The sequence below is a fragment of the Mus caroli genome, unplaced genomic scaffold, assembly GCF_978045245.1.
Source record: "Mus caroli unplaced genomic scaffold, Mus_caroli_1 scaffold_4, whole genome shotgun sequence".
NCBI lineage: Eukaryota > Metazoa > Chordata > Mammalia > Rodentia > Muridae > Mus > Mus caroli.
Window position 1 is genome coordinate 119034167 of NW_028227259.1, and position 126565 is coordinate 119160731.

The 126565-nt window shown below is 48.1% G+C and overlaps 4 protein-coding genes and 2 long non-coding RNA genes across 9 annotated transcripts; 5 read left to right on the top strand and 1 right to left on the bottom strand.

Moving 5' to 3' along the window:
- Positions 1 to 8105: 8105 nt before the first annotated feature.
- Positions 8106 to 23342, top strand: LOC110294508 (2'-5'-oligoadenylate synthase-like protein 2). The gene is made up of 6 exons (XM_021162793.2): positions 8106 to 8452; positions 10162 to 10450; positions 11622 to 11797; positions 15564 to 15808; positions 17606 to 17747; positions 22006 to 23342. The coding sequence occupies exons 1-6, from the start codon at positions 8255 to 8257 to the stop codon at positions 22480 to 22482; spliced, it is 1527 nt and encodes a 508-aa protein (XP_021018452.2). The 5' UTR covers positions 8106 to 8254; the 3' UTR covers positions 22483 to 23342.
- Positions 23343 to 35487: 12145 nt separating this feature from the next.
- On the top strand, positions 35488 to 49938 carry LOC110294578 (2'-5'-oligoadenylate synthase-like protein 1). 2 transcript variants are annotated; one of them, XM_021162908.2, is made up of 6 exons: positions 35490 to 35954; positions 40372 to 40654; positions 42238 to 42401; positions 44836 to 45077; positions 47947 to 48094; positions 48941 to 49938. In XM_021162908.2, exons 1-6 carry the CDS (start codon positions 35757 to 35759, stop codon positions 49439 to 49441), a joined length of 1536 nt encoding a protein of 511 aa, XP_021018567.1. In that variant the 5' UTR covers positions 35490 to 35756; the 3' UTR covers positions 49442 to 49938. The 2 variants fall into 2 exon arrangements, with proteins under 2 accessions (XP_029332834.1, XP_021018567.1); XM_029476974.2 differs by lacking the exons at positions 44836 to 45077; positions 48941 to 49938 and having other exon boundaries at positions 35488 to 35954; positions 47947 to 48088.
- Positions 49939 to 53814: 3876 nt separating this feature from the next.
- On the top strand, positions 53815 to 60057 carry CUNH12orf43 (chromosome unknown C12orf43 homolog). The gene is made up of 6 exons (XM_021161674.2): positions 53815 to 53980; positions 57362 to 57404; positions 57590 to 57688; positions 57863 to 57954; positions 58671 to 58761; positions 59181 to 60057. Exons 1-6 carry the CDS (start codon positions 53833 to 53835, stop codon positions 59494 to 59496), a joined length of 789 nt encoding a protein of 262 aa, XP_021017333.1. The 5' UTR covers positions 53815 to 53832; the 3' UTR covers positions 59497 to 60057.
- A 454-nt stretch (positions 60058 to 60511) lies between these two features.
- On the bottom strand, positions 60512 to 84241 carry Hnf1a (HNF1 homeobox A). 3 transcript variants are annotated; one of them, XM_029477422.2, is made up of 10 exons: positions 83673 to 84241; positions 73355 to 73554; positions 69346 to 69532; positions 68780 to 69021; positions 66866 to 66906; positions 66551 to 66752; positions 65618 to 65809; positions 63900 to 64018; positions 63668 to 63812; positions 60512 to 61712 (listed from the first exon to the last, which is right to left on the bottom strand). In XM_029477422.2, the coding sequence occupies exons 1-10, from the start codon at positions 83996 to 83998 to the stop codon at positions 61588 to 61590; spliced, it is 1779 nt and encodes a 592-aa protein (XP_029333282.1). In that variant the 5' UTR covers positions 83999 to 84241; the 3' UTR covers positions 60512 to 61587. The 3 variants fall into 3 exon arrangements, with proteins under 3 accessions (XP_029333282.1, XP_021017330.1, XP_021017332.1); XM_021161671.3 differs by having other exon boundaries at positions 66866 to 67014; positions 83673 to 84240; XM_021161673.3 differs by lacking the exon at positions 83673 to 84241 and adding an exon at positions 77832 to 77900 and having other exon boundaries at positions 66866 to 67014.
- LOC115031110 (uncharacterized) lies at positions 81904 to 86152 on the top strand. The gene is made up of 2 exons (XR_003836706.2): positions 81904 to 81996; positions 82097 to 86152. It is a non-coding gene; the product is annotated as an uncharacterized LOC115031110 (long non-coding RNA).
- Positions 86153 to 87383: 1231 nt separating this feature from the next.
- On the top strand, positions 87384 to 90014 carry LOC147005340 (uncharacterized). Its single transcript, XR_015046987.1, has 2 exons — positions 87384 to 88126; positions 89802 to 90014. It is a non-coding gene; the product is annotated as an uncharacterized LOC147005340 (long non-coding RNA).
- The last annotated feature ends 36551 nt before the right edge of the window (positions 90015 to 126565 follow it).

Consider the following 126565-nt stretch of genomic DNA (forward strand, 5'->3'; position numbering starts at 1 on the left):
ATTACTCCTGTCTTTGTAAGGGCAAATGCCTGCCGGCGAGGAGGAGACACTGGCTGAGGAAGGGAAGTACCTTGCTTGCTGACACTTGGTTAGTCTATAACAAGTTGCTTAGTTACGAATGTATGAATGAACGTGGGTTCTTAGAAATAATTTGTTTTCTTTACCTCTGCTACATAATGTTATTCCTTATAAAGGTGTTAGGGAACACACCCCTCCCATTCTGAGGTTCTCAGATCCCCAATTTACTTCCCAAATAAAAGTTTGAAACTAAGTGTGTTCGGAGGGAGAACATGTGTGTAGCATGTGCTGTCTCTGGGTGCATTAAACAAATACCTTTAAACTGTATTTGAGAGTATAAGCCAGAGTTACTGTCAATGCATCAATGCATAGGATTTTATTTTTATCTTACAACCTCTAACCCCAGAGCATCTTTAGGACTGCGGCATGGGGGTTTCCATTTAAACAGTTACGCAGTCCTGACCTAGGCACGTCCAGACCATCGACCGACCAACCCATACCAACCCATCATTGTCCTGGCTGCAGCCTGTCCTGCCAGAAAAGTCCCAGTACTCAGACAGCCAGGAGCTGGCTTCTCGGGAGCGAGGGAAGTTCCTACCCTGGGTCCCGTCAGGCCTTTCCACTCCCTAGTGTTAGATTTCTGGAGAAATTATGACTCTTTGGCATTTATTGTTTCATAAATGTCTCTCTTCAGAATAGCTCAGCAGTTCAGGGTGCTAACTGCTCTTACAGGGGATGTGGATTCCATCCCCAGCATGCACACCAGGAGGCTTCACACTTGCCTTAACACCTGAATGGGACACAAAGCCCCCTTCAGACTTCTGCAGGCAAAATATCAGTGTGTACAAATTCACACACACACACACACACACACACACACACACACACACATCATTTTTTTGTTTGTTTTTGTTTTTTTGAGACAGGGTTTCTCCATGTAGCCCTGGCTGTCCTGGAACTCACTCTGTAGACCAGGCTGGTCTCGAACTCAGAAATACCCCTGCCTCTGCCTCCCAAGTGCTGGGATCACAGGTGTGTGCCACCACACCTGGCTACATATATAATTTTAATGTAATATATATACATATATAATTTTTTAAACAAGTTCTCTCCTGCCAAGGCTCTCCCACTATCCCAGAATACTGACTGCTTCACACTGTCCTAAAGCAATATGGAAGACAAAGAAAATTAAAGAACCACGGAAGGGAAAGGAAGCCCCGCCCACTGGGGGGTCTAGGTTGCCTTGGCTGCTGTTGACAGTAAACTGCTGTACAACTCAGAAAATGAAAGCAATTATATGTGCTTTGTATAAAAATAATTTCTAGCCAGGCAGCGGTGGCGTACACCTGTGATCCCAGCACTTGGGAGGCAAAGGCAGGGGGATTTCTGAGTTCAATGCCAGCCTGGTCTATAGAGTGAGTTCCAGGACAGCCAGGGCTACACAGAGAAACCTTGTCTCAAAAAAACAAAAACAAAAACAAAAAACAAAAAACAAAAAACAAAACAAAACAAACAAACAATATATATATATACATAAACACACACACACATATTTTTTTCTTCTAGTCTCTTAGTTCCCATCAATAACGACTCTAATAAAGACTAATAACTAATAAAGACTAATTAGTTATTAAATACCTAGGCATTGGCTCATCCCCAGACTTACTCGTCCATGTCCACCATGTGGTTACTTACCTTACTTTCAGTCCCTGGCCTTCTGCTTCCTGAGACTTCCTCAGCTTCTCTGCTGGTTTAAGTCAGTCTTTGCCTATCTCCTGCCTTGCCTCCCACTTTTATCTCTATTTTCCAGAATCCTCTCTTCCCGCCAGGATCCCACCTCCTACTTCCTGCTTCAGCTCATTGGTCATCAGCTTTTTTATTGACAGGTGTCAAATGAATACTTACTAGGGACCAATGTGCTTGCACTATTAAATTTAACCATACCAGTGCCCAGCTCTCTCCTTAAATCTAAACATTGCATGTCATAGAGCTATTAGGGGCCAGGAGGGAAGGAGAGAGGTGTTTTTAAGTTGCACATTATAAAAGCACAGTAGTCCATTTTGTAGAAAGGATTTGTGTGGCTATTAAGTTACACACTGATCACACTGTTTGTTGGGAGGTAGCCTCACCTTTGGCTCAGATGCAGCCAGAGAGAACAAGGTTGAAGCCCGCAGATTCTATTTACACCACCACTCAGCAGTTCAGGAAGGGCAGGAGCCCAGCTGTCCAGAGCATGAGGGAAGAGTGCATGGGAAGAAAGGTATGATCTGAGGTAGGTTTTCTATTGCTATGATAAAACACCATAACCAGAAGAAACCCAGGGAGGAAAGGGTTAATTTCAGATTACACCACTCTGTCACACTCCACCACTGAGGGAAGTCATGGCAGGAATTCCAGGCAGGAACCTGGAGGCAAGAACAGAAGCAGAGGCCATGGAGGGGTGCTGCTTATTGGCTTGCTTTTGTGGCTTGCTCAAACTCCTTTCTTTTTTTCTTTCTTTTTTTTGTTTGTTTTTGTTTGTTTGTTTGTTTGTTTGTTTTGAGACAGGGTTTCTCTGTATAGCCCTGGCTGTCCTGGAACTCACTTTGTAGATCAGGCTGGCCTCAAACTCAGAAATCTGCCTGCCTCTGCCTCCCAAGTGCTGGGATTAAAGGCGTGTGCCACCACCACGAAATTCAAACTCATTTTTTATAGCCCCCAGGCCCACTTGCCCAGGGGTCACAGGGTCCACAGTGAGCTGGGCCCTTCCACATGAAGTCACTAACTGAGACAGCACAGTATCTCTACAGACTTGCCTACAGGCCACTCCTAGGAGGCTTTTTTTTTTTTTTTTTAATTAAGAATCCCTCTTCCCAGAAATGTCTAGGTTTGAGAAGTTGACAAAAGTCAACCAGTCACAATATCTTCCCTCAGAGAGATTTGTGCATCCATGGCTCTGACTGCTCTGTTCACAACAGGACAGAAATGGAAGCAGCCCAGATGTCCACCAACAGATGAATGGATAGCAAAATACCCAGTACATGTGCACACTAGAATTTTATTCAGTGGTTAGAAAGAAAGAAAGAAAGAGCCGGGTATGGTGGTGCACACCTTTAATCCCAGCACTTGGGAGGCAGAGGCAGGCAGATTTCTGAGTTCAAGGCCAGCCTGGTCTACAAAGTGAGTTCCAGGACAGCCAGGGCTACACAGAGAAACCCTGTCTCAAAAAAAAAAAAAGAGAGAAAGAAAGAAAGAAAGAAAGAAAGAAAGAAAGAAAGAAAGAAAGAAAGAAAGAAAGGAAAAAAGAAACTTGCTAGTGCTACATCCACTCCAGTAGTGCCAAGCACGACAGGCCCTGAAAACCTGGGCGCTGTCCTGAGGCGAAAAGTTCACGGAAACTTAGTCTCCTGGAATCGTGGCATCCTGTATAACTAATGCTCCAATGTCCTTGCTTTAGTTGGTAAACGGATCTGTGTGCTTTCCCTTAATATTGCTTTATTACAAGTGCTCCTAAGGATTGATATTTTGACATATAGCTAAATTTGATTCTAGGCAGTCCTTGATCCAACCTTGGGCATGAATAGCTAAATCACTGTCCTACCCGGAAATTTACCATTATCTAGGAAGAAGGAAGTTTGTGACCTAAAGAGGAACCAGAGTAGATACTTAGAACTATAGATAGCTGAGTTACACCCATACACAAGTATTTACAATGGCCTAGGGGGAAGATGGACTATACAATAGACTAGAGTAGGAACTATGGCAAGGGCACGAAGCCCTTGCCCCTGGCTTCTAAGATTAAGTGAACCTTAGGTGGAGCTGTTTTTAATCCCAGTTGTTAACTTTGAGTTTTACCCCAGTTGGTTCCTGCCAGTCCTTCTGCGTTTGCATTCCTCTGTTTTGTGTAAGAATCCAGTAACCTCTTTGTACCTTTCCGGTGTGTCACCCAACTTCCCCATTTTCTTCTGTATAAAAAGTTTGATGCTCAGTTTGACAAGTTACATTTAGATCCACACTCGAGTTCTATCTGCCATTTTCCGCCGACTCCTTGCCCACCTGCACCAGAGGGTCTGTGGCATGCAAGGAACTGGATAGAACTGGAATTCATTTTCTTCAGCACAGTAACCAAGACTCAAGAGAGCAAGTAGGGTGTCCTCCTGCTCATGTGTGAATCCCAGCTTCTGATTATCACCTGTGTGCATGTGTACGGGAGTGAGTGTGTAGGGACTGGGAAGCAAGCCAGGTGCCTGTGGTGAGGAAAAAGATGAAAGTTGAATGGGGAACACTATGAAAGGAACAATAGTGTGGAGACTGGGGCCAGGGGGAGGAGGAAGAGAAAGGAGGGGAGGAGGGGGAAGAGGGGAGAAAGGAAGAGGAGGGGGAGGAGGATCAACTAAAACTAAGTATATACGAACAGACTATGAGGAAATACATGACTGTGTATTGATTTAAAAATTAATTAAATAAATGGGTCTAGAGAGCTAGCTTAGCAGTTGTAAGAACTAGCTGCTCTTGCAAAAGACCAGGGCTCCATTTCCAGCACCCACATGACAGCTCACAACCATGTTACTTCCAGGAGATCTAATGGCCTTTTCTGGACTCTTATCAGCACTGCACACACAATGGGGCAAGCACGTATGCACGCACGCACACACACAGATCTTTAAATAATTAAGGAAAAAGAGAACAAAGAGCCAAGTCAATCCTGGGAAGCGTTGGCTTAGTCGAGCCCCAGCTGATCCTCAGGACTCAGCCGTCAGCCATTGTGACTCTGACTCCGAGCAGACATGTCTAGCTCCTGCATCTCCTCCAGGTCTCTTGCCTGTGGCCCAGATTTTGCTACTTTGAAGGTTTTTCTTTACCCCACCCTTTATCCCCCTGGTTTCACGCCTGTCAGAAAACAAGAGAGAAAGGAGCAAGGGGAGGGAGAGACCGAGATCTCTGAGTCTAATTTCTTTCTTCTTGTTTCTTCTCTGAGCATGACCTCTGTCAAACTGTAACCAACCCCCTGGATGACCAACGACCACCCACCCTGTCTCTCCAGGCCCTAGCGTATATGTACCCTCTGAAAAATTCCCAAAATTCCAAATATCACACAATCTCAGCAACTATCTGAAGCTGGCCAAACCACGCCTTTGCTAGAGCACGATGCAAATCATAGTCAGCCGCTGTGGACAGCCTGAAGCAGCCCCGCATCCCATACCTGAGATTAAACTGGAAGTATATTCTTACAATATTTCTGTGTTTTTAAAGAAACCAAAATTCCAGAATTCTCACTATACTTGCCCATGCTACAGGAAACAGAATGGTTGAGGCAGCTTCCAGGACCACAGCCTGAGATCCTGTTGAAGTCAGGTTGTAACCATGAGGTCCAAAGCAGAGGGGCCCCCAAAATGGCAGTGCTAAATAACAATCTGGGCTCACCCTGCTCAGACGAGACGCTGACACAGAAGGATCACTGACTGGCAGATAAACAAAACTCTGCTTCCCACAGAAGCCTGCTTGTCAGGAAAAGATTTTCTTCCTTTAGCCTCTCTGCCTGGGGCAATTACCCAGTTACCTCTGGCAAGGGTATTTAGTTACCAATGAAATCAAGCAAGCCTGTAGCAAACAGATCACAGTCCACGCACACACACCAGCCTTTTTCTGGTCTCTCTGCCTCCTCTCCACCCACCCCTACCCCCCAGAGACAGCCTTAGCAGTTTGATCACCCCTCAACCTTACCCACAGAGTGGTCTAACTAGGTGGTTTGACTGCATCTCAGTGACAATAACTATTCTAAGTCACTCTGTATTGTCCCTGGGAGACTTCATTTTACCAGCGGCTTTTGATTCCCATCTTGAGCTCATAGGATGATTGCCAGCCCTAGGCAGACCCAGAGTCTGCTCCATCTGCCAGACTCCACCCATGCAGCACAGACTGACAAATGCCTAATTCCCAGGAAGCCAACCTATAAATTTATTGGGGGGGAGAATTGAGGCCCATGGGTGTGTTAAAATCACATCACGGAAATTAGGCTCGGGAAGTTATTGGACACACCGGACTGAGGAAAGCCTTCCTCACCTGCACCTAATAAAGCCCTCTCACTGAGATGGCATGGTCTCACATAACCCATTGTCAGTGACACTGGCAGACACAGCCTGTGACACAGGTCCAGCCAACCCACCCCCAAGGAGCCCATTAAAGGAGCCAATTTAATAGCAGAAGGTGCTGGCGAGATGGCTCAGTGGTTAAGAGCACTGGCTGTACTTAAAGAAGAGCCAGGTTTGAGTACCTACACCCACATAATAAACTACAACTGTCTATAATTCCAGTTCCAGGGGATTGGATACCCTCACCTGCCGTCTGGGAGCACCAGACATGCAGGCAGGCAAACCGCTCACATTTTTTAAAGAGAAATAAACCTTAAAAAAAAAATCGTAATGGAACTCAGAAAAGGGAGATGTATTCAGTGTGGCGACGTTGTTAAGGACCGAGAGATCAAGCAGACCCCCCCCCACCAAAGGCCGTCTCTGGGGTCTCTGAATAACAGACAGCATCCCGGTCAAGCTGTGGTCCCGTTCACCATCAACCCCCTCCTTGTCTGGGCTTCAGTCTTATCCTGAAGGCACTCTGACAAGATGTTAGACTTGTGTGAAATCTGTTTTTAGGAGACAAGATTTCCCTCTGGCTGGCCCCCTTTCCTCTCCCAGCATGAGATTTTTGGGGAAATTACCATTTCTTTGGGACCCATCATTTCAATTATAGTAGTCTGATGGGTTAAGAGACACAAAGTATATGTTTAGACTATCTTCGGTTTCCGACAAAGTATATGTTTAGACTATCTTCGGTTTCCGCCAGACTGCTTACAACATCATCTGACACCTGAGGCAGGCACCCAGGACCCACAAGCACAGGACTCCTTCCTCAATGTCTCTGGGGCTCTGTTTCAACTCAGTGACCCCTTTTGACATGGTCTCCTTGACCCCAGTGGCCATCCGCCTTTACACAGGTGGACTGGAGAGTTAACATGTTACTTGGTTATTTTGTAAGCAAGCTTACTAGTAAATCCTCTGTGTCAAGCAAGCACCTCAAACCTCAAGCCAAGCTTCCTTCTTCTGAGAAGAGAGAATCTCAACTGAGAAAATGCTTCCATAAAGCCGGGCGGTGGTGGCGCACGACTTTGATCCCAGCACTTGGGAGGCAGAGGAGGCAGGCGGATTTCTGAGTTCGAGGCCAGCCTGGTCTACAGAGTGAGTTCCAGGACAGCCAGGGTTACACAGAGAAACCTTGTCTCAAAAAATAAAAACAAAAACAAAACAAAACAAAACAAAAAACATTCCTCCCCAGGACATGGTATTTATAGCAGAGATAGGAATCCTAACCAGGACAGGATATATAGATGTGTTTCCTGGGTAGTGTGATATGAAAGTTACTATTTGTGGTGACTGTGGCAAAAGTTGCCTTTTAGGCATGAAAAAAAAAAAATAGCTTAGTCAGGAACCTAACCCTACACCCAAGGCTGCGCCTGATAACCAGAACACGTCACTCACTGAAGATAACTAGACAAAAAACTTCATGAGACTACCTCACGCTGTCCATTGACCAGGAGCAATCCTTTGTGCCTCACAGCTTTGGGACTGCAGTAGACATCAGAGAAATGTCACTTCGATGGGCCCTGCAGCCAGAGAGTCTGACCCTGGATATGGCCTTCAGCTAAGACACCTGCACAGATGCTGAGCAGCCTCGGGGAGACTAGCTGAGGTCGGTAGTTAGGAATGTGGAGTGTGGATGTTGTGACCCTCAGTATAAGCAGGAATAACCTAGCCTAACCCTATCGCTCAAGACGCGACTAGTAACAGAGCCACTACGCGTGATTAAGAATGAAATAAATGCATTTGCCACAGCCAGATCACCAGGCAGATGAGATTATGTGGCCAAATCGATGCCACTGAAACTGCTGAATCTTACTCTGTTGTGGTAAACAACATCCTGTGCTCACAACAGAGCCAGTGGGGAGACTGCGTCCTTAACTCCCCGTTCCCTACAGCCTTGAAGAATGAAAACTGGATCTCCCTGCAGTTTCACTTTCAATTCTTGTCAAAGCTTGGTTTCTGTTTCCAGTTTCTCCAAGGAGGGAGGGGCAGAGCGCTTTTCTCCTCTCCCGGCAACTCTCTGTCCCCCTGTCTCCTCCAGAGAACGCTTTGGGAAGCTCCTCCCATCAGACCTGAGCAGAAGCACAGAGGATTTATCTAGAGGACAGGCTGACCCAGCTGAAATGGATCCATTCCCCAACCTGTATGGGACCCCTGGGGACAGTCTAGACCACTTCCTGGAACACAGCCTTCAGCCCCAGAGGGACTGGAAAGAGGAAGGGCAGGATGCCTGGGAGAGAATCGAGAGGTTCTTTCGGGAACAGTGCTTCCGTGATGAGCTGCTCCTGGACCAAGAAGTCAGGGTGATTAAGGTGGTGAAGGTAAGCACACAGGGTTCTGGGTTCAAAGCTCACCTCTGCCCTGTGGGGCTTGTGAACTTGAGAGGTGGGTCATTTCAGCCCCTCTGAGTCTGTGTCCTCTTCTTAAGATGGGTTTAGTAGAAGCAGTAAATGGGATAAAGCATAGAAAATGTTTCTGTGCATTTAAAATTAGCCTTGCAAAGCTGAAGGACAGAGGTGGTGATAATTTGGGATTCTGGTTCCTGAATGGACCATAGTCACTGGTTTCCATAAAATGTGTGCCTTTGCTTCTTCCTGTGTAAGAAATACTATTTGGCCAGGTGTGTGTGATCCTGCATGCTTTGAATCCCATCACTCAAGAGGCAGAGGCTGGCAGATTTCTGAGTTTGAGGCCAGCCTGATATACAGAGTGAGTTCCAGGACAGCCAGGGCTGCATAGAGAAACCCTGTTTGGAGAAAGGGAAGGGAAGGGGGAAAGGAAAAGGAGAAGGAGAAGGAGAAGGAGAAGGAGAAGGAGAAGGAGAAGGAGAAAAGGAAAGGAAAGGCAAGACTACTACTTTAGTCCTGAAGTTATGAAGGAAACCTATTGTTCTCTAAGTTAGTAGTATTGGTCATGTTAGAAATTACCTAGCAAGACTACTTGGTAAACCATTGGGATTCTAAGGGCTGCCTGTGTAATTCTAAGGCTAGCTGTTTCTCCCAGAAAAACACAAACTTACGGCCCACCCCCTCCAATCAAGACCGTTTGGATCAGAGCTCTGGGTGTTGTTTATTCTGCTAAAATGAATGACAACTTAAGTTAACTTGAGTAAGTCAACTTTACCTGGGAACTCTGAGCCATGGTGGCAGAGGTTAAGACGAGAGAAAAAGAGCTTTTGATGAAGAAAAATCTCAACAAACCTTCAAAACCAGAGACCAGGGAGGGTTCTCCGCCAAAAAGCTTTCAAGACAGAAATGGAAACTCCCACAGCTGCTGCAAAACGATACAGTGTATCCCATTTGTGTTCTGGTTCCTGCAAATTTCCGCCTGACCTAGGTCAATTGCTTGTAGCAGCCTCTTGGCTTCCGGGATTTGAAAGAAACAACAAAAAAAAAGGAAGTCCAGAGCTGGGTGTGGTAGCCTTCACCTGTAACCCCAGCAGTCCGGAGGTTGAGGCAGGAGGATTACCAGTTTAAGACTGTTAAGCCTTTGCTTATAGCAAGTCCCGGCCAGCTGTGGCTGCATCAGTGAGGCACTGTCAGAGGGGTGGAGAGGAGCAGCTGAGGTTCACTCTCTCATCTTCTTTGGTTTTACTTTTTTTTTTTTAACTAGCAGACAAAGGATTTTGTTTCATTATAGCATTTTTCAAGTAGCAATTTGTTTTGGGCTAGGGATGTAGTTCTGAGGTTGGTATGTATGTTCTGTGCCTAGAATGGTGGCTACCTATAACTAACTCCAGAGGCGCTCCCTTCCGCCTCTCTTCTGGCTTCTGAGGACACCAGGCACACCTATAGTGTATGCGTACGTGCCAGCAAAGCAGCCGTACACATAAAGTGTTGCCCTTGTTGAGATTTCAGAACATTTGGGTCTCTCAGTTTTGGATCAGGGATGCTCAGCCCATAACGCCCACAGCACAGGTCTCTCTTAAAGGACTGTACAGAGAACTTACCATGAATGGGTCTGGTTTAACTCTCAACTTCAAAGCATCAAATCTCAGGAGAGGTAAATCTGCCATTGTCACCTTCCACAGGGAGGCTCCTCGGGAAAGGGGACAACGCTGAACCACAGATCTGACCAAGACATGATTCTGTTCTTAAGCTGCTTTTCCAGTTTCGAAGAGCAGGCGAGAAACCGCAAGGTTGTCATCAGCTTCATTAAGAGGAGGCTGATTCATTGTAGCAGAAGCCTGGCCTACAATATCATTGTCCTTACCCACAGAGAGGGGAAAAGGACCCCTCGCTCGCTCACCCTAAAGGTTCAGTCCCGGAAGACTGATGACATTATTTGGATGGATATCCTCCCGGCTTACGATGCTTTGGGTAAATCCAGTGGTGGTTTCAGTTTAAAGAATTCTGGGGTCTTCTTCTGGGAGAGGTTAGAGAGAATCGAAACCAGTGAAGATTGCTCTGTAGGTAGATAGGTGGGACTGGAACCATACCTGTAAAGACTTCCATAAATATCCTTGCATGGGTTCCCATGTCCCAGTGTTACATGGGGAGGAAGGATTTATCCTAAAGAATGAATTCCTACCCACCCTCTGGAAAACACCAGGTTAGGCAAACATTCCAAGGTCTTTAGGGTCTGACAGTACTGTATTAGACCCTTTAAAACAAGGCTCTCAAGCTGGGTGGTGATGGAGCAAGCCTTTATTCCCAGCACTTGGAAAGCAGAGGCAGGTGGATCTTTGTGAGTTTGAGACCAGCCTGGTCTACAGAGCAAGTTCCAGGACAGTCAGGGCTACACAGAGAAACCCTGTCTCAAAAAGTAAGTAAGTAAATGAAATAAATAAGCAAACAAATAAATAACAAGACTCTCATATTTTACAACTTGCATTCCTCTTGGGCCCACACCTTAGCATGTTCAAAATTGAACATACATGGGATAATGTTGAGTCATCAGAACTGATATTTGCTCACATTTGAGATACCCAAACGGCAATTGCCTGTGGTTGCCTTTAAGTTTACCTCCTTAATGGAGCCGATCTGAGGATTTCATGAACCTGACCATCCCGGCCTCTATTAATTTAGCTTTGAGGTGGGGGAGGGGGTGAGGTAAGGAAGGCATAGAAAATGATGACTGTGATCCCAGCTCTCAGGAAGCCGAGGCAGGCAGACCACAAGCCTAATGACAGCCCAGGATCTATCACAGAGAGACCCTGCCAACGAAGAAGAGGGGCTGGAGAGATGGCTCAGCAGTTAAGAGCACTGACTGCTCTTCCAAAGGTCCTAAGTTCAATTCCTAGCAACCACATGATGGCTCACAACCATCCGTAATGAGATCTGACGCCCTCTTCTGGTGTGTCTGAAGACAGCGACAGTGTACTTACACACATGAAAGAAAGAAAGAAAGAAAGAAAGAAAGAAAGAAAGAAAGAAAGAAAGAAAGATCTAAAGAAAAGAAAGAAGGGAGGGAGGAGTGGATGAGAGGGGATTCCCTATGTTTCCAATCTCAAAAGGTAGAGTTTCCTGACCAGATAGTTTCTCTTCCCAGGACCTTTGTCCAGAGACTCAAAACCAGCACCGGCAATCTACGAGACTCTGATAAGAAGTAAGGGCTACCCTGGTGACTTCTCACCAAGCTTCACAGAGTTACAGAGACATTTTGTGAAAACTCGCCCCGTTAAACTGAAGAACCTCCTCCGGTTGGTGAAGTTCTGGTACCTGCAGGTAAGAGCTGGGAGGAGGCGGAGCAGAGGGTACGCACACATAGCCCATGCTTCTCTTAGAAATTGGGGCTGGAGGTGTGGCTTGTTGGCAAGGTACTTGCTTGGGATGCATAAGGTCCTGGGTTCAATCCTCCGCAACAGCAAGAGAGATGGCGTGGGGATACAAGAAGTGGGTGAGAGGCAGGATAAACAGTGAGTGACCTGCAGGGCCCTGGACCATCTAAGAGCCCAGCATCCCTGTTGATGAGAGCATCTGCGTCTTGCTTAGTGACACCTGCTTGCAGTGACGCCTTCCCCAAGGGCGATTAAATGCTCACTCAGATGAGGACAGGCTGCCTTCGACAAGCCTCAGATGTGTGGCATTTTGATAACAATAATAAAGCCACCATTGTGTCAGACTAATTGGGTCCTGTGATCTAGGCTATACGTGCCAAGGGACCCCGTTTAGTCTTTCTGTCTGTTTCTTTACTTTTTTTAATTGGATATTTTATTTACATTTCAAATGTTATCCCCTTTCCCAGTTTCCCCTCTGGAAACCCCCTATTCGACCCCCTCCCTCCTTCTGGCTGTTTCTAATGGCAAGTATCCCCGCCCTCACCCTGGAGGTGAGAAAACTGAGCTGAGATTTGAACACGAGTCCCTGACTCTAGAATCTGTGCTCATAAGCAGTCCCAGGAAATGCTCTTCAGTTTAGCATTTCTTTCTGGTTATCTGACTAATTGCAAAGAACTCATTAAAAAAAAAAAAAAAGTCCAAAAATGCTTAAGGAAGGAGGAGAGAGCTGGGCATGGTGGCGCACGCCTTTAATCCCAGCACTCGGGAGGCAGAGGCAGGCAGATTTCTGAGTTCAAGGCCAGCCTGGTCTACAAAGTGAGTTCCAGGACAGCCAGGGCTATACAGAGAAACCCTGTCTTGAAAAACAAAACAAAACAAAAAAAAAAAAACAAAAAACAAAAAAAAGAAGGAGAGATTTGCACACGGTCCCCAGATAAACCTGCGACAGTACTTTGGCTTTTCTTTCATGTTTTACCGTCATCTGTATTCCTGCAGCCCATACCTGGATGTTAGGTAACTGGAGTTACCATGCCATCTCACCGAGGTTTTGGTCCACCTTTTTTTTTTTTTGGCTTTTCTTTTTTTGGTTTTTTCGAGACAGGGTTTCTCTGTGTAGCCCTGGCTATCCTGGCACTCACTTTGTAGACCAGGCTGGCCTCGAACTCAGAAATCCTCCTGCCTCTGCCTCCCGAGTGCTGGGATTAAAGGCGTGCGCCACCACGCCCGGCTTTGGTCCACCTTTAAACACACACACCGGCTGTTGTCCTTGAGTCGATTGTGAGAGCTCCGTCCATTCATGTTGTCCGCACACTTTACTTTGTCTCTTCCAGTGAACTATAAGATCTCCCAGGCTACAGGTATTTACCTCCCTTCCCTTTAGGGCTACAAACATTTTCATCCAGCCACCAGCCACCAGCCATGTACTAGCTTTAACCAGGCCATCTCTGAAAACAGTGGGCTGGAGAGAAGGCTCAGCAGTTAAGAGCACCCACCCTTGCACCAGACCCACTTTGGGCAGCTCATAGCCACTGTCACTCCAGCTCCAAGGGATCCAGCGCCCTCTTCTGGCCTCTACTTGCATTGCATGCACATAGACACAGACACATAATTTAAGAACAGTGATTTCTTTCTTTTTTCTTTTTTTCTTTTTTTTTTTTTTTTTACAAATTATGTGTATAGTGTGTATGTATATGTATGTATCTGTGTATAGGTCTCAGGATGGTTGCCTTTTCTCAATCTCCTCCATATATACTAGGACAAAGTCTTTCAGTTGACCTTAGAGCCTAGACTTGTCTGCATGGCTGTCTAACTAGCTAACTTTCTCTGGGGAGCCCCTGATTCTGCCTCCAAAGTACTGAGATTATAGGCAGGCATGATACCCACATCATTATGAGACTTCTAAGGATCTTTTTCCCACTGAGCCACCTCCCTGGCTCATATTTCTGTACATGAATATTCCTGTCATTCTCTAATAGATTTTACTTATCTGAACCCTCTCTCTCTCTCCCCCATAGAAAAATATATGTGGTTATTTAAATATTGCAATGGACCCACTATAAAAACTTCAAATAGCATAAAGATGTATAAAAATGAAGGTAAAAATTTTTGTGTGTATGCATGTGTGCATATCAGTGTGACAATAAGCTTGTATCCATACTCATAAGGGGAACTCCAATTGGACTTAGTGTGTGTGTACATGTTCACATGTGTGTGCATGTGCATGCGTTTATGCAGGCGTGTGCTTCCGTGTGTGTGTGTGTGTGTGTGTGTGCATGTGTGTGAGGGGGGAATTTGTAGCCACCTAATTTTTCTTATATGTTTAATATATACTTAATTCCATTTTTAACTTCTTGTATATGACATGACTTTGGCAACACCTTTATTTCCTTCCAAATAACTAACAAGTTGTCCATCACATCTTGAACTCTGAACTAAAACATTACGTTTGCTAAAACTATTAAAGCCACAAATCTAATGAGAACTAATTCTAAACAGTTCTACTCTGTTATACTTGACTTCCTTTGTAAGTCCTGAGGGATTGAACCCAGGACCTTATGCAAGCTCGATAAGTACCAGGCTGCTAAGCCACATCCCCAGCTCGTGACTCTTGTTTATTCTTATGCCAGAAACGGCTTCTTCCAAGTAGAAGGTGAGGATTCACTTCCAAAGTTGGCCTGTGACATCCACATGTGCACACCCTCCTCTCTCTCTCTCTCACACACACACACACATACACACACATCACTGGGAGCCATGTATGATTGACACACCTCTATTCCCAATACCTGGAGGGCTGAGGCTGAAGAACTGCAAGTTTCAGGCTAGCCTGGGCTACACAACAAGATTCCATCTAAAAAATAAAAATCACCAGGATTTTAACTAGCATCTACTACTGCTGTTTTGCCCAGTGGACACGGTGTCAAACTGTCATCTAGATTCTCACATTCAACTCACAGGTTAGTGTGTACCTCTGTTCTTGGCAGAGAAGCACTCCTTCCCCCTGCCCCCCTCCGCCTCCCCAGTGTACAGGATGTCAGAGACTGCAGAGTACTGGGTAAACATTGTGGGAAAGGAGGTAAGAGGAGCCTAAGAACCAGCGATGGGAAGGATGGCTACAAAATAGCATCTTAGGGGCATGTCGGTCTCACTGCCAGGTGCCCACAGCAGCATCAACTGGCTGCATGAGATCTGTGCAAGATTAAGCTAGTTAGTGTTCTAGCATCCATAAGGAAAGCAGAGAGCTACTGGCCATCAATGGCTGCTGGGAGAGGGATTTTCCTCAGAGATGTGGTTCCCGACCCATGCCTACTCTGGAGGATGGCCCTACACCCATGCACATGAGAGCTCCAACTGAACTCCAAGGGACATAAAGAGAAGGAAAAGAGGACTGGAGAAAGATGGGGGCATGAGGAGGAAGGGTGGAGGGACGTGGCTATGATCAAAATACACTGTATACTAGTATAGAATTTCAAATATACTGCATTGCCTCCTCTATTCTAACTGGAAACTGTGGATTGATTGATACTCGGACGGTCCGCAAGGAAACCCCCTTGCCATCAGCCCATGTAGACGTACCATGTCTTGGCTGTGTCACATAAAGTAACAAGGGAACCTGAAAATTCCTAGAGCATCAATCACATGAAATTCTCATTCACTCTCCCTCCCTCTCCCTCTTCCCCCCCCCTCTCTTCCCCCTCCCGCCCCCTGCCCAGTGCCTGAGACGTAAATATGGAAGAGGTGCAGCGTTGCCCTCAAAATATGCTCTGGAGCTGCTGACCATCTACGCCTGGGAGATGGGTACAGAGAGCAGTGATAGCTTCAATCTGGATGAAGGGTTCGTAGCCGTGATGGAGCTCCTCATAAACTACCGAGACATCTGCATCTACTGGACCAAGTACTACGATTTCCAAAACGAGGTCGTCAGGAACTTTCTGAAGAAACAGCTGAAGGGAGACCGGTGAGTCTGTCAACCACGTGACTTAATGGCTCTGAGGCTTAGAAACCCTGACCGGAGTGGCTTGGGGAAAATAAAGGGTTTCGTACTCGAAAACACTCAGCGGTGAAGAGTCACCAAGGTCTTGTAAGTCCTCAACTCAATGTGTTTCTTAGACCCCTAGAAACGAAACCCAGCTTGGAGTTCTTTGTTCTTTCGCCTTCAGCCTGAGAGAACGATGACCACTGGGTGACCCACCCAGGGGCCTGACCCATAGTGTAAGGGACCAAGAATGTTTGCCAAAGATAGCCTGTAACCTTCCCTTGAGAGATGAGCTGTAATTCACCATCTCCATTCTTACGATGTTTACTCAGCTTCCCCATTCTTTGTGGTCTTATCCTCCCCTCACTTTGTGGTTTATTCTTTAAAAACACTCAACTGTGGGGCTGGTGAGATGGCTCAGTGGGTAAGAGCATCCGACTGCTCTTCTGAGGGTCCGAAGTTCAAATCCCAGCAACCACATGGTGGCTCACAACCATCTGTAATGAGATCTGATGCCCTCTTCTGGTGCATCTGAAGACCGCTACAGTGTACTTACATATAATAAATAAATAAATCTAAAAAACAAACAAACAAAACAAAACCTCGACTGCAACTGCTGGGGGGTCGATCTTCTCAGCCCCTGTGTGGGTTACCAGCTTGGCCTCAGCATGCTGATTCCCGAATAAACCTCATGCGATATAGCATCAAGAACGGTTTCTCTCGAGTTATTGGGATGTCAGCTCATCCCGGGATTTGAGCAAGGGTCTGCTCGAAATGGGGGTCTTTCAGTCTCTGTCCATGAGTGGTTCAGCCCTTCCCTACCCAGGGTCTTCCAGTCAAGTTCCGGTTTATCGGCTTATCGCTTCAAGGTTGCAATGGTTCTGGCTTTCTCCTCTAGACACCTAGTCGCCAGTATAAGATTGCTTATGTCGAGTAAACTCTCAGAGATTCATTTTCTGGAGCTTGCTGAGGTTATATCTCCAATATCTCCTTCACCCTCTTGCTACAGCTCCACTTGCTCCGGCCCACTTGCTCCAGGGCAATCCTATTTCCAATCCTAACTGAAGGGCTTTGCTTGCAGGGGTTGCTCCTACTGGGCCATCTGAAGAATGCTCTCTGTTGGCCCCACCTTCAGTTTTAAATGAGGCGGTTAATTATGGAGTATACTGCAAGTAGAAATAAAGGAAAAGTAACACGCAGCAAGAGAGGGACTTTGCCCTTAGCAAAAAAACAAAACAAAACAAAACAAACAAAAAAAAACAGTCATCAAATCCAGCAGAGACAATTGAGTAGCCTCAGCAGGAGAGCGTCAGCTTCCACCCCACCTACTCCTGGCCCTCACAACACCCTGCAGAGGTCAACTGGGGAAGCTGAGGCAGTCTGCTGGAGTTCCCAGCTGATCTTTTTCTCCAAGGATGTAGCTCCCCCCTCCCCCCCCCCCAGTCTGTACTTCCAGCTTTCTGTCCCCACTGTAGCATGGGGTAACAAAATTGCCCCTCCCCGCTCTTTGGGGAGGGGAGAGGGGGAAATGAAAAGGATGGTAACCATGGCGACAACACTGCCAGCCGCAAGACAGCCTTGCAAGAAAAGTTTGAGATCCACGTTCGGCTCTGAAACAGTGGAGGCTGCGGAGGCCCACCTCCAGAGACAGCTTTTTAGTGATCTTAAACATCCCGTGGCAATTTGCCCTTATAATGTCTTAGTCAGGGTTCCTCAGAGACGAGGGCCCAGAGGCCAGTATCCTGACTGTAACGGAGATCTGCCATTTTCTACCCCCAGGCCCATCATCCTAGACCCAGCTGACCCCACCAACAACCTGGGAAGAAGAAATGGATGGGAACAGGTGGCTGCAGAAGCTGCTTTCTGCCTTCTGCAGGTCTGTTGCACGACTGTAGGCCCCAGCGAGCGCTGGAATGTACAGGTACTATGCATGCGATCTCCTAGTGAGAACTCACACCAACACTCATTTAGATCACGCTCTTCCCACAGCATCCCAACACGGGCTGTTAGGCCTTGATTCCTCAGGAAAGAAGAGCTCAAGAATTGCAAAGTCTGCTGCAATTTGCAAGAGAGTCCTTTTATTTCGAAAACCCCCTACAGTGTAGGTTGAGAGTGCTACCCCCCAGCTTAGCACTTATATACAGAGCCGTTAGAAAATCTTTGAATGCTTAGGGTGAAGGGGAGGTAATTCAGACATGATACCATTTGGTGGGGTGGAACTCTGAGGCTGGGAGAGGGATTAAAGATTGTCTTTTGTGGGGCTATCAGGAACTAGTTTTATGGCGGGCCATAACTGTCTATGACCTCTGATTACTTCTTTTCTATGATTTAAGCATGGGACCCTAATCTCCTTTCTTCAAGGATAGGCACCAGCTGTACCTGGTTATCTAGGAGAGTGCTAGCCTTGGCACCACTGAAGCTGAGCTTCTGAGAGGCAATGCAGAAGCAAGCCCCAGACACAAGCCTTGTAGCACTTGCTGTGGGAGAAGCCTAGGGAAAGGGGTGGGGGGACTTCTGCAGGAGAGTGCAGAAGCAAGCCACCTGTGCACCTCAGGGCCATGTATTTAGGTATCGAAGCCCAGTTTCTATCTATAACACCCAGGTCTCAGTTCATTCATCGGTAAGATGGGCAGACAATCTGCCCTGTTCTATAGTCATCTCAGAGACAGAGTCTAAGAATTTACCTCTAGCTTGGATCTAGAGTAATATTTTCTCATTTGGTGGGTCATCGTCACTGTTTTAATCAGGGTTTCTATTCCTGCACAAATATCATGACCAAGAAACAAGATGGGGAGGAAAGGGTTTATTCGGCTTACACTTCCATACTGCTGTTTATCACCAAGGAAGTCAGGACTGGAATTCAAGCAGGTCAGGAAGCAGGAGCTGATGCAGAGGCCATGGAGGGATGTTCTTTACTGGCTTGCTTCCCCTGGCTTTCTCAGCCTGCTCTCTTATAGAACCAAGACTACCTACCAGCCCAGGGATGGTCCCACCCACAAGGGGCCTTTCCCCCTTGATCACTAATTGAGAAAATGCCTTACAGTTGGATCTCATGGAGGCATTCCCTCAACTGAAGCTCCTTTCTCTGTGATAACCCCAGCTGTGTCAAGTTGACACAAAACTAGCCAGTACAATCGCTTACTATTTAAATAGTAAGTGTAATATGTTTTTTAAAAATTAAGTGAGTCTTCTACAACTCACTGCAGACAGTAAGTCCACTGCACAGCCTTGCCCCATAGGCCACCACCATCTTGGATCTGAATGCAAATCCAATGTTTGGATTCAAGGATTGGACTTAGAGGTCTCCGGAGGAAGCTGTTTCCCTAACTTGCTAAACCCACATAAATCCTGTCCCTTGACCCATTTCTTATTTTCTTCGGGAAAAGTTGGGATTTGTCCTTAAAAGTGGCCCCACAGCAAATGAAACAAGGTAGACAGATAGGGTCTGAAAGGGACCTGCCATCTGGCCATCAAGTGCCAATAGCTGAGAATGCCCCCCCCCCCAAAAAAAACCCAACAAACAAAAAACAAAGGACTCTTGGGAAGCAAGGAAAAATGAAAATTAAAAAAAAAAAAACTACCTATGTCTCTTGTCTCAGTTAGGGTTTCTACTGCTGTGAACAGACACCATGACTACAGCAGCTCTTAAGAAGGAAAACACTGGGGCTGGCTTACAGGGTCTGAGAATCATTCCATTATCGTCAGGCGGGAAGCAGGGCAGGGTGCAGGCAGACATGGTGCTGGAGAAGGGGCTGAGATTTCTTGATCAGGAGGCAGAGAATTGGCTGGAGCTTCTGAGACCTCAAAGCCCACCTCCATAACGATACACTTCTTCCAGCAAGGCCACACTCACTCCCGGAAGCCACACCCACTCTAGCAAGGCCACACCTCCTGCTAGAGCCATTCCCTACTGTGCTGGGGGTGGGGGGGGCGATTTTTATTCAAACCACCAGTCTCTCTACATCTCATACCCCAGTTTCTCAGAAATTCCGTTTTCTAGAGGCCAGCTCTCAGCCTCTTATCTCCCTCTGTGAATAGCGCCTCCGCTGAGCGCGTGTGGTCCCTCTGCATGTTCTCCCTTCGCTTAAGTTATTGTTCAGTGGGTTATTCTGTTACTAAATTATCTTAACAGACAGTTCCCTAGTCGCAAAAACAGATCCAGAAGGGACCACGGTGGAGTACAAGTCAGAGCCCTTCTGAGCATCACCTGGGGGTGAGGTTGATTATAGCAGCTCAAAGGACCAGTGCCAGGATTGTGCTCAACAAATATGAGGGGGGCTGGTGAGATGGCTCAGTGGGTAAGAGCACCCGACTGCTCTTCCGAAGGTCCAGAGTTCAAATCCCAGCAACCACATGGTGGCTAACAACCATCCGTGACGAGATCTGGCGCCCTCTTCTGGAGTGTCTGAAGACAGCTACAGTGTACTTACATATAATAAATAAATAAATCTTAAAAAAAAAAAAAAAGAAAAAAAAAACAAATATGAGGAAAAAAAAACCCATTTCTGTTACTTTTCTGTGTGGTAGAAAACTATTTAAACCCCGGGCCATAGACTATTTATGTTCCTTGTTATTCTTTATTTTATTATATTTTTTAAAAGATTTATTTAGCTGGGCGGTGGTGGCGCACGCCTTTAATCCCAGCACTCGGGAGGCAGAGGCAGGCGGATTTCTGAGTTCAAGGCCAGCCTGGTCTACAGAGTGAGTCCCAGGACAGCCAGGGCTATACAGAGAAACCCTGTCTCGAAAAACCAAAAAAAGATTTATTTATTATATGTAAGTAAACTATAGATGTCTTCAGACACACCAGAAAAACACCAGAAAAGGGCGTCAGATCTTCCTATGACTGGTTGTGAGCCACCATGTGGTTGCTGGGATTTGAACTCAGGACCTTCGGAAGAGCAGTCAGTGTTCTTAACCGCTGAGTCATCTTACCAGATCAGATATTTTCTTTATTTACATTTCAAATGTAATTAAACCTTCCCTGGTTTACCCTCTGAAAACCTGCTATCCCATCCTCCCTCTTCTGCTGCTATGAGGGTGTTCCCTTCGCCCACCCACCCACTCCTGCCTCCCAGCCCCAGCATTCCCCTATTTTTTTGGTTTTGGTTTTGGTTTATTTAATTTATTTTTTTATTTTTTTATTTTTTGTTTTTTTTTTTTTAAGACAGGGTTTCTTTGCATAGTCCTGGAACTCACTCTGTAGACCAGGCTGGCCTCAATCCCAAAACCTGTACCTGCCAGCACCCCCCTCTCCCCCCCCCCCCACACACTGATATACTAGGATCCTCCTGTAAGTGCTCGGCTGAGAGACGTCTCATTTAACCTACCAGGAGACCGTTCCAGATCCAAGCCATCTTTTCAGCAAATATGTCAGAATTCTGTGACGTGACATATTTTAATGTCTAGAACTAACCCAGAGGCAGAATTTTTAGGACACATCCAGACTTTTGGCATAACAGTGATCACCCTTGAACAACCCTCCTAAAGCCAGACACAAATATTAAATGGCATCACTGTAATCCCCAGGCTCCCATAAGGACAACGCTGTTGTGTACCCGTGATGGGTGAAGATTCTGAGTAATTCCACATGGGAAGAGTATCATTTAGAATCCACTTGTTGGGCTGGAGAGATGGCTCAGCAGTTAAGAGCACTGACTGCTCTTCCAAATGTCCCAAGTTCAATTCCCAGCAACATGATGGCTCACAACCATCTGTAATGGGGTCTGATGCCCTCTTCTGGTGCATCTGAAGACAGCTATATTATATATCTATATATTATATTATATATAATATATTAGGCAGCTATATTATATATCTGTACACAGATATAGTGTACATAGATAGAATAAATAAATCTTTAGGCTGGAGAGAGCAGAGCTGACCAGGCGAGCAACCTTCATTCTCAGCAACCACATGATGGCTCACAACCATCAGTACAGCCACAGTGTAATCATACACATAAATGAATAAAATGTTTGAGGAACATGGCGTGAGTTAGTGGTACCCTGAGCCTAGGGTAGCCAATCAGCTCACCTGTTGTCTCACGCCATTGTTCGTTATGTCTTCCAGGTTGTCTTGGTAGATGATAAACGATATCAGGAGCTAGAAGAAAGCAGCTTTGTAGACAATGGACAGTTCTTTCCATACACTTGCCCTTTCTCTCCTCTCCCTTGCAGCGAGCGAGGGATGTTCAGGTGAGAGTGAAACAAACGGGAACAGTGGATTGGACACTCTGGACAAACCCCTACAGCCCCATCAGAAAGATGAAGGCAGAGATCAGGAGGGAAAAGAACTTTGGAGGGGAACTGCGCATCTCCTTCCAGGAGCCCGGAGGGGAGAGACAGCTGCTCAGCAGCCGGAAGACCCTGGCGGATTATGGGATATTCTCTAAGGTGACCATCTGGGTGCTGGAGACCTTTCCTCCTGAGATCCTGGTCTTTGTGAAGTATCCTGGTGGCCAGAGCAAGCCTTTCGCCATCAACCCTGATGATACCATCTTAGATCTGAAAGAGAAGATAGAAGATGCTGGAGGCCCTTGGGCGGAGGATCAGGTACTACTGTTGGACGATGAGGAGTTGGAAGATGATGAGAGCCTTGAAGAGCTTGAGATTAAAGACTGTGACACCATTGAGCTCAGTAGGGTAATCTACTAGTCTGGCTGCTTGAGTCCATGCCTAGCGTATTACGCCTCCCCACCTCATCCCTAGACTCTGATGGGTTCTTTCTATAGCTTAACTATCAACATCCCCTTCTCTTGCTTAAAACCCTCTCCTGTAGCCGGGCAGTGGTGGTGCATGCCTTTATCTCAGCACTTGGAGGATTTCTGAGTTCAAGGCCAGCCTGGTCTATAGAGTGAGTTCCAGGACAGCCAGAGCTATACGGAGAAACCCTGTCTCAGATAAACAAACAAACAAACCAACCCTCTCCTGTGTTTTCCAATAATACAGAATGAAGTTCAAGTTCCTTATCCCAACAGTCAATTAAGCTGAACCCTGCTTAGTCCCCGAACCCCACTCTAAACACTCAACTCATACAGAATGCAGAGTGACACCTTGAGTCACACGGAGGGAGAGCTGAGTCACACCTGTGTCACTTTTCCTCAAACATCCTTTCCCTCAGCCTCTGTTTTCATCATTCTGTGAGTCACCGAATCTAAGAGCAGACCCCAGACTGACAGATTCCCCACCTCTCCAGAAACCTCTTAGAACGGAAAACTAACCCGAGCCAGACATTCCACTGAGACTCAGCAGTCCCGGACTTGACAAACCTTTCACGTCATTCTGCATGCTCCTGTTTGAAAACAACTACTAGCTGGCCCATGCAGCAGGCCAAATCATCTTGTGTTCCCGCCCTCTCCCTTCATCCATGTTAGACTCCCGTGGACGTAAATCTATCTCCCTCGTCTAATCAGACTCGATTGTTTTTAATGCTTTAGGCCTTGTGCTCTAGAATGGTACCAATCCAGTATCAATGTATGACAAGTGCTTGTTAAATAAAGAAGCGAACCAGAGAATGGCTTTGGATCCTCCGATATTGTCTTGATCAGGTCTGAGGCCATTTCATAGTCCACCTACTTTCAGGTGCCCCTAACCCACACATTATTCTCTGGAGATGCCCCCAAGTCAGCTCTACCAACCTCATGCTGGCGGGTAGTCATGGCCTCCTTCTGTCTAAACCTACTTGGTGAGAGGTGATAAGGATAGACCCTATCCATTGGCTACGGTTAGCCAATCACAGATTTCAATCTTGGAACGTGGGGCCCCGGTACAGTAAATTTCTGGTACAGTCAAGATTGAAAGAAGCTAAATAGCTGTATTTGTCAGGGCTCTCTACAGTTGCAGGACTTAAGGAATGTCTCTCAATATTGAGGGAATTTATTGTGATGACTTACAGTTTGTAGTCCAACTAACCCAACAACGGTCAGCTCTGAATAGGAAGGTCAAGGATCCAGTAGTTGCTCAGTCCCACGAGGCTGGGTGTTTCAGCTGGGCTTCTGTTGCAGTAGGTTCCAACAGATGTGCTGGCTAGTAAGTGCAAGCAGGTGAAGAAGACCGAATCGTCCTTTGTCCAATGTCCTTATGGGGACCTCTAGCAGAAGGTGTGGCCCAGATTAAAGGTGTGTATCACAATGCTTGGATCTGGGACCTTGCTTTGGCCCAGGCTAACCTTGAACTCAGAGATCTCCTTACCTCAGTCTCCTGGGATTAAAGGCCTTGCCTGGGCCTAAGCTTTTCATGGCCACTATACCTCGAGACCTCCATGCCAAGATCCAGGTCAGAAACTTGTGTCTTCCAGCCTCAAGACCTAGATCACAGGTGGGCCCTCCAATTCTGGATTGTAGTTCATCCCAGATATAGTCAAGTTGACACCCAGGAATAGCCATTACAACAGGCAAGAGTAGATCCACCCCAGCCCCTCATTAAATACAGAAATCAGTTTACTTATCAGCCCCTTGATACATGCAGAATCCCATGCATGCATTTGTGTGAATGATATACCAAAAAACCTCACAGACATTGCCATCTGGCTATTTTCACAGATGCCTTGGAGTTGGACAGACTTGTAGAAATAACAACCCTTCCACTTTTACAGCTAGGGAAAAAAAAAGCGGGGCTGGTGAGATGGCTCAGTGGGTAAGAGCACCCGACTGCTCTTCCAAAGGTCCAGAGTTCAAATCCCAGCAACCACATGGTGGCTCACAACCATCCACAACGAGATCTGGCGCCCTCTTCTGGAGTGTCTGAAGACAGCTACAGTGTACTTACATATAATAAATAAAATAAATCTTTAAAAAAAAAAAAAAAAAAAGCTTAGAACACATTAGCTGGGGAGGGGCGGGGGCTGGAGAGATGGCTCAGTGGTTAAGAGCACTGATTGTTCTTCCAGAGGTCCTTCGTTCAATTCCCAGCAATTACATGGTGACTCACAACCATCTGTAATGGGATCTGATGCCCTCTTCTGGTGTACCTGAAGACACCTCAACAGTGTACTCACATACATAGAATAAATAAATACATCTTTTAAAAAAAGAATATATTAGCCAGGTAGTGGTAGTGAACACCTTTAATCCCAGCACTTGGGAGGCAGAGTCAGGCAGATCTCTCTGAGGTCAGCCTGGTCTACAGAGTGAGTTCCAGGACAGCCAGAGCTACACAGAGAAACCCTGTCTTGAATATAGGAAACTATGTTCAGAGGGAGAGAAAGAAGGAAGGGCCTTGGTCAATGTCCAGGCTCTCCTGTGACTCCTGGAAGGAATCTTTTCTCTTCGTTTCTGGCCTTCCTTCCCGCAGTGGGCACGTGCCAGGAAGTCTGACCTCATCCTGATGGAAATCTTGCTGATACCAATGATCTTAGCCAATTCCCTGGGTAGATCACCTGACCCAATACCTAGGCCAAGCCAATCAAACTATGAATGCTAAGGACTGGTGACTAGGCCAAGCCAATCAAACCGTGAATGCTAAAGACTGGTGACTAGTATTTCCTGAGCCTTTTCTGTGTCCTAGGAGCAGCACAGACCACATGCCATTTCTGTGACTCCAATAACAGGCTTCGATTGGTGACTGTTGCCCTATTTGTTAGGAACCAGGCATGCTCTCTTCTCCAGCCTATCATGGATCTCTCTCTCTCTCTCTCCCCCCCCCCCATCCCTCTCTGTCTCTCTCCAACCCTCTCTGTCTTTCTTGTCCCCACTCCCAGGCGGCCTCCACATCCCATCCCCCAAATCTCTTGCATGAGATCTGCTGTGTGTGTGGTGTGATTGGCCAAGCAAAGACAAACATAAGCGCTCAGTGGTTCTGACCAAGTTCTCCTAACTGCTGATAGAGCAGACACATTGCTGTGATCATAAAAAGAGAAAGAGCTATAAGAATATGTTCTGGCAGGGTGTGGGGGAAGAGGGTGCCTCAACGGGCCCATGCTGAGGCATCCCTTCCCCCTGAGGGACCAGACACACACGGGTATAGTATAGAATAGAATTTATCTAGGGAATGGGGAGGGGAGTTAAGAGGGTAGTAGAGGCAGAGAAAGGCAGAGAGAGGGAGAGTAGATAAATGGAGGCCAGCCATGACCACATGGAGAGAGGGGGGAAGGGAATGAGAAGAGACAAGGGGGCAAGAGGCAAGTGTGTAAAGAGAGAGAGGAGGGGCCAAGCCTACCTGGCTGTTGCCAGGAACTGTGGGGGTGGAGTTTAGACAGAATACCAACACCTGTTGTACATCTGTTTAGAGATGGCAGCCATTACCGCCACCTAATGATGCTGTGTTACAGGATGTCAGCTCTCCCTTCCCAGTCCCAGTGCTGCCTGCCACAGTCACTACCATCCTGTGAACGTGAGCTCTCCTCTCAGGACGAAGGCTTGAAGGGGTGACTCAGAGACTGAGAGCCTACACTGCTCTCGCAGGGAGCCCATGTTTGAGTCCTAGCACCCACACTTGGCAGTTCCCAGCTGCCTGCGACTCCAACTCCAGGGAACCCAACAGTCACCTTTTCTAGCTTCTGAGAATGCATGCACACACACACACAGCACAAACGTACAAACACACATAAACATATACCTACATAGCACACACATATATATATACACAAACACACATAAATAGACACACACGGCATATACAAACACATAAACATACATGTACACACATACATATATAGAAACACACACGAACACATATATACACATACACGGTACACACCTACATACAAGCACAGCACATATATACCCATACATGGCACACAGAACATACACACAGGGCACACACACCTACATACAAGCACAGTACATATATACCCATACATGGCACACAGAACATACACACAGGGCACACACACCTACATACAAGCACAGTACATACATACATACACACACACACACACACAGATGTGCACACATAAAAAAACCTATATACATCACAGACAATTAAAAATAAAAATCAGGCCAGGCAATGGTGGTGCACGCCTTGAATCCCAGCACTTGGGAGGCAGAGGCAGGCAGATTTCTGAGTTCGAGGCCAGCCTGGTCTACAGAGTGAGTTCCAGGACTACCAGAGCTACACAGAGAAACCCTGTCTCAAAAACCAAAAAAGAACAAAACAAACAAACAAAAATTCAGTGACTCTAACAGCAAGCAGTTGTCACCAATTGCTTTTCTTTCTGCTCAGAGTTCCCCTTCCATGTCCTAGACCTGGCGTGGATGGAACGTTAAAGAGCTGTGTCCTTGCGGACCTGGCTGATCTCCCTACATTTACTTCTGTGCTGGAGCCAAAGGACAAAAGCAGAGAAAAGATGAGACAGCAGTTTCTGTTTCTCGCCATCGCTTTTCTACCTCTCTCTCCTTCCTTGTAACGCAACTTTAAGGTAGACACATTGTGAAAGGCTAAAAACTACACTTCCCTGTCTTCCTTGCCCTGAGTGTGACCATGTGATCAAGTTCTGGCTGTGGAGGTCATTTGCATCTTATGCATAAATTTGCATGTTTGTCTTTATATTTGTTGTGCCCATAATTCCTAGAAGAGGAATCTCTCCTGTTTTGCTTGTTGAATTTGGTTCTTTTTTTTAGCAGGGAGGGAGAGTGTGTTTTGTGTGTGTGTATGTGTGTGTGTGTGATTTGTGTTTGTGTATGGTATGTGTGTATGTATGATGGGTATGTGTATGAGGGTATGCATATGTGTGTATGTGTGAGGGTATGTATATGTGTGTGTGTGATGTGTATATGATGTACGATGTGTGTATGATGTGTGTGTATGATGTGTGTGTATGATGTGTGTGTATGATGTGTGTGTTTTTGTGTATGGTGTGTGTATATGATGTGTATGTGTGCGAGGGTATGCATATGTGTATGGTATGTGTGTGTGTGTGCATATGTGTTTGTGCACCTCTGGAACTCCATGACTTGAAGCGCCAGCCCTTACTTACCTTTCCACTTTGTTTGGGAGACAGGATTCCTCACCACCACACAGGCCAGGCTGACTGGGCTGTGGGCCTCTGGAGAGTGTCCCATCTCCACGTCCCTCTGTGGGTGTCACACTCTGGGATTACAGAGCTTGTGCTACTACACTCCTCTTGAATGTGTTCTAGGGACCTGAACTCAGGGCACCGGGCAGCACTTCCACCCACTGAACCATCCTCAGAGTCCCGCCTCCTGCTTCACCCACAAAACCTTCTGCAAACTTCTCTGGCATTAGGGTGGAAAACGGAGCTCAAATGAGCCTGGTGCCATGAAGGGAAGCCAGGGACTTTGATCTAGATTAAAGAAGGAAATGCTACAGTTTCAAGAAGGAAGCAGCTTGAACAATGAGCCCTCCATTTCCTCTGCACCCTGGTCTTACTTCCCTTTCTCCCCAGCCAGGGCCCCAGCCCTCGGGACGCCTCCAGTTTGCTGATCACCTGTGCCCTGTCCATTAGTTCCTTTAAGACTCTCTAGCAGTGAGGCTGGGGAGATGCCTCAGTGGTTAAGAGCACTGACTGCTTTTCCGAAGGTCCTGAGTTCAAATCCTAGCAACCACATGGTGGCTCACAACCATCTGTAATGGGATCTGATGCCCTCTTCTGCTGTGTCTGAAGGCAGCTACAGTGTACTCATATACATCAAATAAATAATCTTAAAAAAAAAAAAGAATTTCTATCAGCCAAAGTTCCCTAAAGGATCAGAACAACAAACAGACCACACAGATATTTAAGGAGGGTTTATTAGATTGGCTTAGGGTGTGGTCCAGGTCAGTCGTCCAGCCATGGCTGCCTCACACTGGAGAGGCCACAAATCCGAGTTTCCTCAGACTTCCACAAGTTCACCAAGTCCCGAGCATGCTCCACTTCTTCACTCTCAGGATTGCTGGAGCATCGGAGAGAAGAACCATCATTCAAGGTCCACTCCAATGCCAGCCTTGGGCCACAAGGCTGGCTCTCTCAGCTGCCTCTCTTGCTGGACTGCTGCTGGTCATCAGCCTATGCTAGAATCCCAAAGAAGTTAGCTCTAGGGCTGGAGAGATGGCTCAGCGGTTAAGAACATTGACTGCTCTTCTGAAGGTCCTGAGTTCAAATCCCAGCAACCACATGGTGGCTTACAACCATCAATACAGCTACAGTGTAATCATATACATAAAATAAATAAATAAATAAATCTTCCTTTAAAAAAAAAAGGAAGAAGAAGCAGTTGGTTCTAATATCAGTGAAAAGTGCCACACCGACAGACTTCCTAGGGCAAGGGCAAGCGGGCGGGATGCAGGTTTCTTCTCTCTGGGCTGATGCCAGAACAAGCCACTTATGTTTTGGGTGGGTCATCGTTCCTACTCAGTTGACTTGATTTTAAAGAAAGCTCTTTACAAGAATGCCCGACGGCTTGCCTTTTAGTCAACTCTAGAGCTAGCCACGTTGACAACCAAGCTTATCCATCTTAGGGTCCTTAGGGCTACAAGGGACAGAACCCTAAATGGATATAGTTTGAGCAAAACCAAGTTAAGACCAGGTGACGGCTCACATCTGCAACCCCAGAGTTCAGTAGTTTGAGGCAGGAGAATTACCGTGAGTTTCAGAATTGCCTGGGCTACATACATAGCTAGTTTGAGGCCAGCAGGCGGGAGGGGGTTATGGGGGGTGGGGTGGGGTGGTGCTGAGCCAAGGTGGCACTCATCTTTGATCCCAGCACTCTGGAGGCAGAGGCAGGCAGATCTCTGGTTTCCAGGCCAGGCTGGTCCAGGGAATGAGTTCCAGGGCAGCCAGGGCTACACAGAGAAACCCTAGCTTGAAAAAAACAAACAAAGGGCTGGAGAAATGGCTCAGAGGTTAAGAGCATTGACTGCTCTTCCAGAGGTCCTGAGTTCAATTCCCAGCAACCACATAACCATCTGTAATGGGATCCAATGCCCTCTTCTGGCATGGCTGAAGACAGTGACAGTGTACTCATATAAATAAATAATTCTTAAGAAAAAACAAACATAAAGTAATTAATCCTGGGCTGTTAGCCAGGATTCTCCAGAGAAACAGGACTAATGGAAAGGAGATGGGCAGGAAGGAGGACTGTTTTGAAAACTAGCTCGGGGATGGTGAGATGGCTCAGTGGGTAAGAGCACCCGACTGCTCTTCCGAAGGTCCAGAGTTCAAATCCCAGCAACCACATGGTGGCTCACAACCATCCGGAGTGTCTGAAGACAGCTACAGTGTACTTACATATAATAAATAAATCTTTAAAAAAAAAAAAAAAGGAAAACTAGCTCATATGATCACATGATCATAGGATTATGTAGGCTGCGCGCTAAAGACCCAGGGAAAGTAATTAGTATGATTTAGTCAAGAGAACCCGAGGTGTAAGTACTAAGAGCTAAGGACTCAAAACTGTGGGGCAGAGTGGAAAATGACTGCGTCAGCACCAAAGGAGACAACATTCACCAGTAACTCTACCCTTTTCTTCTACCTGGGCTTTTGACAAGTCAATTAATTACACTCACTGGCAAGGGACAATCTCTCTCAAAACCACCCTTTCAGACATGCGCAGAAATAACATTTAGGACTGAGGAGATAGCTCAATGGGTGAAGCACTTGCTGGGAAGGCCTGACAGCGAGAGTTTTGGTCCCCACGGTATGTGTAAAAGCTGGACACACTAGCAAGTGTCACCATCCCAGCGCTTCTGTGAGGAGGTGGCAGCTCCAAGCCAGTTAGCTCCACATACACAGAAGTGCACACAAAAGAGACACTGTCGTGGGGTTTCCACCAAAGAAGACTCCTTGGACACAGGTTTAAGCCAATAAAGTCTTTATTACTTGGCCAGAGTCCACAGTGGGTATTCAGGACCCCAGTATAGCCCAGAGGCTTTTCAGGGTGAGTTTTAAGCACAAAAACTGTATCCTGGGTTGATATACTACAATTAGCAATAACAGCTAGCCAGAAGCAGACTACGGAAGCCAGGAAGCAAGGCTTGTACTACACTCAGAGACTTTCCCAGAACTCTGGACTTGGATGGATCAGGTCTCTGTTTTCATTTTGGCAAGTGGTGCTGTCTCTGTGCTGAGTTTTACCCCTGAATGGCACTTCCATCATGGAGTCAGTTATGCTAAGGGCCTGTTCCAGAATGTTCTACCTAAAACATGGTGGAAGGTGAGGACATCTGAAGTTGTCCTCTGATTTCCACATACCCACACTCTCATACTCACAGTCACCCCCCACACACACACACTCTCATACACACTCACATATACACACACTCACACATATACACTCATACATACTCATACACTCAGATATTCATACACTCATACACACTCATACATAAACACACTCACACACATAGACACACACTCTCATACTCACACTCACACACACAAGCAGACACACACACTCACACATACTCACACACTCACACATACTTACAGACACACTCTCATACTTACACATACACTTATACATACTCATACATACATACACTTACATACACATATATACATACACACATTCATATACACATACATACACACACTTATGCACATACACACACTCATACTCACACTCTAACATATACATACTCATAGACACTCATACACACACACCTACACTCTCACACATACTCATATACTCACACATACACACACTCACATACACACATACACACTCACACGCATACACACACTCATACATACACACTCTCACACACATACATATACTTTCACACACACACACACACTCTTTCACACACATATACATACTCTTTCTCACATACACACATATACTCTCTCTCTCTCTCTCTCTCTCACACACACACACACACACACACACACACACACGTGTGAAGGAAGCTGGAGGATATGTTTGCAATCTGGGCATCCTATAGTTCAGATGAGCTGACTCCTAAAACCAACTGTCTGGATCATGGATACAGCAGTCCAAATGACATTCAAACTATCGATGCCACATGTCACCTTGAGCCACTCCTTTCTTTGTTCAGGGCTGACTTTACTGAAAGGTTCATCTGCTCTGACCTAGCTTACCAAAGCCAGAGGACCAGAACAACCAAAGTCCCGAGGCCAGCACTAATGTGGAGGCAAGGAAGGGCCACCAGGGCTGGGTTGCAATATGAGGACACAGAAACATGGCTCTTAGTGTTTCTGAGATCTGCACTCTCCACCTCCCAACCTCCCACTGCCAACTTTTGAGAGCACTCAAAAGTCCTTACCGAAGTCCTCATTTGGTGCTCTACATCACGGAGACACCAAGCCACGACAATCTTCCCATGCCTGCCTCTGGCCCCAAACCTAGTCACCCTCCTCTGATAATTGGCTCCCCCTCCTTGCCCACAGAAACTCGTTTAATTAAGCTGTGTTTTGACACTCCAGAAAGCCAACGCATTACTGACTCTGTATCCCCCTTTAAAACATTCACACGACATTCGGAGTATTAGTGGTAAAATGGTCGATGTTGCTTGGCCCTTAGGATGCTTCATGGCGGTGAACAGAAAGAATAAGTGAGGCCCGACCAGTTCTTGTGTGAATAAATCATGTCAGCATAAACATACAGTAAATGTAGAAGTCTTCGTCTGTGCTGACTTCCATTTGTGAAATTACTGCTACTCTTTAAAATGTTATAATATAGTATGGTCTGACTTAAGAACCCGGTGCTGAGGACAGATCAGACGCAGGATGCGGGAGGGGCAGCTAACACTAAGGATGTCCGAGGAAGCTCTCTAGAAGCCTGCTATTTCATAAGCTTCATAAGAGACCCAGAAAACATTTTCACCGGAGTTACCCTACAGAGGGGATAACATTCTCTCTCTCTCTCTCTCTCTCTCTCTCTCTCTTGGGGCGCTAGTGGCCATCATCTGTGTGACAAGGAAAACCACGTGTGGTCTCTCCATGAAGCTTCCCACCTCCTCATGCAAGGCGCCTCTATTTCTTCCTGCAGACTTACTCCTAGGCTTCCACCGGCTCTGCTATTCCTCCTTTCACTAATGGACGAAGCCAGAGGGGATCAGCTATCCCTGCTTCCTCCTCCTTCAGAGACTTGGGACCACCCAGACACTATTGCACAATGCCAGCAAGATTTTGCTGGAAGGACCCTGTTATAGCTGTCTCGCATGAGGCTATGCCAGTGCCTGGCAAATATAGTAGTGGACGCTCACAGTCATCTATAAGATGGAACACAGGGTCCCCAATGGAGGAGCTAGAGAAAGTACCCAAGGAACTGAAGGGGTCTGCAACCCTATAGGTGGAACAACAATACGAACTAACCAATACCCCCAGAGCTTGTGTCTCTAGCTGCATATGTAGTAGAAGATGGCCTAGTCGGCCATCACTGGGAAGAGAGGCTCCTGGTACTGCAAACTTTATTTGCCCCAGTACAGGGGAATGCCAGGGCCTAGAAGCGGGAGTGGGTGGGTAGGGGAGTGGGGTGGAGGGAGGGTATAGGGAACTTTCGGGATAGCATTTGAAATGTATATAAAGAAAATATCGAATAAAAAAAAGAATTAAAAAAAAAAAAGAAAATCAGGACCCAGCCCCTTTCCTTACCCCCTCTGCACCCATCGCCCCCCTGCCCACCTCTTCCTTCCTTTTTTCTTTTTAACTTTTAGATTTATTTATTTTTATAAGAGTTTTTTTTTCCTATCTTCAGACATACACTAGAAGACTGCATCGGATCCCATTACAGATGGTTGTGAGCCACCATGTAGCTGGGAATTGAACTCAGGACCTCCTCTGGCAGAGCAGTCAGTGCTCTTAACCGCTGAGCCATCTCTCCAGCCCCTCTTCTCTCTTTCTATAGACAGGTCTCATTACACAGCCTCAGCTGACCTGGAATTCACCGTATCAACCAGTCTGGTTTCACACTTACAGAGATCCACCTGCCTCTGCCTCCCTAGTGCTGGGATTAAAGGCCTGTGCCACCATGGCCCGCTCACTGCTGCATCCTGCATGGACTGCCACACGGTGTCACACCCATCTCCCTGCCTCTAGCATTGCTGCTGTCTATCTTTATTATAGAAGGTGGCAGAGCGATCATGCTAGGTTCTAAGTTCTCTGCATGCCACGCTTCTGATTCACTCTGGGAAGGAGGCAGAATGGGCTCACCTGACATGTGACTTAGTGAGCCACTTCCTCTTTGTCAAACAGCATTATCACTTGGCTTCCAGAACGTTCTCCTTTCCTTCACCCTCCTGCTCTTCCTCGTTCTGCTTTGCTGAACTCTTTTTTTTTTTTTTTTAAATTTATTTATTATATGTAAGTACACTGTAGCTGTCTTCAGACACTCCAGAAGAGGGCGCCAGATCTCGTTACGGATGGTTGTGAGCCACCATGTGGTTGCTGGGATTTGAACTCTGGACCTTCGGAAGAGCAGTCGGGTGCTCTTACCCACTGAGCCATCTCACCAGCTGAACTCTTGCAGCAACCCCAGCTCTGAATCTTTTAACTACTGGAGAGCCCGGCTCCACCCACTCCTCTACACAGCCGCTGCTAGGTCTCATGTCTCTAAGGATCTCTGTTAGAGACATGAACCCACCTTCATTTGGGTTGTTTTGGCTTTGAAAACGTTTTATTGAGACTGTGTGTGTGGTGTTTGTGTGCTTAAATGTAAACACATTCAAGATGTTTTGTTTCCTGTTTCCGCGAGATAAGAGTTTCTCTGTGTAGCCCTGGCTTTCCTGGAACTCACTCTGTAGACCAGGCTGGCCTCGTACTCAAAGATCCGCCTGCCTCTGCCTCCTGAGTGCTGGGACAAAAGGTGTGTGGCACCACTGCCCGTCCATGTTCAACTTATTAATTAATCAAACAAAAGGTGCCTTAAAAAAAAAAATCAGCCAGAGCTGGGTATGGAGGCACAACGCCTTTAATCCTGTCTTGAAAAAACAGAAAAAGAGAAATCTGTCAGATCACAGATATGTATGTGATCTGCTTGGAGCTCTCCGGCTGCTCCTGTTTCTTCCACGGCTGTTCCCACTTCTCGACCTCTCTGCAGGCTTCACGCCCTACTTTCTGTGATTCCTAGGTAGCCCCAGTTTGCCATTTGCTGGGACTGAGTCAAGTCAAGTGCTTTACATCCGTGGGGAACCTCAGTTCTTGCCCATCTGTCCCATAGCTAAGCCCACCTAGAGCACCAAGAATATGGAAGTCTGGGTCAATAGGCTCAGCAGCTGCTGCCACGCCTAATGACCCAAGTATGGGTCCTAGAATCCACGTGTGGTGGAAGCAGTCAACAGGCCCCTGCAGGTTTTACTCTCTGACCCCCACATTTGTGCCATGACATGCATCTCCCTCCTAAAAAAAAAAACAAAAACAAAAACAAAATACATAAATATAATTTTCTCATATAAATATATGTAAATATAAATTAAATAAAATATAAATAAAATTTAAAATCTTTTAAATGAAATATACTAAATTTTATATAAATATAATAATAATTATTTTAAATAAAATAAATAAAAAGCACCTGACAACCTCAAAGTGTCCTTCTGATTCCAGATGCCTCATTCCTTACCACAGCCATGACTAGGCTCTTTCTCTTTCCAAACCTCAGTTTCCCTGTGACGGGTCAGGGCAGTTGGCCTAAGTCATCCAGACAAGGTGTCTCCGGAAGGTCAGACTCAAGCCAATTTCAGTTTACAAACGTCACAAAAGGGAAACTACAAATGTTGAGAATCGAAACTTAACAGCACAAAAGTTGGCCCCATGCCAACCCTGTTAAGGCGGTCCAGACCGGCCAGCCCCAGCCTCTGGTCCTTGGGCACACCTACCATGACAATAAATCTCCAAGGAGGGGACCCCCCATAGAGCCTTGCTCCCAAGTTTCTCTCTTCACCCCGCTTTCCGCCATTGGGTGCCAGAGGTCAGCTGGAAAGGAGCCGCCTTAAAAAAGGAGGAGGTGAGTGCAGGCAGCTGGATGGGTGCTTGGCTATATAGCCCTGCGCCCCGCCCGAGGTAGCTGACGGTCAGCGGTCAGCGTGTAGCCATGGCAGTAGCCCAGGAGCTGTACGGCGTCCCGGCCTCCAAGCTGGACTCCTTTGTGGCTCAGTGGCTGCAGCCAACCAGAGAGTGGAAAGAAGAGGTCCTGGAGACCGTGCAGACAGTGGAACAGTTCCTGAGGCAGGAGAATTTCCGTGAAGATCGTGGCCCGGCTCGGGATGTTCGCGTGCTCAAGGTACTCAAGGTAAGACTGGACTTCACCATTCCCAGCCAGGACAGGGCAAACCCCAGTGCCAGGGGGGTCCCCTCGCCTCGTGATCCCTAGTTCACGCTTCTGACATCTCGAGACAGCCCTGCGAGCCTTGAGCAGAATGAACTACTAAAGAAGATAATAAAAGACCACCTCGGGAAAAAATGGTAGCGAAAGCCCGCATATTCTATCATTAAAACTTATACTCTGAGAGACAGATACCATTCTTGTCCCATTTTACGGATGAGCCTAACAAAGGATCCGCAATGAAGGAGCTACAGTGACCACATGCAATGCAAGGCCTCTAGTTGGATCCTGACATGTAATTTGTATATAACAATTTTGGGGAGCCTGTCTTGGGGGCCCATTCTTGCAACCCCAGCATGTGGGAGGTAGAGAAGCAAGAGGATTGTGGGTTCAAAGCCAGCCTACGTTACATATCTCAGAACAACACACATACACACACACACACACACACACACATCACAGACAGAGACACAGAGAGAGTGTGAGTTTGGGGATGAGTGGTAAATGTTTAATATGACCTGCATTTTGGTAAGAAAACTGCCATTGTCAAGTTAAATCGCACCTACTGGGATGAGGAACTCTCTTTAGGAGGACACATGCTATGCTGTATTGGGGCAAAGCTCCTTGCTATCTGCTACTCACTTTAAAGTGATTGAGATGACACAAATGCGGGCTCTGTGGATGTGGCTCAAGGCTAGAGTGAAAGCCTAGCGTGTACAAAAGAAAGACGGTCACAGATGTGGCAAGTTTAGATGTGCTGGCTGCCTGGATGGGATCTTCTTCCTAATTTTTTCCACGTTTTTATATTTTGATAACTGAAAGACTCTTAAAATGGAGGCTGAGAGTAGCCATTGGGCTTGTTCAGAGATGTAACTGCTGACGTCAGAGCTGGGATTTGAACCTGGCTACTCAAACGGTGACCCAAGTTTCTCACTAATACTTTTTTTTCCTCCTTAAGTCCTTCTTCCAACTGTCACCCCCACCCCCTAGCTGAGCTAAGGATCACAGAGTTCAACAGACCCTGGAACGGGGTGGGGCAAGGGCTGAGTGTAGCTGCTCAAACTTATTATCCCAGCCCTGCAGAGGCAGAGACAAGAGAACCACTAGGCCTACCAACCAGTCTCCTTGGCCTATCAGTCTAGCCAAATCTGCAAGCCCTAGGGCACAGTAGAATACCCTGTGTCAAAAAAACAAATGAGCAGCCTAAAGAACAATACCCAAGGTTGACTCTGATCTCCACACACAAGTGCGCACTAGTGCAGGATGCGCACATGTACACACACAACTTTGGAAAAGAACTAGCCTCAGCCAATTGTTCATTTAAATGTTAAGGAGATTGACACCTGAAGAGATCGACACATCTTAATGCCATAGCCCAAGTGATTGCAGCATCTAGACTAGAATTAGGACTGGGTTCCCAGCCTGAGATTTTAAACTTGCACTATTGGGTCGAATTTTGCAGTCTTGAGCTTCAGGTCACATGATTTAGAAGTGGCAGCCATAGTTTTGCTGCCACACAGAGAGGATTTGAGTCTGGGCTCTTCCTCTCACCAGCTGTGTGACTCTGTCTCATGTCTCAAGTCCTTGGTCTGCTCCTCTGTAACGGCAGCATCCCAAACATCATGTTCCATTTCCCAACACTGAGGCCATGCAGCCTAAAGGTTAGCTCAGGGTAAAGTCTTAGAAACAAGGGTTTTATTATGATACTTGCCTGGGGCTTTTTCCTGGCCGCTGGGAGTCTCTGGGGGCAAGGCTGTACTCTAGACCACTCCCTCCCTGACATACCTAAGAAAAAAATGGGTAGAACAAGTATCTAGATAGAAGGAAGACTCACCAAATAGATTAAGTTTTGACAGCTGCAGATGCTAACTGCTAAGCCTCATTTCTCCTCCCCTTAACCCACTAAATGATAGGCATGCCTACAAAGCAAGAACAGTAAGAGTGTATCTTGCACTGGATGTATCCTGTACTGGATGTATCCTGCAGTGGATGTATCCTACACTGGATGTGTCCTACACAGGATGTATCCTATACTGGATATATGTTACACTGGCTATACTCTCATTGAATGTATCCTATACTGGATGTATCCTACACTGGATGTATCCTACACTGGATGTATCCTACACTGGATGTATCCTACACTGGATGTATCCTACACTGGATGTATCCTCATTGGATGTATCCTACACTCTACACTATATGTATCCTATACTTTATCCCTCCACCCTTGAAGCTCCAGAGGGCTGTTATCTACATGACTGAAACCGAGATGACAACCAAAGCAAATCATGAAGTCTATCCTAAGCTGTGCTTTCTTCACTGGGGAAGGGAGAGGGCAGTGTAGACATAATCTGACCTGCAGAGGGATCGCCCTTTGCCCACATCCACAATCAATCTCCGGTCCTTTCTCTCAGGATAGGAACAACAAGTCTGAATACTAGTGGAATCAGAATTAAAATGGAGAATCAAGAAGGCAGACACCTGCTCTCTGGGAGCAGAGCATAGTGTGTGGACACCATCATAGGGTGGAGAGAAAGACCCATTGGTGGTGTCTGCTGAGCTGCCATTTAACTCCCTGGCTGGCTGCGAGACCTTGCAAGTGGACTGTGCTCCACTGCCTCTGTATCCAGTGTTGTACCTTGGGGAGCCAGGTCGCAGGACCAGTCTCCATGGCGATTAAAAAGGAGATGTGCATTAAATGGCCTTTGGTAGTGCCAGATACAGGGACTGCTCAGCCTGTGATAACAGTATTTTAGTTTCTGCAGTGACTCACTAACCAGGAAAGGTAGCCACCCAGGGACTGACCCAACCCCAGTAGTCTCATGTGGGGTAAGCCAGAGGTGAGCCAGAGAGATGTAGGGCTTTGTGTGCCAAGGAGGCAGAGCCAGGAGAGTAAGCCTAGACTCTGTCTTCAAAATCATCTGATTTGAGAGCCAGCAGGATGGCTCAGCATGGAAAGGTGCCAAGACTGACACCCTCAGTATAATCCCAGGGGCCCACATGATGAAATGAGGGAACCAACTTCTACCAGTTATCCCCTGGCCCCCACATGTGTGCCATAGGGTATGTGGGACACACACACACACACATACACACAGAGGAATAAATAAAATGGAAAAAAAAATAAACAGTCCAGTTTCTTCTCTTGCCATTAAGAGATATAGAAACTGGGGGTCTGGAGAGATGGCTCAGTGATTAAAAGTACTGACTGCTCTTCCGTGGGGCGGGGGGGGGGGGGAACTAATGTGACTAATGTGGAAGTAGCTGGGGATCAACTCGATGAGATACACACTGCTGACTGCTGACTTCTGGGACACGCCTTGCTGACTTCCAGGACACGGCCCCCACACAAGTCCTGGGCGTACAGTACTGTGTCTGATCTCCCCAATAACCCTATCACTGTTTTGGTTTCTCACTTGCTGGACTTTGGGCTCCTTAATGATCACGTAGCCGGTGAGTCAGGCCAGGGCTAGGCTTAGAGCTCTAATGCCAAAGACCTTGTCACCCATGATGGAGGCTCCCTGAGCCATCCACAATGCAATTAAACCAGGGAAGCAGAGAGAATGGGAGGGAGAAAGGAAAAATGGATAGATGGATGGATGGATGAATGGATGTATGGGACCGACTCCCTGTTTCACAGATGGTGCAGTGGGTATTTCTACAGGTCAGGAGTCCTTTACCAGATACTTAGGCCCTGAAATGTTTCAGGTTTAGAAATAGCCCCCCTCCCCAGCTCTTCGGCCTATCTACATAAACATAATGAGATCTCTTAGGGTAGGATCCAGATCTATTCTTGAAATTCATGTGTCTTCACATACCCAAAGGCAACTTTATACGCTACTTTTAGTCATATGGGGTCAGGTGTGGGATTTTCCACTTGTGGTGGCATATCAGCAGGTTTAAGAAAAGGCTCTTGGATTTTGATCATGTTGAAGTGTTTTTATTGGGGATACTCAGTCCTGATTCTCTTAGAGCAGACATTTCCCTGGGTTGGAGAAGACTGACTCTCCAAAGGTGTACAGTGTAGGGAATAAGCAAGGGCTGCTCGGTGGGCCACTCCTGGAACCCGTGCCTGGGAGGCTGAATCAGGAGGGTCATAAGTTCAAGGACAGCCTGAGCTAAACAGCAAGGTCCAGGTCAGCTGTAGGCTGTGTATTAGAACAGAGACCCTGTGTCAGGAGGCCTGGGGGCCGGAGTCCAGCTTCCAGAGATGCTGAGCACAGGATTCACCCTCCATGTGTCTGCACCCATGACATGGGAAGCAACACTTTTCAGCCTGTATGGGAGGGTCCTCGATTAAAGGGCTGTATCGTATGAAGAGCCCCAGGTTGCCGGGCCCATGGCTGAGAGCCTTGGGATGACGGGGTCTTGTCTTTCACAGGTAGGCTGCTTTGGGAATGGCACCGTGCTCAGGAGCACTACAGACGTGGAGCTGGTCGTGTTCCTGAGCTGTTTCCACAGCTTCCAGGAAGAAGCCAAGCACCATCAGGCTGTCTTGAGACTGATACAGAAAAGGATGTACTACTGCCAGGACCTGATGGACCTTGGGCTCAGTAACCTGAGTGTGACTGACAGAGTACCCAGTAGTCTCATCTTCACGATCCAGACCAGAGAGACCTGGGAGACCATCACTGTCACCGTTGTGCCAGCCTACAGAGCCCTGGGTAAGGGGAACAGAAGCACATGCCTCTCCTGGCCTCCCCTGGAGACTGTGACCTCTTTCCTCGGGTGACCACACGCTTTCCTCTTTCCTACCCGTGTCCTGGGCTGGGGTGAGCTGCCATGCAGACTTGGGGAAACAGAAACTTATCACAGAGGCCCATAAGACAAACGGTAGCCAGTGATCGGAGGAAAGAATGGAGTTCCCCCAAGAACTACCAAATAAGGTTCCGGAAAGGATTTTCTGTAGGAAGAATATTTTTGAAAGATCCACGGCCCAACCAGGGGAAGGAGTCAAATCAGAAGCAAGGTGGCATCTACTGGGTCTGGGTGACCTTTCCCAGAAGCAGAGCTCAGAGATCCAAACCATAATGATTTTTGTATGCTACCCCCCAATTGATAAGGCTATGCAGTGTTATCCCATGGTTGCTAGCAATGGTATCCAGCCTCAGGAAGAAAGTCTTTCGTGGAGTGGTGCAAACCCAGTTCTCCCCTATGAATATTGACCAATACGGTTCCATCATCCAGAAAGAGATCTATTGATAAAAGAAACACTAAGAAATGCTGGGAAATATTGGGGACATCAGGGAGGACCCGAGACATGGAAAGGCCAATGGTTGTTCTCCTGAGCAAGACTCACCAGGTTGGGTGTGTTGGAGGTTGCCTTTTATCCCAGCACTCAGGACACAGCATCAGGTCTCTAAGAGTTTGAGACCAGGCCAGTCTATGTAACAAGCAGCCAGGTATACACCGTGAGACTCTGTCACCAAAGTAAAATTTAAAGTATGAAGCTTTTAAAGAATTTGTGGGGTGAGGGTGGGGTCCTTTAATCCCAGAACTCAGGAAGCAGAGGCAGGCAGATCTCTGTGAGTTCAAGGCCAGCCTGATCTACAGGTCTACAGACTGAGTTCCAGGACAGCCAGGGCTACAGAGAAATCCTGTCTTGAAACACACACACACACACACACACACACACACACACAGGAGAGAAAGAAAGGAAGGAAAAGAAAGAAAGGAAGGAAGGAAGGATGGATAGATCACCAGAAAGATAACTATACAAGGTCTCAGGTGTTGTGTTTTATAAAATGAGAAAGCAGAGATATGTTTGATGGAGGGGTGGCATGGTGTTCAGGGAAGGGGGTGCCTCTGCAGGCCCATGCTGAGGCATCCCTTCTCCCTCTGTGGTACCAGCCACATGATACAGTACTCAGGGCATGAGGAGGGGAGGAGCGGGGGTGGGGAGGGGGGGAGGCGGAGGCAGAGGCAGGGAGAGAGAGATATTGAGAGAGAGAAGAGGAGAAAAGGCCGGCCATAAGCATGTGGGGGTGAGGTGGGGAGAGGTGGGGGGAGAGGGTAAGAGAGCAAGGGCAGGAGAGCGAGAGAGAGAGAGAGGAGGGGCAAGCAGCCCCTTTTAAAGTACTATTGCCAGGTAACTCTGGGACAGGGCCTAGACAAAATGCCAACATCTGGTCTCTCTGGAGATAAACCATGAGCTAATGAGTGACCAGGCCCTCCCCAAAATGCCTACTTAGTCCACGCTGGATTCCAGAATCTTCCTTCACTCGACCTTTGCTTCCACTCTCCTCAGGCCCTTCCTGTCCCAGCTCCGAGGTCTACGCAAACCTGATCGAGGCTAATGGGTACCCAGGAAATTTCTCTCCATCCTTCAGCGAGCTGCAGCGAAACTTCGTGAAGCATCGGCCAACGAAGCTGAAGAGCCTCCTTCGGTTGGTCAAACACTGGTACCAGCAGGTGAGGGGGCTGCCAGGGTGAGGCTGGGGGAAAGGCATCCACGGGAGACAGGGTTGCGGGAGGATGGGCAGATGCTAGGACACTGTTCCTGGGCTGATGTCCACTCCTGTGGTTTGTGAACGTTAGGCTCAACAAGTTCAAGACTAAGGAGGAGGTGGATTCCTTAAAACCCATGCATACGACTCTACCTCTCAGTGGTGACAGCTTCTGCGTCCCAGTCATCACTGAATGAACGGGTCCTTGGTGACTACTTTTCAAGTGTCCCATGTGGTATCTGAAGTGAACCCAGTATATTTCGACGCAGTGGGTGTGTAGAGTTATCTAAACTGAAAAAAAGGAGGCATCAAAAATAGCCCCTCTGCATGCACGCTCAACGCACTTACGATGGGAGGGCAGCCTTCTTGTAAAATAAACAGATACACTAAGAGACAGATGAGTTGTGATGGGGCACATGCCTGTAACCCCAAGCCCTCAGGAGACTGAAGCAAGGGGATCAGCCGGACTTCATAGTGAGCCCCAGGCTAACCTAGGCTACACAAACTCAAAGACAAACTCGAGCTAATTCAGCAGTCAAGAGCTCGCACGACTCTTGCAGAGAACCCGAGTTCAGTTCCCAGTACCCACATCAGGCGGCTTGAAACAACCTATAACTTCCAGCTCCAGAGAATCCTGTGCCTCTGGCTTCCGTGAGCACCCATACACTCGCATGCTCATAGACACACATGCGTGCACACACATACATGATTAAAAATAAAGTAAAAAAAAAAAAAGTAAGGAGTCTGGTAGAATTCTACCTCTGTCCCCTTGGATGGCACTGTCCACCTTTACCTGTGAATATTCATCTCCAGTTGTACTTCATAAATTCGCTAATACTGGAGTGAAGAAATAGAGAGATCGCCCGTGCATGGATTATATTATAATCAATCTCCTCTTTTATAAATATTAGCTGTCAGGTGGAATACTCATCTGTCAGCCCCCTTCGGGCTCACCCCCTCCACTACACACACTTGAGCCTGGGTTTCATATCAAGCCTTGAGAAAATTAAAAAGAGCTATGTCTTAGTTTGGGTTACAATTGCCATAATGAAACACCATGACCAAAAAGCAAGTTGGGGAGGAAAGGGTTACACTTCCACATCATAGTTCATCACTGAAGGAAGTCAGGGCAGGAAGTCAAGCAGGGAAGGAACCTGAAGGCAGGAGCTGATGCAGAAGCCGTGGAGGGGTGCAGCTTACTAGCTTGCTCCCCATGGCTTGCTCAGCCTGCTTTCTTATAGAACCCAAGCCCACTAGCCTAGGGATGGCTCCACCCACAGTGGGCTGGCTCCACCCACGATGGGGGCGGGGCCCTCCCTTATCAATCACTAAGAAAATTCCCTAAGGTCTTGCTCACAGCCTGGTCTTCCGGAGGCATTTTCTTAATCGAGGTTCTCTACTCTCAAACGACTTTAGCTTGTAAAACTACCCGGCACAAGCTTAGTACCAGTGGTTTTAGATTTTTAAATAAACAGCGGGGGCTGGGCAAGTGGTTCAGTTAGTAACAGGCTTGAGACACAAACATGACCACCTGAGCCCAGAGCCCCAACATCCACGTAAACCGCTGAGCACAGTGGCACACCTCCCATTCCAGCACAGGGGAGGCTGAGACAGGAGAAACCCTGGGGCTTTCTGGTCAGCTTGGTCTAGCCAGTGACAGCAAGAGCGATCCAGTTCAGTAAGAGGGCGGCTCTTAAAATGTGGACAGCGGGGGGCCGGGCGTGGTGGCGCACGCCTTTAATCCCAGCACTCGGGAGGCAGAGGCAGGCGGATTTCTGAGTTCGAGGCCAGCCTGGTCTACAAAGTGAGTGTGCCAGGACAGCCAGGGCTACACAGAGAAACCCTGTCTCGAAAAACCAAAAAAAAAAAAAAAAAAAAAAAAATGTGGACAGCGATTAAGGAAAATACCTCACACCGCCCTCTAGCCTCCACCCCCATGCATACATACATAGTGTTATACACTTATATGCACGTACAAAAAAATAAAATTCAAAAGATTAATTAAATCTACCTGATAAGACGTCTCAGCAACTTAAAGGTGCTTGCCAGACTAGCTTAGCGACAGTAGTTCAATCTGATCCCAGGAACCCTTGTAAAGGCTTAAGTTGAACTCTGACCTCCACACACGCACCTGAGGAAGAGGGAGGAGGGAGGAGGGAGAGGATTCAAAAAATAAATTATATTCCCCTAAATTTGAATTCAGACACAATTTGATGTCTTCTGGGCAAACCTAGACCCTTAATCCTAAAACAGGGAAACCAAGGCCCAGGAAGGGAAAGTCACTTTGTCAAGGTCACACAGCTCATGGGTTAGAGTTTGAATGTTCTGCCCCTGGACCTGGGTGTCATTGTCACACGTAATCTTGGCATCCCTCTCTGTCTCTTCCCCACTCTCTTCAGTATGTGAGAGACAAGTGCCCCCGGGCCAACCTGCCCCCTCTCTATGCCCTGGAGCTGCTCACTGTCTATGCCTGGGAAGTGGGCACCCGGGAGGATGCCAACTTCAAGCTGGATGAAGGCCTCGCCACGGTGATGGAGCTGCTCCAGGATCATGAGCTCCTCTGTATCTACTGGACCAAGCACTACACGCTGCAGCACCCGGTCATCGAGGCCTGTGTCAGGAGACAGCTCAGAGGAGAAAGGTACTGGGTCTGTGCTCCCAGCCAAGTCTCAGAGAGAGAGAGAGACAAGGAGAGACAGACAGGGAGAGAGAGACAAACAGACAGAGAGGGGGGAAGAGACAGATAGACAGACAGAGACAGGGAGAGAGACAGAGACAGAGAGACAGACAGGAGAGAGAGAGAGACAAACAGAGAGAGGGGGAGAGAGACAGACAGAGAGAGAGAGACAGACAGACCGGGGAAAATGTGGAATCTTAGGACTTTATTGAATATGCACCAAGAACTACCTCAGACTCTGACACTGAAATCTCGAGTGGACAGACATCAGGTTTCCCAAGGGTCGTAGGGAATACGACTCTCTTCCCTGTTTCTCAATACAACGCTTCCACCCCACCTTGCCCTAAACCATTCCAGTGCTTTTCCTTAAAAAGCCAGGGGAAAGCACAAAGGCCGAGTTCAGAGCACCTGCGGAGCATGCAGCTTGGGCACAGGCAGAGATGGGTAGGAGCCTGTCATCATTGTCATCACTGTCACGCAAGGGACAGTTGGGGTGTGCCCAGCACCCTCGTGCAGGATGCTGAAGCTTGGAGAAGCACACAGCCTGGATAGCAAACTGGAAGGCAGTCTCTCGAAAAGGGCAAAGGACCAAAAGGGCAGAGCAGAAGATGCTTTGTCAGGAAACTGCTTGCTCTGTGATTCGTTTTCTGATGCCCTGCACCCATCTACACACACAACACACACACACACACACCCGCATGCGCATACACATTAAATGTAATTTTTTTTTTTTTTTTGGTTTTTCGAGACAGGGTTTCTCTGTGTAGCCCTGGCTGTCCTGGAACTCACTTTGTAGACCAGGCTGGCCTTGAACTCAGAAACCCACCTGCCTCTGCCTCCCGAGTGCTGGGATTAAAGGCGTGCGCCACCACGCCCGGCTTGTAATTTTTTTAGATGTATTTATTTTATGTATCTGAGTACACTGTAGCTGTCTTCAGACACACCAGAAGAGGGCATCGGATCCCATTGCAGATGGTTGTGAGCCACCATGTGGTTGCTGGGAATTGAACGCAGGTCCTCTGGAAGAGCAGTCAGTGCTCTTAACCGCTGAGCCATCTCTCCAGCCCACCTCTCTCCAGCCCATATTAGATGTAATTTTTAAATCAACAAACCTAGAGTAAACTAACTGGTATCTACAATGTAGCCTGCTGAAGATCAAAAAAAAAAAAAAAAAAAAATGTGTTGTCTTAGTCAGGGTTTCTATTGCTTTGACAGAACACCATGACCAAAAAGCAAGCCAGGGAGGAAAGGGTTGTTTTTTGTTTTTTTGTTTTTTGTTTTTCACCTACACTTCCACATCCCTGTTCATCGGTGTAGGAAGTCAGGACAGGAACTCAAGCAGGGCAGGAACCTGGAGGCGGGAGCTGATGCAGAGGCCATGGAGGGGTACTGCTTACTGGCTTGCTTCCTGTGGCTTCCTCAGCTTGCTTTCTTACAGAACCCAGGGCTACCAGCCCAGGGATGGCTCCACCCACAATGGCTGGGCCCTCCGCCCTTGATCACTAATTGAGAAAATGCTTTTACAACTGGATCTCATGGAGATATTTCCTCACCTGAGGCTCCTCTCTGAGGGAAGACTTATTCTTAGGAACTCTGGATCTTGGGCAGACCTAGAATCTTAGCTTCCCTCTTGCTCCTGTTCTCTGGCCATCTCCCTTCTTTTCTCCCCTCCCCCTTCCTCTGTTCCCCATTTCTTCTTAGTTAGTTACAGGTCTCTATCAGCCCTGGGAGAAAACCGCCATATCCCTCACATGGCCAGTTACACGGGGGTGGGGGGTGGGGACAGCACTGCCTGTTCCCTGATCACCCTCATCAGACAGCTGGGGGTGCATGGAGTTCAAGGGGTCCACCTCACCCCGGTAGCCTGCTTCCGCGCTTTATCACAAAGACAAAGCCCCAAACTCAAGGAACACACAGTGCAGTTCTTACTGACAGGCTCCAGGGTCCACTGCAGTCAATCTCCCAAGGGGCCCAAGCAGACTCCACGCAAGCCAGTAATGAATAGTCCTTCAGTGTTTGCAGACCAGAGAGACTATTAGAGACAGCCAGAGCTCTGCCCTGTTGAGCAGTAGAATCAGAACAGCTGAGAACCTTCACTACCAACTGTGAGAGTTTGAGGTCAGCTGAGAGGTGGTTTTAATTTAATCCTTTAATTTAATTTAATCCTTTAATTTAATTTAATTTAATCCTACAGGCCTTTAATCCCAACACTCTGAAGGCAGAGGCAGACAGATCTCTGAGTTCCAAGCCAGCCAGGCCTACACAAAGAAACCCTGGAGAGAGGGAGGGAGGGGGAAGGAGAGAGAGAGAGAGAGAGAGAGAGAGAGAGAGAGAGAGAGAGAACTTAAGGTCTATGTCTCTGTTCCCTGACCTCTACAACAGGGATAGCCATACTAATCCCTTATAGAATTGTTGGGAGAATCAAAGCAGGCTCACACAGGTTATGTTCTGGCCCAGGGCTTCAAAAGCAATCAGTGGATGTTGGTGGTGCCACTGTTATCAAAGGCCACTCAGCCAGTTTGCCCTCAACGCCTGCCATGGCCTTGCGATGCCTCCCCTGCTAAGTGGACATCTGAGACTGTTCCAGGACCCAGTTTACAGCCTCGTCCTACCCACCCCTCTGATTCTCTGCACTTCCTGCAATGTTCTCCTCAAGGAGATGAGAAATCTCATCATCTCTGAGGACGCACAGATGCTCAGTCACTAGAGAGGATGGAGGCTGGGAACCACCTCCCTAGGGTATGGCTCCCTAGGGTATGGCTCCCTAGGGTATGTCTCCCTAGGGTATGGCTCCAGAGCCAGCAAGAGCCTGGGCATCGTCTCTCTGTTGCAGGCCTGTCATCCTGGACCCAGCAGACCCGACCAACAATGTAGCAGAAGGCTACAGATGGGACATAGTGGCTCAGCGGGCCAACCAGTGTCTGAAACAGGACTGTTGCTATGACAACAGGGACAGCCCCGTCCCCAGCTGGAGGGTGAAGGTAATGAATGGTTCCTACTAACCTGACACTCTGAACACTACACTGCCTCACCCAACAAAGTGGGGAACAGCTTTTCAGAGGCAAGACATCTGGACACCACTTATTTCCAGCCAAATAAAGCCAAGAGATAGGCAGGAAAGTATAGACCTTGGGGCTTGTTTGTGAAACAGGAACTATATAGTCCTGACTGTCCTGGAGCTTGCTATATAGACTGGGCTAGCCTTGAACTCACAGAGATCTACCTACCTGTGCCTCGGGAGTACTGGAATTAAAGATGTGTGCTGCCACACCCAGCCTGTGACTCAGTGAAGCAAGGCCTCTTTGTGTAGCCCATATACTCTCAAATTCACAACCCCTCTGTTATACACACAAATGGCACATACATCTCAAACTCCCACTCCACCCTTCCTCTCCCCGCTGGACTGGAGGATTTTTTTTTTTTTCTTGAAAGCTTTACAACCCTAGCTTTAGAGTCCTTCCAAACCCAGCTGTGTCCTACATTCCTTTTGCCATGCAGTGAACACTAAGTGTGGCAGAGGCGAGTACCATCACTTTGTCTACCAAAGGGGAGGAGAGCCTACCTCAAGGGGCTGGAAATGTATTCGGGAGAGGCGCCCAGCATAGAGCTTACAAAGTGCTAGGTGTTCCCTAAATATTTGCTGCGGAGATGAGGAGGATGAGGATGAGGGAGATAAGGGAGATGAGGAGGAGGTGGCGGTAGGGGCGGGGGCGGGGTGGGGGAGAGGCGGGGAAGCGATTTTTGCTATTACAAAGATGAATCTGGGAAGGGAATTTGTGGGTCACGAGACAGAAATGCGAGCCTAACCCTGCCTCCGTCTCTTGCAGAGAGCGCCTGATATCCAGGTGACCGTGCAGCAGTGGGGGCACTCAGATTTAACCCTCTGGGTGAACCCTTATGAACCCATAAAGAAACTGAAAGAGAAAATCCAACTGAGCCGGGGCTACTCGGGCCTGCAGCGTCTGTCCTTTCAGGAGCCGGGCGGAGAACGTCAGCTCATCAGAAGCCATTGCACTCTCGCCTACTACGGAATCTTCTGCGACACCCACATCTGCCTGCTGGACACCATCTCCCCTGAGATCCAGGTCTTTGTGAAAAACCCGGATGGCAGGAGCCACGCCTATGCGATCCACCCGCTTGACTACGTCCTGAACCTGAAGCAGCAGATAGAAGACAGGCAGGGCCTTCGAAGCCAGGAGCAGCGACTGGAGTTCCAGGGCCACGTCCTGGAGGACTGGTTTGACTTTAAATCCTATGGCATCCAAGACAGTGTCACGGTCATCCTGTCCAAGAAGACCAAGGGGGCAGGTCCATTTGCGCCCAGCTAGCTTCCTCTGTCGGTGGCTCTGCCTGTTTTACTATCTCATCCTAGACTCAGCCTAGTTGCCCCTCCTTCCCGTCCTCTGCCTGGATGGTCCACGTCTTCGGTACCCTGCCAGCAGGGAGTCAGAGGGGGTGTGAGAAGTTGTGTACAGCCAGACACTCTTGTGTGACAATGGAATTCTGCAGTCCCCTGGGAAGTCAGGCCAGGACCTCTGCCTTCCTGGTGGCCTCACTGTCAAGACTGCGTCAGTGAATAGCTGGCCTCACAGACTATTCTCAGTGTTCAGAGGAAGCCAAACCATCTTCCTGACCAATCACAGGGACCCTGCTTCAGGTTGTCCCACCTCCAAATTCTTCCCACCAGTGACCTCCATCAGGGCGGCTCTGAAGCCTTCCCCTGTGTCCCCAACCACTTTTGCCTGCCTCCTGACTATCCAAGGCAAGGTAGAAGGGGATCAAGTTCCTTTCAAATGGAGAATAAAAAAGCCATTGTGTCTTCCCAGATGAGTGGTCCTCATTTGTCACCACAGATGCCTCTCAACTCTGCCATTGATGGGTATAGGGAAACTGAGTCAAAAAGAGACCAAGCTTGAGAGATGGAGATTGAAGATGAGACAGTATTTAAAAGTTCTTTTTGGGCATGGTATCATGCCTTTAATCTCAGCACTTGGGAGGCAGAGGCAGGCAGATTTCTGAGTTCGAGGCCAGCCTGGTCTACAGAGTGAGTTCCAAGACAGCCAGGGCTACACAGAGAAACCCTGTCACGAAAAGACAAAAACAAAAAAACCCACCACCACCACCAACAACAAAAAACAAACCTTCTAGGCAATTTAACAATACCATTATATATACTTCCCAACTCTTTTACATCCGGGGCCTACAGTATCTCTTTTCCAGAGGGTGAATAGTCTAGCTCAATCCAGATCTTCATATACTTCACAATACAGACCACACTGTAGGTGCATTAAAAGAGGAATGAACAGGACTGAGGCAGATCAGCTGGCAGAACACTGGCCTGGTACCTAAGAAGTCCCCAGTTCAATCCTCAGTACTTCCAGGTGTGGCAGCTCCTGCCTAGAATCCCAGCACAGAGTCAGGAAGATCAGGAATTCAGTCATCCTTGGCTGCATGGCAAGTTGGAGGCCAGCCTGAGCTATCCCAAACCCTTTCTAAAACTATCAATGGATTAGATGAATACATCACTGCCTTGGTCCTTTTACATTCCCGTAGCAAAACACCACAAATTCAGTGTCTTGTGAATAACAAGTGTTTGTTTCTCACTGAGAAGTTGAAGATCATTGGCACCTGGTGAGGACCTCTTGCTGGTTTGAAAATGGTAGCTTCTCACTTGGTCCTCATGTGGTAGAAGGAGAGAAAGGCAGATCTTCGAGAGTATTGATGGCAGGGATAAAGGCTCTGTTCCCTGCCAATCATCTCCAAAAGCCAACAGCATGGGAGGTAAGAAGTCAGCAAAGGGATTCAAACGTTTGTGGAAGATTCAAACATTCAGTCATAGCTGTCATTTTTCATTTCAAATCTTACTAGCTGGACAGAGGCAGCTTAAACCTTTTTAATCCTAGCACTCAGGAGGCACAGGCAGCCAGATCTTTGAGTTCAAGACCAGCCTGGTCTACAGAGATAATTCCAGGACAGCCAGGGATACACAGAGAAACCTTGTCTTGAAAAATCAACCAAAGAAAAAATTTAAAGACTTATTTTATTAAATACACAAGTGTGTTGCCTGCCTGTATGTATGTGTAGCACATTCGTGCCTGCTGTTCTCAGAGATCACTACTAGATTTCCTAGAATAGGAGTTATGGACGGTTGTGAGCAGTGCTCTTAACTGCTGAGCTAAAAGACTTTTCCCACGTATGACTGCTTTCTCTCAAGAAATGTTTTCATCACCACGGGCACATACATATGTAAAATAAGCAGGCACATCAAACAATTAAAGGAAAGAAATCATAAAGAAATAACTTTAAAACAAGTATTTAAAGCCAGCAAGATGGCTCAGGAGATGAAAATATTTGCTACCAAGCCTGGCAAACTGAGTTTGATCGCCAGGAACCAAAACATGCAGATCTGGGGCTGGAGAGTTGGCTCAGCGGTTAAGAGCACTGTCTGTGCTTCCAGAGTACCTGAGTTCAATTCCCAGTAACCACATGGTGGCTCACAACCATCTGTAATGGGATCTGATGCCCTCTCCTGGTGCATCTGAAGACAGCAACAATGTACTCACATACATAGAATAAATAAATCTTAAAAAAAAAAAAAAAGAATATATTAGCCAGGCAGTGGTGGTGAACACCTCTAATCCCAGCACTTGGGAGGCAGAAGCAGGCAGATTTCTGAGTTCAAGGGCAGCCTGGTCTACAGAGTGAGTTCCAGGACAGCCAGGGCTACACAGAGAAACCCTGTCTCAAAAAAACAAAACAAAACAAAACAAAACAAAACAATGAAGTGTAGATCTGACCCTCTCAAGCTGTCCTGATCCCACATGTGCACTCGCTCTTCCACACACAAATGAATATAATACAATGTATTTTTTTTTGTTTAAAAATTATTTGGTGTGTGTATGACTTTACCATCATTAAACGCTAAGGCAAGCTGGTGTCATCCTGGTGTGAGGGAAACAGAAACAAGAGGAACAACTCAAGTTCAAGACCAGTTTGGTCTATGTAGCAAGTTCCGGGCTGGCCAGAGATATGTGCCCGGGTCTCAGAAGGGAATATGGGAGCCTGGTCTGGTGGCTCTTGCCTATGAGGCAGAGGCAGGCAGATCTCTGAGTTCGAGGCCAGCCTGGTCTACAGAGTGAGTTCCAGGACATCCAGGGCTACACAGAGAAACCCTGTTTCAAAACAAAAGTGTGGGGGCAGGTGGGGGGCTGGGATTATCTCTCATTCAATAAAATGTTTATTGTAAGGATCGTGGCAAGGATCAGAGGCCCATTCCCTGAACCCACAAACCTGCACACACATGTTCACTCATGTGCATATGCATCTACATACACATAAACATCTATAAGTGAGCACAATTGAGAAAAGACAAAAATGATTTTGCGTGTTAATGAGATAGGGGTATTTGCTTACTTTTACATAAATCTTGTCTAAATATTTGATACCATGGGACACAGAACTTTGTCAGTGTTTTCAGAGTGTCAATGTGTTGGTTCTAAAGTCAGCAATGCCAACAGTGCTTCCTCTCGCCAGTATTGTACACAACAGCAGACACATGGGTGGGGCCGCCTCCGAAGTTGTTGGAAACGCTGTCTTAAACCCAGGTCAAAAGTCAATCACTTTTGTAATGAAACTCAAACAACTCAAACGGCAACTTTTAAGCTCGGGTGTTCTAATAGAAAACAATCAAAAGGTGTATTAACCTGATATGTGTTAAGGAATGACATTAAAAAAAAATCTTCGTTTTCTGCAATTAAACGGTTGTGTTTCATAAGAGCAGAAAAGTTTGTGTGGGGCTGGAGAGATGGCTCAGAGGTTAAGAGAACTGACTGCTTTTCCAGAGGTCCTGAGTTCAATTCCAGGAACCACATGGTGGCTCACAACCATCTGTATTGGGATCTGGCGCCCTCTACTGGTGTGTCTGAAGACAGCTACAGTATTCATTCATATACATAAAATAAATCTTTAAAAAAAATGTTGCCTGGTAGTGGTGTACTACCTTTAATCCCAGCACTTGGGTGGCAGAGGCAGGCGGATTTCTGAGTTCAAGGCCAGCCTGGTCTACAAAGTGAGTTCCAGGACAGCCAGGGCTATACAGAGAAACTCTGTCTCGAAAAACAAAAACAAACACACACACACAAAAGCTCTCAAGTGCTAGTCTACAGGTGTTTTACGGACTATGCATTAACTGCTAAATCCTCCGCTGTTCCAAGAGTCATTCTGATCTGATTTGTTTGTTCTGTTTGTCAGACCCTCAAAAGCCTACAGTTTAACAATCTTCCTAAGATCAAAACTTGAAGTAAAAAAGGTGGCTAGTTGCCTTCCCGATTTCATCAAATCGCACGTGAATTCATTTATCCTTAAAAAATTAAAAATAAAAACAGAACTAATCCTGCTTCTGTCATACTTTAGGGTATTATCATTCCCTGTGTAAACAAGAGAAAAAAAGGAGAAAAGGTGGGGAGGGGATCAGAAGGAGAGAAGGGGAGGAGAGGAAAGGGGAGGGGATGAGAGGAGAAAAAAGAAAAGGAAAAAGAAAAACAACAACAACAAAAAGATTGGAGAAGGTGGTGGTCTCCTGGACCCTTCCGGAGCTCATTTTTCTGGACCGTTCGCTGCCAATGGTAGTCTGGGAACTACAATTCCCATGATGCTCTGACAGGTGGGTCATGTGAGAGGGAAGCTTTTTCCCTCCCACAACCCCTTGCGGCATCCCAGGATGGTGGCGCCCAGCGGTGCAATGAGCGATTCGGAGAACAGCAGCAGTAGCAGCAGCGATGCGGAGGAATTGGCACGGTGTCGCGAGGCGGCGACGCCCGCCTGGGGGCTGGAGCAGCGCCCTGGGGCAGCGGAGAGACCCGATGCTGGTAGGGGGCTTTCCGGGGTTCGGGCTCCTCCCCGGGGGCCTGAAACGGATGCGTGGTGGGTGCGAGCCATGGCGTCCTGACGTTTTGGAGGAGCTTTCTTGGGGGAGCTTCTGAGATCTTTTGGGGATCACACTGACACCGAGGGCAGAGGGTGATTGCTTTATTCCCGTGGAGGCCGCAGAGGCACCTAAATGCCTCCTGACTGCTTTCCTCAGTGCGTCCTGTGTCCTCCCTCTGGAAAGGTAACCAACCCATCACCTGTCTGAGATGACCGTGATGCACCTCCTTCTTGTAGTCCCAGAATCCCGACTTTCCCGGCCCTCACTTGATGTCTCGTTCAGACTGAGCTCACCAGGGTGTATACCTAACCGAGAGATTGCCTAGCAGACGGAACGGATCCGGCATCTGCCAGTATAATGACTCTTAATCATGGTTAGAGAATCCAACAGGCCTTATAATTTAGAGTAGGCAAAATATATATATTGCATCTGTACTTGAACTCCTCGTGGGAATTTAACACCTTCTCCTCTCCTGCATGTGAGCTACAGGCCACAGTCACGTGATAATACCTGTTTGTCCCAGTAGACGTCACCATATTGTTACATCCCGTTACAGCCTTTTTTTTTTTTTTTTTTTTTTTTTTGGTTTTTCGAGACAGGGTTTCTCTGTGTAGCCCTGGCTGTCCTGGCACTCACTTTGTAGACCAGGCTGGCCTCCAACTCAGAAATCCGCCTGCCTCTGCCTCCCGAGTGCTGGGATTAAAGGCGTGCGCCACCACGCCCGGCCCTTTTACAGATACATCCAAGTATTTTCTTCACAGTACACTGTTGGAAAAGAATCATTTACACTCTTACCCACCATAAAGCCCCTGAGATGTCTAGTTCCATTTCCAGATCAGTGAGTTGCCTCAGCAATTGCTACACAAGCCTGCCAACCACACTGGATTCCCAGAACCCAAGGTAAAAGAGAGGATTAGCTCCCAAAAGTTATCCTGTGATTTAGACATACAACAGTAAACATTTTCAACTCTCGGAAGGGGACCGACGTAAAAACAAAGTATATAACTTATAGTTTTATTTTATTTTATTTTTGACATAGATTCTCCCATGTAGCTCTGACTGCCCTAGAACTCACCACATAAACCAGACTGTTCTTAAACTCGAAGAGATCTGCCTGCCTTTGCCTTCTGAGTGCTGGGATTAAAGGTGTGTGTTGCCAAGCCTGGTTTAAAAAGTGACCTCTAGATTATTCTATTACATTTTATGTTGTGTGTCTGTAGACTCACACAGGTGTCATGGGAGGTTAGAAGTCATGTGGGTCCTGGGGATCAAACTGAAGTGGTTAGGCTTGGTGGCAAGTATCTGGAGAGCCATCTTGTCTTCCTTGGAGGAGAATAGACTCACTTTATAGATGTAAAAAACAAAACCTTGAGGGGCTAAATGGCTCACTCTGGGTGTGGAGTTTTGACAGTTGTCTTTATTTTGGGGGGCGGAGTTTGGGGGGTTGATCGTCATTGCTCTGTAGTCATAATGGGAGCTACTCATGACTTTCAGAAGCCAGGTACCCACCTCACACACACCCACAGCCAGAGCATGGAGCACTTGAGAGCACACTGACAGAACAGTGTATCGGGCAGACGCACCGAATGCATCACAGCCTAAACACAACGGTGACCGTGGAGTTGATGCACCAAGCCCTGCAGCACACTGGGTGCCGTCAACAGTCCTTTCCGTTCCCTTGTCACAAGCCCCCTTTGTCCCACGATCCACATCAGAACCTCAGAGCCATCTCTCAGCATCCCTCCTATACAACATCTAGCCCGTCACATCCTCAGAGGCCTTGGTGATGCACGCGGACCTCCCGTCTACCCTTGGCCTCCTCTGTCTCATTCTGTCTAGTGTGGCAAAGCTAAGCCGGTTTCTGTCACTGGCGGCCTTGACCCCTCCATTGCCCTTCTTTCTCCCATCCCAAGTCCTCACATTGCCCTCTCCTGGGGGGCCTGGGTATCTTCCCCCAACAAAGTCTCTCCTCTCCCGGCCACAGCGGCAGCTGGCCGGCCACAGCAGCAGCTGGCTGGCTTTCAGCACCACAGGCTCCTATCTGCACAGGCTTGCTTCCCTGTGCTTGGAGACCCTCCCAGATCTCCACTTGACTCAGCTCCATCTCTCTCAGGTATCTCTCTGCTTAGCGGTCACCTTACAAAGCCTTCCGACCTTTGGAGGAACAGTTCCCCCACCCTATAGGCCAAGCCTCCTTTGTTTTGTGTTTTTTATACACTTTCTATTAGCCAGTTTGTGCGGAAATGTCATTTAGCATCCATGTTCACCTCGAACGTAAGTCTCTGTACTGGCTGGTTTTGTGTGTCAACTTGACACAGCTGGAGTTATCACAGAGAAAGGAGCTTCAGTTGAGGAAATGCCTCCAGGACATCCAGCTGTAAGGCACTTTCTCAATTAGTGATCAAGGGGGAAAGGCCCCTTGTGGGTGGTGCCATCCCTGGACTGCTAGTCTTGGGTACTATAAGAAAGCAGGTTCCTGCTTCCTGATCTGCTTGAGTTCCTGTCCTGACTTCTTTTGGTGATGAACAGCAGTGTGGAAAGTGTAAGCCGAATAAACCCTTTCCTCCCCAACTTGCTTCTTGGTCATGATGTTTGTGCAGGAGTAGAAACCCTGACTAAGACAGTCTCTGAGGACAGCACTATTTGTTTGAGTTGTTCAGGTGTGGCACCTGGTTATTAACAGCCACACAGCGTTTTCTTCAGCGGACTCCACCATCAGCATCTCCAGTGTTCGCCCCTCCCAGAGCACACTGTACAGCACCAGCAGTCACCCCATAAACTATAGTCAAATTACACCTGGGCTTGCCTGGTAAACATTAACAGGCCCTCTGGAGCCAAATGATGACCTGTCACCTCCTTCCAGCTGCCATTAAGACAGCCATTACTAATGCATGAGCTCAGGGCTAGCCTGGGCTATGTAACAAAAATCTCATTTAAAAAAAATTAGGGGCTGGAGAGATGGCTCAGCGGTTAGGAGCACTGACTGCTCTTCCAAAGGTCCTGAGTTCAAATCCCAGCAACCACATGGTGGTTCACAGCCATCTGTAGTGAGATCTGACGCCCTCTTCTGGTGTGTCTGAAGACAGCTATAGTGTACTTATGTATAATAAAAAATAAATAAATCTAAAAAAAAATTTTGCTTTTGGACTCGAGCCAAATTATTTTACATATCTTTGACTTTACCTCTTTTGCAGAGTAGGGATAGCAGTCACCTCTCAAATAGAAACTGGGGGGAGGTTCCTTGAGTTATAACGCACATTCAAATCACCTAGCCTGCAGCCATGTCGGCTGCTCTGTAAGCCCTTTTTTCATTGTTCCACAGGTGCTGCAGATAAACAAGCGCCGGCCCCACAGCCAAGCCGCAGGTACTGTGTGTGCTCTGCACGGAAGCTTCATTGAGTCATTCAACACTGATTCCCCCTGTGCGTGCCAGATGCTAGGTTAGACCCCAGGGTGTCAGAGGGACGGAGACAGGCGGTCCCTCCCTACTGAGGGCAGCTTCTAAGCTGTCAGGAAGGGATGTCTTGATGTCTGTCTGTGCGTGTTGTAGGCGTGAGGTGAACCAGCACGAGGAAGATGGCAACGACCTTCGGACCACTCCTGAGTTCCGAGCCCATGTGGCCAAGAAACTGGGAGCCCTGCTGGACAGGTGAGCGGAGGCTGTGGAGGCTCATGTCATAACCCCAGTCCTGTCCTCTTGCCTCAACCTCCCAGGTTCTGGGATTACAACTTCATGTCCCAAACCCAGAAAAAAAAAAAAAAGAGTTGTTCAGTTGTTGTTACCCGAACCATCATCCTTGGTCTGGCACCTCCTCTCCCTCAGCTCCATTGCCATCGCAGAAGTTTGGAAGAAGTCGCAAAAGGCAAAGATGCAGCAGGCAGCAAATGTGCAGCAGGCAGCAAAGGAGGAGGATGGTGAGTCCTTAGACTGCAGATCAGTGCTGCCCTGCAGAGATGCCCCTGTGTGCCTGTGGCCAGCAGCCCTTCCTGCATCTGCTGTCCCCACACTCTGAAGTGGGAACCACAGCACCCCATTCCTGGGATGAGCTAGCTCTGAGATCCCCCACTTGCCCTGGTACCTGCAAGCATTGTGGCTTCTTACCCAGTCTTTCCCTCCCGCTCTCTCTGGTCCTGACCCCATACGTGGACCCTTTTGGAGGCCAACACAGGTAAGAGACTCAACTGCAGACTTCTAAAGCCCCTGGAATCTGGGTAAGGTGGTGCTTTTAATCCCTGCACTTGAGGCAGAGGCAGGTAGATCTCTGTGAGTTCAAGGCCACCCTGGTCTGCATAGCTAGTTTCTGGACAGCCAGGGATACACAGAGAAATCCTGTCCCAAAACAGAAGCCCCTGAAGCTCACTGTCCAGATGTGGCAGCCAGTCTGTGCCACAAGCCCCTGCCTCTGGCTCCACAGGAGGGCAAGCAAGCCTTGCTTCAGATCAGCTTCAGTTTACACAAACACACACACACACACACACACACACACACACACACACACACACACACGGCAGTGAGGTCTAAGCCTTGCCACTAGACTGGGAGTACCTGAGGACTGGCTGCGTCCTTAGCACCTAGGGGAAGGGCCAGTGTCTGCCTTACTGACTGCTGGCTCTGCCCTGTGGTGTCTTAGGCTTCCGCCTTTTCTTCACATCCATCCCCGGAGGCCATAAGAAGGAAGCCTCTCCAAGACCCTGCCGGAAGCGCCAGCCCCCCAGCTCCAGGTAAGAGCTCACAGCCTCTCCTGGCCGAGCCTGAGGAATAGCTAAGCAACCCCAGTCAGGCTCAGACTGAGCAAGAGATCATCAGATAATAAGGCAAAGTATTCCCCCAGCAGGAAGGCACAGGGTCTTCTGGGGCGGGGAGGCGGGAAGGATCCCATGGTTTTCAAGAGCAGCCATCTTGGGTCAGAGTCCCGCCTTTATCATCCTTGCCTCCTGAGAAGAAGCTCTGTGAGGTTTGGACACTGTCAGGGCCCTCATTGTAGAGGAGAATACTAAGGGTCAGAGGCTTCCGGTACTTATTGCAGTCATGTGAGAAGCTGACTCGAGCCTGAGCTACTTGGCCGCCTCCATCTGGTCCGGAGGCAACCAGGCAGCTCGGAGACCCATCCAGCTAACCTGACTACTCTCCACGGTGACAGTGAAGACAGCGATGAGGAACTGCAGCGGTGCCGGGAGGCAGCAGTATCGGCTTCAGAGATTCTCCAGGAGTCAGCCATACACTGCCCTGCCAAGGCAGAGGAGAAGAAGAAGTTGAAAAAGAAAGTCAAGAAGAAGCCGGACAACGCTGACCTGGCTGCAGCCCCAGGTCTGGAACAGGTAAAGGAGGCAGGCGTTGTCAATGGGGACCCGGTGTCGCTTGGGATCCAAAAGAAGAAAAAGAAGAAGGCCAAGAAATCCAGAGAGGCTCCCCTGTGCCCACCAGCAGAGTGTGCAGCGGCGAAGCCTGAGAACTGACCCCAGGCTGTAGGTCCAGCCCTGAGGATCAGGTGCCCATGGAGTTAGGGCAGAGCCAAGCCACACTCCCAGTTTCCAGCTTCCCACAATGACTGTCCATGGGTGACTTTAGGTGGGCTTGTCCAAGAGTCCAAGCAACGGAGTGGGTATATGGGGAGAGGCCTGGAATAGATTTGTGGTTCCAGAACGTTCCCCAGCTTTTGGACTGAATCTCAGAGCATCCATCTCCCCAGCCTGTGCAGCCTTGCATGACAGTTGTCCTAGAGAATGATGGGCAGGCGTCTCCAAGCTGCCGAGGCCCCAGAAAAAATTTTAGTACCTCTCTCCCAGACTTAAGAACATTGTCTGGAAAAGAAGGGAAGGTCTCCCCCACCTCCTCCTCTCCCCACATCTGTCTGTAACATGTTGATTTGTTAATACCACAGGTAAGTCAGTCACTGACAGTCAGGTGCCAGAGTGCAGAGCACCTGCTTAGTGCTAGGCTGCATGCAGGCTTGGGTACAAGGCCCCAAGAAAGAGAAAAAGGAAAATAAATTCTCACGTGTCCCAAGACCTACACTAGCCCTGCCCTGGTCAGTGCTGATCATTTTTGTCTTATTGTCTGGAAGAGTCTCTGTGTAGCTCCAGCTGGCCAGCCTCCTGGTTTGCCTCCTGTGCAGTTACACCAATGAGCCATCAGTGCTGAGGAATCAAACCGGGACATCCCACTTACCATGCAGATATCGGGCCACTGAGCCACCTCCTCTGTGCCGAATGTTAAGGGGGCATCTTATATAAAAACCACATGTGGCTCCATCCACCCACACCCCCAGATACCCTCCGTCCCCCCAGCTTCAGGACTCCAGGGAATGGTAGCACACTTAGACTACCAGGTGGGTTTCTTGCAATAACAAGGACACGCAGATTCAGGCAGAGTCACCTCATTTCCAGTTAAACAAAAAGATGTGTAAACATGTGCGGGGCTTTGCTCTGCCTTCCCTCCTGACCACTGATGGACAGTCAGGAAGCTTCCACGCGCTTTTTACTGACTTTACTAAAAGTTAAATAAACATACAGGCTCACTTATGGTCAGCCGTAGGCTACAGTCCAGGATAACAAAGGAGCCGGCTGAAGGCCAGGTTCCCTGCAGTAGGCCCGAGGAGACAGAGTCATGTGTGCTGTATTTCTCTGGGCTGCTCGGGACCCAGGATTTCTCAGAATGGCTGCCAGCCCCCAGGCCACTTAGGTGGCTTCTCTTTGCTGGTCTTGGTACCCTCTCCACTAGACACTGCCCAGGTCTTGACTTCTGAGTTCTGCAGGTCTCCCTCACAGCAGGAAGGAAGTTGTCAGGGCCCTACAGGCAGAGGAGCAGATTGTCCAGGGTGTGGTCTTGGCATGAGTTGCAGGTCCTAAGGAACAGGGGTGACAACCCGAGCCCTGAAATGGCCTTTCTAGTGGAGGCAAGATGCCAGGTTGGCATCAGAAGACACATCCAAGGGAACAGATGGCTTGCAAGTGCGGTCCTGGGGCTGGGAAAAGGGATGGCTTGGTAGGGGAAAGCCTAGGAGAGCCCCGGGTGGCTTCCCCTCAGCTCCCGAGCCTAGCAGAACAGCTGGGTAGGAAGGTGGGGAGGGTAATCCTCAAAACTGGCACGTGGGTCTCTGGTGCAGGGTGGAATGGCCTGGGGAGGCACAGGAGGCAGCAGGCAGCTGTGTTGATCTAGGGCCTCAGAGCTCAGCACAGATCCTTGAGGGCCTGCAGGCTCTGACTCAGGGATGCAGGCACCACAAGCTTCCCCACTTCTGTCCCAAGCATTAAATTTTCCATTCTAAACAGCAGGGATGATGGTCCAAAATACTGCCCAGATTGGGCCGTCCTCTGGCTCCTTGAGGCTTGCTTCTCAGGCTGAGACACCTCAGAGCCATCCATTCCTGATGATGGAGGAGCAGCAGTGTCAATGAATGCGTAGACTTCTGGGAAGGCCAGCAGCCTGTGTCAGGTGACATGGCAGGCTCAGATATCCTCCGGGCAGTGTGGCTGCAGCTCTCCTCACCCCCTATGCAGGCCAGTGCAGGCCCTGGGGACCCAGCTCCTGGGAGGCAGTCACCATGGTTACTGGGAAGAGGAGGCCATCTGGGTGGAGATAAAAGTCTCGATGACACCATGGTTGGATGGCAGCAGGTGGCTGTGCCCGTTGGAGTCAGAACTCTGATACAACACCAGGCTGCTGGAGGACACTGCAGAAGCAAATGGGGTTACTAGCTGTCGGCCAAGTCCCTCCGACCCCTACCCCACCTGCCCATCTCTTAGTGATGCTCCAGGGAGAAAAAGCAGAGCCTCATATTCTGAATCAACAGTCGGGCATGGTGGTGCACGCCTTTGATCCCAGCACTTGGGAGGCAGAGGCAGGTGGATTTCTGAGCTTGAGGCCAGCCAGAGTCTGTTCCAGGACAGCCAGGGCTACACAGAGAAAGAAACCCTGTCTTGAAAAACCAAACCAAACATTCTGAATCAATAGATTCCAGCAACCCATCCACTCTCAGGGCCCACAGGGAGGCTCCCAGAAGCCTGCTCTGCTGGGTGGTGTCAAACACTAACATTCCAGGGAATTAAACCCAGTGCCTCATGCTTGCATACTGTCCCTCAGGAGGTATTTTGCAGATGTGGTTAACAGTGAATTGGCTTCCAGTAAAAGACTTCCTGTAAAAGATGTGACCCTGTGTGGTGGGCACATCTAATCAGAAACTTTAAAGTGTATCGAGACTAGAGTTTGAGGCCAGCCTGGTCTACAGAGTGCATTACAGGACAGCCAGGACTACACAGAGAAACCCTGTCTCAAAAAACCAAACCAAACCAAACATTGTGGATCAACAGATTCCAGCAACCCATCCACCCTCCACCCTCAGGTGGAGAAATCTGTCATTAAGACCATAGATTGTCCCCCTGCTTGTGTCCCAGCCTACTGCTGGTCTGTAGACAAGTGACAAATGTGCACTCCCTACAGCTGTGCCACCAGATAAATGTCCCCCACACAGTGCCATTGGCGCTGTGTCTCTTTGAGAGTTCCAAACTGGTGAAGTGACAGAGACATGAGCCCACCTGTCTTTGCCACCACATAGCTGTGGGAGATGGGACAAGTCTCTCACCTTGACGCTACATTTGCCCATCTGTCCAATGAGACAGTAAGTGTCCCCAGGAACTGCCATTACAGCTCCAAGGGCCAGTTGGGGGATCTGAGGCTCCAAGGGATAGCAGCTCTCCTGAAGTCACAGAAGTGGGCATAGGGGCCACCCCAGAGCCTCACCCCATGACATTGTAGGCTGTAAACTGAGCAGGTGGAGTTGGACAGGGACTGAGGGGTGCACACCCACTGTGACCTTCCAGTTTCCCAGATGAGGCCCGAGAGCTGAGCAAGCTGTTTTTAATGCTGGCAGCTAATGTCAAGCCCTGAGCACTGAGGAGGAAGGTGCAAGCCACCAAGCCTCATAGCCTCGAAGGAGAGAACCAACAAGAACCAACTCTTGAAAATCGGATGGCCTCTGCTCCCCACACACGCCGCATTGCACACATGCCCACCCACACAAAACATACAATTAAAGTTAGTTTACATTTTCAAAAAGAGTGCTTGCCATACAGGCACAAGGAACTGAGTTTGAATTCCCCAGCACCTCAGGTAAACAGCCAGCCTATCTATGTCTGTGCATGCCTGTGACTCCAGTGCCGAGGACTAGAAACAGATCCCCGGAGCTCACTGGCCAGTCAGCCCAGACAAAAGGGTGTGCTTCCAGTTCAGTGAGGAGCCCTGACTCAAGGGAATAAGTCAGAGCTACAGAGGCCGGGCAGTGGTGGCACACACCATTGAACCCAGCACTTGGGAGGCAGAGGCAGGCAGATTTCTGAGTTCGAGGCCAGCCTGGTGTACAGAGTGCGTTCCAGGACAACCAGGGCTACACAGAGAAACCCTGTCTCCAAAAAACAAAACAAAAAACCAAGCAAACAGGAAAAAACACAAAACAACCTCCTCTGGCCTCTGCATGTGTGTGTAGAACACCTGTACACTCACATGCATAATATATGCATGCATGGACGTGCGCACACACAGATCCCAAACTACTGCTTGGCGTTCCGCAGGCACCACACACAATGGGCCATCGGCCCCCGACCACCTACATACTTCTGGGAGACCGCTCACCTGTGGGACTGTTGCTGAGGCGGTGGGCAGGCTGCAGGTGCTGGATGTTCGACGGGTCCTGGCTGGGGATGTGGATGGTGGTGGCTGGAGAGGGTGGCTCGTGAAGCCCGGGCTCACTGGAGGCCTCTGTGTCTGAGGTGAAGACCTAGGGAACCAGAATAAGCCCCCCACTGAGCCCTTGTGCACAGCGGGCAGCCCCTGTGGGGTGGGGCTTCAGGAGGCAGGGCCTTACCTGCTTGGTGGGTGTGAGGCTGGCAAGGGTGCTGAGGTTGGTGTCTGTGATCAGCATGGTCTGCGGGAGCAGGCTGGTGTGCGTGTACTGGGCCACCTCAGGCTTGTGGCTGTATAAGGCTGGGAGGAGACACAGAGCTCTGACTCCCTGGGCCCTACCCCGAAGGCCTCGGGGGTGAGTGCCCTATGGGAAGTGGGCATGAAGCCCGATAAACACTCCAATGGCGAATACTTGGGGATCCAGATGGGAAAGACGACTCACATCTTGACCCACATCTTTCCCGTTACAAGGGCCTGCACAGCTAAGCCGGATGGGGAATGGCGGGGGGGGGGGGGGCGGGGGGGTACGGGGCAGGGCGGGGAGGGTCAGCACCAACTCCAGCTCATTTTGTGTACCGGTCTTTTTGTGTTTGTTTCCCCCGACTGCCAGGCAGGGCACTAGACACGGATACCGCTGTATTAGATGCATGCGGTGCTGTTGTACTGAGCACAGTCCTCCAGTCCTCCGCTCAGTATCTGACGCTATGCAGAGGGAGCAGGGTCGCAAGCACGAGTGCCTGCGTGGTGTGCGGGGCAGGTGCTGTTGTACAATGCAGGCCTCTGAGGGAAGGGCTGGTGGCTTCCATCGGTGAGCGGGGCAGAGGCCAGCAATACCTCTATCTCCAGGGCACCTCCAACACGTGCCTCAGAGTCTCATCGCTAGCCTCTCCAAGAGACCTAGCCACTTGCCAAGCACATAGCCTCCGCATGCTGTCCCAGGAACTCAGCCAAAAGCAAAGCGTGCGAGCGCGCACACACACACACACACACACACACACACACACACACCCATGCTATCAGCCTCACGCTGACCCACAAGTTCATAGCCTCCGGCCATGCTGAAGTCCAAAAGGTCTGAACCTTTGCATAAGGTTGGTCCCACAGCCCATCTGTGGCCAGCCTTATGCAGATCTGACATACACGAGGCTGCGTGCACGCACATACACACGCGCGAGCATGGGCGTGCGTGTGCCTGTATGTGTCTGTCTATATACAAGTGTAGGCATGAGAACCCCAGAAAGTTGGCCGGCCTGGAGCCCACCAAGTAGGCTAGACTGGCTAGCAGGAGCCATCCGTCTGTGTCTTGTCTCCTTGGCTCTAGTATTACAAGAAGCACACACCACCATATCCTTCCTTTCCTCACCCTCCAACATTCCCTCCCCTTCCCCCTCCCGCCTCCCCCCCCCCCCCCCGTGAGTTCTAAAGGATGGAACTCTGTTCTTTAGCACTGACTGAGCTGTCCACCCCTCTCCCACCCCACATGAGTCTTTAATTTACTTCATGTAGTGTGTCCATCTTTTACTGCAGAAATAACAGTGTTCTGTGGACAGTGAAGCCCAAGGGGACTGGGAGTAATCTGTACCCCATAATCTATCTACAAGCCAGTTTTCCTAACGTGTCAAAGTCATAAACTGATGTTCGCACAGCCCCAGGGGTTTCAGAGAAAAGGCTGTGTGGCCTGCACTTTATCCCCAGGACCGGACGCCAGCAGCATCGCGCACAGTGAAAAGTTCACACGCAAGCTACCGTGTGCGTATGCGCACACACACAAACAGGTTGGTGGCCCATAGATACCTGTGCCATACACGAGCAGACTGCAGCACCTGTTACCTGCCGCGTCTTTTGCCTACCAGCCAAGCTGTAGCCCGACTCTCCCAGGCCAAGGTGGGGGATGCTCACCATGGGGGCTCTGCAGCTGGGCCATGGTTGCCATGAAGGGGCTCTGGGCCACGTGGCTCTGTACGGGGGGCATGAGAGGCTGCTGATAGGAGGGATGCAGTGGTTGGGAAAACTGGACCGGCTGCAGCGTGGTCAGGCTGCTCCCCATACTGTTGATGACAGGCACGCTCTGTGCCTGAGTGGAGGCCAGACCTGGGCAGGACAGGAAGACTCCGATGAGCCCCACCCACCCACCGCACACCACACCACCCTCGCGCACAGGGTCTCCTTAGACCCAGCCCAGGGCCTCTGAGGGACACTACCCCTCCTTAGAGCCCGAGGGTTAGAAGAGGAAGGAGAGGAGGCTGGCACACGTTTAAGTGGCCTTGAAAAGTCATTCTGCAGGACTTTAGCTCCTCATCTGGCTGGGTGGGAAAGGCAATCAGTCTGTCGAGGTTGTCAAGCTAGGTACCCTAGAGAACTGGGGGTTCCGTAGTAGTAGCATAGCCCTGGCCTTAGGGCTCTGCTCCCATGTTCTAGCATCTTCCTGTTTCTTACACACTGAGCAAAGTTCCACTATCGTCTCAGACTGATGTCTGGAAATTTCCACACTATGCTTAGTGGGTTTGTTTGGTTACTGTCTGGCGTCATGGGTGCCTAGCTGCAGGCTCTCAGAAAGTGGATGCCAGCCGGGTGTGGTGGTGCACGCCTTTAATCCCAGCACTCGGGAGGCAGAGGCAGGCGGATTTCTGAGTTCGAGGCCAGCCTGGTCTACAAAGTGAGTGCCAGGACAGCCAGGGCTACACAGAGAAACCCTGTCTCGAAAAACCAAAAAAAAAAAAAAAAAAAAAAGAAAGTGGATGCCATATGGATAGACCCATGAGTCCCAGTAGCTCGCTCCAGATCCCAGATTCCACCCAAGGCACAGGAGCCCCACTCACACCACCCACTTACCGATAACCAGGGTGGAGGCGCCCGTGTTCGTGAACGTGGGTCCCAGGGAGGCGGGCTCCCCGGGCCCGATGGTCATGACCCCGGGTAGCGAGGCCATGATAAGGTTCTGTGGCTGCTGGTTGAGACCCGGAGATGTCTGCTCCAAGCTGTGCAGTGCTGTCAGGGTGCTGACGGGAGGCAGGGGACCCCCCGTGGCTGAGACCTGCGAGGGTAAACCAAGTTGAGCTGGAGTGTCCTCACCCTGTCTCTCAGCCACAGAGAGTGAAGCCAGGGGTGTTTGCCCACAGGATGTGGGGGGGGGGGCTGCTCACTCACCAGCTTGGCCTCTGTGCTCAGCAGGCTGCTGGGCTCCAGGCCTGTGGGTGATACTTGGTGTAAGGCCGCAGACACTGTGACTAAGGGACCTCCACTGCTGGAGGGCACCTCGGCTGCCTCACTGGTTGCAGACTGTCCGTACCGCACACCTAGAGTGAGGAGCAATGTCAGCACCCCACTTTCCAGTCCCACAGACCTTACCACACCAGAGCCTATTGGTTTGCTCAGGTCAGCACTCCATCTTTCTTCCCATGCTAGCTGCTTCCAACTCTTTTAATACGTGGTGCTGTGTCGTCGTCCCACCCCACCCCCACTATTTGGCATGTCCCCCTCCGTGCAGAAGACACTCAGAGAATAATGGGGCTGAGCCAAATCGGGGCTCAGAGAGCTAAACAGAAATGAAATGAGTTGAGCAGAATGGACGGAGATTGGCCAAATTAAATTAAATCTCCTTAAATAGGACCAGAAATGAGTTGCACTAGACTGAGCTTTTGCTGAGCTGAACAAAGTCAAATCGAACCGAGCCTTACAGTCGGCCTCTTATCCGAGGGTACCACATCCTCAGATTTTTTTTAAGGTTTATTTTATTTATTATATGTAAGTACACTGTAGCTGTCTTTTTTTTTTTTAAGATTTATTTATTTATTATATGTAAGTACACTGTAGCTGTCTTCAGACACTCCAGAAGAGGGCGCCAGATCTCATTATGGATGGTTGTGAGCCACCATGTGGTTGCTGGGATTTGAACTCTGGACCTTCGGAAGAGCAGTCGGGTGCCCTTACCCACTGAGCCATCTCACCAACCCCCACTGTAGCTGTCTTTAGACAAGGAAATCAGGTCTTGTTACAGATGGTTGTGAGCCACCATGTGGTTGCTGGGATTTGAACTCAGGACCTCTGGAAGAGCAGTCAGTGCTCTTAACCGCTGAGCCATCTCTCCAGCCCACATCCTCAGATTCAATCAGTCGGTGGGTCAGGATATTTGGGGGAGGGGGGTTTCACATCTGTGCTGAACACATGTAGGTTTTTCTCCTTGTCATCAGGCCCCAGCCAATACAGTGTAAGTGTCCACATCAGGATTACGATGTATTGGGTATCATCTATGTGCATCAATGAGAGGTGAATACTATATACCTGTCTACAAGAAGTCCAGGCCCCAGGTGGGGCGTGATGGCACACGCCTTTAATCCCAGCACTCGGGAGGCAGAGGCAGGCGGATTTCTGAGTTCCAGGCCAGCCTGGTCTACAGAGTGAGTTCCAGGACAGCCAGGGCTACACAGAGAAACCCTGTCTCAAAAAACCAAAAAAAAAAAAAAAAAAAAAAAGAAGTCCCGGCCCCAATTCCCAGGCACCAAGGGCTACGCTATGTAAAATGAACTGGATTCCGTGGAATTAGTTTGGTTAAACGGAATGGTTTGGATGGAAATTGGCTGGGTTAAAAACTATGATTTGAATGCAATTAAGTTGTACTGAAATGGTTCAAATGGGTAGATCCAAAGGGGATTGCGTTGCACTGAAGTAGCAGGAGCTGAGTTAGGTTGAATAGAGGGGGTTGATCACAGCACAGGGACAGGCGGCATCAGAGTGGGCAGGGTGGTGTGAGCCAGCACGTATCCACCTAAGTAAGGTGGGGCAGAGTGCACAACTGTGAACTGAGCACAGGGGGAGGAGATGAAATAGTGTGTGTGTGTGTGTGTGTGTAACCGGAGTAGAAAAAATGAGGTGTATGGGGGGGATGGAGTGGTGAGCGTGGACAGGGTGGAGCCCGTGGAGTGGGTAGGGTGGAGTGGTGCAGTGGAGTGCATTGCATTTTTCCGGTGGCTACAGCAGCTGTGGAAGCCCCTCCCACTCTTACATCCACCCCCTTTCTCCTCTTCACCTCCTATCCCAGGTTCCCTACCCCACAGCACTCACCGTGGACCTTACTGGGAGAGAGGGTGGTTGTGGGCAGGCCGGGGGAACTGTGAGCAGGCAGCGCAGGGCCCGGGCCTGGCCCCGGTGGAGGCCCGTTATACGTGTCCATGGCCAACTTGTGCCGAAAGGCTTCCTCCTTGCGCCGGTTGGCAAACCAGTTGTAGACACGCACCTCCGTGACAAGGTTGGAGCCTAGCCCCTGGGCCTGCGATGGTGACACCCCCCTCTGGATGCACTCCGCCCTGCAAAGATGGCGCCCCGTGAGCCTCCAGGTCAGACTCAGAGGAGGGAAGACAGTACTGAGATGTGGGGTCTACCCTAGGGCTGGATTACAATACCAGCTCTGCTGTGGGACCTTGGGCAAATGACTTAGTCTCTCTGAGAACAAGTAGCCATAGGACTGTAGAGGAGATGAAATGAGATGGATGGCCCGGGAAATGTTGCTCAGGTGGGTGGAGGGTTCAACACCAAGAGCTCTCAAGGATGCTGAGGCCCCCTGAGGACCAACCCAAAGACACCTTCCCTTCCCCGGCTTAGCCTCCCCCCTGGTGGGCGACCACGCTAACCTATTACATTCCTCCACCAAGGTCTCTCGCTCTTCCTTGCTGGGGTTTTTTTGCCTCTCGTAGGCCTGGAACAGGATCTGCTGGGATGCTGGGCCCCACTTGAATCGGTTCCTCCGCCCCTTCTTGGTTGGCAGCTCATCGCCTGTGGGCTCTTCAATCAGTCCGCCCTGCCCTGCGTGGGTGAATTCTGTAGGGACAGAGAGTGGTGAACCATTGACCGCTCCTTCCTCTGCTAGTCGGCTCATGTGACCCCGACCCCACCCCACCCCCAGTCTCTCTCTTCCCCAAGGTGCTTAAAAACAGTTAAGTTGGCAGCAAAACCTGAAATCATCCAATCTCAGGACTGGTAGCAGGCTTGCCTAGCATGCGTGAATTCTTTTTTTTTTTTTTTTTTTTTTTTTTTTTTTGGTTTTTCGAGACAGGGTTTCTCTGTATAGCCCTGGCTGTCCTGGAACTCACTTTGTAGACCAGGCTGGCCTCGAACTCAGAAATCCGCCTGCCTCTGCCTCCCGAGTGCTGGGATTAAAGGCGTGTGCCACCACCGCCCGGCTGTGAATTCTTAGTCCAATCCAAAGCTAAGCCCCACCCCGTGCTAAAAGGGGACTTGGTACCATGAATACCAGCATTCAAGAGGCAGAGGCAGGCAGCCTGGCCCAGTCACACCCACCCACTCACACTGCCTCTGAGGTGGCCATCTTGTTTCTGTCCACACTCAGACTGGTCACAGGAGAGCAGGAGCCACGGCCAGGACTTGAAGTACCAGAGACCATAGTTTGGCCCCCAAACCTGAAACACTTATTTATTTTTAATACATTTTCATGTGTGTGTGTGTTTGTGTGTGATGTGTGTGTGTGGGTGCCCACAGTGGCCTGAAAAAGGTGTTAGAGGTGATTTTGAAACACATGAGGTCAGTACTAGAAATTGAACTCGAGTCCTCTGAAAGAGTAGCCCTTTTCTATGTAATTCTGTCTGTCCTACAGTTTGGTCTAGAAATCACCGAGATCTGCCTCTGCCTCCTGGTGCCAAGATTAAAGGTGTGCATTACCATGACTGGCCCTAAATAAAATAGGTACTTTCTTAAAGATAATGAAATAATAGATCAGTGTAAGGCGTTACCAAGAAAATTAAAGTTAAAACCACAATACAATGCCAACGTGGGTACCTCATGGCTAAAATGAAGAGACCAGCATTAATAAGTGTTGACACAGATTTCAGAAACATCTAGAATGTTGAGACTGTGATGGTTAAAGTTCAAACCCACAGCCATTGGGGCTGGAGCCACTAACACCCAGTAATCCCACAGCCAATAGGATCGAGTATGCACCTTTCCTTAAAAGCCCAAGTAAAAGTGTTCTGAGCCGTCCTGGTCACAGAATCAAGAGATCAGAAGCAACCCAGACATCCATTAAAGAAGAGTACTGTCTCCTCCACACGAGGGAATGAACTCGGCCCATGCGAAATGACAAGGGACCACGCAGATGAATCTCACACAACTAATATGGAGCAAAAGAAGCTACTGCATATAGTGCCATTGTGAAAACTTAGCCAGAAGCATCCGTGGTTGGAAATTGGGATGGGTGACTACGCTTGCCAGGGACGGGCCCCTAGGAAGTTGCTCACTTCTTCATCCACTAGGAAGCTGTGTGGCTATGATAGCTTTGTGAAATGTGTTGAGAGAGCCAAGTGTGGCCACTCAGAACTAAAATCCCAGCCCTCTGGAGGCTGAGGCAGGAGAATTACTATAACTTTGAAGCCATCCTATGCTGCATAGAAAGTTCAAGATAAGCTGAGGTTACAGGGGGACCTTGTTTCAAGAAGAAAGAAAAAGCAATGGTGGCTCATGGCTGGGACACAGAGGCAGGGGAATCTCATTGACTTCCCGGCCTGCCTGATTTACAGAACGAATTCCAGGATAGCCAGGGCTACATAGTGAGACCCTGAATCAAAACAAACAAACAAACAAACAAAACCCAGCAACAACAAAAACCCCACTACCTTCACTACCAACAACAAAAGACCTGTGGACTTTTGTATGTTAGGCCTTTTAAAAAAATTTTTAATTGTTATTGAAATAAGTCATTCAACTGAAAACTGGAAGGCTGCTTTCACCTCTGAGGTTGCTGAGCTGGTTGGGTGGCTGCACAGGACTCTTAGGACCAATCAGCGCCCCTAGGAGGAAACCCCCTGAAAAGGATGTCCACAGAAGAGACAACAGAACCAAGCCAACATGGTGGTACAGTGGTATGCACCTATGATCTCAGCACTGGGGAAGTGGAGCCAGGAGGAGCTGTCCAAGGTTATTGTCGGCTGCCCAGTGAATTGGAAGCTAGCCTGGGTGACATGTGGGCTAGCCTATTCAAACCACAACAAAACAAAATAGGAAAAGAGGAAAGACAGAGGGAAAACAAAGCCAAAGCCATGAATGTGTGGCTGTCAGTTAAAGTCCCAGAGGCCACCTGGAGCCATCCTGTCTTGTTCACGTTCATGACACAACATATTTCTTCTTAAAACTTCTTAAATCAGGGCTGGAGAGATGGCTCAGAGGTTAAGAGCACTGACTGCTCTTCTGAAGGTCCTGAGTTCAAATCCCAGCAACCACATGGTGGCTCACAACCATCTGTAATGGGATCTGATGCCCTCTTCTGGTGTGTCTGAAGACAATGACAGTGTACTCACATATAGTAAATCAGATCTTTTTTTTTTTTTTTTAATCTTAAATCAGGGGCTAGAGAGGAAAAGGGTCCCAAGAGTATGCAAGAGAGTCAGAGACAGCCCACTGTCACTGTTAAGTCTCACAAGAAGACCGCACTACACAACCTTAACATATGCAGAGAGTCTAGATGGACAGTGCAGGCTTCTAGGAACTTTCTCTATGCAGACCTGGTTTTTGTTGTTGTTGTTGTTTGTTTTTGCAACAAAGTGTCATGAGAGCCTTCTGGAAAAACCCTAAAAGTCCGTCAGAAAGTGGCTAGTTAAACAATCCGAGATACCTCCTAATAACAGCCAACAGCAACTGTTACAAACCATGCAGAGGAAGAGGAAGTTGGAGTAGCAGAGAAAATTTGTCATCCCATCATGTGGGAGGCTGAGCCAGCAAGATCACAAGTTCAAGGCCAGCCTGGGCTACATGGTGAGACCCTATCACAACATAGAAAGTAAAAAGAGGACTGGGGGGCTGGTGAGATGGCTCAGTGGGTAAGAGCACCCGACTGCTCTTCTGAAGGTCCAGAGTTCAAATCCCAGCAACCACATGGTGGCTCACAACCATCCGTAACGAGATCTGGCGCCCTCTTCTGGAGTGTCTGAAGACAGCTACAGTGTACTTACATATAATAAATAAATAAATCTTAAAAAAAAAAAAAAAAAAAAAAAAGAGGACTGGGTACTTAGCTCCCTGGCACATGTGTTCTCTCCCAAGTATGGGGGTGAGGGTGGGGAGTCAGAAGTCCATCAAGCTCTAAGTAATGGTGTCTGACTGAACGCCAGCCTCTGAGGCTTTTCTCATGCTGTTCCTCCTGATTGCAACGTCCTCCCTTAGACCTCTGTAAGGACACTGCAGACATAATAGTCATGGTCCCCGGTGAAGCTTCCTGCAACTTCGGCCTCCCTGGGGTAGAAGGGTTTATTTTCCCTCCCACCATCAGCTCAGTGTTTTACTCAGCCCCGAGCCCAGCACACAGTAGGTGCTCAATTAATACCAATTAGTGCCAGGTTTACATCCTGTTTACATCCTGTATAGTCTATGTTTCATTATATAGTGATCTCTCTCCCATTCAGCAGAGAGTGAATTCCTGGAGGGAGGACCCCAGTGTGTGTACCCATTCTGTTCCCTTCCCTCGGCACCTTGTGCAAAAGGCACAGTAAGTCTGAGGATGCCTTTCTGGCCCCCCTCAGTCTCACGTGTCTGTGAGATGGAAAAGGGGGTGACACTGCCACCCTATGAGCTGTGGGCCGCCCCACTCTGAGCCCCTGGCAAGGGAGGAGGACCCATGCTGGGGTCGTTACTTACGCTGAGCCACCTCTCGCTGCTTGCGGACGTACCAGGTGTACAGAGCGGCCCGCTTCTGTGTCTTCATGGGTGTGCCCTTATTGAGGTGCTGTGACAGGTGGGACTGGTTGAGACCCGTGGTGTCCACCACCTCCCGCTGGGGGATGTTGTGCTGCTGCAGGTACGACTTGACCATCTTCGCTACGCGCCATGGGTCCTCCCTGGGGGAGCGGGGAGCAAAGACAGGGTCTGCTCAGTGGCCCTTCCTGACATCTTAGGTGAGGCTGGGGTTCTGGAGACTAGGGCTTTCCTCTGTGGGTAGGACACATGTATACATGGACAGATTCTTGCTAGAAGTTGTGCCAGCCAAGTAGGGAGGACCCTCCTTCTCTCTGCTGAACCTGGAAGTGTTATATGATGCTTTTTGAAGTATGTGTGTGTGCGCGTGCATATGTGTGTGTGTGCACGTGCACGCGCATGTATATATACATATACACTTACATATATACTTATGAGTATGTATGTGCACACCCACGCAAGTGCATACATGTGCGCATGCACTACAATATGTGTGTGGAGCTCAGTTCTCCTTGCACCTTTACATGGGTCCGGCAGATTGAACTCAAGCCACTAGGCTTCTGCAGTAAGGGCTTCTACCTGCCGAGCCATCCCGCGGGCCTCCTAAGTGAGTTTTAAACAACAGTTAATGGCGGTTCCCAGAACCCAAAGTGAGCTTGACACAGAATATGCTGTGGATGATACACAGGTAGGTGAGTGGTGGATGGATGGATGGGTGGGTGGGTGGGTGATGGATGGATGGATGGATGGATGGATGAATGGAGAGATGGATAAATGGATGGATGAATAGATGATGATGGATGGATGGATGGATGGTGACCTGTTTGGCTGTTTGTTTGCTATTTTTGGTCAACTTAACACAAGCTAGAGTTATCTGAGAAGAGGGGAACCACAAATTGAGAAAATCCCTTTCAAGACTGGCCTGTAAGCAAAATTTTGGGACATTTTCTTAATTAATGGTTGATGTCAGAGGGACCAGACTATAGTGGGTGGGGCCACCCCTGGGGTATATAAAAAAAAAGCAGGCTAAGCAAACTATGTTCCTCTGTGCCCCGTGCTTCAATTTCTGCCTCCAGGTTCCTGCCTTGGGCTTCTCCCCTGACCTCCCTTCATGATGGAGCACAACCATAAAATGAAATGAACCTTACTTCCTCAGATTGCTTTTGGTCACGCTTTTCATCACAGCAATAGGATCCTGACTAAGATGGATGGGTAGACACTGAGGGGAGGGATGGGAGGTTGAACGTGTAGATGAATAGATAAATAATTAGCTAGCAGTATGAATGGATAGGTAACTGGATGGGTGGATTGATGGGTCAATAGGTTGACAATGAAGGACAGACAGACAGACAGGTTGGTAGATACACAGATGGGGAAAACCCCTGAGAAAAAGAAAGGCTATGAAATATGGACTGTCCCACTTTGCCATCAGAGCCACTGAAGCTTAGAGAACCTGTGTCACTTGTATCTCCTGCCCATGGGCTATGTGACAGGGCTAACCCAGCAGAATCCAATTCCACCCAGAGCAGCCACCTCTGAGTGGCTGCACCAGGCAGAAATCACATGGGGTTAATTAAAATCCCTAAAAGTCTGCAGTGCGCCCTTGGCAGCCATCTGTCTGCTCTCTCAGACAGCTGGAGGGAGGTGTTGAAGTTCAGTCCCAGGAGCATGGGGTTAGAGCTTGGTATGCAGAGGCATCTTTGCTGCAAATATGGGGGCTTGGGAGCCAGAATCTCACGCTGGGGGCAGGGAGGGTGCCCCAGAAGACCACCCAAGAGTCATAGCTCCATCCTCTCCTCATGGCTGGTCTCCCTGAAGGGAAGGAGGGAGTGTGTTTACAGACTGCCTGCACTATTGCACAAAGAACAGCCTCTCTTTTGAGAGACACAGAGAGAGAGAGAGAGACAGAGAGAGAGAGAGAGACAGAGAGAGAGAGACAGAGAGAGAGAGAGAGAGAGAGACAGAGACAGAGACAGAGGGGCAGAGAGACTAGACAGAGAGACAGAGACAGAGAAACAGAGAGACATAGAGAGACACAGAGAAACAGAGAGACACAGAGACACACAGAGAGATATGGGCACCACAGCACACATGGGACAATCAGAGGACAACTTATAGCAGTCACTTGTCTCCATCCCCCTTGCTGGTGGGTCTTGGGGATCAAATTCAAACTCTTTTGCTAGCAGAGCCATATAACCAGCACGCCCACCTCCATCCCCACCACTGCCCTCTCCAGATCCAGCCGTATCAGTAAATATACCTCAGTCCATGAAGCTGGAAAGCCCGTGCCCCCCCTCCCACCCCGGCTCCAAAATCTGCTTCTAAAACCGGAGGCTTGAGATTTTACACGCATGACAAACAGCACCCTTAGAAAGTGGTTGCTTCCTTCCTTGCTGTAGCAAACAAAAAGTCCGCCCCAAAGGCACTGATGCTGGCCCAGCAGCCCTTGCAGCCCACTGTATAGCCCGATAGAAGGCCTGTTGGTCTTTCTGCTGTGCTGCTTGCTGCTCGCTTGACTTTAGAAGCGAGGAAAGAGAAGGCAGCTGTAGTGACCCACGCTTATGGTCTGGTGACCCACGCTTATGACCCTGGCATTAGGAAAACTGAGGCAGGAAAATCTCCAAGTCAAACTAGCCTGAGTTCCATATTCCAATGGAAAAAAGCAAAAACAAACAGCAGACATTCTTGGCTTGATGGTTCACACCTGTAATCCCAGCATGTGGGCAGTGTGAGTGGGGAGATTGGGGGTTCAAGGCCAGCACTGGCCACATACAAAGGCTAGCCTGAGCTACAGGAGACCTTGTAATAAAGGAAATAATTTTTCTGTTATGTGTGTGTCTGGTTGTGCATGTGTGGTGTGCACATGTTTGTGGTGTGTGTGTGTGTGTGTGTGTGTGTGTGTGATGTGTGCATGGTATGTGTGTGAAGAGAGACTTCCCACACACTCAGGTAGCCATGAAATGTCTGAAGACAGGTCAGAAAGTTTTTTTTTTTTTTTTTTTTTTTTTTTTTTTGGTTTTTCGAGACAGGGTTTCTCTGTATAGCCCTGGCTGTCCTGGAACTCACTCTGTAGACCAGGCTGGCCTCGAACTCAGAAATCCACCTGCCTCTGCCTCCCGAGTGCTGGGATTAAAGGCGTGCGCCACCACGCCCGGCTTCAGAAAGTTTTTTAAAAGCATGTGATATATTATAATATTATGTAACATTATATATGACACAGTGACTCCTCAGCGTCTTTGGGAGAGCTGTTTTCAGGACCCCAGTAGATATGAAAACTACAAGTGTTCAAGCCTTTACATAAAACAGATGACATTCTAGTTGGGCACAGCATGTTCTTGTGACCTTAACCTTCAGTCAGTGGCATTCAGGGCTAGCCTGAGGTACATAGTGAGACCTTATCTCAAAAGAAAAACAAACAAAAACAAACAAACAAACACAGAACCAGGCTCTGCCACTGCCAGACAAATAAAGAGGTGGATGCTCTCAGCCAACCACTGAACTGAGCACAAGGTCCCCAATGGAGGAGCTAGAGAAAGAACCAAAGGAGCTGATGGAGCTTGCAGCCCAATAGAAGGAACAATAAGATGAACCAACCAGTACCCCCACACACACACCCCAAGATCTCTATGGCTCCAGCTGCATATGTAGCAGAGGATGGCCTAGTCGGTCATCAATGGAAGGAGAGGCACTTGGACCTGAGAAGGCTCGATGCCCCAGTGTAGGGGAATGTCAGGGCAGGGAAGCAGAAGTGGGTGGGTTAGTGAGCAGGGGGAGGGATGATGGGATAGGGGGTTTTCAGAGGGGAAACCAGGAAAGGGGATGACATTGAAATGTAAATTTTAAAAAATCTAATAAAAATAAACAAAAGTTTTAAAAGATGTGCACAAGTTACATCTTAAAACAAACAAACAAACAAACAAACAAAACCTCCTGCTGGTCATTCATGAGGACCAGAATTTGGATCCCAACCCCATATCTTGTCACTCATAAATGCCGATAAATCCAGCTCCCAGGAATCTGTCACCCTCTTCAGGCCTTTGCCAGCAGCGGTGTGCATGTGGCAGTCACTCATACAGCCGTGCTTACACACAAATGCATAAACAGTAAATAAATAAATCTTTGTCCAAGCCTGATATTGCCACCTTTAATCCCAGACAGAGGCAGGTGGCCAGCCAGGTCTATATAGTAGCTCCCCCGCCATCTGGGCTGTACAGTGGGACTCTGTCTCCAAAATTAAAAATGGGTAGGCTAAGACTTAAGTAGAGTCTGTACAGATAGATCCTGCTCTTATCAGCTCTGCTTACAACAGCAGTGCTATCAAATGGCCGGTTCACTTAGTGTTTACAAAGTAGAGACAAGAAAAAGAAAACTGTAGCCATTCACTGGAGAAGCAATTTTAAAAGTTATTTTCAGCCCCCACCTGGTTGAATTGGGCAGGTTTGGAACTCAGCCATACAGAGGACAGGCTGCATCTAACATTTCAAACCAAAGGACAAACTGAAACCAGTGCTCTGAAGTTGTCCTCACAGCCCCACCCCACCCCTGCCTCGAGCCAGCTCCGCCTCACTCTGCACCTCAGTAATGCTGTTCTCACACTCAGAGCTTACCAGGGGTGCTCAACTTGTGGGCTGTTACCCCTTTGTGGGGTTAAGGACCCTTTCACAGGGGTGGCCTAAGACCATCAGAAAACACAGATATTTATATGACAATTCGTAACGGTAGCAAAATTACACTTATGAAGTAGCAACAATATTTTATGGTTCATGAGGTAGCAGCAACGTTAGCAGGGTTGAGAGCCACTGGCTTAGACTCTCTGACTTTTTCCTCTTTATCCACGTCTCCCAGATGGGAAGGTGGACCGAGTAATCTAAACTTGCACAGCAAATAATACAGGATACATGTTACTCCTAGGGGTCACTGGGAGCTGCCTGACTCTCCAACCCAGGAAGTATGCTTGATTTCGATCCTGGCTCCACCTACGACAAAACTCTGCTTCAGCAAGGTGAAACCTGGTCCCAGGTTGATGTAACTGGGGCTTGAGAATATTTCTCATCCCTAGGGACCCCAGCTGCTTCTCCCCTCCCCTGACTATGTTTGGGGGCTGCTTGGAGCCTCCCCCCTCCCCCCTGCTTCCTTGGGTGCCAGTCAGAGCTAGGAGGGAAGTAGGGACAAAGTCCAACCTGTGCGGCTGCAAACATGTTTATCTGATGGCCTCCCTTCTCTAGCAAGGGCAGCCCACACCCCACTCCCCTCCCTCCTCTGGAGGAAGAATGGGTCACTTAGCTCTCATTGCAGGAACAAGAGCCAGCAGGGGAAGCCTTTTCTTACATTCTGCCTGGATGTCTCTGATTCATACTATCTCTGTCTTCCCCTTTCCCTTTCCCCTTCCCCTCCCTCTCCCCTGTCCCTCTCCCTTCTCTCCCTTTCTCCTTCCCTAATCTCAAGTGCTCTCCCCCACCACCACATCTCTGTCTCTTTTTATTTCTGCTACACTAGGCCAAATAAAATAACAGTAACCACCATCCACAAACACCGGAAACGCCTAGAAACAGAAGGTAAGCATTTGAACGGAAGCACAGTGTTCAAACTCATAGGAACTTTGAGTGCTCTCGCTGTATAACCTTGGCTGGCCCGGAACGCTTACACATCCTGCCAGCCTCTGCCTCTCCAGTGCTGGAATTACAGGTGAGCACCATCAGGTCTGCTTTTTAAACAGTTCTTTTAAATAACCGCAACGAGTGGTTATAAAGTGCCAGACACAGCCAAGCATGGTGGCACAGGCCCATAATCAGCACTTTGAGAGCTGGGGCTGTAGGGTCATGCAGTCTTAAAAAGTATATGAAAAATAAAATTGCCAGAACCACCACCACCACCACCACCATCATCACCGCCACCATCCTCAAAGCTGTGGTCCTGTGTGTCCCAGACCCACAGCAGAACCCAGAAAGACTGAAGATGCCCTCCATTGCCCTACCCAATTCTGGAGTCAAACAGGTGTTCCCAGCTTTGGGCCTTTGGTTCTCTGGTACCCAGAGCCATGGTGCTAAGAGAGTAGACGGAAGGGTCGGTCACTCCTCTAGAGAGGAAGCTGAATTCTTAGTTGGGGCTGAGGTCGGGCTTAGATCTGAGAAAAAAAGTCCCAGCTCTGCCTTCCATTCTTTGAAGTGCTTAACATCTGTGTCCCCCAAATCCTTCATTTATAAAAGAAGATTAAAGATATTTCCTATTTCTCAGGCTGGGGATATAGCTCAGCTGGTAAGCGTGCATGAAGTTCTGGATTCAGCCCCGGAATCACATAGAACTGGGCATAAACCAGGCTTAGTGGCGCACACCTATAATCCTATCACCTGGGAGGCAGAGGCAGGTGACCTCTTGAGTTTGAGGCCAGCCTGGTCTACAGAGTGAGTCCTAGGATAGCTAGGGCTACACAGAGAAACCTTGTTTCAAAAAATCAGAACATAAAACAAAGCAATCAGATATGGTGGTGCAGGTCTATATATAACTCACCACCTGACCGGCAAGTGCAGGAGGGTTGGGAGTTCAAAGTCATCCTTGATACATTGAGTTTGAGGCTAGTCTGGCATACTTGAGTCCCTGCCGTGCGTGCATGCGTGGTTCCTGTGTGGTGCGTGTATGGTTGCTTGTCTGTGTGTGTATGTGTGTCTGTGTGCATGTGCTTCTGCTTGTGCCTGTCTGTGTGTGGGTGTGTATGCCTGCCTGTGTGTCTGTGTGCATGTGTGTGTGCTGTGCCTGTGTGTCTGTATGTGCACAAGTGTGCGTACATGTGTGTCTGTGTAAGTCTATTTGTATGTACCTGCCTTTGTATGTGTGTGTGCATGTTCCTATGTGTCTGGGGGTGGGGGAGGCTTGTGCCTGTGTGTCAGTGTGTGCTTGTGTGCATGTGTGCATGAATGTGTGTCTGTGTGTGTATGCATGTATATGATTGTCCCTGTGTGTGTGGGCATACATGTGTATATGTTTATGCATGTGAGCATGTGTATGTGTGTTTTAGAAACTGTCCAGAGGGAAACCTGAATTCAGTACATCTTTAAGCCCCAGTGAGTTTCAAAGCCTGGCATGTGAAAGAATTTCCCATCAAGCCGAGCAGTAAGAACGTCTGGGGGTGCGGTAGTAAACATGCCAAGATAACATGGAACTCGAGAGCACTGTGCAGACATAGACGAAGCCATCACACACATCCAAGTCTGGTCTTACTACTTAAGGAGGTCCCTTTGCTTCACTGAGCCTTCCTCTGCTCATCTGTAAAATGGGACCATTCAAATGTGATCCTACTTAGCTGTGTGCCATGCTTTTGAACCCGTGGCTGAGTGCTGTCTTCACCATTCTGCAGAAGAAACTGGGACTCGGGGACAGTGCCCACCTAACTGGCTGCAAAGCTGGTGTGGGAACCAAGGCAGGCCACTGTCCGCTGAAGCATCCTGCCTGCCACCCAGTTGCTGAGTTCCTGGCTGGGAGAACCCTGAGGCTACTTGGCTGGGGCTGAGGGCATCAGGAAACAGCAAGTTTGGGGTTTAAGCAGTTGCTGGATAGGAAGGTCCTGCAAGGGCATCCAGGATAGGACTCTGGGTCCCAAGTACTCCCCCAGGGAGGAGTAAGAGGGAGGAGTAGGAGGTGCGCGAGGGGAAGTTTAGGTTCTTGCACTTTTCCCTCAAGATGTTTTCACACCAGGGGACAAGGAATGAACACAGAGACAGATAAAATAACGAGAGAAAGCAGGCAGAAGCAGCAAAGGGGAACTGGGGTTCAACCCTCATGCAGAGACAGAGGCCAGGGAGCTAAGAACCAAGGAGGAAGTGAGAAGGGGGTCCCGAGCAGGAAGACTGGGGCAGGCAACGCTGGGCAGTAACCAGAGTGTGTGCGCATCCAGGACCGGCAAAGCCAGCATCAGGGCTCAAAAGAGGGGATAAGGAGCAATGGATGGAGCAAACTAGGGAAGCTGGGGGGAGGGGAGGGCACAGAACTAGAACTAAAATAGAGAATTTGCCTTTACTCTACCTGCTGACATTGGTGCAGGGGGAGAAAAGGGTCTTGCCCAAGGTCACACGCTAGATAAAGGATGGAGCTCTTCGAGGAGAGCTGAGGTGTCTGCCGTGCCCTCACATGTGATGCAAAAGGGGTGGGGGTGGGATCTGAGACCCCAGACCCACCTCTCCCTCTCCAAAAGGTAGACCTTGGAATCAACAGCTCCCGTGGGGAGTTAGTCCTTCCCACCACCTCTTCCAGCCTCAACTTCCCCACTAGCCAGGCCCTCATGGGGGTCCTCCAGCCCTCTCCCCAGAGGGTCCCCCTCACCCCCACCCCTGGTCCTGAAACTAGAGGCCCCACTTTTTGTCCCTGGGGACATTTTCAGGTCCCCTTTGTTACCTGAACAATAAGTAACCCAGGTAGTTAGTTATAAACTCTGCAGGAACAAGGAGCTGGTTGATAATTTATAGCAACATCTCGAATTTAAATGGAAAGCAAATAGCTCGCTGTTAGCATTAAAGAAAAGCAACCTGGGAGGGACAGCACTCTAGCCTCCTCCCTGCTCAGCCTCTCTCCCCTGCCCCTTTCTCCCAGCTGCTGTGAGACCCTCTCTTTTCCTGGTTCCTCTCCCCTCCCAACTCCCCCAGCCCTCTTCTCCCATCTCATCCTCCTTACTGCCCCTGTCCCCTCTGCCTCCAGGATTCTGCCTGTTCCCCTGCAGGGAGCACTTTGACCTCTGTTCCAGCTGCTTTGGACCAGGCTCCCCTCCAGCCCCCACTGCCCCCACCGTGAGGGCTGCTGATCAAGAGGTCCCATCTAGCCAGGTAAGAAGACCCTTGGCATCCCTGGCCCCTCAGCCTCATATTAAGCCCCTAGCCCCACCTGGGGCCCCAGGACAGGTCAGGCCCAGCTCCACCCTATCCAGGTTTCTTGTGCCCTGGTTCTGGCAATACTTGGCCCTTTGCCCCTCCCCTGCGGCGAGGCAGCCCTTTGCCCTCCACTTTCTGCCAAGTCAGGGGGCCTGACTGCTCCTCTGCCCCTTGCCCAAGGCCCAGGGAGGCTTCCGGACACTTCCAGAAATGCCGGGATCCACCAGCCCTCCCCCACCCCAAGTCAGAATCAGGACCTTGGACAGAAAAAAGGCTGCCTCCAGAATAGTCTTGAGAGACTGTCCCCAAACTCCTCAGCCAGCCCTCAGGCCCTTCCTTCACAGTGCCTTCCCCTGTCTAAGCCTCAGTTTCCCTACTGGTAAAGCGTGTTTATTAACCACTTCCTTCTGGGGGGGGGTGTATCTCTATTATATGGGGATTTAGGCACAGTGGAAACCCCTACAGAAAATAGCGTGCCGGGCGATAATCTCAGGGAAACTGTGGAGGCTTGGAGAATTGGGGGTGGTAGTACTCCCCACAGCCCCCAAGCTACATTTCCCTCACTTTGGTGTTCCTGTTCGTTCTCCACCCCCAAATGGGCATCTCCCCGCCACCGTCCCGACAAGTTAATGATCACAGGCCTTATCAGAGCCTTTTGCTATTTATAAATTTATAAAACAAAAGAAATAATGGCGTGCGTGGGTAATTAGTAACCAGAACGGCTTTGCTGAGGAGAGAGAGAGGGGAGGCATTGAAATCGGGACCCACTCAGCATTCCAGAAGATGGGGAGCCAGACAACAGAAGAGGGGGGTCTGGTATGGGGAGGCCTCTAACCCTGCTATCTGACCAGACTGGGGTCAGGGGCAAGCAGCACCTGGCCATGCAGGGAAACTGCCACCTTCAGCTCCATCTGCCCCAGGTAAGAAACCCAAGCGTACCCTGCCAGATGCTTAAGGCCCTGGTGGATCAGGAAATCCCCTAAAAGCCCAACATCAGCCCGACCTCCTCAGGGGCTTTTGGGCCCCCAAACCTGGGATCTGACTCCCCCCCCCCGAGCCAAGAAGGTGGAATTTGTGGGAGCACAAACGACCACACTGGGGAAGGATTTCTACCACCCGCTAGTTCTCCAACCATTTTCTTGGGGCTGGCTTTCCTTTGTCCTCTGTTTCAAAGTGACCTCAGGCCTGTCCCTGTTTCCTAAGGGCCGGACTGCAAACAGGTGGCCCAATGGATACGGGGTATGTAGGGCCAAACAGAGGGGTAGGTTCGGCAAGAAGCCCTTGACCATCAGCCTGAAGACCACAGCTCCTAAGGCCCCCTAGACGGGAAGTGAAGCTTGCCAGGAGCATAGAATGGGGAGCTATGAGTTCCTTCCTGGGTGCTGGGGACAGGGTGGGGTCCTTACTGAAGAAGTGACTCCACCACGGCTTTCTGGTGGGCTGCCTCCTCTGGGCTGAGGTTCTCCAGCTCTTTCAGAATGGGTGGCGCGAAGTCTTCCCCATCGTCATCCGTGTCATCTTCGGAGCCACGCGTCTCCCCCAGGCCATTAGGCAACTCGGTCAGGTCCCCTCGACTCCCACCGCAGGACTCCCCCTTGTCCAGGGGACCCTCTCCAACCATCAGGTAGGGCCCTGGCTCCCCCAAGGCCTGGATCAGGGCCTCTTTGCTCAGGCCGGACTCGAGCAGGGCAGCCAGGAGCTCCGTCTGCAGCTGGCTCAGCTTAGAAACCATGGCTCCGCTGCCACCAGGCCACGCGGCCCAAGGCCACTGAGCTAGCCGCCTCCCCCACCCACGGCCGGTGTCTACCTGCCCGCAGGCTGGCAGTCAACGGACGGGGCTCGCTGCACCCACTGCCCCCCCAAATCCCACTAGTCAAGCTCTGTGGGCACCCCCAGCCCCCAACCCTGGCCCCAGCGGCCAGTGAATCAGGGCCCCTGCCTGCTCTGTTTACATTGGAGCTGGGGAAATTCTCCAAGGTTCATATTTATCCGTGCGCTTAGCGAAGGGACTGAACTTTGGACTTCAGCCTTGCAAGTGCAGGCCTCATGGCAGGCGAGAGGGACCGGGACCGGGAGCTATGGCCTGCAATTGGGAGTGAGCAGAAGGGCGGGTGGGGGAGGTGGAGCGGGGGGCCAGGGGCGCAGGGCTAGAGGCAGCAGGAGCCAGGAGGCCTCTGGGTGCGGTGCCAGGTCCCACTCTCCAGGATGCTTTCAGCCTGGCGCAGGAGAACTTTAAAAGCCTGTTTCTTTGGGCCGCTGGGACAGCAGGAAGCTCTGGGCCACTGGGCCGGTTCTCAAGGGCAGAATTAGGTCACATTTCCTGGAGTGGGTCACTGCACCCTCAGTCCGAGCCCAACATCAGACTTCCCGGGGGGGGGGGGAGAACCCTGTGTCTTAGCACTTCAGACTTCTGTGTTGAGGATACTGGGTTATAATGTATTGCATCCTATCATTGTGTGATCTCAACCAGGACGTGTGTGTGTGTGTGTGTGTGTGTCTGTGTGTATCTGTGTATCTAATCTATATGTGTATGTATAACTAATCTATGTTTGTGTATGTCTCTGTGTCTTATATGTGTCTGTGTATCTAATCTATATGTGTGTGTATATCTAATCTATGTGTGTGTGTATGTGTGTGTGTATCTCTCTGTGTCTGTGTGCATGCACACATATGTATTGTTTTTTTTAAGACAGTCTTACTATGTAGTTCAGGCTGACCTTGAACTTCTGATTTTCCTACCTCTACCTCCCAAGTGCTGGAATCACAGACCCGTACCACAGCCAGTTTTTAGTCTTGTTGGGGTCAAACCCAGGGCCTTGTATACTCGAGGCAAGGGCTCTACCAAGAGCCAGAACCCCAGCCCCAAATACACCATTTTAATTTTTCTCAAGTATTACTTTTGTCAGTATTACCTAATGAAAGCATTTATATATTTTTTAATCTTTTTGAGTGTGTGTGTGTGTGTGTGTGTGTGTGTGTGTGTTCGCGCGCGCGTGTGTATGTGTGACAGCTTGGGTGTGGAGGTCGGGGAACAACTGCAGGAATCAGCTCTCTCTCTTCCACTCTGTGCAACCCAGGCAGCCACCCTCTTGCCTTTTGAAAGGTAGCAGCTGTTAGCAGCCATAAGCATATCCCAGCATGCAGCACACCAACTGATCAATTTAAAACACTTTCATCATCCCAAAGAAACTGTTCTGCTGAGCAGCCCGTTCCTGTGCAGGTCTCTAGTCCCGCCTCTGGCAGTCATGGAGGCCCGAAGTTCACTCATCCAGAGCGCAGATCTCATTTTATCCCTTTGATAGTGAATGGTGGGCAGGGTACTTTTGCAAGGAGACCTGGCACTTTCCTGTGCATCCATAGATGGCTAATTACTTATGTTCTGCCCACGTTTTAGCTGCGGTGAGCAAGGCTTCTAGGGACATCCACATGCAATTTTTTATGTGAATATGTGCTTTCTATCCTTTTGGGTTTTCTCATTCATTTAAGAAATACGTCACCAGGCAGTGATGGCGCACGCCTTTAGTACCAGCACTTGGGAGGCAGAGGCAGGCAGATTTCTGAGTTTGAGGCCAGCCTGATCTACAGAGTGAGTTCCAGGACAGCCAGGGCTATACCCTGTCTTGAAAAACAAAACAAGGGCTGGTGAGATGGCTCAGTGGGTAAGAGCACCCGACTGCTCTTCCAAAGGTTCGGAGTTCAAATCCCAGCAACCACATGGTGGCTCACAACCATCCGTAACAAGATCTGACTCCCTCTTCTGGAGTGTCTGAAGACAGCTACAGTGTACTTACATGTAATCAATAAATAAATCTTTAAAAAAAAAAAAAAAAACAAAACAAAAGAGAAACAAAACCAAAAACCAACCAACCAAAAAAAACAAAAGAAATATATTACATGGACAAGAAGTTCTGGGCCAGCCTGGGCTACATATTATAAATTAATTGTTCTTTAAAAACACTGGCCGGGGGCTGGTGAGATTGCTCAGTGGGTAAGAGCACCCGACTGCTCTTCCGAAGGTCCAAAGTTCAAATCCCAGCAACCACATGGTGGCTCACAACCATCCGTAAGGAGATCTGATGCCCTCTTCTGGAGTGTCTGAAGACAGCTACAGTGTACTTACATATAATAAAAATAAATAAATCTTTAAAAAAAAAAACACTGGCCGGGTGTGGTAGCACACGCCTTTAATCCCAGCACTCGGGAGGCAGAGGCAGGCAGATTTCTGAGTTCGAGGCCAGCCTGGTCTACAAAGTGAGTTCCAGGACAGCCAGGGCTATACAGAGAAACCCTGTCTTGGAAAACCAAAAAAATAAAAAAATAAAAATAAAAACACTGTAAGTAAAGTATCACATTTCCATTAGGAATGGGTCCATCCTTCCCTCATCCTGGCAGGGCCCCAGGGAGCTTGGCCCTCATCTTCCCCCATTTCCTTTTCCTGGTGGAGAGAGCTGCCCCTAATCTTGGCATTTTCCAGAATCTTCAAGGTTCTTTGGAGCCAGGGTCAAGTTTTGCAGTGCGGGGAGGCAAAGGAGGAGACCACAGCCTCCAGGCCAGCAGCGGGCAAGAATCCAGCTAGAGAGTCAAGCGTGTGACAGGCGACCACGCCCCCTTCCTACAAGCCCCTCTCCATGTACGATGCTCCACTTGGGATTCGGGATTCGTTCTCAGCAAAGGCCATAAGTGGCTACCAACAATCCTGCCACCAACCACATGCGGCTATCAAGAACTTTGAGATGTCTTGTGTGAAAGGGTGTTATTTTTGACAAACGGTGTTAAATTTTAAAATACAAATAAGATGAAACGTTAAAGGGGCTGGAGACATAGCTCACTGGTAGAGCACGTCCCTGGCACGCATACATTCTGTCCCCAGCACACACATTTAAAAAAATAACGGAGTCGGGGCTGGAGAGATGGCTTAGCAGTTAAGAGCACTGGCTGCTCTATCAGAGGACCCAAGTTCAATTCCTCAGCTACATGGTGGCTTGCAACTCTTTGTAACTCCTGTTCCAGGGAATTCAACGCCCTCATTCAGTCATACACACGCAAGCAAAACACTAACTCACATAAGATGAAAAGAAATAAATTAGAAAAAAAAAATAACTAAGTTACAATTTAAAGCAATTTGCATGGTATTTCATTAAAATGAAAATTTATTATAATTATATATAAATATAATTATTGCATTATTATAGTTATATTACATTTAATTATAATTCATTTTAAATTATGTTATTGTTTAATTCATTGGGCTGGCTAGTTTGATGTCAACTTGACACAAGCTAGAGTCATTAGACAGGAGGGTCAGTCGAGAAAATGCCCCCCCTAGACTGGCCTGTGGGTGAGCCTTGACTGCTGGTTAGTGTGGAAAGGCAGTTTGCTTGGGATGGTGTGCCCGTGGACAGGCAGGCTTAGATGGTGTAAGAAAGCAGGTTGAGCAAGACAGGAGGAGCAAGCCAGTGAGCCGCCCCTCCACGGCCCCTGCATCAGCTCCTGCCTCCAGGCTCCCGCCCTGACTTCCCTCAGTGATGGACTATGTGATCTGAGAGTTGTAAGCTGAAATAAACCCTTTCTTCCTCTAGGTGCTTCCTGTCTTACCACACGAATAGAAACTTAAGCAAGACATTCATTTGTTTTCTGTTTTTATTTGTTTTTAATTTATGTATTGATGTATGTATTCTCTCTCTCTCTCTCTCTCTCTCTCTCTCTCTCTCTATCTATCTATCCATCTATCTATTTAATGTATGTGAGTACACTGGAGCTATCTTCAGACACATTAGAAGAAGGCATCTGATCCCATTACAGATGGTTGTGAGCCACCATGTGGTTGCTGGGATTTGAACTCGGGACCTCTGGAAGAGCAGTAAGTGCTTTTAACTGCTGAGTCATCTCTCCAGCCCATATGTATGTATGTATGTATGTATGTATGTAAGTTTAAGCATGGGTGCAAATACGGAGTCAGGGGACAATTTGGCAATGAATGCTTTCTTTCCACTTCCCCTGGCCTCTGGGTCCAAACTCAGGTTCCAGGGTTTGAGCTGAGTTTGTTAGACTTGCATGGCGGAGTGGTGAGCGCCTTCACCACGGACCCCACTTACTGGCTCTACTTTGGTCTGGTTTGGTTTTGAGTCAGGGTCTCACTATGAACTTTGGCTGTCCTGGAACTTGCTATGTAGACCTGGCTGGCCCTAAACTCATGGAGATCTGCCTGCCTCTGCTTCTGGAGAGCTGGGATTAAACATAGGAGTCACTGTGCCCACTAGAGTTTTGACATTTTAAATCTTATCCTATTATTTATTTGTTTATTTGTTTGAGATAGATCTCTATTGTAACTAATTTTTTTTAAAGATTTATTAATTTTATATGTGAGTACACTGTTACAGTCTTCAGACACACCAGAAGAGGGCATCGGTTCCCATTACAGATGATTGTGAGCCACCATGTGGTTGCTGGGAATTGAACTCATGACCTCTGGAAGAGCAGTCACTGCTCTTAACCACTGAGCCATCTCTCCAGCCCCGTAACTAATTTTTTAAAGGTTTATTTATTTTATATATAAGTACACTGTAGCTATCTTCGGACACACCAGAAGAGGGCGTCAGATCTCATTACAGATGGTTGTGAGCCACCATGTGGTTGCTGGGAATTGAACTCAGGACCTTCAGAAGAGCAGTCAGTGCTCTTAACCACTGAGACATCTCTCCAGCCAAGGTTTTTCGTTTTGGGTTTTTTTTTCCAAGTGTTTTTTGGTTTTGTTATTGTGTGGTTTTTGTTTGTTTTTATTTTTTGTCTTTTTGAGACAGGATTTCTCTGTGTAGCCCTGGCTGTCCTGCAACTCACTTTGTAGACCAGGTTGGCCTCGAACTCAGAAATCTGCCTGCCTCTGCCTCTCAAGTGCTGGGATTAAAGGCGTGCGCCACCACTACCTGGCAGATTTTTGTTTTTCAATGACAAGATTTCACTAAGTACTTGAGGTTGGTCTCAAACTCAGACTCCTGCCTCAGACTCTCAGTTGATAGTATCATAGGCATGTGCCACCATGCCGGACATTATTTTAATTTAAAAACTTTGTAATCAGATGGAAGGAGGAGGATCAGGAGTTTAAGGCAAATTTCAGCCACATAGTTAACTTGAGGCTAGCTTGGGCTAGAGGTGGGACCGTGTCTCCAAACAGACAGTAAAGTCAATAAAGACAAAAATAAATAAATAAAAATCAACTTGATAGCCGGGCGTGGTGGCACACGCCTTTAATCCCAGCACTCGGGAGGCAGAGGCAGGCGGATTTCTGAGTTCGAGGCCAGCCTGGTCTACAAAGTGAGTTCCAGGACAGCCAGGGCTATACAGAGAAACCCTGTCTCGAAAAACAAAAAACAAAAAACAAACAAACAAAAAAATCAACTTGACTCATTCCTCTGTCACTGTTTATTTTTGGTTCTGTTTTCTACGATGTGACCGCTGCCTCATGTCCCTGCCTTCTTCACTGTGATGGGTAACCCCCACCCCCAACGATGAACCAAAATAAACCCTTCTCTCCCTAGGGTCTGCTCTGACAGGTGTCAATCACAGGGACGGGAAGAATCACTAACCAGGCAATGCTGGCTGGCTGCTCATTTTCTGGAATGTGAGCTACAGGAGGGTAGGCTCTTCTCTGATTCGTTCCCTGATGTAGTCAGAGCCTGGGAATATGCTATAGAACACCTAAATGTAAGATGCTCAATAAATATTTATTAAATCAATCTCATTATAACTAACCATGTTTTATGTGGGTTTTTTTAATGGTGTGTTTTGTGTAGATGTGGAGTATGTATAGCGTGTGTGTGTGTGTGTACTATATGTAAATTGTGTGTGTGTGTGTGTGTGTGTGTGTGCATGTGGGGAGTGTGCTTATGTGTATGTGGTGTATATGGGGTATGCTTATGTGTATACGGTGTGTGTGTGCTGTGTGCATGTAAGGTGTGAATGTGTATTTGTGTGTGTGTTGTGTGTGGTAGTAAAGTCCAATCCATTCTGTGATTTGAATATTTTCTTCATAGTTTGGAAAACCACACACACCAGGGCAGCAGTGCCTCTGGTCTGCAGCCTCATTGAGAGCTTCATGTCTTCATTTCCGGGGCAGACTATCCGAAGTGAAGTTGCTGGGAAACGGAGCATGGCCCTCTCCTGCCCTGCTGCCTTCCTCTATGGCTCAGTGAGAAGGTGTCTTGGCTAGCTGCTAGGCTTTCCCCACCCTCCTGGATTTTCCAGTCTCTAGAGCCATGACCCCAACTGCTTTCTGGTTGTTGTAAATTACCCATCTGTTTGTGTAGCCGTGAATACAGATGAAGACACCAAGTGCTTGGCTCAGCACTGCCGCACACTTCTGTCATGCACTGGGTTTTCAAAACACTTCTGAGTTCTGTTATAGCTCCATTCTGCAGAGGAGAAAAAGAGAGGCACGGGGCGGGGGTTGGGGGGTTCGGGGGTTCAGTGAGGATCAGAGTCCTTCAGAGCTGGGGTCTAGGGTGGGCAGCTGCCTTTGGGAGCCTGGTGCCCTCTTTCCTAGGGTCTGGCATTGTTCCTTGGTCCATGCTATTACCGGGGAGGAGACTGTGCTTTTCTTTTGTGGCTTCATGCTTTGGCAGCTGCCTAGTGGCTGGAGCAGGAGCCTGAGGGCTCAACCTCGGACAGTGAGTGGTGGTGGCTTTTTTTAATCTCAAAGTCTGACCTCCATCAAGACCGTACCACCCAAACCTCCCCCAAATGATGTCACCAATAGGGGGCCAAGTGTTCCAAAGCCTAAGAGGGATGTGTCTTGTTCAAACCACCACACAGGGTCTCACTATATACTCCTATCTGGTCTGGAACTCACGATAGTGAGACTGGCCTTGGGCCTAAGGTAAGCCCCCTGTTGCTGTTTTCAAGAGTCTGGCCCCTTGAAGCTGGTGTTATAGCCAAGTGTGAGCCACCTGACTTATGTGCTGGTAATTGAACTCAGGTCCTCGGTAGGAAGGCTTAACCAGGCTGGAGAGATAGCTCAGTGGTTAAAAGCACTGACTCTTCTGTAGGTCCTGAGTTCAAGTCCCAGCAACCACATGGTGGCTCACAACCATCTGTACAGCTGCAGTGTACTCATATAAATAAATTAATTAATTTAAAAGAAGAGGGCTTAACCACTAAGCCGTATCTGTAGCACCAAAGTTCTCAGTTTTTTCACTTCATATATAATCACTATTCATATTGGTTGGACTCAGTGTGCTAATTTTGGTTTTTGTTTTGTTTTGTTTTGTTTTGTTTTGTTTTGTTTTGTTTTGTTTTGTTTTGAGAGAGGGTTTCTCTGTGTAGCCCTGGCTGTCCTGGAACTCACTCTGTAGATAGGCTGGCCTCCAATTCAGAGATCTTCCTGCTTCTGACTCCCGAGTGCTGGGATTAAAGGCATGCACTGCCACATTTATATACATCTTGGTAAAAACCCTTATAAGCAAAAAAACCAAACAAATAAATCTTAAAAAAAAAAAAACAAAACCAAGAGGCTTAACACCTAACAATTACTGTAAGAAAATACAATACATCCATTGAAAAAAAAAAAAGCTTCAGTTATTCTCCCTCCCCCTACTCTTTGAGACAAGGTAGCCTGATACAGCCCAGGATATGTATCAAGAATAACATTGTGTATCAAGGGTGTATCAACATATGTATCAAGGATAACATTGTGCTCCTGATCTCCCCTCCCTCCTACCCCCCCACCCCATGCCAGGAATATTTATATAGTCTCTAAGGGCTTTGTGCAAACTAGATAAAAACTGTTGGGTGACCACTTTTGCAGCCCTATTTTATGCATTTTATTTTGTTGTGTTAGGACAGGTTAGGGTTAGGGTCTAGCTATCTGGCTGGCCTGGAACTCACTCTGTAGATCAGGATGTCCTGGAACTCACAGAGATTCGCCTGCCTCTGCATCTGAGTGCTGGGATCAGAGACATGGCCTGCTTTGTTTGTTTGTCTTGTTTTCCTTAACACCTGTAAGGATGTCCTAGCTAAGCACTACTGTGTCCATAGACTGGATCCTGGCATTAGATTAGAATCTACCACCTTCATTTCCGGCTCTGTGACCATATTTGCATGCAGTTTGATGGTTTACTCTGTATCATAAAGCTGGTCTCAGGAGGAAGTTATATCGTGTAAATAAGGAATAAAAGTTGCTTCCTTGACCAGACTGAAGGGGGCAGGGCACGACTGTGGTTTTTTGGTTTGTTTGTTTGTTTGTTTTCATGTTGTTTGGTTTTTGTTGTTTGCAAGGCACCCAGACAGGTGTGTCTGTGTTACCGTCTAGATCTCTCTAAGATCCTTCCAGGATCCATGGTTCGGCAACTTCACCCCTCCAGGGTCTCCACAGACATAGTAAATGTTCAAAAAAACAGCTGTGCAGGTTTAATCCCAAACACTGGGATTAGAGGCATGAGCCACCACTGCCTGGCAACATATTTCTTAAATTATTTTTTGTGACCCAGCAAGAGGGATGCTGGGTCAGCCATCCCAGAGTTATCTTGCCTTTAACTCACTGCTCCTTTGGATCTGTGGCCAAAGCTTGTCTCTGGCTCTCGTCCACGCACAATTTTCTGAGCCCGAGTTCTGAGCGCATCTCTGCAGGGCGGTTCTCACCCGCTCTCATAGCCGGGTGCAGATCCAGGAACGAACACATCCAACAGGAAAGAGAACTGAGGTGTGCCTGGCCCGTGAAAAACATTTCTTTCTTTTTTTAAGATTTATTTTATGTATATGAGTACACTGTAGCTGTACAGATGGTTGTGAGCCACCATGTGGTTGCTGGAAATTGAACTCAGGATCTCTGCTTGCTCTGCCCCTACGATTTATTTATTATTATATGTAAGAACACTATAGCTGTCTTCAATGGCACCAGAAGAGGACGTCAAAGCTCATTACTGATGGTTGTGAGCCACCATGTGGTTTCTGGGATTGGAACTCAAGACCTTTGGAAAGGCAGTCAGTGCTTACCCACCGAGCCATCTCACCAGCCCTGAAAAACATTTCCTATTAATTGTATATTGCGGGGTGAGCGTGTGGAGGGCGAAGGACAACTTGCGAAATTCGGCTGTCTCCTTCCACTACCTTCTTTCTCGGATTTTTCTCGAAGGTGTGTATTCAATCCAATGAGACGTGAACTCAGGGAAAGCGGGCCAACTGTATGCAGCTCTAACCTGGACGCAGACGAACTCGGAGCAGGAAAAACAGCGTGGGCTGAGCAGGTCCGGTGTCCTTCCGCGTGGATGCAATCTTCTTCAGCAGTAGAGGGCGCTCGACCTCCACGCGCCACAGCTTCCTGCCATTCCTTGCCTAAGAATTCTCCAGTCGGGAAATTTTGTTCAGATCCACCCACTTTATTCCTGGTTGAGACTGCCCCCTCCGTCCAAATGGCAGAGAATCTCTTGTATGAGCAAACACTTCAGGCAGCCTTGCCAGGATCTCACCTGCTTTCCCCGCTCCGCAGGTGCTGTTAGGAGACAATCTGGTTCTCACAAGCCAAGAGCTCAGGAACATCTATGATACTGAGATGCCAATCAAATTGGCCAAACAGTGAAACGAGGGCTGGCAACACTCCCTGGATAAAGGGCTTGCTATGCAAGCGTGAGGGCCCGAGCTAGGATCCCTGGCACTCATGAGGACACCTGGGTGTGGCTTTGCGTATCTGTAACCACAGAGCAGGCGGAGACCGGAAGGATCTCGGGGCTCACTGGCCAGCAATCTATTAGAAAGAGTGAGCTCCAGGGTCAGTAAGGGACCCTGTCTCAGAAACTAGTGGAGAGCATGATAGAAGACACCCTCCACCAACCTCTGGCCTCTTACTGAGCCTGGAACACACGGACGCACGCATGCGCATACACACACACTGAACTAGGTAGGGCTCAGGGACCTGTTGAAGGCACCATTGGCTGGAAGAGCCCCGAACTGGGCAGACAATTTCAGGCTTTGCAGATCCCGTGGCTCCCCTGAGTCTGTTTCTTTATCTGTCCAGGGAGGACTGTGTGTCTAATACATGAAAATTATTGCAGAATTACCACTTGCAATCCAGAATCTTCCCTAGAAGAAGGCAGAAACTTCCAGAGCGGTACCGCGTGGAAGCCTAGCATCAGGACTGCCCACTGTAGGAAACCTCCCAGCCCCATCCAGTGCCTACAGGAGCTGGGACGCAGGAACCGGCGGATAAGCCTCCTCCCCAACTCGCCACCAGGGTTGAGCCTATGTATGGCCCCTTACTCTGACAAAGCTTCGTGCTTCAGGGACTCGACCCATCCCGGGCTGAGTCGCCCTCCCCTTCCCAGGCCGGATGTTTGTGCCCGCCTCTCCACAGCTGTTTATTAAATCCTAATTCCTCTTGTAGACCTGAAAGGAGTAGAGCAAGCGAGGGGAGGGGCTTAATGTCCTTATCTCCCTCCCTCACCCCTAAAAAAAAAAGGCCCGAGAGAGCTTGTCTGCTCCTGCAGGAGGAGGCTCGTCCGTTAGAGGGCCAGCGAGTGCAGCCCAAGTCAGCTCAGAAAGCAACAGTAATTTAGTATCATCAGGAATTGCGCCTAGCTGTGTGTAATAGAAAACCCAAGGTCAGGGTGGTATTCCAAATCCGGCCTAATTTCTTTCAGAAATGGCACTGGGGAGGGGGGTCCCACACAATGTTTCCACTACCCTTTTACCCTACTATCTTTGGGGGTGGACAGGCTCTAGATCCCAGGAGACCTGTGGGGCTTCCACCTGCCTGCCAAGGGTCTGAGCTCACTCATTTGCATATATTATATTCTACTATATTACTATAAATTATATATTTTATATTATATATGCATATATAATGTAAATATTGTTTTTTATATATTAAGCCAGGTGTGCAATGGTGGATTCCTATAATTTCAGCTACTCAGAAAGCTGAGGCAGGAGGATTGCAAGTTGGAAGCCAAAGTTGGAGCAAAGCAGCCTAAGGAGCAAGGCAGGGGCGGGGGTGGGGTGGGGTGGGGGGAGAGTAAAATGAAGGAAGGGGTGAAGCTCTTGAAACCACTGAAAAACAGTTCAAGGTCTGACTAGTGAGAGGTTTTAAATCTGAATCAGAATTCTCGATCGTCAGGCTGAGGATGTAGTCCATGGCCTGCCTGGGATGTGCAGAGCCCAGGGTCCAACCTCCATAGGGCTATACACTGGGCAGGGCCTACAAACCCAGCACTCAGGAGGTGGGGGCAGGAACATCACCATTTACTGAGGGTCATCCTGACGCCTGGGATGCATGAGACCCTGTTTCTAAAACCAAAAGAATTCACAATGCTGTCCCCGATAATAAATTAATTGGCTTTTTCTTTTCTTTTTTTTCTTATTTCCTCCTCCTCCTCCTCCTCCTCCTCTTCCTTGTAAGGTTTCACTGTGAGGCCCTTGAAATCCCCCTGCCTCAGCCTCCCCATTGCTTTGACTTACCACTTCACTCTCTGGCATCTCAGTCAGAAGATCTTGAACTCAGTAAGAGTTTCCTCAGGTGCCAGGCAGTGGTGGCACACACTTTTAATCCCAGCACTCGGGAGGCAGAGGCAGGCAGATTTCTGAGTTCGAGGCCAGCCTGGTCTACAAAGTAAGTTCCAGGACAGCCAGGGCTATACAGAGAAACCCTGTCTCATAAACAAAAAAACAAAAACAGTCGATTTGGGGCTTGAGGTTCCAGAGTGGATGACAGTGCAGTGGAGGTGGCAGGCAGCAGGCAGGGCCAGCAGCAGTCCAGAGTTCACATTTTGAACCCAAAACAGGATGAAGAGAGCTAACTGGTAATAGCCATTAGAAACCTCAAAGGCAGCCCCCAGGCCCACACTTTCTCCAGCCGCCTAATCCTCCCTAGTAGCCACCAACTGGGGACCATGGATTCAAACCAGCGCATCAAGTGAGCCAGAGGATGCGACCCCGGGGCCAGCTTCACCCAGAGAGTCAGCTCCGCCCAGGGTCACAGGCTACCTCCTCCATTAGAAGCCACTCCAAAGAGCAGGTACCTTCCGTCACTCATTGGTCCACAGAGGATGATTGACAAGTTTTTTTCTCCGAGTGGAGTTGCTTCAGCTTCACCTCCAGGAACTTGTTAAACAAGCAAATCCTCCAGGCTTAGCTCCAGCCGGCCAGATCAGAAGCCCTGGAGGTGGCCCTGCAGTTTCCAAAAGCCCTCAAGGGCTTCCGGATGTGGGCTTCCGGATGTGTTTCTCCGTGGGAAACTTCCACCTTTCAAAGGCCTATGGCTTCCTTTGTTGGTTTTGGTTTTAACTAAAAAAAAAAAAAAAAATACTTAGGCTGAGTGGTGATTGGAGGCAGAGGCAGGGGCATCTCTTTGAGTTTGAGGCCAAGCCTGGTCTACAGAAGGAGTTACGTGACAGCCAAAGCTACACAGAGAAACATACAAACAAACAAACTGTATTTAGTGCAGTGGGGGTGGGGTGGGGTGGGGTGGGCATGCATATGGGAACAGGACCACAGCCTGTGGAAAAAACGTTCTCACAGGCCACCAGATAGGTCCTGGGGATCGAACGCAGGTCTTCATGCTTGACAGCAAGCACCTTTATACCCCCTGAGCTGCCTTGCCAGCCCCTGGATTGTTTGTTTTTGTTTTGTTTGAGACAGACTCTCAGTATGTAGCCCAGGCTATCCCAGGCGCTAGAGTGACAGGTGTAAGCTGCCATACCCCCTTGTGACTGCAGGTATGATGAAATTACCTGAGTAATGAGTAATAAATTACCTGAGTTTTGAGTAATAAGGAAATGAGTTCCGAGAGGCAAAGGCTGCCTAGCTGTGTATGAGGGCTGGGTTTTATCCTTATATCACATGAGGAAAGCCAACCTCTCCCCAAGGAACCGAGCCAAGAGAAGTGCAGCTGCACTGGTGACCATTTCCTCAAGAAAAGTTAACAGCAACTAAAAATTAGGCCGGCAGGATGGCTCAGATAAAGGGATAAAGGCGCTTGCTGCTAAGCTGGGTGGCCTGAGTTTGATCCCTAGGACCCGAGTCTTGGAGGGGGAAACCAACTGTGTATGCGTGAGCCCCTCCCCCACACCTACGTGCCACTGAATAATGGTAAACAGAATTAAAAAAAAAAAACAAGTGAAAACCAGTTTTGTATTTTATTATTATCATACCACAGAAATTCTTTTTTTTTAAAGGTTTATTCATTTTATGTACATGAGTTTTATTTATTTTATGTATGTGAGTACATTGGCCCTGTCTTCAGACACACCAAGAAGATGGCATCAGATCTCATTACAGATGGTTGTGAGCCACCATGTGGTTGCTGGGATTTGAACTCAGGACCTCTGGAAGAGCAGTCAGTGCTCTTAACTGCTGAGCCACCTCTCCAGCCCAATTTTTTTCATTTTTTAAAAATAGTTTTTGCCGGGCGTGGTGGCACACGCCTTTAATCCCAGCACTCGGGAGGCAGAGGCAGGCAGATTTCTGAGTTCGAGGCCAGCCTGGTCTACAAAGGGAGGTCCAGGACAGCCAGGGCTACACAGAGAAACCCTATCTCGAAAAACCAAAAAAAAAAAAAAATAGCTTTTATTCTCTTTATCTGAGTGACTTGCCTACATGTATGCCCAGGTACCACACGTGTGCAGGGCCCTCCAGGGCCAGAGGAGGGCACTGGACCCCTTGGAACTAAGGTTACCAACAACTGTGGGTGCTGGGAATGGAACCTGGGTCCTCTGCAAGAGCAGCCAGTGCTCTGAGCCGTCTGCATTTCTTTGTTTCTGTTTGATTTTGAGACGAAGGTTTCCTGTGGCTCAGGCTAAAGATGGCTTTGGGTTTCTGAGCCTTCTGTGTAGGTGTCACGTGTCACAGGTATGTGCCTCTGTACCCAGTTCTCTTTGGAACATGAGATAGAACCCGGGCGCACGCATGTGCCATGCCAGGATAACACTGCACCTAGTGAGCTACAGCCCCGACCCTTCTTCATTTTATCTTTCCTTCCCTTGAGACAGGATCTCTCAGTTCCCAACATTGCTCTACAGGGCCTCAAGCTCAAGGCAATACTCCTGCCTCAGACTCCTGCGGACAAGCATGAGCTACACTCCTGGCTATAATTAGCTCCCTTAAAAAAAAAAAAAAAAGAGAGAGACAGAGAAACCCTGTCTTGAACCCCCCCCCCCAAAAAAAAGAGAGAGATAGAGATGGCGCACGCCTTTAATCCTAGCACTTGGGAGGCAGAAGCAGGCGGATTTCTGAGTTCGAGGCCAGCCTGGTCTACAAAGTGAGTTCCAGGACAGCCAGGACTATACAGAGAAACCCTATCTCAAAAACAAAACAAACAAACAAAAAATGTACTCGCTCATGGCGAGGAGGGCTCTGCTCAGCGGAGGAGCACTATCTAACTTTACACCAGGCTCTTGGTTTCATCCTCGTCCCATAGAGAAGAAAAAAACAAAAAGCCCTCCTCATCCGAGCATTTTCTGAGAGACTGGGAAAAGATTTTAATTACTTTCAATTACATTTTTTTTTCTGCCAAGTAAGTCACCACATAGAGATGAAGCAATGAGAAGCCTTGGTTATATTTGGCTTGCATATATTACGCATAAAGCTTGATGTCTGGTGCAATAAATAGCCTGGCTGGGGTAATTAAGGCTGCTCTTCCAGATACCGTCCATTGTCTGATACACCGTGATGCTCAGTAACGCCGGAGACGTCAGCGGTCAAAATGCATGTAAATGTCACAATCTAACCAAAGCGCAGCAGTGGGCTGGGACCCGCAGGTCTCCAGGGCCACATCAGCATCCCTTAACTACACGTTAACAAGCTCCTCCCGCAGCCCGGCTACGTTTGCAAAATGCTTTTCTTTGCTGCTCCCAGTTCTCTGTGGGCTTGGTAAAGACTGGTTCATTTTTTTCAGGTGACAACACCGAGGCTCAAGGCTAGAGAATCTAAGATCCCGACCTGTAGCCATGACTGGCCTCAAACTCACTCTGTAGACCAGGCTAGCTTTGAACTCACAGAAACCCACTTGCTTCTGCCTCCCAGGGGGTGGGATTAAAGGCGTGCACCTCCACTCCCAGCGTTAACACCCAAGTTTCTCTCTCACATGATCTGCATATCTTCCCATCCAGACACGCCTGGATCAAATAGGCTTAAAAGAAAGAAAGAAAGAAAGAAAGAAAGAAAGAAAGAAAGAAAGAAAGAAAGAAAGAAAGAAAGGAAGGAAGGAAGGAAGGAAGGAAGGAAGGAAGGAAGGAAGGAAGAAAGAAAGAAAGAAAGAAAGAAAGAAAGAAAGAAAGAAAGAAAGAAAGAAAGAAAGAAAGAAAGAAAGAAAGAAAGGAAGAGAAAAAAATTATGTACATGGCATTCTGCCTGCATGTATGCCTGCAGACCTACAGGGGGTACCAGATCTCATTCCTGATTGTTATAAGCCACCATGTGGTTGCTGGGAATTGAACTCTGGACTTCTGAAAGAGCAGTAAGTACTCTTAACCTCTGAGCCATCTCTACAGCTCCAGACAGGCTTTCTTTATCCCTCCTTCCCAAAGGTCACTCTGGGAGTCAATGATGGATTGGCTTTGATCTGGTTTGGTTTGGTTTTGGTTTAATTGGTTTGGAGTTCTTTTGAGACGGGGTCTGTATTACAGACGCCAGGCTGGCTTTAAATTAGAAATTTTCCTGTTGGATGCTGGAACCACAGTGACGTGTGTGTGTGTGTGTGTGTGTGTGTGCACATGTGAGTACACACGCATGTATATGAACATGTGTGTGGAGGTCTGCTGACAGCCTCAGGCATCATTCCTCAGGAGCCATCCATGGTGTCTTAGCGTGTGTGGAGCATCATGTGTGTGGATACACTCCTCCAAGTAGCACACGTGGAGGTCAGACGTTGATGTCTGGGTGTCTTCCTCTATCCCTCTCCAACTTACTTTTCCAGACAGGGTCTCCAGCTGAACCTGGCAATCATCCTTTCAGCTAGACTGACTGGTCTGACAGCATTTAAGGTCCTTCTATCTCTGCTATGGAGGCATGAGCCCACACAACAGCATTTTACACGGGTCTTGGGGATCAGAGGTAAGATTTCATAGAAAGTCCTTTTTCCACGGAGCTATCATCTCCTTAGGCCCCCGACTGGTTTTATGGACACAGGGTATTTCACTGGGACCTGAAAAATCAACAACTGTTCAGGTTGGCCAGCCTGCAAGCTCACGGGATCTGACCCGCCCTCCCCCACCCCGCAGTACTGGAACCACTAATAAGGAGAGGGATTCCAGGAGCCTCTAAGCAACATTCTAGAAACAAAAGAGCTAGAGATTTGGGGGTGGAGAGATGGCTTTGGGGTTAAGAGCACTGACTGCTCTTCTGAAGGTCCTGAGTTCAAATCCCAGCTCACAATCATCTGTAATGGGATCTGATGTCCTCTTCTGGTGTGTCTGAAGACAGCTACAGTGTACTCATATAAATAAATAAATCCCTTTAATCCTAGCACCTGGGAGGCAGAGGCAGGCAGATTTCTAAGTTCGAGGCCAGCCTGGTCTACAGAGTGAGTTCCAGGACAGCCAGGACTATACAGAGAAACCCTGTCTCTAAATAAATAAATCTTAAAAAAAAAAAAAGCTAGAAATTCACACACTCTCTGGTCACCTGCTCAGTGCAAGTTGATGTGCTTGTTTTGTAAATCCATCAGCAATGTCTCCCTGTAAACTTACCTGGTTGTAATACAGATACACTTTATCTTTCTCTTCTCTTTTTTTTCTATTTAATCTGTTTATTTTCAAGACAAGTTTTCCCCAAGTAAACCAGGATGGAGGCAAAGCGACAAAGTTCTTTCTGCTGCCTCTACCTCCTGAATGCAGGGATTCTAGGCCAACAGGCCCAGCTACAGTTTTTTGTTTGTTTGCTTACTTGCAACAGGGTTTGACTATGTAGACCAGGCTGGCCTCTAGTTCACAGATCCACCATCCTCTGCCTCCAGGGCACTAGGGTCAAAGCTGAGGTCCTCTGCTCCCACAACCCAGCTAAACTGTTTTAAGAGAGCTATTATGTATGAGATTTAACTTGCAAGATGAATTTGTTTATTCATTCCACAAATGAATTCAATATGTGAGAACATTAATAAATAGTGAGTGGAGCTCACTGTGTATGTGCCAGGCATGTGCCCAAGTATTTGACAGGCATGTGAACAATTCATCGTTAGAGAACAAGTGTGTGAGGCAGCTTCTCTTACATCTTCGTCTGTGTGGGCTGCCAGAACACAGAGCCATAGATGGAGAGATTTACTTCTCCTTATTCTGTGAAGTTCAGGGTCAAGGCAACAGTGAAGAAACCTTGGAATGAGGCCTCTTGGCTTGTGAGTCGTATATGCCCATGGGGCTGAAGAGATGTCTCAGCTCTGTGTTGGGCTGTGGGCATTGGGGGAAGGGGGAAGGGAGAGAGTGCCCGAGTCCCACCAGAGTTCTTGTGCTCTGGGCAGGCAGACACAGGAGAACTGCCGGACAGTTTCCACTCAGCCCCCCAGGTGGGGATCTGGCTGTGTGAAGCCACTGATCCTACTCAGTGGGGTATGGACAAGGGGCAGCCCCCGTACCAGGTTCTCAGTCTCCAACATCCCATGCTGGATATGGCAGAGGAGCTGAGAACAGAATAGGGGAAGAGAGGGAAGGGGAAAAGAAGGGGTGCTGGGTATTGCCCGCGCTGTTGTGTCCCCCTGGTAAGAACACGCTCAGGGCAACCGGAATCTTCTGCAGTACAAACTTTATTGCTTACCCCATCAGGAGCCAGTGGAGAAAGGAGCCAGAGAGAGAGCCAGAGAGAGAGAGATATGGCGGAGCCCCCTCCCTTTTATGGAGGACTGTCCTCCGCCTCGGACGTGTCACTCCCTGATTGGCTGCAGCCCATCAGCCAGAGTTGTCGTCACGGGAAAGGCAGAGCACATGGCGTGGAAAGCTACCCCGGCACATGCGCAGCTTGCTTGTTTACTACTTAGAACACGGGTGTCAGTGCCATCAGCGCCATCTTGTAATGGCAAATGTGAAGGCGGCTCCTTACATCTCCCCCTTTTCTTTTATATAAGAGCAATAGGCCACCCATAATAATGAGAGTGGAGATAGAGGTCAAATCCCCAGTGTGTAAAATAGGGGCTTTACACAAAACCTCCTCCCAGGCTCATCACCCAAAGGGGTCTTGGTCTGCTCCCGTGTCGTTTTTCCTGGGGGAAGGACACTTGGACACTCAACCTTCTTGAAAGATGACATGTCTCCCTAGAATAGGCTCATATATGCCACAGAGCCCTTCTACTGCAGTGCTTAGCCGTGCAACTCTCTCGGGCTGCTGAAGCACACTCACTCTATCCCGTGCAATGAGACTAGCCTCGTGGGGTGCAAGAGCTGAGTGGCCAGCGACCTATTGCTTAAGCATAGATAACCATATATCAGGGGAAGCACCATGTTCTAGTGCTGCAAGTGCCTGGGAAATAATCACCATGTCTCTCCTAGTTTCATGGGCCTTAAGCTTACAGACCAATCAAAGAAGCAACACTAATCCACAGCAAAGAACAGCTCCAAATAATTCCACCCCCACCCATTCTTTAAAGAAGGAAAATGTTGAAAAGATAGTCCTTAGGTCAGGGACAGGTCCAAGTGCGTGGGGCAAGTCTCAATTTTTGAAGGGTCTGTTCAAATTTAGCCGTCCAATTCTGTATCTCCCAACGCTGCTCTCCCTTTGTTGTTATCGCACTGGACATCACCAAGACGAGGGACATCAGTATTCCTTTGGTCAGTCTGGATTTTTCGGGTGAGTCTCTCTGGTATCCAAAATGGGTTGTCTTCATTCTGTGGAAAAACACAAACAGCTCCCCTGGATCTTATCAAAATAGGATCCGGGCCTTTCCATTTGTTATTTAAAACATCTTTCCATTTAACCATCTCTTTGGGCCTATCTGGCTCTGAACAATGTCGTTCAGCCGCGGTATGGCCATGAGAATCAAGATTTAAAAAATTGAGTGTAAAAAGTGCTGTAGACACAGACACTCTTGGTACTCGGGGTAGAGCCTCCTCGACTCCCCCTTTCTGTTTTATTAGATGGAAGTCCAGTCAGGTGGGTCACGTCCATCTGACGGCAGAACTGTTGGAATTTTTGAGATGTATAAGCTGGTCCATTATCAGTCTTAAGGAGTTTGGGTTTTCCCCAAGCACTCCATGCCTCAAGGCAATGTTGAATCACATGTGAGGCCTTTTCTCCAGTTAAAGGAGAGGCAAACATGATGCCAGAGCATGTGTCAATGGACACATGGAGATATTGAAGTTTTCCAAAGGAAGAAACATGTGTAACATCCATTTGCCAGACCTGTAGAGGTCGAATACCGCGTGGGTTAATTCCCACCTGAGGAACTGGCAAGAACTCACAGCAGCTTTGACATTGAGTCACGGGCTTCTTTTCTCGTCAAGGAGAAACGGCGGCGTAATGTTTCAGCCGTCACATGAAAATTGTTATGAAAATTTCTTGCAGCCTCTATCGGGGATGTTAGGGCAGCAGCCACCACTTTAGTGGCTTTATCTGCCAAATCATTCCCCAGAGTCATGGGGCCAGGTAGGCCTGAATGGGCTCTAACATGAGTAATATAAACAGGAAATCTTCTAGATAACAAAACTAATTGTATCTGCTGAAAAATATTGGCAACTTTACTGGAAGGCTTAATCACTCCAGCCACTTCTAAAAAATTGAGGGGTTCTAAAAAGGTTTTTAAAACTTCTAAAACCACTAAACATTCTACCACTTGAGGTGAATTTTCATTATATTGTTTGGATACTACTTCACCATTAGCCACATAGGCACCTATGCCAGTTTTTGATCCATCAGTATATACCACAACCCCATTTTTAAGTGGGTTTCTTACTGTTATTTGTGGAAACACAACAGATTGATTTTGGGCGAACTGTAAAATTGGATGTTTTGGATAATGGTTATCTATTTGTCCTGAAAAGGAGGTAACTAAAACTGCCCAATCATTAGATATGGCTGCCAAGGTCTGAACCTGTGCAGCGGTATAAGGTACAATTAAAAGATAGGGATTTCGTCCAAAATGGGTGATCGCTGCTTTTAGGCCTTTAAGGGCGAGCTGTGCAATTGCATCAGGATACCAATTTATTATTTTAGCTGGAGATACATTTGGATGGATCCACAACAATGGCCCATTCTGCCACAAAACTGCGGTTGGCAATTGTGCTGTCTTAAAGACACATAAACTAAAAGGCTGCGAATCCTCAATACGTTGTAATTGTGCATTCTGTAAGGCATCTTCCACCTTTTGTAAGGCCTGGCTAGCAGCTAGAGTAAGAGCCCTAGGGGAGGAGATATGAGAATCTCCTTCTAAAATATCAAACAAAGGCCTTAACTCAGCAGAAGGAATCTTCAAAAAAGGTCTGAGCCAGTTAATATCCCCTAACAGCTTTTGAAAATCATTTAAGGTATGGAGGTGATCTCTTCTTATCTCTACCTTTTGGGGCACAATTTTATTTGGGGACACCACAGAGCCCAAAAATTGTCCTGTATCAGAAATTTGGACCTTTTCTGTGGCTATTTGTAAACCCCACTGACTTAAAGTCTTAAGTAGAAAAGGATATGCCTTTTGTAGTATGGTAAGGTTTTTATGGCATAGAAGGATGTCATCCATGTAAAGAAGCAAAATTAAAGAGGGGAATTGTTCCCTCACTGGCAAAAGAGCTTCTTGCACATAAAGTTGGCACATTGTAGGACTATTGGACATTCCCTGTGGTAAGACCTTCCATTGATACCTCTTATCAGGTTCCATGTGATTAATAGAGGGGATGGTAAAGGCAAATCTGGGCCTATCCCTTGAACACAAAGGTATAGAAAAGAAACAATCTTTAATATCTATAATAATTAAATTCCAGCCACCTGGTAAGGCGGAAAGTACAGGGAGACCTCTCTGTACGGGGCCAAATAAGTTCATTTGCTCATTAATGGCTCTGAGGTCATGGAGCAGTCTCCACTTTCCTGACTTTTTCTTAATTACAAAAACTGGAGTATTCCAAGGTGAGGTAGATGGTTCAATATGGCCCAGTTTTAATTGTTCATTTCCTAACCCTTTTCCCTCTTTATAACCCATCTTTGCCATGATATTTCTTACTTTAACCAAACACCCTCCCGACGGGGCATTCTCATTGGACAAAACAAGGCCCAAATGCTGCATAATATCCCTCCCCCAGAGGTTAACCGGGAATGGGAGCACATAAGGTATGAATTTTCCTCGCTGCCCCTCGGAGGATTCCCATGTCAAGGCAACAGAGCTTATAGTGGGACATGATTGATATCCTAGGCCCTGTAATGAATGAGATGACTCTGTGGTGGGCCATGCTTTGGGCCACCAATGTGTAGAGATTATACTTTTATCTGCTCCGGTATCAAGGATGCCTTCAAACTCTTTTCCGCTGATCTTAAGGCGGGGCTTAGGTCTATCATTCAAAGATACAACCAAATAGGCAGAATCATTTCCAGAGGAGCCCATTTTCTTTGTCTCAGGTCCTGCAGATTTCTCCCTGGTATTATCAGGGAGGAGTAGCAGCTGAGCTATCCTATCTCCTTTACTAATAGAAAAAACGCCCTTAGGGCTTGAACACAGGACCTGTATTTCAGGGGAATGTTGACAATCCATAACTCCAGGGTGGACTACTAAGCCCTGCAAGGTGAGTGAACCCCGGCCGAGAATAAGGCCCATGGTTCCAGGGGGCAAAGATGGTATAGGCTCCACCGGCATCGGCTGAATACTCATTTGAGGCATTAGTAGGAAATCGGAGGTGGCGCGCAGGTCCACCCTTGTGGGTCTTCCTGGGTCGCCTCTCTGACTGCTTCCTGGGTCCTGACAAACCGGTTCCCATATCTTTGAGGGCCCTGGGACCGAGGGCCCGATAGCCCGTTTTTTTGACACATCAGCTGATTGGTTATCAGGTGGGGGAAGGAATCTGCCCTTTATATCCCTCACAGAGCAACACTGGTCGGCTCTATGATAGCCCTTGCCACACTTAGAGCAAAGAGTGAGGGTCCCCCCTTTTTTGTCTGGAGCTCTACAATCTTTCTTAAAATGCCCAGGCCTCCCACAGTTAAAACATGTCCTCCAATCATTTCTGCCTATGAAGCGTTTTTGGGATTGGAGGATGGCAGCCGCTAAGCCTGCATTGGTGAGAGGTCCCCCGAGCTCTCGACAAACCCTGAGCCAATCCTGTAAGCCTTTATTCTTTCTTGGGGCTATGGCCGTTCGACACTCCTGTGTGGCTTGCTCATAAATGAGCTGTTCTATCAGAGGTGAGGCTTGCTCTGAATCTCCAAAAATACGCTCTGCTGCCTCTGTCATTCTGGCCACAAAGTCTGAGAAGGACTCCTGGGGTCCCTGGATGATCTTGGTTAATTGTCCAGTGGCTTCACCTGTTCGGGAGAGCGCCTTCCAGGCCTTAATAGCCGCGTAGGAAATTTGGGCATAAGCTCCCCAGTGATAATTTGTTTGATCAGCGGTATAAGCTCCCTGACCCGTTAACAGGTCAAAGGTCCAATCTCTCTGCTCTGGAGTCAAAGCGGCAGCATTTGCTCGGGCCTGAGTTTGTGCAGCCTCTTGCCATAGTGCTCTCCATTCCATATATTTGCCCATACTGGGGAGAGCGGCTTTTGCAATCATTTGCCAGTCGGCAGGAGTTAGTGCCATGCCAGCAAGCCTGTCTAACTGCACCAAGGTAAAATTAGCATTGGTTCCATATTTACGGACCGATTCAGCAAGCTCTTTAATCTGTGTATAATCTACCGGAGCGTGGACACGCCCACCCTCGGCTCCTTCAAAGACCGGAAATGCCTGTTGTATCTTCCTTTGTTCCTCTCTTGGAATGAACGAGTCTGCGCACTGCCTCTCTGCGCAGGGCTGACGCACTACGCAGGGCGGGGGCTCCGCATAGGGCGGAGGTGCACTATGACCCTGAAGCCGACTGCCCTGAGGCCAAGCAGCAAGCTGGCCTTTGCCAGCCGCTTTTGGCTTTTTTCTTGACTTAAAAGCTCGAATTTCTCTCTCATAACGAGCTGCTCCCTCCTCCAAGTCTGTTTCCTCAGAAGGGCTAATTTCTTTATCTGATTCACAGCTACTAAGAACTGGCTCTTTAAACTCATCTTTTTTCTCCTCTTTCCTTCCAATCTCTCCCCAGGTATTCTTCCCTGACATTAACTTTTCCTTGGGTTCAAGACCCGTGGAAAGGCCTGTATACTTATTTGGCACACCATGTTTCCTCTTTTTTTCTGCTCTCTCTCCCCGCTTTACTTCTGATAGACTGTCTTGAATTTCGTTCAGAATTCTCCACCCCATCTTAACTGCTTGTTGACATATGAAAAGAAACAAAAAGGCTTTTAACACTAGAGAAAGTTCAAGACCAGACATACCTTGTAAAGCTGTAACGCGCCGTCCGTTCCCCAGCTGAAGAGTTCTGAATCTACGTAGGATCCTTCTCAACAGTCTGTTTCCAGGAACACTTCATTAACCACAGTTCCCCAGCTGATGAGTTCTGAACCTACACCGGGTCCTTCTCAACAGTCTGTTTCCGGGAACACTTCATTAACCACAGTTCCCCAGCTGATGAGTTCTGAACCTACACCGGGTCCTTCTCAACAGTCTATTTCCGGGAACACTTCATTAACCGCTCCTTCTCCGTGATGCAGTAGCTCCCGGGTTTCGGCACCATTTATTGCCCGCGCTGTTGTGTCCCCCTGGTAAGAACACGCTCAGGGCAACCGGAATCTTCTGCAGTACAAACTTTATTGCTTACCCCATCAGGAGCCAGTGGAGAAAGGAGCCAGAGAGAGAGCCAGAGAGAGAGAGATATGGCGGAGCCCCCTCCCTTTTATGGAGGACTGTCCTCCGCCTCGGACGTGTCACTCCCTGATTGGCTGCAGCCCATCAGCCAGAGTTGTCGTCACGGGAAAGGCAGAGCACATGGCGTGGAAAGCTACCCCGGCACATGCGCAGCTTGCTTGTTTACTACTTAGAACACGGGTGTCAGTGCCATCAGCGCCATCTTGTAATGGCAAATGTGAAGGCGGCTCCTTACAGCTGGGTGGACTCATGCAGGCAAGAGTCTTTAGTCCGGTCTTTGACTGGAGCACAGAAAATCAGGAGGTTAGAAACAGCTTGTGGTCTACAAAGTGAGCTCCAGGACAGCCAGGGCTATACAGAGAAACCCTGTCTCCAAAAACCAAAACCAAAACCACAACAAACAACAACAACAAAAACAAAACAAAAGAAGAAAGCCTATCCCATCGTCCAAGCACAGTGGGCCTTGATGAACAGAGACAGTATATGATTTTAGAGCTTTATGGTAGAAAGGCAGGGAGAAAGGAGAAGGTCAAAGAGAAAGAGAACAGCCATGGCCAAGAAGAGAGAAGGGGGAAAGAGAGAGAGAGGAAAGGCTAGAGAGTAAGAGGTGAGAGAGAGTAAGAGGTTAGAGAGTAAGAGAGGAGGAGGGGTCAAGCAGCCCCTCTTATAGTGGGATTGTTATCTTGCTGTTGCTAGGTAACTAGGAGGAGTTTAGCCTGAAGGTCAGAAGATTGGGACATTTTGTATGTGACTACTAGCCACAACTTCTCCTGTGGGGGCTGTGGGGGCAGTAACTTTAACAGTAGCCAGGGGTCCAGGACACATGAGGGAACACCTTCCGTCCCATGTAGGTGACTTATCACCATTGGGTTCTACCAGGGTTCAGACCTCAACTCGACTGGAGACCAGACTGTCTGTGCATAGACTATTGCCCCACACTTCTGCATCAGATGCTGTTACATAAGACCTGGGTTCAGGGGCTGGAGAGATGGCTCCGCGGTTAAGAGCACTGACTGCTCTTCTAAAGGTCCTGAGTTCAAATACCAGCATCCACCTGGTGGCTCACAACCATCTGTAATGCGATCTGACACCTTTTTCTGGTACTTCTGAAGACAGCTACAGTGTACGTAGATATAGTAATAAATAAAAAAAAAACCAAACCAAACCAAACCAAACCAAACCAAAAACAAAACTGGGTTCAGTACCCAGCACCCATGTAGTGGCTCACAACTGTCCGTAAGGCAGTTCCAAAGAGTCCAACGCCCTCTTCTGACCTCCTTGGGTACCAGGCACACACACAGACATACATTCAGGCTGAACACTCATACATTTTTTTAAAATTTCTTATTAGGTATTTTCCTCATTTACATTTCCAATGCTATCCCAAAGTCCCCCATACCCACCTCCCACTCCCCTACCCACCCACTCCCCCTTTTTGGCCCTGGCATTCCCCTGTACTGGGGCATATAAAGTTTGCATGTCCAATGGGCCTCTCTTTCTAGTGATGGCCGACTAGGCCATCTTTTGATACATATGCAGCTAGAGACAAGAGCTCCGGGGTACTGGTTAGTACATCATGTTGTTCCACCTATAGGGTTGCAGTTCCCTTTAGCTCCTTGGGTACTTTCTCTACCTCCTCCATTGGGGGCCCTGTGATCCATCCAATAGCTGACTGTGAGCATCCACTTCTGTGTTTGCTAGGCCCTGGCATAGTCTCACACTCATACATATTAAATAAAAATACCCTAAAACATAAAAAGAAGAGGCTCCAAGGTGGTGGTACCCATGTTTATCTTGGCACTCCGGAGGCAGAGGCAGGCAGATCTCTGGATTCGCAACCTGACTGGTCTACAGAGTGAGTTCTAGGACAGTCAGGGCTATGCAGAGAAAAACTATCTTGAAAAAACTGAAAGAAAAAAGAAGGAGGAGGAAGAGGAGGAGACAGAAGAAGAGGAGGAAGAGATATAAAAGAAGATGAAGACAACAAAAAAGAAACAGAAGAAAGTAAAAGACAAGAGAGAGAAAGAGAGAGAGAGAAGGAGATGCAAAAAGAAAGAGATGCAAAAGATGAAATAGAAGAAAAAGATGGAGAAAAAGACAGAGAAAAGTAGAAAGAAAAGAAAAAGATGAAAAAGTAGAAAAAGATGGAAAAAGAAAAAGAAAAGACAAAAAGAAGAAAAAATGAAAAAGACAAAAGAAAAAGAAGAAATGGACAAAAGAGAAGAAAAAGGAAAAAGATAAAGACAAAAAAGGTGAATAGGATGAAAAATAAGAAAAAGAAGAAAGAAAAAATGAAAAGGAAGAAAAAGATGAAAAAACAAAAAAGACAAAAAAGAAATAGAAGAAAGATGAAAAAGACAAAAGGATGAAAAAAAACCACAAAAGCCTCAGAAGCCAAAAAAGATGAAAAAGAAGAAAAAGAAAAAACAAAAAAATAGATGAAAAATAAGAAAAAAGAAATAGAAGAAAGAAAAAGAAAAAAAGAGGAAAAAGAAAGAAGAAAAGGAAAAAAAGAAAAAGATGAAAAAAGGAGAAAGAAAACAAAGAAGAAAAAGAACAAAAGGACAAAAGAAAAAGACAAAAAAGACTAAAAGAAAAAGTTGAAAAAGAAAAAATTCGAAAAAGAAAAAGGAAGAAAAAAGAAAAGAAAAAGAACAATACATAAAAGAAAACAAGAAAAAGAAGAAAAAGATGAAAAAGAAAAAGATGAAAGAAAAAGACAAAAAAGCTGCAAAAGACAAAAAGGAGAAAAAGAAGAAAAGAAAAAGATGAAAAAGAAGAAAGAAAAAGACAAAAAGACAAAACAGAAGAAAGAATAAGACCAAAAAGACGAAAGAAAAAGAGAAAAAGAAGGCAGAAAAAGACAAAAGAGAAGGAAGAAAAAGAAGGAAAAGTTGAAAAAGAAGAAAAAGCCACAAAAGGCAAAGAAAAGAAAAAGGGGGAAAAGAAAAAAAGAAAAGAAAAAGAAGAAAAAGAACAAACAAAAAGATGAAAAAGAGGAAAGAAAAAGATGAAAAAGTTGAAAAAGAAAAAAGAACAAGAAGACAAAAAGGAAGAGAAAGAAGGAAGAAAAAGAAGGAAAAGATGAAAAAGAAGTAAAAACTGAAAAAGCTGCAAAAGCAGCAAAAGGCAAAAAGGAAAAAGAGGAAAAAGAAGAAAAAAAGAAAAAGAAAAAAAGAAAAAGATGAAAAAGAAGAAAGAAAAAGAACAAAAAGACGAAAAAAAAGATGAAAAAGTCGAAAAGGAAAAAGAAAAACAGAAGAAAAAGAAAAAAGAACAAGAAGAAAAAGATGAAAAAGACAAAAAGGAAGAAACAAAAAGACCAAAAAGAAGAAATAAAAGATAAAAAAGAAAAAGATACCGGCCGGGTGTGGTGGCGCACGCCTTTAATTCCAGCACTTGGGAGGCAGAGGCAGGCGGATTTCTGAGTTTGAAGCCAGCCTGGTCTACAAAGTGAGTTCCAGGACAGCCAGGACTATACAGAGAAACCCTGTCTCGAAAGCCTCCCCCCACCAAAAAAGAAAAAGATACCTTGAGTATTTTCTTGAAACCCCCATCTCCATCAAACATTGGGGGGTTAGGACTTTAATGTATAAATGGGTAGGGGACACTCATAGAAGACATAGTCCACAAGAAATAATCCTGTTATTCCTGTGATGGTAAATCTTGATTCAGTGGAGAACAGTCTAGTCACTTAGTAAGGCATACTTCTGGGTATATGGGAGGGCCTTTTCAGGGACTGTTAGATTTGTATCTAGAGGGTTCTGGTCTAATGAATAATTTAATTCTAAGGCAAATCACAAATCACAAGATCATCCAAAAGGCTGTGAAGTTTGGGAAGTGGAACCCAGTCGGATTGTGTTGGTTACTGGGGGCCCCTGGAAGGCCATCCTCTGTTCGTCAGCCCTGGTGACTGGTGTACAAGGCAAGAAGCATTCCACCACCCACCGGGCTGGTCTCATTCCAGCACTTTTGGTGATCCGGCTTCCCTAGCCTCCCTGCTGTGGAGCAAAGCCCTTCAAAGCTGTGAATTGAGGAACCATCTCCTTCCAGTTGTTCTTAATCAAAACCAGCCCCGCCCCCAGCTCCTGGAACACAGGGCAACAGAGCAGTGGGCAGAGAGTGCCATTGTAAAAGCTTACTGCTGGGGAGGAGAGAGCCATAAAGAGGCAGAGGTTGAATATCAGCATAGAGTAGAGAGAGCAGGATGTGGGCAGAAGAGTCTGATGTCTAAATCTAGGTGGAGGGGAGTCCGGCAAGGGAACTCCAAGCCAGTACCTTAGCTCTTGGCTGTAATCCCACCAGTTCTGAGCAGAAGCGGGAGGATCTCAAGTTCAAACTCAGCCTGGACTACAAAGAGAAACCATCTAAAACTAGAGTACCATAGAGCTGGGAAACTAGGTCAGCGGTAGAGCACAAAGTCCGTATAATTGAGGCCAAGATTTCTTCTCCAGCATTGTTAAACATAGATTTTAAAAAACGGCATAAAGAAGGTAAACAGGGCAGGCAAGATGACTCAGTAGGTAAAGGTGCTTGCCATCAAACCAGATGACCTGAGCTGGACCAACATGGTGGAAGGAGAAAACCAAATCTGGAAAGATGTCCTCTGACCTCCACACATCCACTGTGGCATGCATGCATGCATACACATAAACAAACAAACAAACAAACAAACAAAGTGTCCTCTGACCTCTACACAGCCCCTGTGGCATGCATACGTGCACATATACATAAACAAACAAACAAAACCAACCAAACAAACAATTAAAAAGAATGTATACAGTAGGCTGGGCGTGGTGGCTCACGACTTTAATCCCAGCACTCGGGAGGCAGAGGCAGGCGGATTTCTGAGTTTGAGGCCAGCCTGGTCTACAAAGTGAGTTCCAGGACAGCCAGGGCTATACAGAGAAACCCTGTCTCGAAAATAAATAAATAAATAAAAATGTAAAAAAATTAAAAATAAAATAAAAGAAAGTAGTCCTTAATAATGTTGAATGAGCAGGTGGCCACCTCTATTAACCAGGGTTGTCTCCATCTTTCTCCCACTAACTTCCTTCAGTGAATGTCCTTCCAAGCTAAATTTTAGACATAACCCTTCATTGTTTCTTTAAGATAAGTTCCTAGAGCCGTACGGCTTCTGGGTCACAGTGTCTGCCTGCTTTTTTAGCGTCCATAAATACACAGTCCGACAGGTCCCATGCTCTTCACGGTGCCCTATCCTGGTTCCCAAGCAGGTTGCTGATGGATGGGTGGGGCTTCTCCTATTTCTCTGGCCTCAGAGCGGCAGGTACCAGTGTAGCTGGCTGAATGCCAGAATTGAGCGGGAAGAAGCCTTCTGGATAAGTCAGGCCTGTGGCGATTCTTGTCCAGTCACATTCATTTTGTTAGATACAACTTGTGGCGGTGGTCTGAGAATGTGGTTCAGCTGTTAAGAGTATTTTCCTAGTGTGCCTGAATGACATAAACCTGGTGTCCTGGCATGTTTCTGTGCTCCCAGTTTGGGGAGGTGGAGTCAGGAGGGCCAGTAGTTCAAGACCTTCCTTAGCTCTAGGTCAAAGGCATGATGAGCCTAGGATTTGGATCTGGGACCTGCCCTGGGCCCAACAGACGGGAGCTGGAGAACTGATTTCAGGCTGATTGCAGAAGACCAGTAACCAGTGTGCTAAGTTGTTCCAGCTGGTGTGCAAGCCTTAATCAATTTGCTGGTTGATTAACTCGGGCGTGTCCAGCTAAGTTGTTTTCTGTGCCTCCTTCCTGTTGGTCTACAGATGCCGTCACACTATTGTGGCCGAAGGGCCAAAGAGCTGGTTCTGGTTTGGGGAGCTGCCCCGGTAACAAATCCTTTCCACATTGTCTGGCTTGGCTCAGATATACGCTACTGAATCTAATTGATCCAAGGAATTTTGCTCTTAATAGTTACCTTATTCACTCATCTGTTTTATTAAGTCATCCAAAGCTCTATTCCCAGGCTGGCAAGATGACTCTGTGGGTAAAGGTGCCTGTTGCCAAGCCTGGTGACCTTAATCCTGTCGCTTGGACCAACATGGTGGAAGCAAGGTTGTCCCCTACCCATGCATACATACTGTGGCGCATTCTTCTCATGTCCAATAAATAGGTAATAGAAGTAAAAATTATTCCCTAAATGTATTAAAGACAACGTGTTCTTTGGCCAGATAATATGTGAACACAGTATGGTGTTCAGAAGATGGAAAGCCATAGAGAAAAATGCTCTCCCTTACATAGTCACCTTGGCTTCGGGTCCTCAATCCTCTATGGGTAAAGAAGCCAAGGGTTGGGACATTTTGTGGTTCCTGATAGAAACTGTGAGTTTGACTTTGTAATTTTTAGCTGCTAATGGGTTTGTATGCTTGTAAATATTTTTGAGGTTGTTCGAAAGTGCATTTGTATGCTTTTACCTTTATTACCTTAGAGTATATGTGTATGTGTGTGTGTGCATTTGTGTGTACATGCATACATGTGTGTGTGCATGCATAAGTATGTGTGTATGTATGTACATGCATGTGTGTGCATGTGAGTAAGCATGTGTATATGTGTATATACATGCATGATTGCATGTGTGTGTATGTATGTATGTATGTGCATGTGTATGTGTGTACATGCAGGCATATGTGAGTGTGCATGTGGGTGTGAGTATGCATGTGTATATGTGTATATACATGCATGATTGCATGTGTGTGTATGTATGTATGTATGTGCATGTGTATGTGTGTACATGCAGGCATATGTGAGTGTGCATGTGGGTGTGAGTATGCATGTGTATGTATGTGTACATGCATGTGTGTATGTGTGTGCACATGCATGCATGCATGTGTGTATGTATGACTCTCTGGTCTTTTTTCTAGGATGAACCTGTTGTCCCAGTCAGAGCATTCAGTGCTGCAAAGCCTTCTGTTTTGTTGTATACATTTTTGTGGCACTTCTAGCAGTGGGTTTAGGAGCTGCACAAGAAGTCTGGTCTAGACCTACTATGTCCCAAAGTAACTCTTAAACATTTGCCCATTTCTACCTCTCCATCTCTTTGAATGAATAGCCATACTTGACCATTTAATACTTACATTCCTCCACTTGGAATGATGCGGCTGTGTCCTTGTAAGTCAACACTAACTAGAAGATCCTGTAAGTCAGAAGTAAGCCCCAGGCATACAGAACAGCACAGCTTAGCCATCGCTGATTTAAACACACTCTGAGTGGAGTGTTTACATTAACCTCCAGTTGGGCAAAGCCATCATCCATACAAAGCATCTCACAGACTGTCTTGGTTACTTGTCTATTGCTGTGATGAAACCCCATGTCACTGTCTTCACACACACCAGAAGAGGGCATCAGATTCCATTACAGATGGGTGTGAGCCACCATGTGGTTGCTGGGATTTGAACTCAGGACCTCTGGAAGGGCAGTCAGTGCTCTTAACCACTGAGCCTTCTCTCCAGCCCAGAGTTGTTTGGTTGGTTGGTTTTGTATGGGAGTTGGTTTTGTTTGAGACAAGGTTTCTCTGTATATCCCTAGCTGTCCTGGAACTCACTCTGTAAACCAAAGTGGTCTGAAAGTCCACCTGCCTCTGTCTCCCAAGTGCTGGGATTAAAGGAGTGTGTCACCATTGCCCACCTAATTGGGTGTTTTTCAAAGTCATTTTGACACACAGGGACTTCAGGTGTAGTCTTATAGCACTTGGGAGACAGAGACAAGCAGATCTCTCTCTCTCTCTCTCTCTCTCTCTCTCTTTCTCTCTTTCTGCATTACAGGTCAGCCAGTGGTACAGAGCCACACTGGGTTAGAGAGATGGCTCCGTTTTTAAGAGCACGCTCTTGCAGAGGACTTGTGTTCCATCAGGTGGCCCACAGCCGCCTGTAACTCCAGCTGTGGGGCCCCCTGGTGCCCTTTTATGGTTTCCTTAGGTACTGCACACATGTGCACAAGTCCACGTACACATAAATAAATAGCAAATCTAAGAAAAAGCTTAAAGTTGTTATTAAAATGTCTGTGGCGGGGTTGGGGAGATGCAACATGGCACAAAGTAATTAAAAAAAAAAGTTGCTTTTCAGAGGACCCATGTTCGATTCTCAGCACAGCCGTGGACCAGTCAGGTTCCCGGAGTCAAGAATATGCATTGTGGTACACACACATACATTCAGGTCAAACAGTCACACGTAGAATAAAGTCAACCTAATTTTTAAAAAGGCTCTATCGTGGGTGTGGCAGTGACTGCCTGTAGTCAGAAATCAAGGGCCGGAGGCAGGGAGATTGCTTTAAATTCAAAGCCAGTCTGGTCTACAAAGTGAATTCCAGGCCGTGTGGAAGACTCTACCTAGCAAGACTCTTTCAAAACAACAACAACGACAACAACAGATGGCCATTTTATTATGTAATGGCTGACGCGTATCATATAATGGTATGTCTGTTCCAAAGCCCAGGTGGGGACTAAGACAAATCACATCCATGCACTCACTGAGTAGTTTATTATCCAGGAAAAAAAGCCTGGTACTTTCCATCCGTCAGATGGTAACAAGTGTTCCGGAAAAAAAAAAAATGTATAGTTAAGTCATAAAGGGAAGGTGGTGACAGGAACAACTTGAACGACATGTGACAGGGCTGGGGAGGCAGCTCAGTCGGGGTTTTTGAGCATGAAGATCCCCAAAACTTTGGTCCGAAGCTGGACATGGAGGTTTGTGTCTGTCAGCCTAGCACTGAAGAGCTATGAACCGGCAGGTCGCAGGAGCTCGCTGGCTAGCTAAGGTAAGTTTCAGGTACAGTGAAAGACCACAAGGAAAGCCAGGGGAGACACCTCCTTTCCTCTGCCCTCCAGGTGGCTGGCTGTGTTAACCTACACATGGGCTTTTTTCTCTCTCTGTCGCTCTCTCTGTCTCTCTCTCCATCTGTCTCTGTCTCTCTCCATCTGTCTCTGTCTCTCTCTCTCTCTCTCACACACACACACACACACACACACACACACACACACACACGAGTCCACCAGAGTAGTGGCTCATGCTTGAGATCCCAGCACTTGGAGACAGAGGCAGGAGGATCACTTACTGGGAGCTCTAGGCAGCCTGGGCTGCACGGTGATAGTGAGACCCTGTATGAAATACCCCACTGACGCTTTAACCAAAGGGGAGAAACCATGAGGCAAACCCAAGTCCACAGTCTCGGGAACGCTTGGATTTTTAGCTCTGAGCGGGAGACGGGGGCCGGGGTGGGGGTAGCTCGGCCCGTAAAAGGCTTGCGGTGGAAGTGGGAGGGCCTGAGTTCCGACCCTCAGTACCCACCGGAAACCAAAAGTTGTTCATAGAAGCGCACACCCGTGACCTAGTGCTGGGAGGTGGAGGCAGGAGGATACCCGTCCTCCATCCCGCTGAATTCGAGAGGTCCAGGCTCCGAGAGAGACCCTGTGTGGGGGTGACAAGCACGTGATCACGCCAGGCTTTATCTTGGGACCTGGGGATTTGCACTTAGGTCTCGTTGCTTTTACAGAGCACGTGTTCTTAGCCACTGAGCTGACTCCCTAACGCCTATACGCTTAGCAGGAGTTTGTTTAGTTTTGATTTTTTGTTTTTTCTTTCTTTTTTTTTTGGGGGGGGGGTGTTGTTTGTTTGTTTTTCGAGACAGGGTTTCTCTGTGTAGCTCTGGCTGTCCTGGAACACTCATCTCATAGACCAGGCTGATGACCTGTAACTCATAGAGATTTGCCTGTTTCTGACTCCTGGTACTGGGATTAAAGGCATGCATCATTATATCATTATACCCAGCTCACTCCCAATATATATATATATATATATATATATATATATATATATTGATTTTTAGCTACTGCTATATATGTGTATATGTATATATATATACACACACACACATATATATACATATATATATATGTGTGTGTGTGTGGTGTGTATGCATATATATGTATATATATGTATATATATATATATACATACACACACACATATATATACATACATATATATATATATATATATATATATATATATGCAGTTGTATCTTGATTCCATGAGGCTTGCATTGTCTCAGGGAGGGGTTGGAGTATACAGATGCAGGAAGGTGAACAGAGGAGTCCTCCGACTATGAGACTATGAGGAAGTCATCATTTATACTGGGTGAGGGGTGGGGTAGAGTGAGTGTTGGGGGGGTCTGCCCATGTTTCTGCTCTCCCTGAGCTCTTTAAGCCTTACAAGCTCATTGGGTCCCCCAGGGTGAGCTTTGGCTTGTGCTTGGGACCTCAGGGACAGCGGTTGTTTATGACATCCTAAGGAAGGAATTCTCGAAACAGGAAGAGCCATGTTTTGAATCTGAGTTATCAGATCTTGCCCTATCTTGTGGAACAAAGCAATCAGACGGATCTTCCCCGAGTCTGGTTGCCCAGGAAAGCAGTTGTAGAATCCCAGCCCTGGCAGTGGTGGGTAAAAAGACTTAGCTCTGGCTCTAGCCACTGGGCTCTGGGGCCGGGGGCGGCGGGGTCTGCAAATTTACTGATCCTAGCCACGCCCCTGAGATCCCAGTTATTCCCCCTAACCAATTCCTTTCTGCCTAAGTTCCCTAAAATCAGACTCTGTCATTGGCAAGTGGAGACTGTAACAGACTGGGACCCTCACATGCTGATAGGCAGTCAAGAATGTTTTCTGGGGGCTGGAGAGATGGGCTCAGCAGTTAAGAACACTGACTGCTTTTCCGGAGGTCCTGTGTTCAAATCCCAGCAACCACAGGGTGACTCACAACCATCTGTAATGAGATCTGATGCCCTCTTCGGGACTGTCTGAAGACAGCTACAGTGTCCTTACATATAATAAATAAATAAATAAATCTTTTTTTTAAAAGAATATTTTCTGAAGTATGATACACCTTCCCATCATGTGTGTCTGCTCCTCCTCCTCCTGCCCCAGAAGGAGGGTCTATTCAGAACCTACACAGAGTACAGGGATTTAAAAACAAAACAAAGCAAAAGAAGCAGAAAAACAGCTCAGGGGCCAACAGTGCTCACTGCTCTCTTAGAGGACAGGAGTTCAGTGGCCAGCCCCCATGTCAGGTGGATCACAGCTGCCTATGTCTCCAGCTCCAGGGGACCTAATGCCCCATTCTGACCTTCACAGATATCTGTGGACACACACAAGCACATGCACATGTGCACATGTGCACACATGCACACATCCATACACAAATAATAAAAATAAATCTTCAATGGGCCAACCCATTTTCTGGACCCCTCCCTTCTGCAGGAAATCTGTTACTTTTTAAAACCTCACTTGCCCGAGATAAAAACAAAACAAACAGAAGTCCCGAGCTGAATCCTATGCAATTCCTAAGCAGAATTCTTTCAGAGTTCACGGGCATCTTTTGTTCAGGGGACCAGTGTGTCTGCATATCCAGCCTTTTTTTTTTTCCCCCAGACAGGGTTTCTCTGTGTAGCCCTGGCTGTCCTAGAACTCACTTTGAAGACCAGGTTGGCCTTGAACTCAGAAATCTGCCTGCCTCTGCCTCCCAAGTGCTGGGACTAAAGGTGTGCGCCACCACCGCCCGGCATATCCAGCTTATGATTTGTCTGGAAATCACATAAAAAGGTTTCAGGTTTCCAAATTTCCACAGAAACAAAAAACTCAGGTCTGACTGTACTGAACATGGTCCTGTAGTACAGGACTCACCTGGAGCTGAGCAATCTCTCCACCCCTTGACTGTTTTTTTTTGTTGTTGTTGTTTTTTTAAATGCTTCAGTTGAGAGCAAAATGTGGCAAAGTTACACAAACTTTGCAGTTTTCTCCTTGCTGTGTGACCTCGGGTGGAACCTTTAACCTCTGTGCGCTTTGGTCTCCCTTAACCATGAATGGATGGGGCAGTTCAGGGAAAAATAGTGCAAGCTTCCAACTCAGGAGATGGCTCGTTGGTCAAGGAAGAGGAGTTGAACTCCATCTCCAGGACACACATTAAAAAGGTGGATCCCAGCCCGGCAGTGGTGGCGCACACCTTTAATCCTAGCACTCGGGAGGCAGAGGTAGGCAGGTGGATTTCTGAGTTCGAGGCCAGTCTGGTCTACAAAAGTGAGTTCCAGGACAGCCAAGGCTATACAGAGAAACCCTGTCTTGAAAAACCAAAAAAAAAAAAAAAAAAAAAAAAAGAAAAGAAAAGGTGGATCCCTGTGTGTTTGAGACCAGCATGGTCTACACAGTCAATTCCAGCCCAGTCAGGGCCCCTAGAAAGGCCCTTGTGAGACCCCGTGTTGTACAGTACCATCCTCCGAACGACAGCAGCTCGGCTCTTAGGACCAAACTGGCTCGGTGCACAGAAGAGGACAGTGGCTGGGCTTATTGACTATCAACCTCACTTCACAGAAGGAGGGACAGAAAGGGTCATGGGACTCTCACCTGAGTATCCAACGCACCTCCCAACCAGCTGCATGCAGTTCTGCCCTGATTATACCTCAGGAGTTAGGGAGGGGACAGGACAGTGGGATCAATTCCAACCAGAGAGGAGGAGTAATTGTCCCCGCTGGGGTAGAGATCTTTCATCGAGGCTGCTTTAAATTCACCCACCTTTCTGCCCACCTCCCTGTTGTATGTGAGGTTTATAAGTAAGCCTCGTAAACTCACTGGCTTCTCAGACTGAACTTCCTGGACTAGTACCTTGGTTTTTGTTGGAATCATGGCTGGCGCGTGTGTTTACTTTGTTTATATCTTCCCCAGGGAAGGGAAGGAATTTTAGCAACACCCTGTCTTTTAACGCAAACAAACAAAAACAAACCAGCCAGACTTAGTGGTTTGTTTCTTAGCACTGGGAGGGGTGGACACGGGCAGATCTGGGTCTCTCAGGTCACCCAGACTAGCAGAGCCGGCAAACTCCAGATCCAAGGAGAGAGAAAGGGACCCTATCTCAAATGATAAGGTGTGGCCCTGGTGGGATGTGTGTTTGAGAACACAGGAAGTTCGAGCCCAGCCAGGTAAAGTTGCTTGCCTTACAAGCTTGCCGACCTGAGTTTGAGCTTCTCAGAACCCCAGTAAAAGTGGAGGGAGAAAACTGTCCCCAAAGTGCTCCTCGGACTCCAAGAAGTCACTAAGATGCGGTCAGTACAGCACAACCCGTTATAGTTACTGATGGACGTTTGTTGAAGACTTAGGGAATTCTGAGATCTTACATTTGGAGGGCTCAGCAAGATGCTTGGCTCCTGGCAGGGGCTTGGAAAATGTCCATTTTTTTTTTTAAAAAGTCACACATACTTTTTGTGCATGTGTAGGCATAGGTACCACAGCACACATGTGGAAGTCGGAGGGCACTTCTGGAAGTCATTTCTCTTTGTACCACGTGAGTCCCAGGGGTAGACTTCAGGTACCTGCTTAACCTTCCCTTCAGCCTTGTTTCCTAAGTTGAGAAAGGTTTTTGTTTGTGTCTGGGTCAGAGCTGAGCAATCCAACCCCCATGTTCTTGAGAAGGGGCCCCCAAATGTCTAGGAACAGCCCGGTCCCCAAATAGCTATGAAGGATGGAAGAGCTGAGTGGGTAGGACCCCTCATGAAATATCCAGCCACACCCTCTGATTGGCATGGGACACACAGGGCTTTCGGGGACAGGAAAGACAAGCTGTGCAGGTAAGTGAATGAGGGATTCAGACAGGTCCAAACCAGCCCCACAGGCTTGGCAGGAGCAGGCAAAAGCAAGCAAGAGGCCTGTGGAGAAGAATCTTGAGGGAGTACCTGCATGGGACAGCCTGAGTCAGGGCTGGGCCTGGGCCCTGGGGCTGGGGTCTGCAGAATGGAGTGTCAAGAAGCCTGGATCTGGGTATAGTACCTACCTGTAATTCCAGCACTTGTGGGGCTGAGGCAGGAGGATCACCTGCCCTTTAAGGTCAACCTGAATACACAGTAAACTCCAAGTCAGCCTGGGATACGGTGTGAGAATTTCGCCGCAGAACAAACCAAAACCGAACAAGCGAAAAGCAGGGACTGAGCTCAGTGTGGTGGCTCGGGCCTCAGGTGAGCTTGCTGCTATCTCGATCTACATAGAGTTCCAGGCCAGCCGGGGCGACATTAAAAAAATCCTCCTGTCTCAACCACTATTGCCAACCAAAAAAAAAAACAAAACAAAACAAACACTGTCCCACCCCAGAAAAACCACTAAGGGATGAAGAATAAGAGCTTTGAGGACAGTAAGGATATGAGAACAAGCCAGTAAGAACTTGGTCAAATTAACTTCACAATGGCAGTCAGGTGCTGGGCAGAAGGCCAGGCACCTAGAGATAACCTGGGATAGAGAGGAAGGGTCACATTAGTGGCTTTGATTGGGCACCACTACTCTCGGGCCATGTGTTCTTGGCGGAGGTCTCTGTGTCACCTGAGAAATCAGATCTGTAGAATGGCTTCCCCGGGTCACTTGTGTGGCTCCTCCGGGGAGATGACTCTAGGGGAGAGTCTCACCACGAGATGAGGCTGAGTGGGTGGCTGCTCTTGAGTGCACTGAAAGGGGGCCAAAAGCATTCCGGATGTGCTCCTACTTGCCCAGGGAGGGATGCTCAGGCTCCTGGGAGTGGGCATTGCCTGTGACTCACCATGAGCTAAGGTGAGCAAGCCTCCGGGAGCAGGCTGTAACTCTAGATGCTCATGGAAGCAGAGGCTTGCAGTCTCTGAGGCGGCCTCCAGCCCTCTCCACACGGTGTCTCTGGAAGTGGCGCTGGTGGAGCCGGCGGTGCTGTTCTGCCTCTTCTGGTGGGAAAGGTGCTTGTGGTCCTGAGACCAGGACTGATATGCTTGCTGGAGGTAGTACCTTGGGGCCATTTGGCAGCATCTGAGACACTTGTTCTAGCAGGTGACTGCTTGACAGCTGTCCCAGGATCCTTATTCTCCACCTTTGCCCTTTCCCACCTAGAAACATCTCCTTTGATACCTACTCCGTCTCCATTTGCATCTCCTGAACCCTTCCCGTCCTTCCTAGATGGCCTTGTGTTGCTGGGTTCAAAACTTGGACCCTACTGCCCACCTTTTACTTATCTGTCCTTTAGCCACTTTCTCTGTATTTTAGTTTCCTATAACAGAAAAAATAGGAAGAAAAAAAAATCTAAGTGTCAGGGGATTGTTAACATTATTTATTCATGTGTTTATATTTTATGTGATTAAAATATAATTATACCATTTCCCCTTTCTCCTCTCTTACCCTTTTCCTGGCTCCATCCCTGAGTCCCCTGCTTCCTCTCCTTTAATCACGGCTGTTTCGTAGACATGGAAGCAAATAGACTGGTTAAGTGTAGCCTGTTGGGCCTGGTTAGTGTTGCCAGCAGTGCTTGGAATTGGAAACCCAGTCGGAGCCCTCATTCCCTGGGAGGACTTCTTCTTCCCGTCTTGGTTATTGCTAATGGTCTATAGCTCTCTATCTAGGGGTGGGGTATCAATTTTTTCCTGCTTCAACACATATATATGTGATGTGATGTGGTGTGTGTGTCCTGGACACTGAGATAGATATATGTGGGTGTTGCAGGTCTGGCCCCCAGTCCTCACGTCTGCCTGCGAGATTAAATATTTAGGGAGTTTTCTGCCTAGCGTTGGGAGTTCAGAGGGGGATGAAAGTAGACACTGGGAAACAGATGAGGTACAGAAAACTAGACAGCGCCTAGCACAGACCGAATGCTCAGGAAACGGCAGATCCTCCTCCTTCCTTCCCAGGGTCATGCCCTGGCTCCGACACAGCCCCGACGTTTGCTGAAGCCTTGCAGACCTGACTGGCTGAGCTGGGAAGCTGAACTGATCTAGTCACCTTAGAATGTGCCAACCAAGAAGTTTCTCTGAGGGATTTATGAGATGGGTAAGCTCCGAGGGCGTCAACCCAAGTCTTCTACTGTCTGCTGACATGTTTGGCCGGCATCTAAAAATGGAAAATAAGAGTTTGCCTTCCTTGCTTGAGGGTCATCCCTGCATTTCCATAGAGTACCCTGATCCGGGCTTACACCTCTGAGGCAGAGGTGGGTGGTGTCACCAGTTGCAGCTAACCTTGTCATTTTCATTTGCCACCTCAACACATCCTCTTTGCAGACCGGGTGGTCTCGAGCAGGAAGGGCTATAATCTGAGGCGAGGAGGGAGGGGGGCTCTGAACACTTCTAAGAAGTTCTTTGGGGGCTCCGGGATGGATTTAGATGTTTCTAGTTTTGAGAGTCTGACTTGACAAGTGGAGTATTTCCCGAGCATGTTTAGGGCTGGGGGTTTCCATCCCTGGTATAATGAAAGTGCCTCCTACTGTTGCAAGGAAGCCCAGAAACAGAACCGGTGGTTGCAAGGGCAGAGGCAGAGAGAAGGAAGAACGTGGGGGAGGGGATTATGAAGTGAACGTAGGAATAGTCTGACTCTTGAGCCCCGTGATACTGACAGACACTCCTGACAGAAGGAGACGGGTGTGAGACTGTGTTACAAATTATATCACAGGGCTGGAGAGACGGCTCATCGGTTAAGAGCACTGGCTGTTCTTGTGGAGAAACTGAGTTCAATTCCCAGCATCCCCGTGGTGGCTCACAACCATCCACAGCTCCAACGTCAGGTGATCCAACATCCTCTTTTAGCTCCCTTGGGTATCTACCCAGCATGGACATAGTGCATAGACATACGTGCAGACAAAACACTCATACCTGTAAAATGGAAATAAATCTCAAAAGGAAAATTGCAACCTAGTTCTGAATAGGGTGATGCACACCTATAATCCCAGTACTAAGGAAGCAGAAGGAAGCAGGTCTCTGAGAGTTCAAGGCCAGCCTGGTCTACAAAGCAAGTTCTGGGATAATCAGAGCTACTTAGTGAGACCTTAAAAAAAAAAAAAAAAAAAAAAAGTGCTACACCTTCTACACTGGAAGACCAGAGATGGGTTGTTTCCAGTACCCCTGTCTGGTGACTCACAATTGCCTCTACAACTCTACCTATCCAATGTCCTCTTCTGGTCTCTACAGGCATGTAAGGCACCTATACAATGCCCCCCCCCCATACATATCTTAAAAAAAAAAAATACAGGCAGCCAGCTGATTATCAGGCGCAGCCTCATCCCTCGCGTTATCGCGCCAATGACCCATGAGGTTGGTGCCCAGTTTTGAATCTTTATTTAAGAGAGGAGGAAGCAGGGTCCTCGGAAAAATACCTGTACTTTCCTGCGACCTGGCAGCTAAGAGACAGGACACTATGGCCCCAGAGCGACTCCAAAGCCTTACTGCTTCTGTCACCTACTAGGTGAAACATGAAGGGAAGTTAGCGTGGAGCGGAGCTGTACGCGTGGGAGGTAGGGACTGCCTTTGCCGGAGGGGGTTTCCGCCTGGCCAAGCTCCGGGGAAGCAGAATAAACTGTTGAGTTCTGTCCCTACCTTGGGGTGATTACCTGGGTAGATGAAGCATGTCATCTCTATTCTTGCATAGTTTCTTAAATGACTCTGGTGATTGACGGCTTACCTAGTCCTACTCTAAATGGGGGTTTGGAGAGCTCTCACCTCAGCTTTCTTTTCCCGGAGGATCTTCCGAGGAGTCTAGGCTACCATCCAAGCCACTCTGAAGGCGTGCTGGGGACGAGAGGACTCGCATCCAGATGGCGGCTGATTGGTTTCAAAGCCTGGCTCTGTCCTGGGCTTGCCTGTGTGGCCTTGGATAAATGAAATGCTTCCACGGTTTCATTTTCCAGCGCCTCAGCTTAGAAAAGGGAGGCCACTGTCTAAGTGTTCAGTGAGCTGGACCCGGTGCCGCGGTCTGTGATCCGAGCCCTGGGAAGCTAAGGTGAGCCGGCAGGCGCTGAGTGTGGAGCCAGCCTGGGTTCCGCAGGGAGCTCCAGGCCTGCGTGAGCCACAAGGCCATGGCTCGCGCCTGCCACCTCCGACGCGTGTTAGAAGAAACACGGAAGCACCTGCGGGAAGGGAATGGGACTACCTGAAAATCAAATCTACAGGAAGGAATTTTGGTGGCCCACGCCTTTAATCCCAGCATTTGGGAGGCAGAGGCAGGCGGGTTTCTGAGTTCGAGGCCAGCCTGGTCTACAGAATGAGTTCCAGGACATCCAGGGCTAAAATGTTGCATTGCTACCATAAAGATAAAGCAAAGATCTTTAAGGAATGGATCCGACTACTACTACACACAAAATCTCTACTGATATATGACAGAATATATGAATAGATGAGTACATTATTGACGCCCTTGAATTAATTTACTTGGATAGTATACCAAACCTCCAAATAATGCAATTCTAATTGAATAAAGAGTATCTGCAAAAATAAACCACACACAGGTCATAAGCACGTTTTTTTTTTTTTTTTTTTGGTTTTTCGAGACAGGGTTTCTCTGTATAGCCCTGGCTGTCCTGGAACTCACTTTGTAGACCAGGCTGGCCTCGAACTCAGAAATCCGCCTGCCTCTGCCTCCCGAGTGCTGGGATTAAAGGCGTGCGCCACCACGCCCGGCTACATAAGCACGTTTTAATAGAGCTTCGAACGCTGAAATCTTACAGAATTTGTTC

Bases quoted from the DNA above. Each gene is read 5' to 3' on its own strand.
- CUNH12orf43 (XM_021161674.2), top strand. From the start codon at position 53,833: ATGGTGGCGCCCAGCGGTGCAATGAGCGATTCGGAGAACAGCAGCAGT. The intron at 57,955-58,670 runs GTGAGTCCTTAG...GTGGTGTCTTAG, and splicing joins GGCAGCAAAGGAGGAGGATG to GCTTCCGCCTTTTCTTCACA. The intron at 58,762-59,180 runs GTAAGAGCTCAC...CCACGGTGACAG, and splicing joins CGCCAGCCCCCCAGCTCCAG to TGAAGACAGCGATGAGGAAC.
- LOC110294508 (XM_021162793.2), top strand. From the start codon at position 8,255: ATGGATCCATTCCCCAACCTGTATGGGACCCCTGGGGACAGTCTAGAC. The intron at 10,451-11,621 runs GTAAATCCAGTG...TTCTCTTCCCAG, and splicing joins CCCGGCTTACGATGCTTTGG to GACCTTTGTCCAGAGACTCA. The intron at 17,748-22,005 runs GTACTATGCATG...TCTCCCTTGCAG, and splicing joins GCGAGCGCTGGAATGTACAG to CGAGCGAGGGATGTTCAGGT.
- LOC110294578 (XM_021162908.2), top strand. From the start codon at position 35,757: ATGGCAGTAGCCCAGGAGCTGTACGGCGTCCCGGCCTCCAAGCTGGAC. The intron at 35,955-40,371 runs GTAAGACTGGAC...TGTCTTTCACAG, and splicing joins GCGTGCTCAAGGTACTCAAG to GTAGGCTGCTTTGGGAATGG. The intron at 48,095-48,940 runs GTAATGAATGGT...CGTCTCTTGCAG, and splicing joins TCCCCAGCTGGAGGGTGAAG to AGAGCGCCTGATATCCAGGT.
- Hnf1a (XM_021161671.3), bottom strand. From the start codon at position 83,998: ATGGTTTCTAAGCTGAGCCAGCTGCAGACGGAGCTCCTGGCTGCCCTG. The intron at 67,015-68,779 runs GTGAGTGCTGTG...TCCTCACTCTAG, and splicing joins CTCTCCCAGTAAGGTCCACG to GTGTGCGGTACGGACAGTCT. The intron at 66,753-66,865 runs GTGAGTGAGCAG...TTACCCTCGCAG, and splicing joins TGAGCACAGAGGCCAAGCTG to GTCTCAGCCACGGGGGGTCC.